The 144179-nt window shown below is 44.4% G+C and overlaps 1 protein-coding gene and 2 long non-coding RNA genes across 3 annotated transcripts; 2 read left to right on the forward strand and 1 right to left on the reverse strand.

The window, feature by feature from the left end:
* Window positions 1–26645: 26645 nt before the first annotated feature.
* Window positions 26646–103790, reverse strand: Tnfrsf21 (TNF receptor superfamily member 21). The gene is made up of 6 exons (XM_052192327.1): window positions 103221–103790; window positions 80569–81220; window positions 78624–79118; window positions 51678–51943; window positions 31226–31454; window positions 26646–27953 (listed from the first exon to the last, which is right to left on the reverse strand). Exons 1-6 carry the CDS (start codon window positions 103314–103316, stop codon window positions 27724–27726), a joined length of 1968 nt encoding a protein of 655 aa, XP_052048287.1. The 5' UTR covers window positions 103317–103790; the 3' UTR covers window positions 26646–27723.
* LOC127692204 (uncharacterized) lies at window positions 82702–83897 on the forward strand. Its single transcript, XR_007979422.1, has 3 exons — window positions 82702–82908; window positions 83144–83273; window positions 83486–83897. It is a non-coding gene; the product is annotated as an uncharacterized LOC127692204 (long non-coding RNA).
* Window positions 94072–94739, forward strand: LOC127692203 (uncharacterized). The gene is made up of 2 exons (XR_007979421.1): window positions 94072–94249; window positions 94488–94739. It is a non-coding gene; the product is annotated as an uncharacterized LOC127692203 (long non-coding RNA).
* Window positions 103791–144179: the final 40389 nt, after the last annotated feature.

Here is a 144179-nt window from a genome sequence, read left to right on the forward strand (position 1 = left end):
GGAATATTTATTAAGTATTGACACTGATTAGCCTGACACTGTGCTAAGTGCTGGAAATATAATGGTAAACTCTACTTTTACATTTACATTTGGGTTATGCAAACAAAGAAAATAATGTCATGTGCTAATCTGGGGTACTCTAGACTCATAACTGAACAGAGGCAAAGTTTAGGGAAATTGTTCCTAAGGGAAGTAATAATTAACATGAGACCTGAAAGTTAGATATGAATCATTCAGGCCTATCGTGGGAGAGGGCATGTCCTTAAGACAACAGGAGACATGGTCATAAAGATTTAAGATGAGAAAGAACTGACAGAGAAAAGGTAACTGAACACAGATAAAAGAGAAAACAGCAGAGAACAGAATGTTACAGATAAAGACAGCAACGGACCAGAAGGTCAGTGTTGGCCATTGACATCGAGGTTGATGTGACAAGTGACATTGGCAAGAGGCCAAGGAATGAGGGAGTAAGGATCCAGGTGATCACTGGAGAAGTCATCGGTGACCACTCCCTCTGAGCAAGTTGTATGGACCTAGACTAGATAAGTTATGTCAGAAAGAGGCAAGAGTGGACCAGGGCTGGGGATGTGGTCCAGGCTGTGCCTGCCCAGAACACCAAAAGCTGTGGGTTTCATCTCTAGCAATAACTCAAGTCAGGCATGGCAGTGTACACCTGAGGCAGGGCAGTGCACACCTGATGCAGGGCAGTGCACACCTGATGCAGGGCAGTGCACACCCATCCCTCATCCCAGCACTGGGAAAGTACAGGCAGGAGAATCAAAAGTTCAAGGTCATCCTCACTTAACTACATGGTGAGTTTGAGGCTAGCCTAGAACACATGAAACTGTGCTTCAAAAATGAGTGGGGGAATGTGTGTGTGGAGGTGGGGCTGATGGACTGAAGACTGAACTGTTGACTAATCTTAATAAAAACATCCAACACTACGTCCTCTCGTTATCTGTTCGGCTTCAGTTAGACCCCTTCTCACTTTCTCCTGTCCCTCCACTGCTTACATATTCACCCCCGCCCCAATTTGTCTTCCCATTGAAGCCTTTTCATCCTTCGTGACCAAATCAAAGGCCACCACCGTGCCCTGCTTGCCCCTGCAACCCCACAGCGAGGATGGACCATTTGGTGAGCACAAGGAATTTTACTGTATCAGCACCTACTCCCAGCTCCCTAGTCTCACCCACAGCACGTCCTTTAGGTGACTGTCACAGCATCTGCTTCGCTGGCTTGTGGTCTGTTTAGCTGTGTGCACCCGTCTCCTTGGCTACAGAATTCAGGGAGCTGTCTGTGCATTAGTAATCTGTGAGCCTCCCATGGTTCCAGGCTAAGGGCACTGAGCGCTGTGTCAGCTGGACGGAACTCTGCAGGCTGCTCTCTGTCTGGCTGACTTAAGCACAAGCTTTTTATGACATCACCTTCACTCTTGAAGACAATGACTTTTAGTAGTACTGATGTGGTGGCACCTGGGCTTGCAAGGTCCCCCAGTATGTAAAGATGCTTGCTGTGCACGCCTGACTACCTGAATTTGAGCCTCTGAGCACACAGGATCCCCACTGAAAGTGTGCCTGTAAACTTGTCCTCTGACCTCTACATGCACACTGGGGAACATGCAAATGAACAGATACACACATGCATACACACACAACCACACACAAACACAGTAATCATAAATGAAAAAAAACTTAAAAAACTGCTATATACAATAAGACTTTCCACTCTTTGAATTTGCTAAAAATCATCTTTATCTTCTTAATTTTTCTCACTACATTTCATATACTTTACATATTCTTGTATCTATAAATCAGATCATTTCCTTTAGCATACATGAATGCATACACCATCTATAAACGAATTTTATGCTCCAAAGGCAAGTAACTCAGCTTTGAAGCTTAGAACCTAGAGTCGCAACTGATTAATGAGGTTGAGTTAATTATTCACACATCTGTCTTTCTAGAGAACAGTCCGGGGAATTGTTTAACCAGTCCAAATGAGAAAAGTGACATTGAACGGAGGGATTTCTAAGGAAGTATATAAAAGGGATAAGTTCCAAGTACCTGATAAAACTAATTTAAAGACAGTGATGGCAATGGACAAAAAGACCGCCTCCTCCATCTCATGCACATGCTTGAGCATTTGTGTGTGCATGTACACACACACACACACACACACACACACACACACACACTTACATGCACGTGGAGATTAAAGGAAAATCTGTGAGAGCCAGTCTTCTCATTTCCAAGGCTCAACCTCAGGTCCTCAAGCTTGGCAGCAAGCGCCCTTACCCACTGAGCCGTCTCACTGGCCCTAGATTCTTAGACTTTGTGTGTGCTGTATTCTGTATGGCCATGGTCATATGTGTTCACACGTGAGTAAGAGTGTGTACATGTATGTGAAAGACAAAGGTCAACATGTGATGCCTTCCTTGCTCTTGCTTCTGCTCTAGTTTATATATGCAGTTTTAAAGATGACGTCTCACTACGCTGCCTTGGAATTTGCTTTGTTAACTGAGCTGGCTTAAATTCACAGAGATCTATCTTACTGTCTCTGCCTCCCAGATGTGCAACCACACCCATATCTATCTAACTACGCTGTCTTTATCTATCTTTCTATCTATCAAAATTCTATATCTATCTATACTATTTGTATCTTTCTAAATAACTATACTGTCTCTGTCTATCTAGATATCTACCTACCATCTACTATCCATCTCTATCACCTAGCTATTATTTATCTCTATCATTGATCATCTATATTATCTATCTATCATCTATCACCTATCTATTACCTGTCTATCATCTATCACCTATCATCTATCTCTATCTGTTATCTATCTATCTATCTATCTATCTATCTATCTATCTATCTATCGGTATCTGTTATCTATCTATCTATCTATCTATCTACATCATTATAATTACTAATTGGTGCATGGGTATTTGCTTGCATGTGTGTCTGTGCACCATGCATGCATGGAGTACCCTTGGATGCTGGAAGAGCACATCACATCCCCTAGGACTAGGGTTACAGAGGCCTGTGAGCCCCCATGTGGATTGCTGCTGAGATCAAACTCAGGTTCTCTGGAGAACCAGCCAGCACTTTTAACCACTGAGCTATTAGTGCTCCAGCCTGCTCCCTTTACTTCCTGAGGCACTTTCTCTCACTCATAAAGGATCGCACTGATTCCTTGAGCTGGATGATCAGACAGCCCTAAGGATCCACTTGTTTTCTCCCTACCCCTGCTGGGGTTACAGCAGGCACCACCAGACCTAGATATTTCTAGATGTTGGTCTAGGTCTCTAAACAGAAGATCTCCTACTCACAGAACAAACACTTTAGCACTGAGCCCCCATCAATACATTTTAAACACCAAGTACAGGGCGGGCCAGCTCAGTCTTAGTTTTCACAGCAGAGATGGGAATAAGTATAGAGCTCCATTTCTTCACGAAAGAAAGACCGAAGAACTCTGCCTAAATGTTCATTTCTGGCATCTTGACAGTAAGTACCCAAGCAATTGATACACTGTTCATTTCCTTTCTCTAAACATGAACTGCACATTTAAAAGGAAAAAATACCCATGGCTTCAACTTCACTGGACAACAGCCAAACAGAATATGTTTTTGTACTCATCTGGTGATGTGACTTCTTTGCCCACTCCACAAGCACATATGAATCAGCTATCCCTTCAGCTTCAGAGGGAGAAGCACACAATCATAATTCAGGGAAACCACGTGAGTCTGGACTAAATACAACCTTAAGCTCAAGTCAGAATGAGAACTTGTGGTACTGAAAAAGAGGAGACTGACCCCAAATACTGCAGAGTATAAACAGCATCAGTTAGTCCTTGTTTGATCACTTGTTGCTTATTTAGTACTTGTCCTCCTGTTGTTAGGACAGCTAACAACTTAGTTCTTCTAAGGCTCTTTCTTTATCTTCCCTCTCTGAGTAGTTCTGGTTAGACCTAGGACTTCCAGACCAGCACATGGACACTTAGAGCATTCTGGAAGACTTGAGCTCAAGAGGATTCGGGGAGAGAAGCCCCCCCCCCCCAGAATCACTGCTGGGCAATTGGACCCGGGGATCTGGAGATGGTGCAGAGATTAAGCCACTGAGACAGCTGAATAGGACCTACAGCTCAGGCCCAGCTCCTGCTCAGCCTGGGAGTGGGGCACAGACACCTGCCCGGAGCTATGTTTGTTACCTAAAAATTCCACCAGTGAAAGAAAGTGGGTGGACAGAGTCTCACCTTCTCATTAACTTGACTTCCTGGGCTTGGCAGCACATCATGTCTTTCCAAACCTTGTTCCTTGGCCTAGTAACAAAATTTTTCTTCAGGGTTCCACCTGGAAAAGCAGGGGGGAGAGAAGGTTTATGCAAGTTCTGTGTCTAACAAGGTCAGAGAAGGGCTCCAGAGAGGAGAGGGGTAGTGTGATGTGAGCCAAAGATAAGCCAGGGTCAGCTAGGGCCATTTGTCTACAAGGATCCCTGGTCAAAGGGGGGAATTCTCCTTTTGCTTCAGGAGAGGCCACCCAGGACAGATAGGTGCTAAAGGTTAACCTCTGAAAACTCCAGCTTGCTTGGGCTAAGGCTACCTAGAAGTGTTTCAGTAACACCACAGCACAGACACAAAGCTGGTGGTGGGAAGAGACACCCAGATGAATTGCTGGGTCCCCTGGAAAACTCCAGGATTCCCACCCAGCCTGGCAAAAAATGTAGTTTGGAGCCTGAAGTCGGAGGAAGCCTAGAAATTTCCAGCTCCACGGGGACTTCTCAGACCTTGGTCTGAACCTGCCCAAAACCAAGACACTTTATATCTCGTGCCAGCCTAATCCTCCTCAAGTATGCTTTCATCTCGCCCCGCCCCGGTCCAGGTCACTCCCTGGCTCCACAGAGCCTCCTGCATCAAGTCTCAACTTTGCTGACCCTCGCCAGGATCACCGTCACTGATCCAGCCCGGGTTCTCTTCCCTTCACGCCCCTACACACCCTGCCTAAATTATACACAGCCGCATCCTCAAATACTTTCTCTGTTCATTCCTAGCTCTGATATCCTTCCCCCTCTTATATTCAGAAAACCGCGTCTTCTCTCTGTCTATAAACTACCTATCTATCATAGTGTGTGTCTCTATCAGTCCATATGCCTCCAAGTGTTATTCTAACTACCCGATAACTATTGACCTATCCACTAACTCCAACACAAACACTAACCCTGATAGTAAAACACAGATGTCAGACGCTAACAACTCACTTACTTAACACATTTACTGTACCGATGACCCTGTGCACTAAGCATTTTGATTATCCACGTTTTTCGTCTCTGAACATAAAGGGGATACGGCCTTGGCCATGGTAGGATTTCTCAGATTTGGTAGCCGTTGAATATGAGGCCTTCGGTGGTAACAGGAGAAGAGACATCACTCCCCCATCCTCAGCTGTGGGCCTCTGAGATGCCCTCACCATCTTGCCTTCAAATACATCTTCCCTGCACAGTGCCACAGTCCAGGAAAGGCAGAATTTGATCTGAAGCCAAGAACTTAGGAAAATCTGTTGTTCAGCATTTGAAGTACCCAGTGCCTTTTTTAGGGTGCCTTGTACAGTGCATGTGGATAGTCCATCTTAAAGGCAGGGGTACACACTCAGTTCCTGTTCAATGCCCTCTGCTTGAGGAGAGCTCCCAGTTCCCGATGATCTGTTTTGTAGTTCTGTCGTGACTAATTGTCAATCCCCCCCACCCCCAAAGTAGAAGCACCTTCTAAATTCCCAGACCCTACAAGAATCAGTGCGCAGCACGGGTTGTTTCACCTGTGCCCATTGACACCCATACCCCACTCCAAACCCTGAGGTATTTGTGCACATCTCAAGGTGAGGATATCTGAAGAGGAAATGAAAAGTTTATGTAAACTGAACTTTTCCCTAATGAATAGTGGACCTAAGGAAAGAGCAAACTGCCTGGGATGGACAGAAAGCACTTCCACCCTATTTAAATTCCTTCTCAATGTCACGTTCACCTACTTTATTCTTTCCTTTTTCCTTTCTTTCCACAGGTGTATGTGTGTGGGGTGTGCATGCATGTATGTGGATGTATGTGGATGTATGTGGATATTCCTGTATGCCAAAGCAAATGTGGGTGTGGAAAAGAGAGATTGGCATTGGATGTCTTATTGTCTTCATTTTATTCACCGAAACAGGGTCTCCAGCTGAATCTGGAGCCCTCTGATTTTACCAATTCAGCAAGCCACCTTGCCCTGGAGATCCCCCTGCCTCTGCCTACTTAGTATCAGTATTATCAGTGGGCTGCCTTCCGTGCTCATCCGGAATAAATGTGATGCTCAGGCTCTGGTTTCCAGTCCTTCGGTTTGCTTAGCAAACACTTTATGCTCCCAGCCACCTCCCCAGGCCCTGGTTTATTCTGTATCATTGTTGTTGTAGATATTCCCCTGTATCTGGAAGTATGAATGACCTCACTTGGGTTTGCCTTATGAACTTTCCTTGCATTGGGAACACACCCGGTTAGCAAGATCCATTTTCTCCCCTTACTGCACACAACCTTGGGCTCCATGTGGCTCTGTATAGTTTACCACTCCCTCATCTTTCCATCTCAGTGCCCTGCCTTCCTTCCAAACAAATCTCTAGTAATGCTCTAACTTCCTTTTCTTAGCTCCTGGCATGCAGAAGTGCGGTGGGAGCACCTAGCAGGCAAGTGAGGATGGGAGCACCTCTCAGTAGATGAATGAGGACTAAGAGAAGCCATCCTGAAAGCATGGTTGTGTGATGAGTCTTGGAGGGGAGGGAAGAATTTAGCCAGTCCAGGAGGGGATAGACTTACTTGGTGAATGGATGAAATGCATCGGGGCAAAGCAAACATCTCCAACAAGAAGTAGAAGAAATTTAGGGTTATTAGGGAGCAGAAAAAAGTGTTATATAGCTGGCTCAATACATTGGAGTGGATAGAGGGGCAGATAGGGTGTTTTAAACAACTTCAGTCTTAATACTGATTGGATTTTGTGAGCTGGGTGGAGTAGGACTTATAAGAGAGAAGAATTCTTCCTATAAGAAACAGCCATGAGGAACTCCCGACCACCTGGGTTCTCCAAGCTGTTTTCATCTTAGACACCATCTCCTTTCAGAATCTGTTCTCTCATGACCAGCATCACAGTGTGCTCCAGAAAAGAACTGTCCTCAATGAAGAACTGATCTGACATCTAAGATCATTACCCAAGGCACGCATGCCTATTTAGTCTGCAAACACCTGCTTTCCCAGAAAATGTTTTCAAAACAGAAATGAGCCCAGGCATTATTCTTACACATTTGCCTCATTGGTGCAACAACATGGGGGAATGTTGGTGTAAATAACTGACTCTATTGTAGGGACTGTTTTTTTATCAGGTTGACAGTGATTCGCAGCACACCTGTGGAAATATATTTAGAATGGTTCATATCCTAGCATGAAGGCTGTCAAATCACTTAGCTGAGACTTTTGAGGCTAGATCAGTAGGAACCAAAATGGAATCTCAGCTGAGTGAATGCCTGCTGGGTCAGCGCAGTGCGTGCACTCACTACGGCCAATCCAGTCTATGCACTGCCTGTGCTCAGTCACTGAAAATTCTGTACTTTGTTCTAGACTTGTTACACTTGACCAATTTCAGAGTTCAAAGGCTAATGGGTGATGTTTTTAGTTCCAAGGGTCATGACTTTGAATTGCTGTGAACTATGTGATAGAAAGCTCTGAAGTGACACATGACATTAAGTGACCTCTAATGTGCCTCCTTCTTGCATAATGTCTTCATGTCATGGATATCTAAAGCACTTAAATTTATGGCAAGTAGATTTTTTTTCTGGCCTAAAATTAAACCAAAATTTAATCTACAGGTTAAAATGGACTTGTTTAGCTGGTGGAGGGAGGCATTTGACTGTAGGATCTAGTTTCACACTTGACAAGATTTAAACTCATAACTTCCTATGTCCTTGCGAGATGTAGTTTCAGGGATCAACAAGAGCCTTCATCCAAGACAGAGCACTGGGATTTATCCAGGTCCCCTTCCATCCAGATAACATTTAATTTCTATCTATACCCTTGTTTGAGCAGGGGGTTCACAGAACTGTGTTCCTCCTTGTGACTCATGGGTTTATTTTTTGTTTGTTTGTTTTGTTTTGCGTTGTGGTTTTTGGTTTTGGTTTTGGTTTATTGGTTTGGGGGTTATTTATTTGGTTGGTTGGTTGGTTAGTGGTCGGTTGGCTGGCTGTTTGGTTGGTTGGTTAGTTGGTTAGTTGGCTGTTTAGTTGGTTGGTTGTTTAGTTGGTTGGTTGTTTAGTTGGCTGGCTGGTTGGTTGGTTGGTGGGTGGGTGGGTTGATTGGTTAGTTGGTTAGTTGGCTAGTTAGTTGGTTAGTTGTTTGGTTGGTTACTTTGGGGCTCTAATTATATTGTCTTGCTTGATGGCTCTTCTCCCCACTCTTTTTTTCATCTTTTTTTTATTCGATGTATTTTTTGTTTATATTTCAAATTATGTCCCCTTTTCTGGCTCTCCACTCCCCGCAAGTCCCATAAGCCCTCTTCCCTCCCCCTGTTCCTCCATCTATTCCTTCCCACTTCCCTGTTCTGGTATTCCCCTATACTGCTGCACTGAGTATTTCCAGAACCAGGGACCATTCCTTCGTTCTTTTTGGACATCATTTAATATGTGGATTATGTTTTGGGTATTCCAAGTTTCTAGGTTAATATCCACTTATCAGTGAGTTCATACCATGATTGATCTTTTGAGACTGGGTTACCTCACTTAGTATGATGTTCTCCAGCTCCATCCATTTGTCTAAGAATTTCATGAATTCATTGTTTCTAATGGCTGAATAGTACTCCATTTTGTATCCATTTTTTGTATCCTCCGTTGAGGGACATCTGGTTTCTTTCCAGCTTCTGGCTACTACAAATAGGGCTGCTATGAACATAGTGGAGCATGTGTCCTTATTGCATGCCAGGGAATCCTCTGGGTATATGCCCAGGAGTGGTATTGCAGGGTCCTCCAGAAGTGTCATGCCCAGTTTTCTGAGGAACTGCCAGACTGATTTCCAAAGTGGTTGCACCATCTGACAATCCCAACAGCAGTGGAGGAGTGTTCCTCTTTCTCCATATCCTCGCCAGCACCTGCTGTCTCCTGAGTTTTTGACCTTAGCCATTCTGACTGGTGTGAGGTGAAATCTCACGGCTGTTTTGAGTTGCATTTCCCTAATGATTAATGATGTTGAACATTTCTTAAGGTGTTTCTCAGCCCTCCAAAGTTCTTCATCTGAAAATTCTTTGTTTAGCTCAGTACCCCACTTTTTAATGGGGTTATTTGGTTCTCTGGGTTCTACCTTCTTGAGTTCTTTGTATATATTAGATATTAGCCCTCTGTCGGATTTAGGGTTGGTGAAGATCCTTTCCCAATCTGTTGGTTGACATTTTGTCCTTTTGACCGTGTCTTTTGCCTTACAGAAACTTTGTAGTTTTGTGAGGTCCCATTTGTCAATTCTTGATCTTAGAGCATAAGCTATTGGTGTTCTTTTCAGGAACTTTTCCCTGTGCCCATGTCCTCAAGGATCTTACCCAGTTTCTTTTCTATTAGTTTCAGTGTGTCAGGTTTTATGTGGCGGTCCTTGATCCATTTGAAGTTGAGCTTAGTACAAGGAGATAAGAATGGATTAATTCACATTCTCCTGCATGCTGACCTCCAATTGAACCAGCACCATTTGTTGAAAAGGCTATCTTTTTTCCACTGGTTGTTTTCAACTCCTTTGTCAATGATCAAGTGACCACAGGTGTGTGGGTTCATTTCTGGGTCTTCAATCCTATTCCATTGGTCTGCTTGCCTGACATTGTACCAATATCATGCAGTTTTTATCACTATTGCTCTGTAGTAAAGTTTGAGGTCTGGGATACTGAATCCCCCTGAAGTTCTTTTACTGTTTGAGAATAGTTTTAGCTATTCTTGGTTTTTTGTTATTCCAGATGAATTTGAGAATTGCTCTTTCTAGCTCTATGAAGAACTGGGTTGGGATTTTGATGGGGATTGCATTGAATCTGTACATTGCCTTGGCAATATGGTCATTTTAACTATATTAATCCTGCCAATCCACGAGCATGGAAGATTTTTCCATTTTCTGAGGTCTTCTTCGATTTCCTTCTTCAGAGATCTGAAGTTCTTGTCATATAGGTCTTTCACTTGTTTGGTTAGAGTCACCCCAAGATACTTTATGCTGTTTGTGGCTATTGTGAAGGGTGTCATTTCCCTAATTTCTTTCTCAGTCTGCTTATCCTTTGAGTATATAAAAGCTACTGATTTGCTTGAGTTGATTTTATAACCTGCCACTTTGCTGAAGTTGTTTATCAGCTGTAGGAATTCTCTAGTAGAGTTTTTTGGGTCACTTAAGTATACTATCATATCATCTGCAAATAGTGATAGTTTGACTTCTTCCTTTCCAATTTGTATCCCTTTGACCTCTTTATGTTGTCTAATTGCTCTAGCTAGGACTTCAAGAACTATATTGAAAAGATATGGAGAGAGGGGGCAGCCTTGTCTAGTCCCTGATTTTAGTGGGATTGCTTCAATTTTCTCTCCATTTAGTTTGATGTTGGCTACTGGTTTGCTGTATATTGCTTTTACTATGTTTAGATGTGGGCCTTGAATTCCTGTCCTTTCCAAGACTTTTAGCATGAAAGGATGCTGAATTTTGTCAAATGCTTTTTCAGCATCTAATGAAATGATCATGTGGTTTATTTCTTTGAGTTTGTTTATGTTGTGGATAGCATTTATGGATTTCCTTATATTGAACCATCCCTGCATCCCTGGGATGAAGCCTACTTGATCCTGGTGGATGATCGTTTTGATGTGTTATTGGATTCAGTGGGCAAGAATTTTATTGAGTATTTTTGCATCGATATTGCATCATGGCCTGAAATTCTCTTTCTTAGTTGGATCTTTTTGTGGTTTTGTTATCAGCGTAATTTTGACCTTGTAGAAGGAGTTGGGTAGTGTTCTGTCTGTTTCTATTTGGTGGAATAGTTTGAAGAGTATTGGTGTTACGTCTTCTTTGAAGGCCTGATAGAATTCTGCACTGAAACCATCTGGTCCTGTGCTTTTTTTTTGGTCAGAAGGCTATCTATGACTCCTTCTATTTCTTTAGGTGTTATGGGTCTGTTTAAATGATCTATTTGATCATGGTTTAATTTTGGTATTTGGTATCTGTCTAAGAAATTGTCCATTTTCTCCAGATTCTCCAGTTGTGTTGAGTACAGGCTTTTGTAGTAGGATCTAATGATTTTTTGAATTTCCTCAATTTCTGTTGTAATATCTCCCTTTTCATTTCTAATTTTGTTTTTTTTTTTTTTTGGTGTGGTTTTTTTTTTTTTTTTTTTTTGGATTTGGTTTTTTGAGACAGGGTTTCTCTGTGTAGCCCTGGCTGTCCTGGAACTCACTCTGTAGACCAGGCTGGCCTCGAACTCAGAAATCTGCCTGCCTCTGCCTCCCAGAGTGCTAGGATTACAGGTGTGCGCCACCACCGCCTGGCTCATTTCTAATTTTGTTAATTTGAATACTTTCTCTGTGCCCTTTGGTTAGTCTGGCTAAGGGTTTATCTATCTTGTTGATTTTCCCAAAGAACCAGCTCCTGGTTTTGTTGATTCTTTGTGTGGTTCTCTTGGTTTCTACTTGATTGATTTCTTCTTCCCACTCTTATCTCACCTGGAAGCTCAATTGTTCCCCTTCTCCTGGGATTTGATCCAGTTTTACAAGGGAAAAGCTGTTACAGGGAGAACTTAGAGCCTAGATTCCCTGTCTTTAACCTCTCCCTTCCCTCTGCCTCTATGGCGTTTTTGTCTTTCCAAGCCAGGTTTGACTGTCCAACACAGGCTACTGGCAAGCTCCCTCTCCACATCTGCTTTCTGGGGCTGTGCTGTGCTTAGACTTTAGGCTTTTAAAGCGTGAGACCTTGAAATTGGTCCTTGCCACCTCCAAGTGCTGTATCCCTGAGATGAATGGCCCTGGAATCTGCCCCTATGGGTCACTAGCTGCAGTGTCATGCAGACCTTCAGACTCCATCTGCTTTACAGCTCTCCCAGCCCGATAAACACAAGAGAAAGCAAATGTACCTGTCTACCTCTGCCCGAGCCTTGGCTGGGTTGTCAGCGCCATGTTACCTCCTTCTAACTGCTTCTCAGTGGTATCTGCTCTAGGTCCAGACTCTCATTTCTGACCAGAATTGGCCTGGCAATAGTAACCGTGTCTGACACATGATTTTTAGGTTCTCAGAACCCTCAAAGCCACCATAGCTTCTGGGATATTCTCTTATTCTGAACTTGGCTTAAATGTAAGGACATACCCAACAGTGATGGGGTTCCTGAACTCCCAACTAAGACCGGTGCTTTTCCTGAGGGAAGCAGAATTACCAATGTTAGTGTCTCTTTTATTTGCCTCTGAAGAAAATAACTGTTCCATAAGACAATTTAACAAATTGCATTTATAAAAGCAAGCAAATTAAGATGTTATAAAATTAAATTATATACTAATCAGTATGTTTTACATTGTCACACAAATTTAATCAGTTCTGTGTCAGTGATGTTAAACAGGATACTGCATTATAGACTTCTTGGGTCCTTTAATACACAGCTGGGGAGCATTAAAACGGCCATGAAGGATGGTGAGGTTGTGTACAACAAAATACTTGTACACAAGCACTCAGACTTTAGCTCACGTCCTAGAACCTAAGTAAAGGTAAGAGAGGACTGACTCACAAAGCTGCCCTTTGGCCTCTACACATATGCAGTGGTGTGCACACACCCTACCTCCAATTATCATAAATAAAATACCTGCAATAGGTTGGCAGAGACCGTCGGGGATGTCGTTTTTCAAGTATATTGGCCTATGGATGGTTTTCTTGTTGGTACAGTGTATATTTTACCAGAAGTTCCATAAAAACACCATGAAAAAGAAACTGTGTCAAACTTCATCCTCTGATACCAAGCTGACTGTGTCCATCAACAAAACTTGACTGAGAAGGAGAGTCGGGTTGGGGCATAGTCGGGGCTTCTTTAAACATTAAAGAAAATAGCACTCCAACCCTGGGAAAGTACAGGCTTCGGGTTCAGTCCCCAACACTGCCTCTTTAAGAAAAAGACCTATGCTCAGATGCAAACTCTAAATGAATTAGAGACTTAAAAGTAACGCCCCAAATGATAAAAGTCTAGAAAAAAACAGAGGGGGAAAGAGCATTGCCCTTATTCTTGGCTTCTTGGTTCATGGATATGTCACCAAAACCACAGGCAACAGACACAAAAGTGGACAAGAGGAACCCCATCTTCATAGTTACATTTCTATTGCTGTGATAAAATAAGTCCAAGGCGATTTGTAGGAAGAAGATTTTATTTGGCTCATGATTCCGAGGGGAGAAGAGTCCATCATGGTAAGAGGCATGGCAGCCGTCAGGCAGGCACAGTGAGAGGCATGGCAGCTGTCAGGCTCGGTGAGAGGAACAGAAATCTGAGAGCCATATCTCAGACCACAAGCACCAAACAGCGGGTATCAACTAGGCCTGTGTGAAACTATCTGTTCTCAAACGCTACTCCCAGGGATATATTCTCTCCAGCAAGCTTGTGGTATCCAAACCTCCCCAGATAGCACCACCAATCAGGAATCAAGTGTTCAAACGCCCAAGCCTGTGGGGAACACTTCTCATTCAGACCAATATACGCATCATCTGAGGAAAGAAAACATTGACAGAAAAAAAAAAAAAAACAACTCAGGAAAAAGAATACAAATATTACAAACCATCCAGCCACGAGGGGGTTAATTATCAAAATATATAAGGAACTCCCACAATGTAATAAAATCCCTAAACTTCTCAAACAGCAACAACAACAATAGCAACAACAACAACAAAACCAATTACTATCCTGATGTTAAAAGAGGCTGAAGAATTGAGTAGAGCTGACTGATAGGACTCAGTGGTAATGTTCTTGCCTGCCATGTATGAGGCCCTGGGTTCGACCCTCATTTCTATAAAAAGTGGAGGGGGGAGGCATAGAGGGTAAAATAATTAGGAAAAGTATTTCTACAAAGAATTTATGTGAATGGGCCACCAGGATATGGTCACTGACATAAGAATGATGAATCAAAACGAACATGAAATATTGTTTCACATCTCTCAGGACTACCATTATGGAAATAAAGATGAGTATGATGATGATAGTGGTGATGATGGTGATGATGATGAACCAGTGTTGGCAAAGATATGGAGAAACTCTCAGCTTTTTGTATGACTGACAGAATGTAAAATGTACACATGTGGTATACATGCATGCTAACAAAGCACCCATACACACAAAATAAAAATAAATATTTTTTCAAAATTAAAAATTGAACTCTTACATGATCTAGTATTCAAAAGGAATTTTACCTGAAAGAACCAGACAAAATATCAGAAACAGACATTTGCACTCCATATTCACTGTAGCTCTATTAATAACAGCCAGCTCATGGAAACAACATGTATGATCCCTCCTAACAAATGAACAAGGAAAGCAGGTGTATGTGTCTGTACACATGCACATGAAAATTATTCTGCTGTAAGCATTATGAATATTTCTGTAATATATGACAAATAGATAAACTTTAAAGACATGTTAAGTAAAGTAGCTCTGTCATAGAAAGACAAATGCCACACCTGTCATCTTATATGAGGTCTTAAAACAAGTAGTCAATTTGTAATAACGAAGTGTATGAAGATAGTTCCTACCAGCTAGGAATTTTCATGGAGAATTACTAAGTTTCACAAGACAAATAAGTTTTAATATACACTGTGATGGTTAGCCTTCAATGTCAACTGTCACAACCCAGAATCACCTGAGAAGAGAGCCTCAGTTGAGAAATGTCCTACATCAGGTTGGCCTGTGAGTATGTCCGTGGGATACTGTCTTGAGTGTTGATTGATGTGGGAGGACCCAGCCCACTGTGGGCAGCACTATTCTGCATACAGAAGGTCCTAAACTATGGCAGGAGGAAAACAAAAGCAGCCAGCCCACAAGCAGGCAGCATGCATCCATTCATTTCTCTCTGTCCTTTACTATGCATGTGATATGACTGTGCTTGAGTTCCTGCCTTGCCTTCTCATTGACTGACTACAACCTGGAACTGTAAGCCATTAGAACCCCTTTCCTTCCCCAAGTTGGGTTTGGTCCAGGTGTCTTATCACAGCCACAGAAATGAAATGAGAACAGGACTATTTTAAGTTTTCTAAGAGGGCAGACGTCATACAAACATCTACTCAGCCCAGATGGAGCACCAGTGACAGACTAAAGAAATTATCCTACCAAAGTGTTCATTCAAAGTCCAACAACAACCAGAACCCCCAGAGCTCCCAGGAACTAAGCCACCAACCAAGAAGTACACATGGTTCTGGCTGCATATGTAGCAGAAGGCTTCAATGGGAGGAGAGGTCTTTGGTCCTATGAATGTTCGATAGATGGCCCAGTGTGAGGGAATTGAGGGTGGGGAGGCGGGAGTGGGTGGGTGGGTGGGGAAACACCCTCATAGAATTGGAGGAGTAGGGGAAATGGGTTAGGGTGTTGCCAGGAGAAGGGGAAACCGGGTAAGGGGATAACACTTAAACGCAATTAAATTATAAATAAATGTAAATAAATAAATAAGCCAATGTGTTTATCTGGATTGCTTACAGAATTATGGGTGAGGAGTTACTTACAGGAACAATGGACAATACAATACTGCATTTCTCAAAAACCCTGAGTATAGGTGATGACTCATGGAAGCTATATCCCAGGAGCTCTCTACATGATTTGCAGACAACACAACAGACTGGAAAGAACCCTGTCTCCACAGAGGTCCTTACTATTTACATAACATTAGGGAGAGAGGGTTGCAAAAGCAACTTATGGAATTAAGAGTTTAATTTAGCTTTTGGGTCCAGAAGGACAAGAGTCTCTATCAGCAAGGGACAGGCGTGGTGGCAGGTGCAGGAAGCCAAGGGACTGACTACATCTCCAACCACAAACAAGCAGCAGAGGGAGCAAATGGTAAGTGGGGTGAGGTTATATATTCTGAAAGGCCTCCCCCGGTGACAGACTTCCTATAGCAGTACCTCTCAAACCTCCTTAAGTAGCACCCACAACTGGGCCTATGGGGAACATTAATCATTTAAATCAAATCAACAGCCTATTATAAATTAAACTTATCCTTATCCAGTGTAGTGATTTAAATGAGATGCCCCCCATGGTCTGGCCAGCTAAATACTTGGTCCCTAATTGATGTGTGTATGGAGAGGCTTAGGAGGTGTGACATTGCTGGAGGAATTACATCACTGAGGATGGACTTTAGGACCTCAAGATTTGTGTCATCTCGAGTTTATTCTCTCTGCATCCCATTTATTGTTCAAGACTTGAGCTCTCAGAAGCCATTGCAGCCACCAGGCCTGCCTCCCGACATGCTTCCCACCATGATGGTCATGGACTCATTCTTTTATAATCCCCAAATAAACCCTTCCAAAAGTTGATTTTGTCGTGGTGTGTTATAAAAATAGCTAATACTCCCAGCGTCCCCACTCCTGGATATTTGTCAAAAAAAAAAATAAAAATCCACGTCTATACAGAACTGTTCTTAAGTGGTCGTGGCAATGTTATTTGTAACAGCTTCAGTTTGAAATGATCCAAAAGCCCTTCAAGGTTAGGATGTCTAAACAAAATATGCTGCATTCATATCAATGAGAAAAGCCAGTCTCTGGAGGTCACATGATATATGATCCTGGTTTTAAACACATATGAATGTGTGGGCAAATGGGGGAGCAAGTTTATGTGTGGGTGTGCATAAGTGTGTGCTTGTGTGCTTGTGAGACCTTGAGCATCCTTCCTCACATGTTGCCCACCTTGCTTCTTGAGACAGAATCTCTCATTGGCCTGGCCTCACCAAGTAGAGTGAAATGTGAGAAAAGGTAGTAATGGCTTGCTACAAATCCCAGTGGTCCACTGTGTCTGTCTTCCCAGGGCTCGAACTGCAAGCAGGTGCCACCACAGCATGCTTTTTCTCATGGGGTCCTGGAACCAAACTCTGGCTCTTGTGTTTGCGGGAATGGCACATACTCCCCAGGTCTCACTTATGTAGGACTCCATCAGTGACAACTATGTAGAAGAGCTGTCCCGTCTGGAGGTGAAAGGGAAGGTACAACTGGGAGCAAGAGTGTCCTTGGGGACATTTTGTAGTGCTATTTCCTGATGGTAGTGGTGGGTATGGGAATCAGTACATTGGATAAGGTTTAATATACATCAGAAAAGTGTGTGCAAAAACTAGTGGTGTGAACCACATAGCATCTGCATTTTCTTGGTAATATCATAAAGTCAATCTCCTGGTTTTGATTATGTCTAAGACTAACTTACTTAGCGGAAACCGGATGAAGAGAAAAATATGAACGCTATAGTATTGTTAAGCTTAATGTGTCATAACATATTTCAAAATTTAAAAAATAATCCAATTATCAATGTCAGACATGATGATGTGTGTCTATGATATATCACTGGGAACATTTAGTCAGGAAGATCATTAGTTAAAGGACAGCCAGGCTTCCTTGGCTGTATAGCAAGATACACCCTGTGTCAAAAAAAATTTTCATTTTTACTAAGTGGCCAGCAAGCCCAGTCACTGACAGCCTGGGTTTGATCCTTGGTTGGGGAAAGAGCCAACTAACTCTTCCATGTTGTCTATGATCTCCACACACCTGTTGTGGCTCATTCATTTGCACATGCATGTAACGAAAGACTTTAAATTTTAAAAATATGACAATAAGGAAGGGCTGGAGAGCTATTCCGGTGGTTAAGGAAGAGTTGGAGTCATTGGCAAATGCATATTGCTCTATGGAGGACAGGGATTCAGTTTCCAGCACCCGAAGACAGCTCATAGTTCCAGAGGATCCCTCGAGACGCTCTCTTCTGTTCTCCACAGTCTCCTGCAAACACATGGTACACATACACTTGTACAGGCACATACACGTGTCTTAGACAGGGTTTCTATTCCTGCACAAAACATCATGACCAAGAGGCAAGTTGGGGAGGAAAGACTTTATTCAGCTTACACTTCCACGTTGCTGTTCATCACTAAAGGAAGTCAGGATTGGAACTCAAGCAGGTCAGGGAGCAGGAGCTGATGCAGAGGCCATGGAGGGGTGCTGCTTCCTGGTTTCCTCCCCTGGCTTTCTCATAGAACCCAGGACTACCAGCCTAGGGATGGCACCACCCATAGTGGGCCCTCCCAGCCTTGTTCACTAATTGAGAAAATGCCTTACAGTTGGATCTCATGGAGGCATTTCCTCTACTGAGGTTCCTTTCTCTGTGATAACTCCAGCTTGTGTCAAGTTGACACAAAACCAGTCAGTACAGCATACATATACATTTTTTTTTAGAAAGATACTTTAAAAAAAATCAATAAGGAAGATTTTGGTTGAGTCAAGACGAAAGGTTCCAGGCAGGCAAGAGTCAAGTCACCTCACTTGCTACTTGCCATTTTATGACCTTGAGTCACTCAGTTCCACAGATGTCCTTCCTGGCTCCACCCTGTACTAGCTGAATAGTGCTGGGACAGTCACAGTCTGTGTCTCAGATTCCTCATCGGCAGAGTGGAAATAGTAGCTGTTCCTATAGCATAAGCTTCAAAGTTAAGATTGAGCAATGGGCACTCCCAGAGCCTTTGAACATTTTCTCAGAGAATGAGATCCACACGGGACTGCACGGGGCCTGTCTTCTGCAAAGCTGCCACATGACTAGGCCTTGTGTCTCCTGATGATGGTTAATGATAAGCTTGGAAACAGGGGACAGCCAGAGTAGAAAATCTATGACATCCTTGCTTATGTAATGCAGCCCACAGCACACCTGCACATCTCTAGAGAAACGGTTCTCCACCTGTGGGTCACGACCCCCTTGGCAGTTGCATATCAATATTTACCTTATGATTTATAACAGTAGCAAAATTACAGTTATGAATTAGCAACAAAGTAATTTTATGGCGGGGGAGGTCAGCCCAACATGAGGAACTATATTTTTTTTATTTGATATACTTTTTATTTACATTTCAAATGATTTCCCCTTTCCTGGCTCCCCACTCCCTGAAAGTCCCATAAGCCCTCTTCCCTCCCCCTGTTCTCCCATCCACCCCTTCCCACTTCCCTGTTCTGGTATTGCCCTATGCTGCTGCACTGAGTCTTTCCAGAACCAGGGGCCACTCCTCCTTTCTTCTTGGACATCATTTGATATGTGGATTATGTCTTGGGTATTCCACATTTCTAGACTAATATCCACTTATTAGTGAGTGCATACCATGAGTGATCTTTTGAGACTGGGTTACCTCACTTAGTATGATGTTCTCCAGCTCCATCCATTTGTCTAAGAATTTCATGAATTCATTGTTTCTAATGGCTGAATAGTACTCCATTGTGTGTATATACCACATTTTTTGTATCCATTCCTCAATTGAAAGGGTCACAGCACTAGGAAGGTTGAGAGTATTGCTTTAGAGTCTAAAGTTTAGATTGCCTCAAACTTTTTCTCTTCACAGTCAAAGTTCTGAAGTGGATAGAATCCCACCCACTCAGCTCTTGCCTTTAGACACAATTTTCTTTGAAATTAGTAGTCTTACACTAGGAAATTTTATATCCCTTTTCCTTGAGTTATGTTTGGTGTCTGGCTCTTCAAATACCTCTATGGAATGTGACCATTATATTTGGATAAAATTGATTACTGTGTCCGTATTTCTCATCATTTACCATTATTATGAGACTCTCTCTCTCTTAGTTTCTCTTGCTACGTTGTGAACTTCCGGAAGTCAGCATTCACTCAGTTATTCAGCCTATAGCGTGGTCTCATGTTCTAGACATTGCTCTGGATGACCAGGGTAGAGCAGTGAACAGAGAGCTTCTCGTTCCTCATCAGCATCTACAATGCTCCACCAAACTCTTCGTATATCTAGCCCCTAGCCCAGAACCTAGTAGCTGTTCAGATGTCTCCGGCTGGCTGACTGGAGGAATGCATCTGTGTTTCTGTGGATGGGTGTGCTGTGTTCACACAAAAGGACGAAAGGAGATGGGAAATCCACTCCTCTATACTTTTGGAAATAACTGTCACATGATCTTGAAAATGAACCTGCTGTCTCATGTTCCTTCTCTGCAAGATTTCCCGTTTGGTGTTATGCAGTAGATGAGGCAGAGGGTGATTGTGTAGGAGAATGCTAACCAACACAGAGCAGGTGCATCTCCAGTGGAGGGTTAGAGAACTGAGTGTGATATAATATATATTTTAGATATTAAATATGTTGGTTCTAAGACCTGTGAGACCTGTGACGTCATATGGCGACAATTAGGACAGTGTAACTATAGACCTGTTGCCAAGGCAACAGCCGCCATATACCCAGAATTCAATGGCCCACCTTTACCTGTAATTTATGTCATCACCCGTATATAATTGGGTAGAGTTTCTCCCCCTCTCTCTTTCTTTTTCTCCCTCCTTCCTGCCTGCTACACCTTTCCCATCTTAAAGCCCCACGTGAAACTGTTTGACCTGGTGTATCTCATTGCGGCCCACATCTCTACCACATCTCCGCTGCCCACGCAGTGGGCAGACAGGTGACCTGTGCTGTGGCGTAGGTGTGGACAAAACCAAGCAAATATATATTTAAGTATATAATACTTAAGCATATTTACATATGGTATATAAATATACAAAATATACATATACATATACTGTATAATGGGATCTGATAACTTCGTTTGGCCTGCAGGCATTCATGAAGACAGAGCCCTCATATTATACGTGGTTGTACACTGCCATGAGGTGTTGGGAATTGAACTCAGAAGCTCTGGAAGAGCAGCCAATACTCTTAACCACTAAGCCACCTCTCCAGTCCCCTATAAACTGTTTATAGACTGTTCAATTAAATGCTTCTTTTTATAAGCTGCCTTGGCCATGGTGCCTCTTCACAATAATAGAAAAGCAACCAAGACAGGATCAAGTATTTGAATGCCTGGTCCCTAGGTAGCCCTGTCGGATGAGGAGGGACAACCTGGCTGGAGGAAGCTCATCACTTTGAAAAGTTATAGCCTCACCCACTTCCAGTTCACGTTCTGTTCTCCGCATCTTGCTTGAGGCTGAAGATAGTATCTCTGTTTCAGCTGCCTGCTGCCGTGCCTTTCCTGTCTTTATGGACTCTCCCACCAGAACTGGAAGCTCAGGTTCCTTTTCCTTAGATTGCCTTTGGTCATGGTATTTTTGTCATAGGAGCAGGAAAGCAGCCCCTTCATAGCCCAGCGCTAGTGCTCGGAAGTGAGCCCCAAAGGGCATGTGAGCAGTTTATTACTGGTAAGCAGCAGACACTTTAACAGGCGCAGCCTAGTGGAGGGAAGTCGGTTAACTGGAAAAATACTCCTCTAGGGTTTACTGAGATTCTGGCCTCTCTTTTCTCTTTTATTTTGGTTGACCACAAGGTAAACAGGCTTCCTCTGCTAGGCAGCCTCACAGTGTGTTGTGTGACTTTTCCTGGTGAGCCATGGCAAATGTCTATTTGCCTCAGATAGGGCACTAGAACAAAGAAATGATGCTTCTCTCATCCTGTTGGGTTTTATTTCAGTCACCTATAGAAGTATGGGTAACCCAAACACAACCGTACCACGGAGAAGCCCGCCTTTGAAAGCTACATCCTGCACACATGCCAAATGGTTAGAGCTCCCTGCACAAATGCCAAATGGTTGGGTGTGGAGGAGTCTCCTCCCTTTCTGTAACTATTTGTAATTGTTGCTGCTGTCATATAATCCTGTTAGAGGATGGCCTTTGTGTGCGTGTGTGTGTGTGTGTGTGTGTGTGTGTGTGTGTGTGTCTCCAAAATTCTGTCTTCCTTGATCACCTTTCTATCTTATCATTTAGGCACAGACTTTCATGGACCCTGGAACTGGGAAGCCAACAAACCACTGGGATCCTGCTGTCCCTGCCTCTCCAGCACTGGGAGCATGTGGCATGCACCACTGTACCTACCTTATTTTTCTAATGTGGGTGCTGGGGATCTGAACTCCTGTCCTCAGGCTTGTGCTGCAGGCGCTTTTACCAAGCCCAGCCCCAACCAGTTGTAAGTTTTGACCAGATTTACTTGGTTCTGGATGTTTTTTCAGTTCATCAAACTGTGTTTCTTTGCCTCTTGTGAAATTGGTGTAATCGACTCCCACGTTTGTTCTGCTCCTTTCCTGAAAGGGAGGCATCATCTCAGGCTACCCAGTTTCATGGGGAGGGGGGAGGCCAGCAGTGCCCATATTGCCCAAGAGCTTAGCAGAAACACTGGATGCTGCTGGCTTCCCTTCCCCCAGAAAACCGGAGAGTCTGCCTTTGAGCAGGACCTCCAGGTGTCTCATTTGCACATTAGAAGGGCAGACAGGAGGCCCACAGAGGGTGCAGGTCTAACCAGCTCCCTTTAGCTGTTCTTGTCCCCACTGGCCAGAACGGGAAATTCTCTAAAGATAGTTTTCTAAGTGTGGTCCAAAAACCAGCAAGGGCTTTGTTTTGAATTTCACCACAAACCTCTCCAATCAGATTGTGGGAATTGGCCTTTTTAGAGAGAACAGGCTGCTCACTCCCAGGTGACTTATTTACATGAAAGTTGGAGAACCAGATGCCCACCCAGCTTCTCTCCTTGAAGAAGCTTCTCCTTGAAAAGCAGCCCTTATCTAATTGAGTTCAGCCTAAAGCAGCCCATAGGAACTATATTACTCTCTGACGAAAACGAAATAGCATTGTCAAGGTTAAGAAGGTCCATTTAATGCCAGGCACCCATTTCCATTTCCGTACCCATTAGTCATTTGTCTAACTCCAGCCCCTGGAAGATAAATTCCCAGTAACCCTGACACCCCCACCCCCATACTATATACACTTGTTATGACTAACTTTTTTTTTCTTGCTTCTGTAACTTGCTTATGCAGATACCCAAAGATTGTTCTGAGCTGCCTCAACCACTTAATTTGGCAAAATAGAACAGATTTTACTTGCTTGCATAGATATTGAAGGACTTTAAGTGGTTTTCCCCTTTGAAAGTCCTTTCCTGTCCATATCCCTTCTGCAATCTCAAAGTGGGCTCAGAGATTATTCATCCTGCTAGCAGCAAATCAACAAATCTTTTCATTATAATTGGATCGAGTCTGTGGTCTTTTCCCAGGGGTCACAAATTCCCTAGCAGTCACCTCCTTAGTCCTTCAAATTTGTGGACAGAGTCCTTCTCCTGCCTGCAGGACAAGGCCTGGAATGCCCCCTTTCCCCCACAGGCGCTTCTGTTTCTTATTCTTCTGGTTGCCCTCCTGCCTCCTCCACCCTCACACAGGCAGCTATCCCATTCAGCCTTCTATACTCCTCAGAGGAAGAAGCCCAAACTAGAGAAGACCTTTCTGTGGTGTGGTACAAATGGTGTTATCAATAGCTTTTATCAGAAAGTTGTATATTTTAGTATTTTATATTGGCTTTTTGTTTTATTTCAGTTTTTTTTCTTTTTTCTTTTGTGTTTTTTTTTTAAGATTTATTTATTTATTCTATGTAAGTATGCTGTAGCTGTCTTCAGACACCTCAGAGGAGGGCATCAGATCTCATTAAGGATGGTTGTGAGCCACCATGTGGTTGCTGGGATTTGAACTCAGAACCTTTGGAAGAGCAGTCAGTGCTCTTAACTGCTGAGCCATCTCTCCAGCCCTCTTTTTTAAGAGCATCTCATGTGTCCCAGGCTGGCCTCTAACTTGCAATACATCCAAAGATGATTTTGAACTTCTTATCCTTCCTGCCTTCACCTCTGGAGTGATAGGATTTGGAGACATATAAGGTCACACCCAGTTTCTGCAGTGCTGTTGATTAAACCTCAATGCTTCATACATACAAGGCAAGTACTCTACCAGATGGGCCATAACTCTAATCGCTGTATGACTGTTTGGAGACAGGGTCTTACTATGTAGCCCAGGCTAACCTTGAATTCTTCCCCTTCCACCATTTTGCACCTTATCTTTTGAGTTGGAGTGACTTGTCTGAACCTGGTGCTTACCAGGTTAGCTAGGCTGGCCAGCCAGCAAGCCCAGCGATCCTCCTGTCTCTGTCTGCCCAACACGGAGATTGTAGGTGGGCACCACTAAGTCCTGTACTTGACTGTGCCAGGTATCCAAATGTTCTCAGGCTTGTGTGGCAAATGGTTTGCTGACTGAGCCCTCTTCCCTGGGTGACCCTAAGGCCTTGGTCTTTCGGCCTGCAACTGAGTGCTGGGGTCCCAGTATGCGCCATCACACTTGACTCTGGGTACTTTAATAAAGTAGCTGATGGTGCACTGTCCTCTAGAAAAGCTACACGTCCTGTGATCACAGTATAATGCCAATGTTCAGTTCTTGTGCCCATGTTTATACCACTTATGTTAACTTGCATTTGAACTTTACTCGTGACCCAGACAAATTCCACTGCCATGTTTCTGCCCACTATTTCAGCTGATAACGGGTTTCTGGCCAATTGTCTTAAAGAGAATGAACAGTCTTAGATTACGGCCACTCCCTCCATTTTTCTCCCCAAAACACACATGACATGGATTCAAGCCTAACCTTTTAGACTTTTCAGTGAGGTCTTATACATTCCTCAATGTTATGCTTTGGATATTAGCTGTCCCCACAGAGGCTCATCTATTGGAGGTTCTGTGAGGTAAGAGGTCCTAGCTAGAAGGTCACTGGACGTGTGCCACTGAGAGTTATCCGGTCCCAAGACTCTTCATGTATCTCTCTGCTTGCTGTTGTGTCTTCTCTCCATGTTTCCGCCTTACCATCAACCGAAAGCAACAGAGCCAACCAACTATGAACTTAAAACCTTGGAAACCATGAGTTAAGATAAATCTTTCCTCCCTTAAAGACTTTTTTCCTTTTTGGGTATTCTGTTTTAGTGTTAAGAAACTGTCTCATATATTTAACTTTACAAGCCTTATTTCATCTGTAAAATGGGCCCAACAATTGGAACTCATCTTATAAGACAAATATAAAGATCCAATAAAGCAATAAAACTTTATTTTTTACACTTTGTAAAATATAAAGCCACAAACTTGGGTTATTAATAAAAACATTCCCGAGCTGGAGAGATGGCTCGGTGATTAAGAGCACTGACTACTCTTCCCAAGGTCCTGAGTTCGATTCCCAGCACCCACATGGTGGCTTACAACCATCTGTAATGGGATCTGATGCATTCTTCTGGTGTGTCTGAAGAGAGCAATGGTGAATACATTTTTTTAAAAAAAATCTTAAAAAATTCCCAAATTAACTAATAAGCTATAAACTTAATACACTAGTAATCAAAGAATGAATTGTATTTCTCAGTCCTAAGTCTTCTGACACAATGAGAATCTGACAAAATCTGTTTCCTCCCCCATCATCACCAACCCATTCTTGTTTGTACTTCTTCTTGTGTGTGTGTGTGTGTGTGTGTGTGTGTGTGTGTGTGTGTGTGTGTGTTTGACAGACACATTTCTTTTTTTTTTTTTTCTTTTTTAAGTCAGGGTAGCCCTGGCTGTCCTGGAACTCCCTAGGCTGGCTTCAAACTCAGAGATCCTCCTGCCTCTCTCTTCCAACAGACTAAAGGCATGCACCACCACTGCCAAGGCTCAGAGTTCTTATCTTCCATCAAAAAGAAGGAAGGGAAACTGGGGTGTTTGAAAGCTGCCACTTGGCGATGAGTGAAACTGGAAGACACTCCCAGACAGTCCCGAGTTGCTGACATGGGTGTCACAGTGTACACAGTATCCACTTCCAGGTTCCCACCAAAAAAGGAAGTTAAAGTTGCTAGCATTTGGCCATTGGAATTCTGCAGGGGGATAGGGGGTCAAGCTAAGGGAAACCTGCAGTGAGCTTGAGATAGCCCACCAACACAAGACCATACCCCCCTCATTGCTGAGAAAGCCCTCTGGAGTTGTCAGGGACACTGAGGTTTGGCCTAGAAGCCTGTGGCTGTGTGCAGATCGTCCTACAGGTAACAAATTACCTGGAGGAAATAAAAGCCTACGATTTGACTAGGAAAGACTTGGTAGTTCTTATCAGAGCCCTGGGCGCTGAACCTCCAAGTATCTCTCCAAAAAGGACTTTTGCTAATTTACATGATTTACAGATTGGACAGGAGGAGGGTTTCAGAACACTTATCCTTCCCCGAGAGAAGAACAGGGCTAGAACCTCAGCAGAGGCAAAGGGGAAAGTTAAGTAGTAAATACACCAAAGCCACGCAAGTAACAAACACCTAATATTTATTAATAAATTAGTATACTTGAAGGCATTTTTTTCTGATATCAGTTCCTCACCACTAAGCCCGCCCACACAAAGGCCGTCGACGGCCACCTCTGAATTAGAGTCTGACGCCTGAGCCTCAGAGGGCGGGTGGGATAAATGAGCGCATGGTTGCAAATTTATCAGACAGGAGTTCTTACAGCTGCAGCCATTTTTAATGAAAGTGATTGGATGACGAAGAAAACCCAGCAAGGCCTTGAGGGCAGACTGGACCTATTGACTATGTGTATTTAAAAAACAGAGAGAGAGAGAGAGGAGAGAGAGAGAGAGAGAGAGAGAGAGAGAGAGAGAGAGAGAGAGAGAGAGAGAGAGAGAGAGAGAAGAATAAAAAAACCAAGAAAGATATCTTTCAGAGCAAAGCGGGGCATAGAGTGCCACTGGCACTTAAGGTTGGCTTTCCAGGGTGCAGCGGAGGTGCTCCTAAAGATGAAGATCGAGTTCTTTGGTGGCCCAGGTGTCAAGCCACTGAAACAGCAAGTCTTGGTGACTTAAGGATTTCATTCTCCAGCCCAGAGCATGGTAGCGTTAAGAGGAGCACAAGTTATCAAGCAGTGTACGGTGTCCACACAAAAACCATACAATCAGCAATAGAGAGTGTGGTCGAGTTCCAGCCCAGCCGTGAATATGAACTACATAACAGGACACGAAGAAGACAACTCAAAGTCTAATCGAGTTACAGTCATCAGCAGGGTTGTAGATTTCCCTCCGTCCTCAAGAAGGCTTGTAAAGAACAAACGGAAGACAAATAGCAATAATAATTAAAACAGAAAAAGGAGGTGTGGAGGTTGACAGACTTATGTCTACTTCTAGAAGTCACAAGATGCCATTATGTTTTGAAGAAGTTGAGAGTCTTGGAACCCGGCATGTGGAAAAAGTCGCACTGCGCTTATGTTAAGTTTTTAAAGTGCACAGAATAGCGTTGAAACTATATAAGAAGGCAAAAATGGAGAATATATGGAGCTTAAAAAAAAACTTTAGTGGTAGGCGTATTCCAATAGTTATACATTGAAAAGGCTTTATACATTCACTTTCAAGAAGAAAGAAAGAGCCGGGCGTACGCCTGTAATCCCAGCACTCTGGGAGGCAGAGGCAGGCAGATTTTTGAGTTCGAGGCCAGCCTGGTCTACAGAGTGAATTCCAGGACAGCCAGGGCTATACAGAGAAACCCTGTCTCGAAAAAAACCAAATCTAAAAAACCAAAAAAAAAAAAAAAAAAAAAACAAGAAGAAGAAAAAGAAAGAAAGAATCCCAAACTCAAGCACCAGCCATATACTCTGTTAAACACACACATACACTCACACGTCAAAAACACAAAAGTCAGAAAGGAAAGGAAATCATGCCGCCAGTAGGCTGATTTCCAGGATGCAGTGCCCCCATGTTCTACAATAGGTCGGGAAGGTGGCTGTACACAGAGTCCAAGAGGGTCTGGCTGGCTTCTTGGCTCTTGACCCCAATGATCTCAAAGAGACGGTCCAGTTTGTCCTCGGCCTGGGGAATCTCTTCAATCACCCGCAGCTCCTCAGGATTCAGGATGTGCAGCATGTCATCGAAGATGGGCTGCAAGTCACAGGGGTCCAGGCGGACCTGCCGCAACACTGTGTCTTTCTTTTCTGCAGGGAACAGGGGAAAGAGAAGGAGAGGGAGATGAGGGGTACTGGAGGGACAGTGGCGGAGCTGCCTGCATTCTGAGCCTCATAGGTTTCCTCCAACGTGAGTGAGTGACCCGGTACATTTTAAACACAAGCCTCTGTCTTCGCATGGCACGGAAGAACGAAAAATGGGACTTGGAGGGATGTGGTGGCCCAATTCTGCAATCCCAGCACTTAGGGGTAGAGGCAGGAAGATCAGGAGTTCAAAACCATCTTCCAGCCTGGGCTACATGAGATCCTGGCTCATAAAACAAACAAACAGACAAACAAGCAAAAACAATGAAACAAAACAGAAAAAGATCTGCTTAATAGAAATGAAACAAGAGGGCTGGAGAGGTGGCTCAGCGGTTAAGAGCACCGACTGCTCTGCCAGAGGTCCTGAGTTCAGATCCCAGCAACCACATGATGGCTCACAACCATCTGTAATGGGATCTGATGCCCCCTTCTGTTGTGCCTGAAGACAGCAACAATGTACTCTCTCTCTCTCTGTTTCTGTCTCTGTCTCTGTCTCTCTCTCTCCATATATATGTATTTGTATATGTATATGTGTATATATATATATACATATATATATATATAACAAATAAAAAGAAATGAAACAAGAAATTACTTGAATGGATTCTTTTGATTTTAATCTTATTTTAAAATGATGTGTATATTATATACCTGTGTGCGCACATGAATGGAGGTACGTTGGATGCCAGAGGCATCAGATCCCCTAGAACTGGAGTTACAGGTGCTTGTAAGCCACCTAAAGTGAGTTCTGGGAAGCAGGGAGGTCCTTTAAAAATCAGTCTGTGCTCCTAACATCTGAGCTATCTCTCCAGTACACTAGAATGGATTCTTAATGCCTTAATAATGTGTCTCATTATTGTCATGTCTTTAATGGCTTCTAAATTCTTCTGAAACTCTGAAGTGCTGCCAAACTTGTGAACAAAAGTCCCAAGTCAGTGTGCTCCACTTCTCTCTTATAGCTCCATCATAATACTTAAAATATATATGTATATATTGGGGCTGGAGAGATAGTTCAGTTAAGAGCACCAGCTGCTCTTCCAGAGGGCCTGAGTTCAAATCCCAGCAACCACGTGGTGACTTACAACCATCTAAAATGAGATCTGACACGCTCTTCTGGTGTGTCTGAAGACAGCTACAGTGTACTTTATATAATAAAATAAATCTTTAAAATATATATGCATATATTTTTTGAAAGGTTTTTAAATGTATGTGTAAGGTGCTTGTGCCTGAATGAGTTTATGTGCATCACAGATAGAGGTGGTGTCCAAGGAGACCAGAAGAAGTTGCCAAATGCTCTGGAGGTCCAGGAGGCTTGTGAGCCATCTTATGGGGGCTGGGAACTGAACCCAGGTCCTCTGTGTTAGCAGCTAGAGCTCTTAACCACTGCATGTGTCTCCAGTGCTGACAATGCAAAGCAAAGCACTGGAAGACTCAAGGCCCCTAAGGTGAGAAAATGGTGTCCCTTGGGTCACACTGTGTAGTGCAGAAGGGAAACATCTATTAAAATCACCAAACATTTCTTTTAAATGAAATCAAATCTATTATAACACAAATTACAATAGAAATATTTTGTATAAAATGAATCACTCTAAATGTGTAAAGTCTATGAAACAGGAAGTATCTTAAAACTGCAATATAGAATAAATCTGAAATACTCTTCACTGAGATGTGATAAAGAATTTCCTAAAAACCAGGAAATTTCTGACAAAACCCTGTCATCGGTATCGTGTATAATCAAATCCACTATCTTACTATCAAGGTGGCCCATTTAGAATCCCAGCATTCAGGGGAGACAGGCAAGAAAGCAAATTCCAAGCCAAAGTGGTGTACATAATTCCCAGGCTAGCCAAGGATACATTAGAAGATCCTGTCTCAAAACCAAGCTGACAGATTATTTACCAATTTATAATTATTTGAATTTATGGTTTTTTCATTTTAATATTTTTATTTTCTATATTCTTTGTTTATATTCCAAATGATTTCCACTTTCCCAGATCCTCCCTTCCCATATGTCCCATAAACCTTCTTCTCTCCATCCATTCTCCAATCACCTCCCTCCTTTTTCTCTGTCCTTATATTCCCCTCCAATGCTAGATCAATCCTTTCCAGGATCAGGACCCTCTCCATACTTCTTCATGGGAGTCATTTGTTATGCAATTTGTGCCTTGTGTATTCAGAGCTTCTGGGCTAATTAATATCCACTTATCAGAGATTGCATTCCATGTGTATTCTTTTGTGATTGGGTTACCTCACTTAGGATGATATTTTCCAGATCAAACCATTTGCCTAAAAATTTTGTGAATTCATTGTTTCTAATTGCTGAGTAGTATTCCATTGTGTAAATATACCTCATTTTCTGTACCCATTCCTCCTTTGAGGGACATCTGGGTTCTTTCCAGCTTCTGGCTATTATAAATAAGGCTGCTATGAACATAATGGAGTATGTGTCTTTATTGTATGCTGTGAATTTATGGTTTTTAAAATAGCTTATGTATCTCAGGTGATCCTCAAACTCAGTACGTAGCTGAGGATGACAAAATTTATCATTATTATTTTTTTTGAGACAATCTCATTATATAACCCAAGGCTGGCCTCAAACTCACAGAGATCTGCTTGCTTTGTTTTCTTAAGTGCTTGGACTAAAGGAGTCTACTACCATACCCAGCTGACTTTGAATTTCTTATTTTCTCAAGTGCTAAACTACCAACTGAGTGCCACCATGCCCTGTTTTTGTGTCTGCTGGGCTTTTGTGTCATGCCTGCTAGGCAGGCACCTTACCAACTGAGCCCTAGCCCTAGCCCTAGCTATTACACTGAAAATATGTGCAGTCTAGCATAGAGTGAATTTTAGGATCAATTCTAAACACTAAAACTACTTTTTGAATCTCCAGATGGGTTATACTCTCTTCTTCCTTAGAGTTAGCAAGTGTGGTAAACAATTCCCCAAATCAGCTACACTGTCCTTTACCAGAAGTTTCCTGGGGCTCACGTTTGCTAGCATCCCAAGGATGGAAGCTAATAGGCTCATATCAAAGCTGGCTTTGGATGGGGCACTGTTGTAAAGACTTTCTAGGTGTGTCCATGTTAATTAGCGATGTGACTCCTTGAGGACATTTTTATCTTGAAGGTCTTCCTGAACAGGCCATCTAATTGGCTCGGCTATAACTGGGCTGTGGAAGTGGCCAGGGAGATGACCCCAGGCCTCACAGACGTGGGTACCTTTGGTAATAAAGGAGCCGTTCCTGCTCAGTGCCGAGGAGCCGCTGGATGTGGAGTCGCAGCGCAGAAGAGGCTCCGACTCGTCCACGAAGAAGCCCTTGTTCTTGTCCAGGGGTGAGGGCTCCACTGTCAGGAGAGTGGAATTCTCAAGTTTCACGTTAGGACTGGGAATAGGGCTTGGGCTAAGCGGACTGGGGCTCATGGGGAGAGCCAGTTTGTCGGTTTCCAACTGTGAAAAGAAAAAAAAAAGAAGTATTATATAAATTGAAATTATATAGAAATAAAATGAAATTAAACTCTCCTCCCTTAATGTATTTTTGTTCCATTTAATAAATTTTTATTCTTCCATCTGTGTATTTCTTATTTGCTGTGACATTACTAAACACATATACACTGTTAGACAGTGTCTTTCTGTGTAGCCCAAGCTAGCTTTGAACTCACAGAATTCCACCTGCCTCTACCTCCTGAATGCTGGGAATATAAAGGTGTATGCATACCATCATACCCTGCTTCAACTCACTATTAAACTTTTTCAGAGTACATGTGAAGCCAGGTATGGTGACAGACCAATTTTGGGTTTGAAGATAGCCTGGGATAACAAGATTTTTATTTTTAAAAAAAATCACACGTACACACACAAAACACATAGGAGATCAGAGACTGTAATATTAAAAACTAGGAGACATGTAAAGGGATGTATGCCTGTAATCCCAGCTACTCGGTAAATGGCAAATTTGGTGCCAACTTAAGCAACACAGCAAGGAACCTCTCTAAAAAAGTATAAGCAAAAACTAAAGGAGCACATGTATGTATGCACTTATTTAGTTATTTTCCTTATTGATGTGATAAAATACTCCGACATAAGCAACTTAAGGGAGAAAGGTTTTATCCCAGCTCAGCTCACGGGTCAAGGCACACAGCCCATCCTGCTGGGAGATCCAGAGCGACTGGAAGGAGCTTCCGGGAGGAGGTCACAGGGCACCCAACGTCCAGACGCAGAGAGCACTGGGTGCAAGAATTCTAGTGCTACCTTTCATTACGCAATCCAGGACCCCTCCCTGCCTTGGGAGTGGCCCTGCCTACAATTAAGACAGGTCTCCAGGCAGCCAGCCTGTGAGTTGAGGGCTAGTCTGGTGGGTTTCAGAAAGATAAGAGAAAGGGGGGAAGGGGGAGAAAGCTAGAGTTCATGTCAAGTCACTCTGCCCTTTATTTTAAGAAATGCTTCAGATTTACATCCGGCACTTATGTCATCCTCTAACCCATTGACTTCACACTTCTTCTGACTTTCCAGGCATCATTAATTATTAACGATTATTAACTAATCATTAGTTAATACTAATTGTCAAGTGGACAAGCTCTACCTAGCAGCCAAACCTCTGGGAATGCTTGTAAAGATGGAAAGACTCACCCGAACCGTAAGAGCTTTTCCATTGCTGGCTGGAATTCCAGGCCAAAGCAAAAGGAGACCATGGGGCTAGCAAGATGGCTCAGCAGCTGAGCATACTTGCTGCCCTTGCAGAAGACCACAGTTCAGTCCCTGATAAACACACATGCCTAAAAATCCCAGCTCCAGAGGATCCAGTGCCCATCTCTCACCCTCACAGACACCCTCATATATGTGATATGCACATATTCACACACAGACATAAACTAAAATAAAATAAACACTTGTTTGTTTGTTGGTTGGTTGGTTGGTTGGTTAGTTTTTGGTTTGGTTTTTGATGACTGGATTTCTCTGTTTAGCCCTGGCTGTCCTGGAACTCACTCTGTAGCCTTGATTTTACAGAGATCTGCCTGACTCTGCCTCTGCCTCCTGAGTACTGGGATTTAAGCGGTGTGCCACCACTGCCCAGCATCTCATTTTTTTTTTAAGATTTATTTTATTTATTTAATGTAAATGAGTACACTGTAGCTGTACAGATGGTTGTGAGCCATCATGTGGTTGCTGGGAATTGAACTCAGGACCTCTGCTTGCTCCAGCCCCGATTGCTCATGTCCTGCTCCCTCCAGCCCAAAGATTTATTTATTATTATATGTAAGCAAGTACACTGTAGCTGTCTTCAGATGTACCAGAAGAGGACATCAGATCTCATTATGGATGGTTGTGAGACACCATGTGGTTTCTGGGATTTGAACTCAGGACCTTTGGAAGAGCAGTCAGTGCTCTTAACTGCTGAGCCATCTCTCCAGGCCCCCCAAAAAATACCTTTTAAAATAAGCCGAGTGCCAACATCCATTTCTCTGTTCCCTTACTAGAGATGGTGTGACCAGCTGCTTCCAGGTCCTGATGCCATTACTGGACCAGATCCCCTTGAACCATAAGGAGATCTTATATTGTTTCTTGCCAGGTATTTGATCTCAGCAATGAGGAAAAACCAACTAATGTACCCAGCACGGCTGAGTAATCAGGAAGCAGATGGCCAGTCACACAGCCGAGAAGACCACATACACTCTTCCAAAGCTATTGGTGACCACCTTGAGAACATCCGTCATTCTCTTAAGTCCTTCCAGTGAGAGGCTATCAACCTCACCAGACAAAACACTGACTCAGATTTTAAATGATCACATTACAAAAGTCATGTAAGCCATGAAGCGCACATGCCTGCCTCTTGCAACTCTTAATGATTGAAATATTTTTTTGCAAGGGATTGGAGAGCTGCAGAGACCACCAGTTCCTGCACACCACTGTCTTTCTAGCTGGACGCTCCATAAACCACCGCCCACTGGCTGTGAATCCAGAGTAGGTTCCAGAAGTGGTTAACATGCATCCCCAGAGGGGCCCTTCTGATCCCCAGATAAGAATTATGCATATGCTTTGAGTTTTAATTCAACAGGCCCCAGCATAAGGCATATTGAATTAATATGCCCCGAAAATGCATGCAGTCACTCATTCATGCCAATATCCTCCTTTGTGCCCCCAAATAACAAAGAACACTTGTCTACATTCTGATTCTCAGGGACATTACACTGGTTGACATAGTCCATCAATATAGCACACTGTTCTTGAGAGGGAAAAAAAAAGAACTTCCCACCCACAAATTCATGCCATCAAAGAAGTCCCACCCACCTATTTCCTGCACTCATTAAAAACTTTCGATCTTTATTTTCCCAGAAGTTGGAAAGTAAGTACCAGATTTCCTGCATAACTGTACAAGGTACTGAGCTGATGCCCCTGCAGTTAGTTAAACCCAGGTGACTAGAAGGTGCCCGACAATGTGTCAGCAGTGGAGCTCCCTAGTTAGTATGGCTAAAGGCAGAGTCGGCATGGCAAGCATCTTTATAAAAATCTACTCTCTGGCTTTGGGTGCCTGGCTGCATTCTGAATCTATCTGAAAGTTATTTGCATTTTCCATGTAAGCTCATAGAAATGTCTTTCCTCCTTTTACCTCACATTTTCAACAGCTCCGAGAGCTGCTTTGCAACCCTCTATCAGGTATTGTATCATATATTGTGTCTCCTGGAATATCTCTAACAGTAGACTGGATCATCATGCTCTGTGGAATAAAATAATTGCTCTATTAATTATGAAAGTTCATGATTTGGCGTTTTGAGTTTATAGCAATAAAGAACATCAATATTAAGATGACAAGATTATTTAAAAGAGAAGATGCTTGTGTTGGTTTGTGTGTTGTTTGGTTGTAAGACACAGTCTCATATATTCCAGGCTGGCTTCTAACTCACTATGCAGCTAAGGATGACCTTGAACTCCTGATCCTCTTGAGTCTATGTTCTGTATTATGCAGTGATGGGGTATCAAACCCATGACTCTGTGCATATCAGTCAACCACTCTGCCAACTGATCCATATTATCAGCCAGAGAAGACACCAGAACAAGAAGGCCAGATTTCCTCAGCAGAGAGTCTTATCTACCTTTAAAAAATGCACAAACTTTGTAAAAATAATCATAAAACAGAATAATTTAATTTATCCTGTAAGCATCTTTGGGTGATCCAAATTCTCTGTGGGGACATACTAATTTTCTAATAGAAAAACAAAGTGTGTTATTTTTAAAAGCATCCCCACTGATAAGTATATTTCCCTTCCACTAATTTGAAGCTACTGTGGCTGTGGTAACTTGTATTTATATTGGGCTGGAGAAGAAGACTGCTGGCATTGTATCTCTGCAGCTCAGACCCTCTGTATCTTTGTGAAGTGTTCACAGACCCAGACTGCTCAAACAACCCCAGCTTACAGAAGAGAGGAGCATTCTAAGACCTGGAAAAAAGGACACTGGGAAAACTCGTCTGGAAAGGAAACGAATCCACCAGATGCTTGTAGCACCTCCAGAAAGACTAGAAAACCGTGGCTGTTTTTGCTTGAAGGCTGTAAGAGGAGAGAAGCCTGAGCTAACGAGAGAAAGAAGGAAGAGGCAGAGAAACAACTGGAAAGAGGAGGGACAGGGCAAAGGGTCAAAGGCTCCCTAGGCAGCCCAAAGCAAAACAGTTCCATTGAGTGCACTTCCAGAACATGCTATTTTCCTTGGCCCAAAGAGTCTTTGGTGCTCTCCCTGATTAGTCTCCAAACAGGTACACTTAGTACTTCCGGATGCTTATTAATCCAGAGTGGCAGGGAGGGTAGATAAACAGCCACCCTTACCTTACAGCTGAGTCAGCCCTCTAGCCCCATGGCTGTTGTGATTTCCTTTCAGAATATCAGGAACATGGAAGACAAAGAGTCATCTAAACGGATTGGATAAATACAGCAGAGTCCGGGGCCTAAGTATATCTGGGCTCTAGGCATGGGGACAATGTATCTAAGCTACACAAGAATATGGCGGCCATCTTCTTGTCCCATTTCTACTGTATCCTTATCAACCCTCCCAGTTCCAAGCTGAAGGGCCCACTCTGGGTCCTCAACTCAAATAGCCACTGCTATTATGATACTGGAAAATCATGGCCGGCCTTTCCAGAGCAGGCAAACTGAGAAGGTGCAGGGTTTCTTGGCTTCTGGGGATGGTGAGCCAGGAACATCCTGCGACAAGGGTGGGGTTGAAAGCAAGCAAGATTTTGACTGGTCGGCCTTTGCAACCTGGCAGCAGCTCTGAGTGTCCTTTGCCCTGGTCCTAACCTCCCTAGGTACCTCCTCGGGGTGCACTTCCTGTTCCCCACATTTACATGCTCATGAAATGAAATAAAATGAAAAGTCTCTAAAGTCCCACAACAATCACAAGTCTCATTTGCCAGTCGTGCGCTCTTAGAAAATCCACTTCCCTTGGCAGACCAGCTTCCTTATTTATTTCTAAACTAAAAAGCATAGGTTAGGTTACCTCCAAATTGCTTCTTTTCCAAATGTCTTACATACTGCTTGGTTTATTATTGCTATTTCATTCTTTTAACCACCTCCACCGTATACACACACACACACACACACACACGACCAAATCCCTTTATCCCTCTTTGCCAAGTTATCCCCAATTGGTTCACTCAACTAAGGCTAGAGTTATTGTCAGTTACCACCCAATTACAATCTCCCTGTGGTTGCACAATCTGTAGTCACAAAACAAATTACCGACTTTGAGTCATCAGTGACCCGCTAAAATGAAGTATTAATTATGCAGCCTTGGATGTTCCTTGGCAGCCTATGAAAACGGCTCAGCTTAACCCCTTAGCCCCTGACAGACCCCAAATGGAGACCAATCACCATGCCCTCTTCCCTAGGACGTAGCCACGGATCCCTAATGACCACATACGCAAAAGCCACCCTTTCCACTTAAGGGCCCTTCTATATCTCATTTAACACCATGAGGAAGGAAAGTTCTTGGCTTGCTTGTGAAAAAAAAATTGTCATTTTCTTAATGGCTTCAAGAGTGCCCTTTGCTAATCCCATCTGAAACTAACTGCTCTCCCATGAGTTGAATAGCTTGCCACCTCGATCCCATAAATAAGAAGGGACTTGAAGTCATACCCAGGGCTCAGGCTGTGGCATAGTTGGTAATATACTTGTCTAGCGTGCACCAAGGCCCTGAGTTCGATACTCAGCACCACTAAAACTGGGCATGGAAATGCACCTTGAGGAGGTACCTAGGGAGGTTAGGACCAGGGCAAAGGACACTCAGAGCTGCTGCCAGATTGCAAAGTCGACCAGTCAAGTGGAGGCAGGAGGGTCAGTAGTCCAAGGATAAGCTTAAGAAGCCAGAACTCAAAGACCCTATCTTTGAAAAGAGTAGGAGATGGAGAAGGAAGAAGAAAAGTTGGCAGTCACAGAACACCAAGATGATTCCGTCCAAGCTGCCTGTAACCCACGGCTGAGGAATGAGAACCCACGACGCTTAGAGAGGCTGAATCCCGTAAACGCATCACACACAGCACGCAGGCACAAGAAGCAGCTGCTCTGGGCCCTGGGCAGTGGAAGGGTTGCTCAGCAGGACCTGCCAGGGCACAGAACCCGTGGTCTTAGCCTCCAGCTGCACGACTGCCTGAGGATGGAAGGGTGTGGATGAGGGAGTCTATAAACACCACCCACTTTGGCTGAGACCCAAAATTTGTTCTCTATTTGAAAGTAGTTCAGACCCCAGCACACCAGTGATGGACCAGTTAAAAAAAACAAGAGAATTTCCATGAAAGGTTGATCTCAAAGGAATTCTAGCCACAGAGGAGTATAAATGACAAGCAGGTGGTGTGTGTGTGTGTGTGTGTGTGTGTGTGTGTGTGTGTGTGATATTATCTCAAGCTTGTTCGCCCCGCCTTTCTAGCTGCACAAATAATGAATATGAAATTAGATTGTTAGACCATCTGCAGGTCCATGGAGGAATTTCAGCTTGAGCCCCATCTTTCTTGCCAGGTCAGTATTTTGTAACACCTGACTCTGTTGAATCCACTGGTCCTTATGTTTGAGAACAAGAATTCAGATGATAAAGCAATAAAGAAATTAAATCTGGGGCTGGAGAGATGGCTCACTGGGTAAAGAGCACTTGTTGCTCTTGCAGAGGACCAGAGTTCGATTCCTGGCACTCACACGGTGGCATAAAACCCTGTTACTCCAGTTTCCAATGATTCCATATTTTTTTCTGACCTCCGCAGGAACATGCTTGCAGCACAGATACTCAAATGCAGACAAAACATGAGCACACACTAATTTTAAAAAGGAATTTAAGTCTATGTGCTCCCAGGATTTCAGATAAGCCAGATCATAAAAATTTTATCTGAATCTATTTCATTCCCAAATTCACAGACTGAAGAATCACAGACTGATACAGTGATTTCTTAACAATCATTGATATATACATATGTGTATATGTATATGTATATGATGCATTTGAAAGAGGAGAAGAAAGGGTATATGGGAAGGTTTGGAGGAAGGAAAGGGAAGGGGGAAAATGATGTAATATCATAATCTCAAAAACAAAAGAAATATCAAAAAACACATTGCCTTCATTAAAAGGAGGGTAGGGTTCCTTTAAATCTTAAATGAGAGATAATATATATTATTTATTTATTTGTGTGTGTGTGTGTGTGTGTGATACCCCTTCAGAGGGGTATTAGCTCCCTTGGAGCTGAAGTTACAGACAGCTGTAAGCTGCCTGGTGTTGGTACTGGCAGTCAGACTCAGGTCCTCTGCTAAAACAAAAAGCTGTCTCTGAATCACAGCACCATCTCTCTCCAGCCCTGACAGTAACTTTTAAATTATCCTTCTGAAGTGTGAATTCTTGTTGTACCCAACTCAGAACAAGGAGTCCTACCTAAAATAAATCAAATTTGCTGAACCATTTTATTTTTTTCGAGACAGGGTTTCTCTGTGTAGCCCTGGCTGTCCTGGAATTCACTCTGTAAACCAGGGTGGCCTTGAACTCAGAAATCCACCTGCCTCTGCCTGCTGAGTGCTGGGATTACAGGAGAGCCAGAGCCACCTTCAGAGTTATCACATCCCAGGGTCTGCTTTTCAAAGTAATAGTACCTAGATGGAAACGTCAGGATGTTGACATCCAAACCTTTCAGGAAACGGTGGCCAGTTATTTGATATTTGGAGTCACAGACATGGAATAATATATTGGAAATAGCCATATTATACAGAGATAAAGCAAGCATGTTGAAATAAAAATAATTCTTGACAAGCCACTTCTTTTCTTCTTTCCTCTTCACAAACTGGCCCAGACCTCGGGAGACACTCGAAGAGGTGTGTTTATTGCATAAGGAAGGAACTGTGCTCACTAACACTTCCTGTCTAAATCACCAATTACCAGGCAGTCAGCACAGGCCCTCTCCTGTCTAACTCTCCCTAGGGTCACTGAAGGTCATGGGATGGAAGTCGGAGCAGGAACAGAAGCCAAGACAGACCACCCTGGGAACCCCAGGGCCAAGCCGCAGAAGCAGCATAAGACAGTGAACAGGTAATCTGGGAGCCAAAGCCAGCATGGACTTCTCCATCGCAGAGGGAAACCCAATGCTACCCCGGCTAGCCCAAGCCTGAAGCCACTGGGAAATTATGTCAAGAGTCACTTCCTCCAACCCTGATTAGTTGAGGCCCGGACAACCAGCTAGGATTTAACTACAACTGAAGTCTTTCTGAAGACTCTGCCTAAGTCAGCCGCGGATTAATTAGCCAAGATAGATGGCATCTTAAAACTCCTAATTCCAGATCAAGGTAGTTACTGTAGTGTTGCCTCTCTGCGGCGGCATCCATGAGTTCTGACCATTCATTCCTGAGAGTGGGTTTCAAAAGAAAAAGGGAGCCCAAAGATTAGCTGGGTCCAAGTGGGAACGGTCAATCTTCGCCCCAAGCAAAAGAACTCTTCAGTTCCCGGGTGCACAGATGGAAAGCTGCGGGAAGCCACACGACTACGTGCTTCAAAAGCAGCCAAAGCTGGTAAGAACCAGCTGGCTCCGGAGGGAGGGCGGGAGGGGGCGCCCCGCCCAGCTGCCGGGGCGGGTGTCTGCAAGCTGTCCAGGCTGCTGACAGCAGTGGCACTGCCTTTGCAGCCCGGAGCTGAGGAGCTGACTCACGGGCGGGCGGGCGAGCTTTCTCAAAAACTCAAGGAAGTGAGGAAGAGAGTAAGCGTAAGCGGGCGTTCTTGCTTCCGAATGGGAACCCAGTCACATCTTAGAATATTATAGCTAAGCTCAGCACCGTCAGGACCCTGGGAAATCAAACAGTTTAGAAACGTGAGGTGGGGGTAAGGGTAGGGGTAGGGGTAGGGGTGGGGGTTCCCTCAGTGCAGTCTAGACAGTTTTAACCACGAAAACACGTTGCACAAACTTTTAAAAAGCTTGCCCGAGGACCTGAAGAATGCATTCTTCAAAGAATGCAAAAATTTCACAGGAAATTGTGCTTTGACGTAAAAAAAGTCAGTCTTTGTTAGTTAACTTTTTGTTTTGTTTTCTTTTGTTTTGTTTTGTTTCTTGAGACAGCCTCTCTAACAGGCCTTGCTGTCCTAGACCGCACTATGCATATAGAGACCAGGCTGGACCTGAACTCACTGAGATCTGCCTGCCTCTGCTTCCTGAGTGCTGGGATTAAAAGTATTCGCCACCATGCTTGGCTCAAGTAAACCTTTTAAAAAGATTTCTCCTTATATTTTATTGTTTAAAACATATCACACCTATCTACTTATTGTGTGTGTTGTGTGTGTGTGTGTGTGTGTGTGTGTATGTGTGTGGAGGTCAGAGGTCACTTAGGTGAAGTTGGATCTCTCCTTTCACCGTGTAGGGATAGAACACAGGTTTGACAGCAGGTGTCTTAACTGAGGCACCTCAGAGGCCCTCAATTAGGTTTTTTGAGCCTGACAGATTTGACTGAATTAGTACTGCTTAATAAATTCAATGAATTTGCGCGAATGCAATGTCAACACACCTGGTTTCATCCCTGACGGCACCCCTCTCAGACTTCAAGGTTTCAGCCACTAGGCCCTGTTCCCACAGTGTGTGAGCAATTTCCTGTGCACCGGTCCTCAAGTCTGTATGTACACAGTAGCAGTAAGCAGGGACAAACAGTCTCCACCCATGCTGCCGTCCTTGAGGTTAGTGACAACTTCTCTGATAAGCGTGTAGACACTCACCTGCTCTGGCATTCCTGTGGCCTCTACTCTATGGATAGCAAATATCACAGGCAGGGAGTATCCCAGGCTTTGCATCTCTCTGGATGTATAAGTGTGGGAAGGGAAACACTTCTGAAAGCAACAGGCAAGATGCCGTCACTTTCCTGTCTGCCAGTCTGAGGAGAAAGATCTGTGTATGTTACAAGTCCTCAGTTTCCTGTCTAATGCCAACGGACTCCTTACTTTCTATGAATTTTTTTTTTGGACGAAATTAATCCCATGCTGTAGACAATCTCCCCTAGCTGTGTTTATCTGTTCAGGTTAGAACATCGCACACTGTATGAATTTCAAAAGACTAAGTACAGCCTATGAAGGGGGGAGGGAGAGGTGTCTGGCAGACCTCACTGAAGTGTATGCTAAGTGACCCAGGATTAGACTTTTAGAAAGACTTGTGCACATTTTCCATGTTCTTCCACCATTTACAGAAGCACTCCGCCCAAGATGGGATTATAAATACACAAACACACACACACACACACACACACACACACACATACCCACACCATGTTTTTGGCAATGATTTACTTTAATTATAGGCGATTGCACCCTTCCTGACTCGGGCTGTGGATATTTCCCTGGTGACAGACAATTTTTAATAGGAAAATCAAAAGTGATGTTTGTCTGTCCTTCAAGGAAGACGTTGAAATTAAAACAGCTGCACAACACCTGCAGACAGGTGGTGATTTCCTCATGAGCCGGTAGTGACTGCTCAGTGACATGAGGTCATGACAATGACAGGCCAGGGGACAGTGTAAAAAACACAGGATGTAGAGGGCTGGCCGAGCTGGAACTGTCGGATTATCCCCATGTGTTTGGGCTTCTAAACAATAGAATAAAATGCGTTTTCCAGTTCTGGCAATTGATGAGAGAATAAGCATCCCCTCCCCACACGCCTAGTATGGATTCTGATTTTCTCGCCTTTGGAGAAAGCTGGCAACAATATGTATGAAAAAGATGAAAAATGTCGTCAATAATAGGTGTAGCCCGCTTGGAATACTGAGTCAGTGTCTCCAGGGGAGTTAAGAAAAAAGGAAAAGATTTTTAAAACTCCACTTCAGTCTCTTCATAGCAGTTTCACAGAATACATTTTTAAAAATATGTTCCACATACCTGGCCTTCTGATAAGCGTGACGGCACCCGGGGACGATAACCCACTGGTTGTCCTTGGCTACTATCTAGGCCGTGTCTCAGTCCCTGTTATGGGGCTCAACACATGAGGACCATGGGATTAATGTTTACTAAATAAAGTGCCTGGGTAAAACCACCCTGCCCTTCGCAACAGTGACAACAATAAAATAATCATGGTAGTCATAAAGTGTGTGTGTGTGTGTGTGTGTGTGTGTGTGTGTGTGTGTGTGTGCCTCACCAGAGTGAGGCATACAGTGTAGCAAGACTATTTCTGAGCCAGGTGGCAGTACATGCCTTTAGTCCTGGCAGTTGGGAAGCTGATGAATTTCTGTGAGTTTGAGGCTAGCCTCCGTTTGCAGAGCTAATTCCAGGACAGCCAGGTCTACACAAAGAAACCCTGTTTTGAAAATTCAAAAAAAAAAGAAAGAAGTTCTAAATGTGGTAGATGGATTCTCAGCAGACGCTGGTCTACTCTTTCTTGTTTCACAGTTATTAGTTCATGACACTAAAACAGTGGTTCTCAGCCTTCCTAATGCTGTGACCCTTTAATAATAATATAATTATATTATAAATTTAACCTTTTATTTAATGTATTATATCTTTATTATAATGATGAATAACATTTACATGGCATCTAACATTATTTTATATTATTAATATTATAATATATTAATATTAGTTCAGATGAGCTTTCCAAAGCTGTCTGGAAGAAACTGAGGCATGGGAACAGAGTTGGGCTTGCCCACATTCACGTATGGAGAAAACAAAATTCAACTCTGACCAGGGGAAAACCCACATCTGTCACTCCCCATTATCTGTCATTGGAAGTCTGAAGCCCTCCCTGCATTTGATGTGGAGGGGGTCGTTAGAACCTCCCTCTCTGTCTTTCTTACTACAGACCAGTCCAAAGTTCCTGTAAAGTGTAAACTTTACTACCGAGACAAAGAAAACAGGACGTGAGGAAGCACTCTTGTTTGAGAAGGTGCAGGGCTGAGATTGCCCTACTGTGCACAGGCAGGGGCGTTGCCTGCTGCCGACGACAGAGAGGAAAACCAAAGGGTCGTTCTCAGTGAAACTGTGATCTTGTCCTTTAAAACACACAGGCGTGAGTCAGCTTCAGTGTCCTGGGCATGTCTAGACTAAGAACACCCCCGGAAGCTGTAAGCTCTCACACACATTTCCAACGGAACATCTACTCATGTCTGTGAACTGTAATGATCAATCCTTCATCCTGGAGAGGGATGCTTTGAGAGGCAGGGGCCACTTTTCTTCTTCATCTAGTGCCAGGCAGGCAGCTACGACATCACAGGGCCACGGTAAGGAACCACAAATCTTTACAGAGCGTCTCTGGTTCCTGGTTTGTTTGTTTGTTTGTTTGTTTGTTTGTTTGTTTGTTTGTTTGACAGATTCTTACTGTGTACTTTGCAACCCAGGCTGGCCTCGAACGCTTGGCAATCCTCCTGTCTTGGTGTCTTGTGCTGGTAGTACAGGTGTGCCACCATCTTCAGCTGAGACTTTGGGATAGAAGTGAACCAGCCTGAAACACTACCAGATAGCTTAAGTCTGTTCACATATATGTCCCCATAACCAGCAACATACAACATACCTGAGCCTGAAGATGTCAGCAGTCCCTCAGCAACTGTCCTCTCACTACCCTGGAAGTTCCCCAGAGCCCACAGTCATATCCTGTGATCAAGTGACATATCCTTAAATGACCCTCCATGCCGTGGTGACACAGCAAAAAGCAAGGCCCAGATCCATGCATGCTTAGCTAAAGGTCTCAGGTCCTTGGGCCGGAGGACAATAGGGTCTATTTTCTAGAAAATCAACAACAACAACAACAACAACAACAACAACAACATAAAAACAAAACTCACTTGAATCACCAAAAACCCAACTGAAATGTACAGCTGTTACTTATCCCAACTCGCTTTCATAACAGTTCTGAAAATTGCTAGTCCCAGTCAGACCCATAGATACAGACAGCTACTCTATCCTGAAGCTTGGCGGCAAAAAAAAAAAAAAAAAAAAAAAGCCAGGAGCTCTGCTACCTCAGCAGCCAGAGCAGCAGTGACCTCAGCAAAGGGAAGGCCGCTCCTTCTCTAGCACTCGGGACTCTCCCAGCTGCTAGAGCAACGCCACCCAGTACCCAGCACAAAGGCTGCCATGCAAGACTGCGGGGAGGGATGGAAGGAGGCTGGAGGAAAGGGGAAGAGAGACAGCAGCAGAAGTGTGGCCAGCCACTCCCATCCTGAGAAGGGTGGGTCTCCGCTGTGGTTCTGCAAAGGCTGAAAATTCCCTAAAGACCAGGAAACATTCAAGTAGAGAACAACAAAATCTGCCGAGTTCCAAAGCTGTTAAATAACAGGGTAGCCTCACCTACCTGGTCCCCCTGGGCAGAGTGTGAGAGTAAAGGAGCCACGCCCAGCTGCCCTGCGCCCACGCCACTCTCCACAAGCCGCCACTCTTCACAAGCCGCCACTCTCCGCAAGCCGCTGAAGTCAATGAGAATTCTACTGCTTCTCTCTCTCTTTCCTCCCTCTTTCTCTCCCTCTTTATAAGGTCTCTGTCCCCACTTCTTTTTTTTCTTCTTTCTACAGAATCTTGCTGTGTTAGCCCAGGTTACCTTCAAATTTGCAACCCTCCTACATTAGCCCCCTAAGGATCCAGGGGATGTTCAACTACACTTAACCTTCTGTTATATTCACTTAGTTTTATTTTATGAGTCTGAACATTTACCTTCATGTATGTATGTATGTATGTATGTATGTATGTATGTATGTAAATATGTATGTATGTATGTATGTATGCATGCCTTGTGCCCAAAAATGCCAAAAGAGGGCATCAGACACCTCTAAAACAAGAGGTAGAGAGGGTAAGCCTGCATGGCATGCTGGGAACTGAACCTGGATTCTCTACAAAATCAGCGCGGGGTGGGGGGGGGGGGTGTTAATTGGTTTAATTGCTAAGATACCTCTCCAACTCCTTAGTATATATTAAAAAAAAATACTTGCTGTTTTAAAACAGGGTCTTTCTATATCCCTGGCTGTCCTGGAATTCAATATGTAGAGCAGGATGGCCTCAGACTCAGAGATTTGCCTGCTTCTACCTTCTAAATTCTAGGACAGCCAGAGTAACATGGTGAGTGAGAACTGATTTTAAAAAAAATCAGGATGAAATAAAAGGTCCACACCAAGTACTGAAACCAGGTTGTCAGATTGTTCCAGAACCTCGCCACTTGCCATAGCTCTCACACCGCATTTTGTATACCCCAGAGCACGGCAAGGAAATGCCTTGGTCAGTTCCCATAACCATTTACTAGGCGAGAACAGATTAAGACCTTGAATACGCTTCCGAGAAGCCTGTCCAATTTGTATGGGAATCCAAGGCCATCTTCTTACCCCATGAAAGGGAAAGGGGTTATAAATAAAAGGAACAGATACTGCATTCACAAGCCTATCTGTATTCACAAAGGGTTAAAAGTCAAAAGAAGAAAAAGTAAGTTAAAAATAAAACCTAGAAATTCAGCTAGCCAGTGTCCTTTCTCTTGAGAGCCAGTAACTGGAAGAAAGCGTTATCTTCACACACACACACCTTTGTTTTCTTGCAAAGGAAAACATTCCAGCCAGCACTTGCTCAGGCAGGAAGGAATAAATATTTACAGTTAGCTGGATTTTCTAGTTCTTGGGCACTGAACCTAGGCAACTCTCGCCTTGACAGACCATCTGCTTCCAGAAGCCTGGAAACCTGGTGGGCCTCCCCCATCCAAAACTATGTGACCCCCAGCCTTCAGGATCTAAAAGGTCCATTATGTGTGTAAGTTGGAGCGGGTTAGGAACAAGCAGGGAAGTCATGACGGCCAAAAAAAGAAATAAACATACATGAACTGTTTTCTGGCGGCCACGCCACCTTCATCCCCAAAGCAACCACGAGCTTCAAGTTTTGTTGCAAGGAAACTGAGGCAGGGAAGCACAGTGGTTTACCCAGGGGCCTCAAACTGAGCATACCCTGAGGAATTCAGCAGCTTGTGATTTCCACTCTCCTGTTCCGACTGGAGTCTTAATGGCTGCTTTCAAGAACAGCCAGTACTTTAGTCCTCCGACCTCCTGGGCTCGCCCTCTTGGATCACGCAGGTCTGTGTGAGGTTGCTTCCGTAACTCAACTGTAAGCTCCCTTTGACTTCGTTCACTGTGTCTTACACATCTGCCCTGTACTGTGCTCACAAATTCTTACAAAATGGAGATCTCAAGATAAAAGCCACTTCACCTACTTGCTGTTTCAGGAGGAGAAACAGAAACCCAAGCATTAAAGATATCAAAAGAAAGTAACCGGAAGCCAGCCTTCTAATTCCTAGCTATCCCTCAAAACTATGGTAAAATAATATATTTCTTTTCTTAGTCATTTGCTTATTTATTCGGTATCATGTGACCCCCCAAGCAGAAAAGTGTTTTTTAAATGAAGAAGTATGGCCTGGGTAGTCAGATAGACTGTCCCAGGCTGGTCTCACAAACTCTTCCTATAACGGAGGATGGTCGTGAACTCCTGATCCTACCTCTACCTCTGGAGTTCTGTGATTACAAGGCATGGACTACTTACTCTGTCTGGTGTGTGCAGGGCTGGAGATGGAACCCAGGGCTTCCTGAATGCTATACAATCACTCTTCCCACTGAGCTACATCCCCAGTCCCCTAAAATCTTGACAATGAAAGCAAAACATAAAAGAGAAATAAATAGGATTAACATTTTGTGACACATTAACAAATGTGCAAAGTACACATTTATAACATGCTTTGTAGCTTAAGTGTGGATGCTGTAGTCCTTGCGGTATTCATTAAAAATAAAGTGTGTGTGTGTGTGTGTGTGTGTGTGCGCGCGCATGCTCGAGTGCTAGAAAGAATATTACACTTTTGTTTGTTAAATAGCTTTGTTTGTGGGAGAGTTACTAGAGGAAAGGTACACTTGCTGACCTTTTAAAGGACCGGAGTTCAGTTGCCAGCACCAATGTTGGGCATCTTACAACTTTCTGTAATTTTAGTTTCTTGGGTGAGGACACAGACACAGACACACACATACACAGACAGACAGACAGACACACACACACACACACACACTCACACACACACACACCTTTTAAAAGAATTTGAATAGATCTGTCAAAATCCCTTTTGCCTCCGACTATCATCCCACTGCTTAGCTACTTCTCCCAAAGCACGATTCTGAAGGATGTGTTCAGCTTTAGACATTAACCTTAGAAGAAGAAAGCTCCTATAAAATGCACTTCACATCTGGGATGAAGAAAGCTCCTGCCTCAGGAGGGCCTTAACAATGACCACCATGGTTAATGCAGGATCAGCTGGGCTGGAGAACCGTAACTAAAAGCCACACGAATGCCAACCCTTTTGAATAGCAGGATAATATAGGTGTTCTCAGCCTCACGAGAGGGAAGAAACATTAGCCATTAAAAATGAGTCATTTTTACACATTAAGAGTCCATTAACTCCTGGGGCAAAGTCCCAAGTCCTCAGTAGTGCGACAAAACACAGGAAAAGCAATTCCACCAGAAAATGTGAAGAGCGAGTCTTAATTATGCCCCCTGCTTTCTGAGTCTCTAGCTTGGCTCGACAAATCTCAGAGAGAAGCTATGGATGGCGGATTGTTCCATACTGTGCAGTTGTTAAGAACTGGCAGTCAGGAATCAGGCTTGTTGGCTCCTAAAATTAGAGTAAGAATGGGACCCAGAATGTTGCAGTACAATGATGCATAAAACACTCAAGAAGTAGTTCAGTAGTTGCCTCTCGGGGCATAATACCCAGGCTGCAGAAAAAGCAAGCTGGGCACCACAGGAAGCGTGCCGAACATGGTCTCTCAAAGGAAAGAAAGAAAGAAAGAAAGAAAGAAAGAAAGAAAGAAAGAAAGAAAGAAAGAAAGAAAGAAAGAAAGAAAGAAAGAAAGAAAGAAAGAAAGAAGAGGGGAAGGAGGGGAGTTCAGGGAAGGGAAGGGAAGGGGAGGGGAGAAGAGGGGAGGGGAGGGGAAGGGAGGGGAGGGGAGGGGAGGGGAGGGATGGATTTTTCTTTCTTTTTTCGAGACAGGGTTTCTCTGTATAGCCCTGGCTGTCCTGGAACTCACTCTGTAGACCAGGCTGGCCTCGAACTCAGAAATCCGCCTGCCTCTGCCTCCCAGAGTGCTGGGATTACAGGTGTGCGCCACCAGTGCACCTGGCTTGTTTTTGTTTTTTGTTTGTTTGGTTTTTTTTTTTTTTGAGGATTTTCTCTTTTTATTTTTCGTACTGAAGAGATGAGAGAAAGAAGTGTTCATAAGAGTTTAGCATACTGGAAGAGGTACTTTGTGCTTTAATTCACTCTTACAAATTTCTTCTGCCTCTTAGGTTATTAATTATTCCACTGCATACCAGTTATCTCTATTTAATTTTATTTTAGTTAGTTTAGCTTCTTTTTGTTTGTTTGTTTTGTGGTTGATTTTGTTTTGTTTGGTTTGGTTTGGGTTTTTTTTTGGTTTTTGTTTTATTTTGTTTTGTTTTGTTTTTGAGACAGAGTTTCACTATGTAGCTTTGGCTGTCCTGGAACTCACTCTGTAGGCCCTGCTGGCCCCAAACTCACAGTGATCCACCTACCTCAGCCTCCCGAGTGTTAGGATGGATCAAATGCTTGCACCACCATGCCTGGCCACAGTCACCTTTTATCCTTTTGGGATCATCACAGATTTGGGATAACCAAGTTCAAATGTGGCCTAATTTGCATTATCTTCCCTGTCAGTGTTCTCATGGAGACCAGGCAGTTCGTCCCCAAAAGGCTGAATCCATCTTCAGTCTGCTGTTGACCAGTCCCCTCCCCCTAAAGCCAACAATCATGAAAGCATAATACACTTTCTCTGCACTCCCTCTATTTTATCTGCAAGTGTCTTGTTTAGGTGGAGGATAAATATTCCTCTTGCTATTCCAAACCCAACTACTTAAAAGCCTAGCTGTAGCTGTGTATAGTGGTCCTCAAAAATTAACTCTTAAAAATTCACAGCACAGAGCCACAGAGGTGGCTTAGAGGTTAAAAATACTGACTGCTCTTGCAAGGGACCTGGGTTTGATTCTAAAACATTCTCCCTGAAACAAGGATTCTCAACTCCACATACTGGAGCACCCACAGAGGCTCACAACCATTTGTGACTCCAGTTCTAGGGGACCCTACACTGTCTTCTGGCCTCCAACAGAAACCGGCATGCACATGTTATACATACATATATGCAGATAAAATACACATACACATTGTGATGGTTTGTATAGACCCAGGGAGGGGTACTATTAGGAAGTGTAGCCTTGTTGGAGTAGGTGTGTCACTGTGAGTGTGGACTTTAATACCCTTGTCCTAGCTGCCTGGAAGTCCGTATTCTGCTAGCAGCCTTCAGATGAAGATGTAGAACTCTCAGCTCCTCCTACACTATACCTGCCTGGATGCTGCCATGTTCCTGCCTTGATGATAATGGACTGAAACTCTGAACCTGTAAGCCAGCCCCAATTAAATGTTATCCTTACAAGAGTTGCCTTGGTCAAGATGTCTGTTCACAGCAGTAAAACCCTAAGACACACATTAAAAACTCTTTTTTTAAAAAAAAAAATTACAACACAACAGTATGTACAATTTAATGTTTGTAACTGGCTTATTAGTAATTTTCCCCCCAAAATTCCACATTTCAAAAAGATATAAAAAAAAAAAGACTAAGAACTTTGAAAGTCGCCTTCAAAGTCAGCCAGCACCTAACATTTTCATCTAATATCACCACTAAAAATAAAACTCACTTGACCAATGTTCGAGTTACTAAAGAAGAGATATCACAGATGAAAGATGCATAGGCCCGAGTCCCTTGCTATACAGAATCTGGTGCAGAATGGTCATGAATTGAGCTGAAGTAGTGAACTGCTCCCCGCCCAGCTCTCAGAAACAGTGCATATGGGCCTCAGAATACATTAACACGTGCACATGGCCTTTAACCTCAAGTGGGTTTTATCGAGTCTCACTGTCAGAACACATCGCAAAACTTTAATCAAAGTCTATTTGACACACGATCCAAAACCAAATTTTCTCCTTGTTTTTCCAGGGAACTGTTCAATAAAGAACGGCTGAGTGGAATGAGTTACGTGACAATGGAAATGGCTGCGCTGGGGTAAGATCAGGAACTCAGGCCCTGATACTCCGCAGTCACGCTCTTATTAATGCCTGCAAAGAGAGCTTGCAAATGTGATCAGCGCCAGAAAAACTGGATGCAACCTATCTTCCATCACTCCTCTAACAAGTGTTAGAGCCAAGATTCAGATCCAGGGTCATTTAGTGCTCCCTGACACTAATAATGTACACCCCTGGAACGCCCTCGCTTCCCCATCTGACGAACGTGGTTGACCAACCAAGCCGGGTCGGTCCTCTCGCCGAATTCTCAGGAGGTACCACCAAGCAAGGAGGCCTCCCTAAGCAAGTCAGATAACTCACCTGAGAGCACGCACGCACGCACGCACGCACGCATGCATGCATGCACGCACACACGCCCTCTGGGAGAGGGAACGTTTCCTATTTGATTCTGTTCAAAACGTGCAATGCAAAATGAGGTTTTAAACTAGTTTTAACAAAGAATAGGTCTGGATGCATAGCCTGATTCTAGAACATGCTCCCAAAGACAAGGATTCTCAACTCCACATACTGGAATTACCTAGGAAGCTTAAAAAGCAGATGAGTCACAATGCCCTCCCTTGGGGAGTCTCTTTGATAGGTGTTCAGTGGGGTTCCAGGCATCAAATGAGGTCAGAAGTCCCATGATGTAAAACACAGCCACCAAAGACCTCTGTCCTAAAGAGTAGAGGCGTTGTTTGAGGCTAGCCTGGTCTACGGAGAGAGTTCCAGGACAGCCAGGGCTATACAGGGAAACCGTGTCTCAAAAAACCAACCCCCCCTCAAAAAAAAGAGAAACTCTCACCTTTGGCCGGGCAGTGGTGGCGCACGCCTGTAATCCCAGCACTCTGGGAGGCAGAGGCAGGCGAATTTCTGAGTTCAAGGCCAGCCTGGTCTACAGAGTGAGTTCCAGGGCAGCCAGGGCTATACAGAGAAACCCTGTCTCGAAAAAACCAAAGAGTAGAGGCGTGTTTTTAGTGTGTGTGCACACGCATACACGTGCATGCCCATGCTTATTCCAAACACCGAATATCAGCTGTTTCTCCTTGCAAGCACACCTGCTGAAGTGTGAAGTTCTAGGACAAACAGATTAATGGCAAAGCACAACCGTGGAGGGCTCACGTTACCTGCGTAGTATCTTCCATCAGCCCACGAATCTTCTCCACGACGTCATTGCGTCGGTGCTGGCGCAAGGCGCTGATGAGCTGGGCGAGGCTGGCCTCGGGGCCGCGGATGGTCCAGTGCTGCAAAGCCGCATAGGCCCGCTCGTGGTCCGCCGTGTAGCCATTGGAGAAGGCAGCCACCTCCCTCTCGCTGGCGTTGCAAAGAAACTGATAGATGTCCTTCCACTGGCTTCCCACCTGGGCTGCTACAAGCTTCAGGATGTCAATACCTGTGCCAGAGGTAAAATAAAAGCATATGTAAGCTTGTTCGAGAAGAAACATGTTTCTGCTATGCTGGGTCAGATAAAATTGAGTCATCTTCCAGAAGTACTCCGCATACACAGCCCACCATGCGGATAGCTCGACACCATTATGAACTCTATTTTATGGGGGAGAGATGTGGACCACAGCCAAAACACTGGCCTAGCATACATGAGGGGATGGATTAGATTCTCAACGACACACATACACACAACACACACACACACACACAGAGAGAGAGAGAGAGAGAGAGAGAGAGAGAGAGAGAGAGAGAGAGAGAGAAAATATAAACAAACAAATAAAATGAGTATTTTGACAAAAGTTTTCCTGAATACACAGCAAAAAAAAAAAAAAAAAAAAAGGTTGATCTTTGTGGCGCTACAATGAAAGCAAACCAATTGAAGCAAACGAGTCAATCTTTTTTACTGCTAAATACAACTGCAATAAAATAAGTCAGAACTACACACACACACACACACACACACACACACAAAGTGATGACTTCATGAAATTTAGAAAACCAGAAACCACAAATGAAGACTTTAGTGGACTTGACACAGCCTTGGCGAAGTAATCTGAGATTCTAAGTCCAGCGCCCTCTGTGTTAACTAGCCACACATCCAACTGTTCCAGTCCAATGGCACTGCTGTTTAAGAACATGTAACTAGGAGGCTAGAGAATCGGTTCAGCCCTTAAGAGTTCAGGCTGCTCTTGAAGAGGACTCGAGTTCCAGCACCCATGTCCAGTGGCTCAAAACCACTGTAATTCCAGTTTACATCTTCTTCTGTCCTTTGAGGGCACTGCACCCATGTACACATGCCCCACCCCATACACACAGAGACAGACAGACAGACAGACAGACAGAGTCTGTCCAAAAGTAGAAGGGTCAGTTTGAAGGCAGCCTGAGATCCATGGTGAGACCCTGTCTCAAAAAGAAAAAGAAAAAAAAAGACCATGTATCTTCTCAAAGGACTACATGCTCAGTGAGCAGTTCCCTGCCCTGTTATTCAGCCCTCTATGTTGACTTGAAAGTTACGATGCAGACAATGGCCCCAATGACAACGTCACACTAAGAGCAGTTATCATCTTCCAGGTTTCATGTTAAGGCATTGAGCTCACGGAAAATCTCTCCAAAAGACATTAATATTCCAACTGAACACTTAGAAGAAGAGGGGAAAAAACTATCCGAAAAGTTAGGCTCCCACCACCAAAGTATCACAAAGGTAGGCGTGGTTGGGACACAAGCCCAGTTTCTAGGTTAGACGTAAGAACTCCCACAGAAGCAAACACCATTAAATGCGTGACTACATGCTGCTTTCCATGACAGAAGAATGTTTTGGAGTAAAGAACCAATTCTGGTAATCTATAAGATATCTTTACCCCGCCCCAAGATTTAAAGTCCGTTAGTATCCCTCATCCACAGGATATAATCCAGGACTCCCCATAGATGCCTAAGAACATAGGGAGTGCCTAACCTTGTAATCCGATGCCGCTCCCATCTTAACTGGCCCCTATCACATACTGTGGTGCATACCTTCTAGTTTGAGGTACAAGACAAAACCAACATGTATCCCTTTTTTCTTCACAATTGAATAGAGGGTTTGTTTTTTACTGTGTCAACAGACCAACTATTTCAGCCCAAGATAATCATTCCTTAAGAACATGTAACTCAACAGGGCACAATCAAGTGTACCAGCAACCTCAGTACTCAGAAGATAGTGGCTAGGGGTGTGGGGGTGTGATACATCCTCAGTTAACAGGAGTTTTCTTTAAGTTGAGAACATCTACCTGTGCCCTTAAAGGAAGTACTTCCTGGCTTCATTTTGACTTATTTGAACAGCTGGCCTTGTTACTTCAGCCTTCCAAGAGCACTGCTGAGTGAAATAATCATCTTAACTTGTTAACTAAGATAGCTAGGCACTGTGTGATCAGCGAGAAGGCAGCCTGCACCATGTGAGCACAGTGGGTAGAGGGATGGAGGCTTCTGGTCAGAATGAACCGGATGCTAAGGAGACTTCACCGTGTTCCTCTACACAGAATGCACCTGTGGTAAAAGCGGAGGTTATACGATGGTTATCGAACTATCCATAACTTGTCATCTCTGTGAACACGTGTGTTAGTCCCTAAATCCGATGGATCTAGGGTTGAATTAAAGGTCCAAATCCACACCCTTAGATAAGCACCTGGTGGAAGCCTCTGTCAGGCAAGGTGCTGGTGTCTCTGGCTGATTCTCTTTTTTGGGGGTTTTTTTTTGGATTTTGGGTTTTTTTTTTTCCGAGACAGGGTTTCTCTGTGTAGCCCTGGCTATCCTGGAACTCACTCTGAAGACCAGGCTGGCCTCAAACTCAGAAATCCGCCTGCCTCTGCCTCCCAGAGTGCTGGGATTACAGGCGTGCGCCACCATCGCCCAGCTTGGCTGCTTCTCTCTACAACCGCAAGTTGCTTTCGCTTGGATTCATATGCCGTGTTTTATGTGAATAGGAGTGTGAGCGATTCTCTACACCGGAACTGTTAGTGGCAGCGATGGCTTAAGAAGAGCTCTTTATTGCTTATTTCTTTTCAGATGAGGTCAAGTTTCCAAGTGAGGTTTAGGGAAGAAAAAAAAGAGAATTAAAAAAAAAAAACACTTTTAAAAACTTTCAGTTTTTGATGAAAAGATTTGTGACCTGAGCTAGCAAATACTGACGAAGAAAGATAACAACTACAGAAATCTCTCTGAAACCCGTGGCCTTGGAACTCACCATAAATTCTCGCCTTGCTACTCAGCTCTGCCTTAGAGGTAGATGTGTTGGGAGGCCATGTTTATACATACAGGAGGCTCCTTTCTTGTCCACAAAACTAGAATGCTACAGTATGTCCTCATGGTGAGCCTCAAACAGCTGCTTCTCAGTTTTCCTAGCAATGTTTAGCCAGATGTACAGCTTTTGATCCTAAGCAAACAAGCCTCCTTCAAAAGAGAGAGACAGAGAGAGAGGAAAACAAACCCAAGGCCTATTTAAAACGTCTGCAGGTAACTTGAAGAAACAAGCCAGCTCTTTGTGGTTCGTGTGGTTTGATGTGGGTAGGTGCTTCCAAACACCAAAAGGCCTGTTAGTCCCTGATTCTTAATTTAGGTCAATTTGGCTAAGGCCCACAGCGTCTTACATGAAAACACGGGTGCTTCTGCTTATAAGTAGGACCACTGTTTCCGTCCCCATGATGCCCATGACAGTGTGGCTTGGGGCAAACCACTAATTGTCATGTGCATTTCCTCAACTTACAATGAAGAGGTAGGCTCACTGTCATCCCTGGCAATCAACACTTCCTATGAAGTTAATTAGTCTTAAAAATTAGCTTCGCGAGCTGGGCGGTGGTGGTGGTGGTGGTGGTGGTGGCGGCTCTCGGGAGGCAGAGGCAGGCAGATCTCTGGGTTCAAGAACAGTCTGGTCTACAGAGTGAGCTCCAGGACAGCCAGGGCTGTGACAGAGAAATCCAGTCTTGAAAAACAAACAAACAAACAAACAAAAAAATAACTACGTGGTTTTAAATGCTTCTTATATGCTGAACATAGAAACTTGAGGCTCAATGCATTGCAATACTTTACAGAGTAATTACAGACTCTAAAAGCCTTAAAAACAGTCAGTCCTTTATCCAACACTCTGGATTTTCTTTCTTTTTTTTTTTTTTTTTTTGTCACAAAAATAAAGAGAAAGGAAATAGGGAGAAATGAAAAGAAAAACAAAAGAACAGGGACAACAACACCTTCCTTCAACTCAGATGAACTTCAAACTCAATTTAAAAGCTCAGCGAGTTGGGTTTCGCCTTGCCCTCTTCCCCCGTGAGATGCTTCCATTGTAAAGTGCGGAGTCGGCTCCACAAAGGCGCCTGTGCCAGCAGCGCCCTTGGCCACTGCCAGCTCCCATTCTGGATTTGATAATTTAAAGATACAGTAGACAATGGCCCTCCCAGGGGACAGTAGACTTTCAAAGTATTGTCACCAAACCCCAGGGAGAAAACCAGTCAGAACTAGTGCTTGGTCCCGCCCACTCCATCGCCACCAGGGGAAAGAGAAAGATTTATGGAATATTTCTGTAGCTGTCTAATGAACAGCCACTCTGTCAGGCTAATTTGTGAGCATCGTGAACTTTCTGAAATATGAAGGCAGAGACATGTATTAACAAAAAGTGAATCAATATCATGGAAACCGAAAACAGTCAGACTTTGAACAGTTTCTCTTTTAAAAAAAAATTAGAGAACTGGGCTTGGTGGGCCTCAGCTCTTGAAATGTGGAAAGAGGGGGATCCCTGGAACAAGATGGCAGCCAGACTCGCTGAATCGGCGTGTTCACCTAAGAGACCCTGCCTCGCTGGGTAACGCGGGAGTGATGGAGAATGGCTCCCCACATCTGCCTTGGCCTACAGACACACACAGTCAGGTGAGCTCTCCCATAGACTTGCCAGCCCACACACACACACACACAGGCAGAGAAAAGGAATTAGGGAGAAGCAAGCCAACTACAGAGAGAAGCATCAGAGCGGCGAGCCGAAGCGGGAAGGCTGAACAGTGTGCTCAGAAAGACAGACTTCAAAGACAGTTATTCAGATTCCTCCTTCCTCGCTGCTTTATAGTTATCTTATTATCCCTTTCTAAATGTATTCACAACATATAAATACCAAACACACAAGTCACCCTTCATGTGAGTTCTGTATCTGTGAGTTTAAACAAAAACTAGATCAAAAAACAGACAGACAGGCAGGTAGACAGACAGACAGACGGACAGACGGATAATATAGAGAGGGCCTTGCTTAATTCTCTTGGCTTCTTTGCTTGTTTTGTTTTGTTTTCTTGAGAAAGGACCTCATGTGGCTCAAGCTGGCTTCAAACTCTCTGTGAGACTGATCCTGGGAAGATGGAGAACCGAGAACCGGATCAGCCCATTCTAAGAGCACACTGCTCTTGGAAAGAACAGAGATTTGGTTCTGAGCTACCACCTTAGGTAGCTCACAAAAGCCTACAGCTACAGCCCCAGGGGCTCCACTCCTCTGACCTCCTCTACCAATGACCCTGGCCCACAGAGACCTACACATAGGCAAACCCACGTACACAATTTCAAAAATAAAATAATCTTTAATAAAGGACCGAAGGCCACCTTAAATTCACGATGGCCCTGTGTCTAGCTCCAGGGAGGGTGTGCACCTCCACACCCATCTCCAGCATGTTTTCTTGAAATCTGCATCTGTGCTGGACATGCACAGGCATCTTTGATGATGACAACTCTGAATGATACAGCAGAAAAACTATTTACAAAGTGTTCGCATTACGTGGAGTATTATAAGTAATCCAGAGAGGATTTAAGATATCTCCAGGAGGGTGTGTATAGATTATATGCAAGTACTATGCCATCTTACATAAGGGACTTCACTAGGTTCAGACTTTGGCACACTTAAACAGGTCCTCGGAAAGTCCCCCATGGATACCAAAAGACAGCAGTACAGATGATAGAAATAACTCTGAGACCAGCCTCCTGGGGGTGTTAAAAGACTGATATATGTGTCATGTATGGGTATGGGATACTGAAAGATTCAGCTGACATATATGTATTTGTGGATATTGTGTATGTATTTGTGAGAGGCCAGTGTAACACAAAATAGATATGTAAATATGAATATCTGTGCTGGCTAGTTTTATGTCATTTGGTCACGAGCAGACTTGATTAAGAAGATCCCTCCACCAGACTAACCTGTGGGCAAACCCGTGAGGTATTTTCTTCATTGGTGATTGATGTAGGAAAGACCCAACTCACTGTGGGCTGTGGTGGCCCTGGGCAAGTGGTCCTGGGTGCTATAAGAAAGCAGGCTGAGCAGGAGAGGTAAGCCCATAAGCAGTGCTCACTCCTCTGTGTCTCTGTTTCAGTTCCTATCTCCCTGTTTCTGCCCTCTGAGTTCCTTCCCTTATTTCTCTCAAGGCAGAGCATGGCCTGACAGTCACAAGCTCAACCAACCCTTTCCTTGCCAACTTGCTTTTGGCCATGGTGCTTTATCACAGCAGTAGAAACCCTAACTCAAACACTATGGAAAGACCACTGTGCTTATGACATACAGATGCTTACAAACCTTAGAAACATGTATTGAAAGCCTTTCATAGTATTGGTAATCTCATGTAGAGAGATTGGGACCACTACAAGGCCACTCAGCTTCCGTTGTCATTAATTGGGAGTGTGACACAAGAGAGTATAATGTAATCAGGCCCTGTAACTCTGCTTATCACTGACACGGCCATCTGGTATTGATATGAGCACATTCCAGGCTGGCCATGGTGTGGATGCTTCTTCCTCAACTACTAGTGCTAACCACACTGATGTTAGGACACTTTGCTCTGAGGCTAGACAGTTTATTACTTTTCTTCAAAATTAAACCTTAACTGTAGGTGGGGAGGGTTTCTACAAACTCTGCACCAGCAAGTGTCTGAGGCTTTGGGAACGTGACAGTCTTGATCACATGATTACTCAACACTATTGAAGTAAGAAAACAATTGCTTTCTGTACACATGAGTGCTCCAGTGTTCTAACACAATTTGATCTATAGAAACAGGTGGTGTGAAGTCAATATGGCCTTGGGCTACAGTTATTTAAAGAGTTGATAACTATCCGCACACACAAAATATACACCTATTGACAGGTATTTTCATGAAGACAGTTGAATGATCCCACTTGGCCATTAGTTTATAAATGAAACAATAGCAAAAGAAACAGATCATTCCTTGGCCTCTCTGTCCAAGCAAAGTTCCAAATCCTAAAACACAGACACAGTCACTATTTGTCAACCGATCTGCTTCGTTGAACTTTATGGAAGGTTCACTCTCCTTGTACTTACATTGAAAGGTAGTAAGACCCTCAACCCTCTGACAGGCTGGCGAAGAAACACTGAACCCAACATTGCTTTTTCAGTGTTGCTGGATGCTTGGATTCGGGAGACTGATTGGCATTCTTCCACCTCACAGAGTCTTGTGGCCCTGACTGGCCTGGGCTTGCTGTCTTGACTAAGATAACTCAAACTATCAGCTATCCCCCTCTCACCTCTGCTTCTCAGGTGCTAGACTTAAAAGCATAAACCACTCTGCCTGACTCCAATGATCAACAATTCTAACGAGTTTGTCGAGGGTATCAAATTGCATGAGCCAGAGGTTGCATCTTCCAGAAACTGCCTAGGAATGGAAGTGGCTTTGGATGTCAGGGGAAGCCCTGAAAACAAAGGGTCAACATGGTAGAAAGATGATAAAGTGAAAGTCACAAGATTTCAAACTCTAACATCATGCCATTGGCAAAGAACAACCTCACCAATGTCAGCATCTACCACTCGGTAAGAAGACTTACATGGTATCAAATGTGAAATGCCTATTTCAACACCTTGGCCATACTGTAACACACCTTCCTCTGCCTGCCCCACATCTGCATTGACAAGGGTCCTTGAGAGAATGGACTATGAGACAGTGTTTAGCACTGGGTGACGAGCAGACAATGGATTTCTGCTGTTCATGTTGTGTGGACCTCACTACTACTGGGGTAAGCCACATCCAAACTCACCTATAAGGTAAGTAAGTGGAGGAGAAAGTGCTACTGTCACATCCCTATAACACGCAGGAGGTCATGACAGCGTTCACTGGGCTTTACCGAATGTGGTGAGACTTTCCCAGTCCACAGCAAGAAAACCTAAGTCTAGTGGCATGACATGCTAAATGGTTATCATGGACAAATAGTATTCTCCAAAACATGCTAAAGCCCTAAATTAGATAGTATGTGGGAATGCTGGTCGTCTCAGTAAACTTAACACAACCCAAGACATATCTAGGAAAAATGAATCTTAATTCAGGAATTAGATCTATTAAGTTAGCCTCTAGGCATTTTCTTGACTGATTATTGATGGGGTGCCACTCCTGAGCAGGTGGTCCCAAGACTTATAAGAAGGCAGGCTGAACAAACCATAGGGAGAAATCAACTCATCAGGCTACATTTGGCCATGGCCTCTGCTTCAGTTCCTGCCTTTGATGATGGATTATAAGCTGCAAAATGAAATAACACCCTTTCTTCCCAAGTTGGGTTTGATGATGACGTTTTATCCCGGCAGTAGAGCAAACTAGAACACTGGCTCTCAGCTTAAGAAGCCCCATCCTTTAGAACAGTCATTCTCAGCCTGTGGGTTGCAACCCCTTTGGAGTCAAAGGACCCTTTCACATAGGGGGTCACGTACCAGATATCCTACATATCATATATTTACATTATGACTCATAATAGTAGCAAAATCACAGTTATGAAGTAGCAATAAAAATAATTCTATGGTTGGAGGTCACCACAACAGGAAGAACGGTATTAAAGTTAGGGCTATAGCCGCTGGGTGGTGGTGGTACACGCCTGTAATCCCAGCACTCTGGGAGGCAGAGGCAGGCGGATTTCTGAGTTCGAGGCCAGCGTAGTCTACAGAGTGAGTTCAGGGACAGCCAGGGCTATACAGAGAAACCCTGTCTCGAAAAAACCAAAAACCAAAATCCAAAAAAAAAAAAAAGTTAGGGCTATAGCATTAGGAAGCTTACTGTCAACTTATTAGCTTCAAAGTAAAAAAAAAAAAAAAGTTTCCTTCTGTCGTTATAAACACCTGAACTCTGACTTGTCCTCATTGGAAGAAAGGTTGAAGCTCTTTTGTCTTTGGAGACATAAACCTCTGAAATAATTGCCACCCATAAGGACCTATGTGGAAACCTTCCTTGGAAGAGAGGAATGAACGGCGAAAGTGGTGAGTCAGCACAAAGGCTGGCTGTAGCCACGCGACAGACACAGTACTCTGGGTGTACAGCTTAGTCTTTGTCAACTTGACGCAAACTAGAGTCACCTTGGATCTCTGAGGTAGGGAGATTGCACACATACAAAAAGTGATCCCAGGGTGACGCCCAGGGACTGGCACTATGTAGAAGCCGGAGAGAGGAAGGAGGAACCAACCACGGAGAGCAGGAGGAAAGGGGCCTCGATACGGGAGGAGAATAGGAGTCTATAGAGGGGGAAGTGTATCAAGGAAACGAGACACGAGTGCTAAATGCTGCTGCAGCCAAGCAAAAAAGACTGAGAACCGCGCTCGAATCGCTTGCTTAGACTGCACAGAGCAAAAGTGTGCCAAAAGTACTGCCCTGTTTTATCACTCTGGCCATGCAAATGCATACGAGAACCAAAGCCTTCCCATGGCTCAGTTACATCGGACATGGGTTTGTTTTCCCCCTTACAGGTATCTAAAAATACCGGCATGTCTCACAATCGGTAGTGTCTCAGATTTGGTCAAAGACAACCTGCTATTACATCATCGGGTATCGCTTTTAACCATCTGCAACTCTGATGTAATCTGCAAACCAAATACATTGAATTACAGACATTGGCTACAGTGTTAACAAACCAATGATTTATGAAGACCCTTCAGCACCATCCCAGAAAGGCTTTCTCCGTTGTAAAAGCTGTTTCTGTCATGCCTGACCAGGCTGATTTAAGGACACACATTAGGGATATTTTGTATTTCTTCTCTCTGTATTTAGGTCCTTTACAGGGAAAATGCTAACTTATTTTTCACTGTCTCAAAGAACTTACCTTGGAAGACAGTTGGGTAAACTCCTGAAAATATATTTATAATAGTAAATTCCTTTCCCCCAAGACCTAGAGGCGGAACTCAAGGCTGGCTGCCTCGCTGGCCTAGAGAACACAGCTGCCTCAGATGCCTCTGGCCACATGGCTACTGTGCACTTGCTAATGAACACTCAAGGCTGAGGCTGGAAGAGCCTTCCTCCTCCAGCAGTTCTGTGTACTTCAAAGTCCTCTGATGGGTTGCTAAAGTTCTTTCATTGTAAACAATGAGGACCTGATCTTAATCCCCAGAATGCATTGGGGGGGGGGGGGGAGATCCAGGTGTGGTAACAAACAGTGCTCTTGTGATCCCAGTACTGGGAGAATGGAGAGATGCACATCCCTAGAGTTCATGCACCAGCTAGCCTGGTTAGGATTCTGTCGAAGCTCCACCCCACAATTACCTGGCAACAGCCAGGTATGCCCTGCCCCATAGTTGCCTAGCAACAGCCAGGTAGACCTGGCCCACTGTAAAAGGGACTGCTTGCCCCTCCTCCTTCTCTCTCTCTCTCTCTCTCTCTCTCTCTCTCTCTCTCTCTCTCTCTCTTTCTCTCTCTCTCTCTCTCTCCCCCCCTCTCTCTCTGCCTCCATTACCCCATTAACTCCCATCCTCTGCCCTGAATAAACTCTATTCTATGCCATGTCTGTGTGTGTCTGGTCCCTCGGGGCGAAGGGGTGACTGGGCATGGGCCCACTGAGGCACCCCCTTCCCCACAGTACCTTATACCATTCTTTAAACCTCTCTCTCTTTTTATGAACCCAACAAGCCTAGCATGCTGATTATCTCCAGGCCAATGGAGAGTTATCCTGTCAAAAAAAAAAAAAAAAAAAAAAACCCAACCAACCAACAACAACAAACAGGAGGGGTGGGTGACAAAGTGGATGATACTCGAGGAATAAAATCTGAGGTAGTCTTCGGTCTCCACACGCATACAACCACACTGTGCAGGGGTGCCCGTATGTTTATATACAGGTGTCCACAGACACACACACACACACACACACAATCTAATAGCGTACCAGGTAAAATGCATGGAAGAAGCTGAGGTTACTGAGATTATAGCTCAGAGGTAGAATGCTTGCATAACACGGACAGCCCTGGAGGAGACAGGGTGGGTGATGGAGAGGGGACAAATGGACCCGAGAGGTTCCAAACAGGATGGTACTGTCTGCAGGAAAATGGCATTCCTGAGAGCAAATGTGGCTGTGAGGTGGGGGTCTGGGGTGGAGACCGACCATTTCCACCCTGTAGTGGTGGCGGTCCTGGGCTGGAGCGGCAGTCGGCAGCAGCCTGTAGCCTCTAAAAAGGCAGCCGCCGCTGCCGCTGCTGCCTTTCAGCCAGTGTTTACACTGCAAGTCTACTTCCCATAGGAAATCTGGGCTGACTGGCAGGGTGACCATCTGGGATTCTGGGTCAAGGAGTCTCCCGGGCAAGGCAGGGTGAGGAGTGTCTCAAGCAGTGGTGTTGAGACAGCATTGAGCCACACAGGCAAAGGAGACGGATCAGGAGACGCTGTCAACTCGGACACCACAAACAGGCCTCACTATTCCAAATAGCCTCAGAGATCTGTCAAACACTCTCTGTCTTTATTTTCATTATTTATTTATTTATTTATTTATTTATTTTTAAGTTTTCCACTCCAACCAGCTCACAGAAAGTGAGGAAACTGGAGCAAATTCTAACAGGAAAAAGTTCATTGTTTATGATAAACTACAGGTGTTTTGCGTCACAACAAACTGTGTTCTGCTAAGGGAAATACAGTTGTCATGCCTGAGCATTTTTTTTTAAGATAACAACTATAGGGGGTTGTGGGCCACAGACCAGTGATAGAGAGCTTGCCTGGCCAGCATGGGCAAGACCTGTTAGTCCCCAGCACTAAGAATAATAGTGATATGAGTAATCACTCCAATAACTTAGGAATGTCAGATGTCATATAACAGGCAGAAAACTATCCAGAAGGACAGAGCCTTTAGTTTGAAAACTGGTGTTGCCCCCCTCTAGCTATGTGACGTTGAAGATGGGTTTGCTAGGTGGTAGATAGAGCATTGTGCCTTGGCTTAGAAAAAGTAGGTAATGGCAGCTGGGGGGAGGCACAAGGGGAGGGAGGCAGTGCTTTTGCACCCCAGCACTCAGGAGGCCAAAGCAGGGGAATCTTGACCTTCCGGGTAGCCTTGGGCTGTATACCGAGTTTAAAGCCATCCTGGAACTATTTGGAGAAAAGAAAATAAGTGACGGAATGTTTAAAGGGAGCAGAACCCTATATGGCAGTAAATCTTTACATAGGCTTGTTTGGATTTGGAAGCACCTTGCTGTGCCTGGGAGGTGTTTCCAGAGAAGTTTAACTGAGGAGATAAAGCCCACTTTGTGAAGCATTATTCTGCCCGCCATGGTCCCAGACTGAATTAAAACAGAAAGGAAGGAAATGAACATTAATCTCTGTCTGTCTCCTGGCTGCATCCAGCTATATGGCCAGCCGCCTCGCACGCGTACCTCGCATGCGTAGTACGACTGTCGTTCCCCCTATGAAGCCAAATCGAACCTCTTTTCTCATGTTGACAGATATTCAGTCACAGCAACAAGAAAGGCAGCTAATGAGTCCTTTTCAGAAGTTAAAAAGCTTATTTTTAGGGGCCAAGGAGAGACCTTTGTGGGTAAAGGTGTCTATCATCAAATCTGAGAACCTAGTTTGACCTCTCAAGACCCAGGCAATGGGAAGGAAAAACTGATCTCTAGTAATTATCCTTTGACCTCCATGTGTACATGAAACATACCCACCTCTCTCTCTCTCTCTCTCTCTCTCTCTCTCTCTCTCTCTCTCTCTCACACACACACACACACACACACACACACACACACACACACACGCACGCACACGAAAAGGAAAATCTATTTTATTAGACAACATCTTTGAATCTGCATCCTGACATCATCTTTGGATTCTTAATGGCAAACATCCTATTACCTCACTTAAAACAAAACTGGAATGGAGAAGCACTAACTTCGTTGCCAATCCCTAACACTTGATCATCTCTTTCCTTCTGAACACTGCACATAGTAGGCTATTAACATGGATGACGAAATGTTTCCTTAACGTGCTCCTGAGTCCTGGGCTCACTATTTTTTCCGATATACCCAGAACACACACACCTGCCATCTACCTACCAACACCGCAAAACATCTGAGAAATATGTGCACGTGAAACACAAACACAGTCCCATACCCAGACCAGCACTGCTCGTACATCAAGTCCACAACTGATGAAGATCTATTTGCTCTCCCTAGAAGGAGGAAGAAAGCATCTGAAGGGTGTGCTTCCTTCACAGTCCTCACCTCACAGACCAGTCCTGGAAAACAACAGTTGGGGACCAAAGGAAACCTTTAAGCCAGCAGATGAGGCTGAGAGAAATCTTTTGTCCTTGCACACCAGGTAAGTTGGGACGATGTTATGTTTCATTTGCTTAGACGGTGAGTTTGAGACAGAATGGAAGAAATGACAAATGTTATCTCCAAAATCTCAAGCTGAAGCCACAGCTTGGTTCAGCCGCAGGGTCTAAACCTTTAAATATGAGCACTTAAGTAAATCAAGTCCACCTTCTATACAACTGCTGCTGCCCTAAGCTAATTTGACATAGTATGGGGTCATAAGTGTCACGCCAATAAGAGGCCGGCCACCAAGGCAGACAGTCTATTTTAACTTTACTCTCTTTGTTTCAACTGTCTATGGGAGGGATTTGGTTATAAGTTGGGGCTCTTTGTTTTCTGAGATGGGATCTCACTCTGTAGGCAGGGGTTGGCATGGAATTTACTATGTAGCCAAAGCTAGCTTCAAACTCACAGTGATTCTCCTGCCTCACCGTCTAGGAGCTAGAATTACAGGCATGAGCCAACATACCTCCAGCTCCCGATTCAACTTTTGCATCACGAAGAATGGGATTCTAACAAAGAAAGAGATTGTCGGGCAGTGGTGGCACACGCCTTTGATCCCAGCACTTGGGAGACAGAGGCAGGCGGATTTCTGAGTTCGAGGCCAGCCTGGTCTACAGTGAGTTCCAGGACAGCCAGGGCTACACAGAAAAACCCTGTCTCGAGAAAAAAAAAAAGGAAGGAAGGAAGGGAGGAAGGAAGGAAGGGATATTGACATTATTTGAACCTTCTCGATGTGAGTCTCGCAACATTCTTCCATTTGTTTTCCCACTAGAGCTGCCTCTTCTACACCTCCTACAAGATCAGGTATCATGTCTGCCTGTGCCTCCAGTGGCCCCTTCTCCCACATCCCTACACTGTACCAGCACCCTAGGAAGAGTTTCCCTTGCTCCCAGTACAGGTAACCTGAGGAAAGGTCTTAGCCTCCAGCCTCTAAAAGGATTAGAATCTGACTAGCCAGGTAATACTCAACTTTCTTTTCCAGCTCCTTTTATAATGGACCATTAGACTCTGTGGCATTTTATAGCCAAAGTTCCTTGGGTAAATATTTTTTCCCCTGTAGTCATCTCTCTTGCTACACATGACTCATTTAATTTGCCCCATAATAATTTCTAACTGGGTTAAAAACATTGGGTCTCTGTCCCGAGCTCAGCTCTCCACGAATGCCTCAGTGCAGCTGCTGGCATTATCTTTGTTGGGAACAGGGAGCCAAGCTACATCTATTGGTATTACGAATGATCTTATTCAGCCCATAAGAGGAAGCCCATGAGGGAGGAGCCACGCCCACAACACAGATGAGAAACTGAGAGAGAGGCTCAGGAGAGTTTAATCCTCAGTGAAGTTGACCCATGGCCTTCTTCTGTCACTGTGCCATGCAGCTTCCTAGGGACTAAGGGTTCCCTGGTCCATCTTTACAAGTCTTGAATGTATCTTTGTGTGTGTATGTGTGTGTGTGTGTTTGTGTATGTGTATACACATGTGTGTCATTTTTACATGACTTCTAAGAATCGAACTCAGGTCTTCAATCTTGCAGGGCAAGCACTGCACTCACTAAGCCATCCCGTTAGCAGCTGTCTTTTAACATAAGTATCGTCAATATGGTTCCCCTATAATTGCCCATTCCCCACACAGGGCCATAGAAAGTCAGATAGGTAGGGGAAATTGTTGTAATTGTAGAGTTGTGATAGTCTGGCTTCCTTCCAAGTGTCTGTCCACATCATAACCGTCCTTCTCCATAAAGGACAGAAGAAGCAAGAAGCAGTGTTTCTTATAACCAGCTTGAGTCCAAAGGCAGGTGCCTCTATGCTTGCCCAGGCCTGCTACCAGCTGGGTATGAATTCAGGGTATCAGACCTTCCTAAGCCTCTGTTCCTGATAGGCAAAAATGGGTACAATAGTCACACCATAAAGTTCTCCTGAGAATTAAGCAGAAACCTGCAGATGTATCTCACAGTGCAGGGTAAGCATTTGATGCAAGTGAATTATGATTTTTTTTCTGCCTCCCAAACCAGCCTTAATAATAAAGTGTTTTTCTAAACTGGGCCAGGGAAATGGTTCAGTGGATAAATTCCTTGTTATACAGCATGAGCACGTGAGTTTGAATCCTTGGAAGCCAGATGCAGCAGTGAGCATCTGTAATCCTGGTGCTCTCTTGGGACATGGGAGGCAGAGACAGGAGAAGCTCTAGATGGTAACAGGTCAGCTTAGCAGACGGATACAGCAAGGAACAAGAGATCCCGTGTCCAAACAAGGTGGAAGATGAACACTGACAGTAGAGGTTGTCCTCTGACCTACACACACACACACACACACACAAATGCACACATGCGTTCATGCACACATATGTATATATTAAGATAAAGAGCGAGAGGAAGGAAGGGGAAAAAGGGATAGGGAGGAAGGAAGGGAGGAAGGAAGGAAGGAAGGAAGGAAGGAAGGAAGGAAGGAAGGAAGAAAGAAAGAAAGAAAGAAAGAAAGAAAGAAAGAAAGAAAGAAAGAAAGAAAGAAAACCTGATAAATTTTTCTTAGACAAGAGAATTTTCAAGAGAAACTGAGTCGGGAACAGTCAAAAGTTCTCCATTCTCTGAGGGGCAGGCTGTTAGGGTGAAAGAAAAGTAGACTTGGACTTCCTTTGCTCTTCAGAGGTGGAAAGTTTTGTGTATGCTACAAGACTTTAACAATTCAAGTTTATTCCTTTTGGGATCAAGACATCCATTTCAGAGCTATTGGGTTTTGTCTCCCACACTCTGTAGTCACCTAGCTAGGGTGGTCAGTGAAAGTAGAGAGACACCAACTCCCTCCTTTTACTAATTATTATCCACAGACCATCACCCTTCTCAGTGGGCGACCTTGGGAGAGGTCAAAGGGTGCTCCTAGTCTGGGACGGACTATCTATCTTTCTATCTCCTTCATCCTTGGCCACTACCGAAGACCTCCAGGGTCCTCCAAAGCAAATGACCTCTCTGTTGTCTTACTCCCAGACTGTGAGTAAATTTTAAATCACAGTGTTTCTTTTACCAGTGGGCAAAATCAAGTCATCCTTTGACTGGAAAGGCAACAGGGACAACATAAGAAGTACCATCCCGGAAGTCAGGAGCCAAGGCCTTAACTCCCCCCCCCCCCATCTTAAACATCACAGCTTGAGCAAATCACTTCCTGTGCTCAGTTCTACCATAGGTATGAACATTAGACGACAGGAGCTCCCCCTCTTCTTCTCCTTCTCCCTTCCCCCATCCATACCCCTGTGATCTCATCACTGTCCAATCTCTGGGTTTTCCAAAAACAAAACACAAACACTCTTCACATTACCAAGGTCCTGCAAGCCCTAGTCTGCTAAGACAGAGCCTCGATTTTGATGTTCAAAGACACATAAATAAAAACATTACTGAAAAACAATTTAAAAATAAATCTTAAAAAAATCCTAATGTTTTTCTTCACCTTAGGAATCCTTAAATGTGGAGCTGGCTACCAACCTCTCCCTTACTTCCCTCATTGTCTGAGAATAGACCAGGACAATGCACCTGAGTGAGCTGCGTTCCTGTATTACCCAAACAAGTAAGCCAGGTCCAGCTGGCTGGCTGTTCAGGTTCTCCTCAGGTTAACAGTTCACACAGGGCTAACAATGATTCCCAGGTGAGAGGGGATGCAGCAAGAGGCAAAACTAAGAAGGAGCCCGGAATAGCTAAGACAGAGAATAGATCTCCCTCTAGCCTAACGTCCCTTGCTTCATTTGTCCCTGAAGAAAGCCAGGGTTGTCATGGCTAAAGATGTCCCCGGCTGGAGAGTTACCTTCTTCAAGCCACTCGCCACACAGGCAAAACCCGGCTCTGCCCTGGCCTTTCGGCAAGGGAAGTAATTCATTTTTGGAACTTAAGTTTTCTATCTCTATATAAGTGACGGTTTCTCTTCCCGCCAACTCCCCCATGGACCTCTTTGGATTATTGTAGAGAACGTAAATTCATAGTTGGCGATGAATTGCAAACAGGCACTAGCCTGTGGCAAACATGTAACTTAAGAATCCTTTTATTAGAGAAACTTAGGCTCACACTAATAGACCATGGTTAGAATATGTAAAATTTAAAAAGGCTTCAGGCTAGCCTAAACTTTATTGGTGAATTCCAAGCAGTGATTGGAGGGACATTTAGACATGCCCATCCCCCGTCCTGATTTTTTACAGATGCGTAGGAGCTGTTGAGCTCTTTACAGCTGCCATGGGTGACAAGCAAGCTTCCAGAAGCTCAGGAGTTATAGCTGGGGCTCCGCCATGACACCAGGTCTCTTAGCATTCAAGTTCAGAAATAAATGAGAGCCTCAGTCACGGCTTCCCCATTGTTCTGCGACTCACCGTACGTGTTGGACTATGGTGACACACTGAAAAGATTGTCTCCAAACATTAGTTCTGGAATAGTTGTTGAATCTCTCTCAATACCAAGGGATCCTCTACACCCCACATAAGCACAGAGCCCCTCCCTGTACAGTGTCAACCATGTCCAGCCTTGTGACACCCACAAGTAGAAACATTTACTATCCTATTGTCACTCTGCTAGTAGCTGCAGAGTAGTCTCTGGTGTTGCGGTGAACATGGGATCCTTCTGTAGCATAAAGCTGGGATTAAGCCTGGCTTCCCCTCTCTGAGTAGCCACACACTAGTGCCACAGTACAGTGTATGCAGGACCCACATGGCCTACATTTCTCCTATCAAATATCAGGGTGCACCCAGATAAGGCAAAAAACATCATCACATCGATCATCTTCAGCCTTGAATTTTGGGGCCTAAGCCCTTAGGTGTCCTGATTTTACTAAAAGAAACCTGACCCCCAAAGAGAGCACATGTCTGGTCCAGGATCACCCAAGGGCTTTTTGCAGGAGGTGGGAAGATCTGTCCTAGGCATCAACTGTCCTGGGCATCTGTCTTTTCTGCTGCCTGTGGCTGCTCTTCTGCACTGTAAGCCAACCTTTGGGGAATGAGCACATGCCTTCACTCAGTCCTCTCAGCCTATGCTTTACCGATGGCCCTTGCCTGTGTAATCCTGCACTTTCCCTTGCCTCCCGGCCCACACGTACCTCTGTGAATACTGACTCGAAACAATCAATCCTCTCTGTTTTTCCCTTCAGGCACACAGAGTGGAGTCTGAGTTCCAAATCTCCAAGCATCTGTCCACTATGTTTCTTAACTCACTCCCCCTTCAACGTTATATTGGAGGTTAAGGTTAGAACCCAAACCACCGTGTCCTCCTCTGTGGCTCTGCTTTGACTGAGAGACAAGTTGTCTAAGGTCCGTGCAGGTACACTTGTGAGGTAGGCCACGTGTAAGATAGCAATCTCTGGGTAAAAGCCAGGATATATTGGGAGGAGATAGAAGGATTTGAGAATCATTTTGAAGGGATGAGGACAGCTGTTACACATGATAAGCGTTTTAGTCACTCAGCTCTGTCATGTATTCCTGTAGCAGAGTAAGAACTAGGTACCCCCAAAGGTAAAGGTAAAGAACTAGGTACCCCCAAAGGTAAAGTTGAGCACTGTTAATCTCAAGGAGGGCTCCAAGCGGAGTGGATCCACTCACCTAAGCTGCTCCTGTCAGCAGAAGGTGAGAGAAAAAAGTCCTGAGAGTGGCAAACCTCTGGTAGACTTCACACGCTGGCAACCGTGGCCCAGCACGTGCCACCTGATCTTACAGATCATGCTTTGTTAGACTATGACCCCACCTATAATTTACACACTGACTGTGGTCTCTTTTGACACTACTGGAACAGAGCCCAACAGTTCCAACACAAATGATACAATTACATTCTGCAGTTATGGAGACTTCCTGTGGGGCTCAAAAATCATCTGTGCTCGAGTCGACAATCAACATCTGATCTACCCTAAGAGTCCTCAGTTTAAGGGCAGGAGAGATGGCTCAGTGATTAAGAAAGCATACTGCTCTCGCAGAGATCTTGAGTTTGTTCCCAGCACAATGTGCATATACCCCACACAGATTCACATAATTACAAATAAAATCAATCTTGAAAACAAAATCTTTGTTTAATTTCCTAACATAACATCCTTGTAAACCAACAGGGACAAACTCAATGGCTCAACAGTTTTAAATTTAAACAATCACCTTACAACCTTGGAAGAATAAGTAGATTAGTCCTTGGCTGTTTAAGACCACTGCTGTCCTGCAGAATGTTCTAGACAACAGAAATGTTCCATCTGTCCCAATGTGGTCAGGTAAGGATTAGTTATGCATTACCTGTTAGGCATTCATGTTATCATTGGTGCAACCGAGAAGCTGACTTTTGCTTTTTAGTTAACTTTAACTTAAATACCTCAAGGCATGTGGTTACCATAGGAAACAGCTCAGGCACAGACCATTTGAACCCTAAGGCCTGGGCCAATTGTAGGGTCACATGGCAAAACCTAGTGTCTCTCCTCTGAGAATTTACAGACTATGAGAGGAGATTCGGCATGATAGTTATAGTGACAGATGGAAAGAATGAGGAATTCAGAAAGAGCATCTTAAAATGGGTTGCTATATAGAATATTACATAAAATTGACAGACATAGACATAAAGTTGACAAGAGTATTTGTCTGCATACACAAAACGCTGGGTTCAGCCCACCGCACCACAAGTCAGGTTAGGCATGCCTGTGATTCCAGCCATCTCAGGACCCAGGAAGTAGAATCTGAGTGATCAAGAGCTTAAGGCCATCCTCTGCTATGCAACAAGTTTAGAGCCAGCCTGGGCTACATTAAACCCTTTGTAAAAGTAAAAATTAAAATAAACCAAGTACAGAGAATGACCTTGCCCCCTTTTGGCCACCGAAGCGCAGCAGCCCACTTCTAAGAGCCCCAGAAACCTCACCATGTTTGCTGCTGTCCACTTAAGGAAAAGGCTGTCTCCAGAGGTCACGTGGTCTTATACTGACACACTGTCAAATGCACGCTAGCTACCTAAGGCAGACCACTGAACAACAAGGCCAGCCAGAAGCTACACACACTCTAAACTAGGTAAATCCAGTTCCTCTTTCTCCCTCCCTTTTCTACATCTCATTTCAACTCACAGTCTAAAACCTAAAAGCAAAAGGAAACATGATCCAATACAGTCACAGGAGAGTCATGTTCCCCTCTGCCCTTTCCCACACCCCCTCCATCAGGACACTGACGTTGTGCTAGCCCGATTTCTAAACTCCCCCTTAAAGTTTCTAGAAAAACAGGTTGCCTGGTCTCAACTTCAGGCACTTTAGCAAATGCAAATGGGGAAGAAAGACTTGAGGGAGGGTAAATAATTGAAGGAAAAGAAACCGCAATGGCACCTGGTAGAAACAACCATGAAAGCGCAAAGTTGGTTCCTATTCTCGGCCACTTCGCTGCCAATGGGGCTGGACCAAGGCTTTGGATCTTCTGCAGACATAAGGAAGAGAACAAAGAGACTTTTGGGGGGATTTTCCCATACTTCCTCAATGCAGTTATAGGAAGACTAAGCTTTACTATCATTATCATTGTGTGTGTGTGTGTGTGTATGTGTGCTTGTGAATGAGAAAAAAAACCAGGTAAAATAAAAAATATTTTCTGTGTCACTTACATTTATTTCACTGCATTTATCTATTTGTTTGCTTTTGCCTTTTGTCTCACTGTGTAGCCATGCTAACCTACAACTCATTTTGCTGTCCTCGAACTTGTAGCAGCGCCCCTGCCTCAGCCTCTCGAGTGCTGGGATTGAGCTTCTATGCCTGGCTTTTGCACTGATCGGCTTTAGAAAATGTTTATTTGTTTAAATTATATGTATGTGCACGTGAGAGCAGGAGCCCACAGATACCAGAGATGTTAGATCCCGTGGAGCTGATATTATATATAGGCTGCTACAAGCCACTCTCTGGAAGAACAGCTCGAGCTTCTAACCACTGAGCCATCTCTCCAGCCCCTTCATTTTCATTTCAGATCAAGTGGAACTCTTGTACTCCCACTCACACTGACCCCATTACCTTGAGGTTATAATACAAAAAGAACTCTATTTCCACAAAGATGACAAAGGAGAGCAATTAGAGCCCAAACAATAGGTTCCCATCATTATGACAGCTTAATCTAATAACAAAATCTTTAAATAGGGTTCATAGATAAAAATTCTAGAGGGACTTACTTACAATCCCCAATCCTAAAGTGAGTATATTGCAAGAAACCACAGCTTCTCCTAACCCTTGGCACCTTTAAACTCTTCTGACTCCGGAAAAGAAGGAAACTATGGGGTACCAACGCACACAGCCTCCAAAGGTGCAGCTCCTGGGTCTAACCATAGGACACCGTGAGAGCAGAACACCAGTGCTTGAAACATCAACTTTAGAATGGCAGACAGAGAAGTTCAGGAGGGCTTTATGGTAAGAACACAAGAGGTTCAGAGCGCTGAGGTCTCACAAGGCAAGCAAGACTCCGAAGGTCACCGAGACACAGCACAGCCACTGTAACCGTAACACAAAGCATCAACACTGAGTCCTTCAAGGTTACATCACAGGAATCGGAAGTGACATGAAACCTCCACTCTGTTCCTGAGGATCAGTTTATGGACAGTTATTGGATGCTGTGGAACAGGGTATCATTTTCTTTCATGGGAAAGCAAGTGGGAGACTAGTTAGAGAGCGGACAGCATTAGGAGAAAAAGGAAGGCTGATTCCAGAGTTAATGGCTGGAGAATATAACCACAGTGCATTGCGTGTACATATGAAACGGTCACTCATAATAATTTTGTAAAGAAGGTCCCGGCATGCTCCTGTTACAGTGGTAAATAAAGGAGGTCTCCCCAGGACCTTTGATAGAAGACTCCTGGGTATTCAGTGCTCATTCTGATAAGCCATTCAGTATGAATGGACACGAACCAGGAAGAGATCTCGTGAGGCTGGATAATCTGCTGCCTGAGCACAATGGAGATCAACGAGGCATTGTCCTCGAGAGCCAGGTGTACCTGCTGCGAGGCTCTCACTGAACAGAACCTCTCTTTGTGATAGGATTTTTGTGATAGGATTTTACCTGCTTGCTCCCTTGAACCTAGCAATTTGGAAAGAAAAGGCTTTCCTTAGAGAAACACCTCAAACAGAAATACCACAATGTAGAAACCGGAGAAGACGGAACCATGGTGGGGGGAGGGGAAGGGGGGGCTACTTACACCTGACAGAGACGACTGAAAGACTCTCCCATGGAAGAGAATGGGTTGGGTTTGATTTTTCCACTTCCATTCTTTTCATATAAAACGGGATGTTGTTGTAAGGATTCATGACATTTCAAGAGGTAAAAAGAGCTATAAGAATGTTGAAGATCAGGCTGGTGAGGTGGCTCAGACGGCAAAGGCCCCTGGCATTAAGCCTTAAGACCTAGGTTCTCTATTCCTGGGGTCCACATAGTGGTAGAAAAGAAGTGACCCCTGAGAATTGTCTTCTAACATTTACACATGCACCATGGCATATATGCACCCCAACATAAGATATAATAATCAACTAATCATGTAATACATTTTTTAAAAGAATGCTTCAGGTCATCGTATTCTATTGCTTTCTGCTCCTGGACCAGCCTTTATTATTACAACTTGCACAAGATGGCTTAGAGCTGAGCCTTGGGATGCAGGCAGGAGGACTGCAAATTCTATGCCTGTCTAGGCTAGAGAGGGAGTTCAGGTCCAACCTGAACAACTTCACAAGACCCTGGCTAAAAACATAGAGTAAATAAAAAAAAAAAAAAACTTGCTGTGTTCTTCGAATTTTAAAACTATCTGTTCCAAAAGCATGTTTATAAATGTATCTGATCACAAACTATAATAACCAACGATTGGGTAATAGAATCATCACAGATGGATAACTTTAGATTTACATAATCATAAAAGGAGAGTCACACGTTCTACTAGCAAGGTAGACTCAGCGCCCAGGTAACTCCAGGGGCAGCTGACTACAAAATTTGATCCTAGACTAGATCTGATACTCAAGGGGAAAGGTATGCTTCCTAAAGGAAGAAAGTGCTCAGCGACATAAAGTGCTGGCCATGCAAACGGGAGGAGTGGAGTGTGTATCCCTAGAACCTATCTGAAAGCCGGGCGGTGCAAGGCCACGTGTAATCTTAGGTGGTTGGTGATGGAAGATTTCCGAGTGGAAGTCGGGAAGCTTGACTAAAGCGCAGGCTTCACCGAGAGACCCTGATCAGAAAAGAGATCTGAAGAAGACACACGTTATCAACATCTGGTCTCCACACTCGTGTGCATGCATATACATACACACGCCACACATTTACCTGCCTACATATAAACACACACACACACACACACACACACACACACACACACACATCAAATAAAAAAACAAATGTTCTTTTTGTCAAGGGCCTAATTGGATATGTCAGTTGTTTGTTTCTTGAGGGTATTTTAGTAGGGTTGCTGTTGTTGTTGTTGTTATTGTTGTTTCTTTGTCAACTTGACACAAGCTAGAGTCACTTATGAAGAGGGACCCTCAATTAAGAAAAATGTCTACACTGATTAGCCCATAGAAAAGTCTCTGAGGCATTTTCTTTTCTTTTTTTTTCTTTTTTTCTTTTTCCCAAGGCAGGGATTCTCTGTGTAGCCCTGGCTGTCCTGGAACTCACTCTGTAGAGTAGGATAGCCTTGAACTCAGAAATCCACCTGCCTCTGCCTCCCAAGTGCTGGGATTAAAGGCGAATACTACCGCTGACCGGCTCTGGGGCACTTTCTTGGTTAACGATCAATATGGGAGAGCCCAGCCCCATGTGGATGGTGTTACCTCTGGGCAGGTTGTATTAAAAAGAAAAAAAATCAAGCAGGGAGCCATGCGGGGCAAACTAGTAAGCAGTGTGCCTCCATGGCCTCTGCTTCAGTTCCTGCCGCCAGGTTCCTGTTTGAGTTTGTGTCCTAACTTCCCTCCATGATGAACTAGGACATGGAAGCGTAAACCAAATAAACTCCTCCACCACCTCCAGGTTTTGTTTGCTTATCATGACATCAGAAAGCAAACTTGGACACCGGGCCAACAAAAGGGGGCAATGTTTGCAACAAAGTATGACTCCAACTTTCAGTTTATTGAAGTTGGAAACTACAATATATTTTACGAAGAGAATATCTTTATTGTTATAAAATATACTAATTTATTGATGGGTAAAAGCCCATGAAACAATTTGGGAAATTTATTTTGTCTTTTGAGTAAATGTGTATAAAAATATGGCATGTATTATACATGCCATTAAATATAACACGTTATTCTGTAATATATACTCTCTTGTGTAAAATTACTATATGGCTTCAGAAGCAAAGAATAGATGACAACGAGTAAAATCTTAAGCAGGATGTGGTGGTCTGAGGCAGGAGGATAAGGAATTCAAGGGCAGCTTTGGCTACATGGTGAATTTGAGGGCAGCCTGGGCTCTGTGAGACACTGTCTCAGAACAACCACAGTAATAAGAATAAGACCGACCCGACCACAGGAGTAAGTATTCTTTACCGTCCCTCTCCTCACAACTTCTCCTAAGTTAGAATTATGCATCCATAGGAAGCTTTTTAAAAGTTTTTGTTAGAAAGGCAGAGGGTTGACAGTGAGGCTTTTCCAGCCACCAGATTTCCAGAGGATGCCAGAGGGTCAGCACAGGCTATCAGCCAGATATAGCCAACCAGCAGTCCGAGGGCCACAGGCATCCTGGGACAGCTATGAAGACAGCCCAACACGCTCACAGGTGACAACTTGAGGCTGCTATGTCAGAAAGTTGGACAGCCCTGAGAGTCTGTACCAGGCAGAGTGCTACCCCAGTCACCCTGCTGAGAGGTCTCCCAAGTCATTAAGGGAGGCAAAATAAGTTGGGATTTCATGTTCCTCTCCAACTTCCTGTAATGTTTTTATTATACAAAACTTGTGCCACTTGTGGGGTACTAACAATAGGAGGGGAAAGAGGGCAAAATCCTACCACACTGGAGCCGTTCTTCACGCTGGCGTCTTTCCTTCCAGCCTCTGAAGGTTTAAAAGAGTCGGGACTGTTGGAAACTATGTAGCTCTGTCTGTTCCTTTTACACAATGTAAAAGACTCTTTGGACTGGGCGAAGACATTCCATTATAGACACACAGTTCAGCCTTTGCTCGGCTATTTCCCTGGAATTGCTACTTCATTTGTTGTCAATGTGTATGATTTACAAGGCTAAGTTAAACCAGCTGTAAGGTTAGCTAGGCTTGTCGTCCCATACCTCAAATCCCAACACTATAGAGATGGACACCAGAGAATCACAAGTTCAAGACCCGCCTGACTACGGAGTAAGCTCCTGCCTCCTCTCCCCACAAAAGAGTATTTATGTTCACTGTGCTTACTTTTAAAAAAAAAATCTGTTTATACCTCAGTGATAGAGTCCCAAAATAGAATTACTATACCAAAGAGTATAAATACTTTCAAAACCAGTTTGTCGGAAGGTGAGCACACACCTTTATCTGTAAATGGGAAAGGAAACATCTGAATGAGATTTCCAGAGCCTGCTTTCACTCAGGAAAGGAAGTTATGACCACAGTGGGGAACAAAATTACTGCCTTCATGTCAGACTGAGTGCAGAGACAAATAAGTACTGTAAGCTATTTTTGCCCTTAAAAAAGAAAAGACCAAAATATTTCAGCCTCTATCAACACACAGAAGCTACTGAGTGAGAGACACGGCCTCAGACGGAGGCAAACTCTTATGCTGTGGGTATCCATCACTTAACAGATATTTCTGTTCCATGGATTGGGTGAAATCCTAAACATTTAGGAGGTGTGTGTGTGTGTGTGTGTGTGTGTGTGTGTGCGTGTGCGCGTGCGCGTGCGCGTGCACGTGCGTGTGCGTGTGCGTGTGCGTGTGCGTGTGTGTGTGTGTGTGTGTGTGTGTGTGTGTGTGTGTGTGTGAAAATACAGAGCCAAAAGCAAGGTTCACATCTAAACCTTGCAGCCTACCTAAACTTACAGCAATTCAGCTTTGAACTCCCTTTATTTTTTTATCTCAGTCCTGTGACAGAAAAGGGAAGTGTGGACTGGCAAGATGGTTCTCTGTGCTAAAAGCTCTTTCCCTGGAGCCCACAGTCGGAGGAGAGACTCCCAAAAGTTGTCCTCTGACCTCCACATGATAGCATGTTCAAGCATGCATGCATGCACACACGTGCACACACACCCCATAACCCATACACAAATAGTATGTGTTTGGAAATTTTCTTTTTAAACAGAAAGAAGGAAGGGTTGCAGTAGTAAGAGATGTGAAGTCTGGTGCCAGAATCCTGAACAATTAGTCTCTTGTTGAAGTGACACCTCGCTGAATTACATTCCTTCATTTGCTAAAGGACACAGTTAAAATATAGAAATCCCTCACAGTGACTTGCAGGACTCGGATTCTGCAACATTTTCCAGTTCCAATGGTGCAAGGGAAGGAAATGAAAAGAGGTGATTCTCTCTAAATACATTATTTGTAATAGAAGGTCAGAATCATGTTCTAGAACCTGCTAGATCATGAAAAGCCCTTGGTGAAGAAAAGGGACTCCACAACCTACCATCTCCCCACCCCTTTAGAAAACATGAATGAGGCCCAGTGCCCTACACGCACGGAGGAAACAGAAGACGCTCACCATGGCCGTTGCGATAGTAGATCCATTTCTCCCTGTTCTGGGTTGGAGTCAAGGACTTCTTTAGCCCTGCCTTTTCCACTATGGCGCTGGGATCCTGCCGGGGCCCCTTTTTGAGAGTCCTGGAGCTCTTTCGGATACTGCACACCACTATCAGCACCAGGACCAGCAGAAGGAAGAGCACAATCATCCAAGGCAAATGCTCATTGATGTCGAAATGCTTGTGCGGGTTCTGCCTGGGATGGCCCCTCTTGGGGGCCTTGATGGCTGTGCTGGATTTCTCACCAGTGGCCTCCATGGACGACGGCAGCAGCTTCAGAATGTGTCTGTGGTGGGGGCCTTGCTGGTGGGTAACACGTGGTGGGTTTGGCAGGGTGTTGTTCGTGCCTTCCTTCCCACTTGTTGAGCTTGTATTGTCAGGCACTGTCCCTTCCTCGAGGTCACTTGGTACCTTAGTTCTAACAGAGGCAGTAGAGTTGGAATCTGTTGAGTTCATGCCTAGAAAAAAAGAGTAAGGAGGGGGAAGAGCTTTTCCATATTTGGGCATCTACACATCCTCTCCTGTCTCTTGTCATCTCCAAGTGAAGACGGATAATAAAAGAAGAGATGACAGTTGGAGCTTAAGGTCAAATATTATTTTGCGCATTTTCATAAAGGTCCAAACATCATCTTTATATAAAAAAAATAAATAAAAATATGGATAGTTAAACTCTGTGCCCAGAACATGGGCATCTTAACGAAAACCAATAGTTGAGCTCTCCTAGACTCTCCTAGACGGCTTCCCCTCGATTTCAAGTTCTACATGGATAAATGTGCATCTGCCACTGGTCAACCCTTCATGGATTTGACTGTGCAGAGAACTCATTTCAGTTAAATTCCTTGGCTCGCTCTCCTCCTCCCTCACCTTTCATGACTCAGTGATGAAACAGAGCCCATGACTAAGATAAAGAAAAGAGCTCAGGCTCAAAGCCAACCCTGGGCAACAGGTCAGTGAATAGTGTAAGGCTGGACTCGCCCAGGAGCCGGCTCCAAGATCACGCAGGGTTGGGGCTGGCTTTGTGAACTTCTTTCTGTGACATTTCCACAATTAGTCCTCACAAAAAGAGTGTGAAGGACGGAACCTGAGACAGAGCCTGACTTCTGACAGCCCCCGGAGCCACTCATACCTGTCTCTTCATTTCAAAATGGCAGGCATGAGAAAGCGTTCCCTGTAGCTGAAGGCCAGACATCAGCACACACTATAGTGTGCTAGTAGACACAACTTAAGTTGGCTATATCTCATGGGAACTAAATGAGATGAAAGAGGATCTGACAAATTTTGAACTTCTGCTTGAGTGTTGACGGGAATATGGTAGGCCAATAGGGATAAAGGCCATGAACTCAAGCTGAAAAAAACATTAAGCCATTTTCTCCAGATATGAGGGCTGGTCACCTTTACTCAGATTTAAACTTCTATCTTTTTTTTTCCTACCTTGGAGTCAACATTCCTACCTTCCTTCCAGCCGTAATTACAAGCTCTCTCTTCCTGACTCTCCTTCTGGCTCCTTCTGCCCACGATTAGCTCCATTTTGCATAACTTTTTTAATCTGAAAGGAACCTTAAACAACTAAAAATCACTCAACTCAACTCATTCAGGCCCAGCACTGACTGGGTTAAATGATTTACATAAGGTCACACACTGCCCTTATTTCTCAAAGTTCTTATTTGCCAGTTTGATGTAACCTAGTTTTTAGCTATCTGTTGTCTCCTAAGAGAAACCTTCTGAGTTGCAATATTTCTATTAAGTCCAAAGACGCCAAATTTAATTAGCCACAAAAATGAAGGGCTCCCTCCTCCAAGGGATGATTTTTTAGATTTAGCAAAGTAGAGAGAACATCTTTGATTATAAGCTGCTGCTCTACTGGGCTCAAAGCCTTCCTCAAGCAAGTAATTCGTGAGGTTGAGTTACCTTGGGGCTCATAGGTGGAGGAAGGGACATCGTGGGATTCCATGTGCTCAGGGTGAGAAAAGGTAGCTGTGCCAGGGGAGGGTGGGGTTGTGCTGGAGAAGGACGGGTGCAAGCCACAGACGTTGTCTGTCTCCTTGGTCCCCGGCTTGACCACCACCAGGTTCTGACCCAGACAGTCTGTGTGAGCTTTACACTTCATCACACTGGAAGGCACGTCAGAGAAGGTACCCCGAGCGCACTGCTTACACCGCACATTTTCATTCTCTGTTCCTTTCTTCCGCACACCCCAGCCCACGGGGCACACTGTATGGGGAGCACAGGTACCATTAGACTGATACATTCCAGGTGGGCAGATGCATTCTCGGTCAGTCAAGGCAGCACAAGGTAATCTCTCGATCATCGGCCATGGGCACGGCTGACTACAGTCATGGCATCTCTCTATGCCGTTCTCATGCCTGGTAAAGGTCCCCGCAGGGCAGCTGCTGCAAACGCGCAGACTCGTGTTGGTACAGTGCTCAGAGACATACGTTCCAGCCGGACACTTGTCGCAGGTTAGCACCTGGCCAGTGATACGGTCAACGTGGCGGTATGTGCCAGTGAGACTCAGAGTCTTATGTTCTGGTTGAGCTGTAATGGTGCTGAGGAATCCAAGCTGAAAGAAATTAAGAGCGGTGTCAGATAGGAGCGGAGGAGAAGAGAGCATCAACAACGACACAGCCCTCACCACATTGGCTTGACATCAGAAACGGGGGTCGGGTGGGCTACCAAAGCTGCCTCTTCTATAGCACCTGCATGCCTGATGATAAAATTTTCTTTTGTTTTGTTTTAACAAGCAGGCATACTTTTGACATTCCTGGTATATGCATTAAACAACGGAGCGGATGCTTTTAGATGCAAACCCAGTTTATCCAGTCTCTGAAGGACACAACCGATAGACACAGTCCCTGCAGGTACCCATTGAGCAATCTATGCATTGAACTCCGGTCCAGCAAGAATAGCTCAGTGGCCATGTTCTAAAATAAAAACTTCACATAGCAGGTCAGAGTTACACTAACTTCCAGAATAAAAACTTGGAGGACCATGCCTTTAATCCCAGCACTTGGGAGGCAGGAGCAGATGGATCTCTGAGTTTGGAGCTAGTGTGGTCTACCAATCGAGATCTAGAATAGACAGGGCTACATGGAAACACCCTGTCTCAACAAACTACACACACACACACACAAAACAAAAAAACCTAGGGGGATCACAAGTCCCAAGAGGCTGTGAAAGAGGTGCAGGGAGCAAAGATTAGGGTGACTGATTCCCTGGAGCCATAGAAATGGAGAGGCCCTGACTCTGCCATCCTCAGTGAGATGGAGAAGTTTGTATGAAAACCATGGCTGGCTGGGCAGTGGTGGCGTGGCGCATGCCTTTGATCCCAGCACTTGGGAGGCAGAGGTAGGCGGATTTCTGAATTCAAGGCCAGCCTAGTCTATACATTGAGTTCTAGGACAGCCTGGAACTGACACTGAGAAACCCGAGAAACCCTATCTTGAAACACCAAAATTAAAAAAAAAAAAAAAATCATAGCTGCCCCAAGCTACCAGCTACAGAACAAGTTCCCTCTATACTTAAGGCCATACCAGTAACTGAAAGGATAAAGCAGAAACCTGTTTGCAAGGTGATCGAGGGTCTGTCTTCTCAGCATCTCGAAACTTGACCCCAGTCCGGAAGTCTTTCCCAGCTCCACGGAAGTGTGAGAACTTCCGTGAGTACTTCCTGGTCTCTCACCGCTCTTGAGTTTTCCTCCTTAGAGCCTACGATATTCTTAGTTTTTCCTTCAGTCTGAGTTTGAAAGTAGGGGCAGGGGCGACCAGGGTTGGTTTTCTTATTGAGAAACTTAATTTCGTATTAGAATTTGAGAAGGAAAAGAGCCTGCTACTTGGTGATAAGTCTCCCCTCTCAGCGTTTGGCTTTGCCCTTTTCTGCTCCCTCTACTTGCACAACCAGCCCAGACACCCTCTACTGAGCTCAGCAGATGCCTGGGTGGAGGAAACCATCTGTCCAATGGGGCCCGAGAACAAGATTAGTGCCCTGCCCCCATTGTAGACTCAGAAGTGTGCACCCTGGGGTGATGCACAAAGCTCTAGGAAGTGTTGCCTCCACACCAGCCTCCCCCTCCCAGGGCTCCTGATCCTTGGGGCCCTGCCCTGACTGTGCATGTGACTGACTACAGCCACCAGCCTAGGCAAGGATTCAGACTTTCGTTCTAAGCCAGGGACAGTAGGTTCTTTCCTGAACCCAGGCTGGCCTCAAACATGTGGAAGTCCTAACTCAGACTCCCAGTTGCTGCGACTACAGGTATGAACCACCAAGCTGGGCTAGGCCATTTTGCTAATTTTTTTCCTCGGTTTATTTGGTTGATACGGAATCTCAATATACAGCCTGGGCTGGTGTCATGTCAATGTTGTAATCCTCTTTCCTCAGAATCCCAAGGGCTGGGATTATAGGTATGCACAACCATGCCTGGCTCGTTTATCAGCTCTTAGGGGACTATAATATTGACCTATAAAATTACCTCATCTATCTCCTGCAGAGAGAATAAAGGAGAATGTGAATTAACTGTGTTTACTGAAGTGGATGGCGGAAGAAAGCAGTGGGACAGAGGCGAGCACTGAACCGGACACAGATCACAGGGCTGCCTCTTGGCCAAGGAGCAATGGGAGGTAGGCCCCAGTCCCCTCATTTCTCTCTCAAACAGAGCAACTCTGCTTTGCAAAGCCTAATCAGAGGGAAGGTCTGTGGAAAGCAGTGCTTATTACTCAAGCAAGGACTACAGGGGCATCTAAAGTCTCTCCCAATTCCAGAGTCAATCACTAATCCCACTGTGCTATTAAAAAGAAGAAGAAGAAGGAAAAGCTCTTTGTTTTCCCACCAGATGTGGAAGGTGCTTGCCTGTCCTGGAGACTCCGAGGAGAGGATGACAGGATCCAGACCAGTCAGCTACATAAAGAGACTTTGCCCAACACAAAACAATATCCCCTTGTGATGGCACATGTTTGTAAACCCAACACTTGAGAGGCTGAGGTAGGGGGAGCAGGAGTTCAAGGCTGTCCTTGGCTACACGTCAAGTTTGAGACTCGCTTGAGCTACCTGAGAACATGACTCTAAATATGTAAACAAACAAACAAACAAACAAATAAATAGTTTGGTGTGTGTGTGTGTGTGTGTGTGTGTGTACACACACTCACATACACTCATACACACCACACACTAGTTTTTCCCTCTAACTCTGTGACTCTGGGCAGTGATGAATCAGGTCAATATTTAAAGATGGTCCCTGCACAATATTAAAAGATTATAGTGAAAGATAGCACTAGAGGAAAACAAACAAGCAAACAAACAGTGGAATGGGGACACAAGGTCACTGATAGGTGTGAGATAGTGAGAGTCAAGAGAGCCAGGGCTGGATCCTTCCGATTAAAACCCTTGATGCCCCCCATGTGTGTAGACATGGCTAAGACAGATCAGAGAGACCTAAGTTTCAGGCCTTTGAATACACTGCTAAAATTGCCTGGGAAGAGTGAAGAGATGGCTCAGTAGTTAGTGTTTGCCACATAACCAGAACATGGCTCAGATTCTTACACCTCATGTATATAGCAAGTGGATAGATACCGCGGTCTACCTGTGATTCAGAGGTCAGGGGACCTCTAGAAGAAACAGGTCAGTGAGCTCTGGGGTCTGGCTTAAGTACCTGCCTCTCTGAATAGGGAGGAAGAGCAATTGAGAATGAGAACGTCAACCTCAGGGCTCCATGTGCCCATGGACCCACACATGAGTGCGCAGACACACACAGACACACACACACACACACACACACACATACACACACAAATGAAAAAGAAAAAATAATACTGCCTGAGATGATTTTTGAAAAGACCTCGTATTTTCATACTTTCATATACCTCATCTTATCTCTGAAGTCATTGTGAGTTTACAACAGGGAGAGGAACCTATTTTGTTTGGCTGTGGTTTTTTTTCCTTGTCTTTAGGCAATCTGAGTGTTTCTGGCATCCAACTAATTTCTGAGCCCTTAACACTAAACCAGAACCCCTCTGGCTCTAAAATTCTTTGATTCTGAGCCACATTTTGGACACAGCCCAACTGTACTGTCAGAGTCCCTCCGTCCATCACTACCTAAGGTGGCATTTTTAATTAACTCAATGACAGCATTTCATCTCCTAAAATAAACATCCTTGTAATAATCCTACCAATTTGGAGCTGCAGTTGCTCAGGTTCCCCGTTCTCTTGTTCGAGTTGGTTTTATGTATGCAACGGGGAAAAAAGCCACTGTGTTGCTCTGTGATTTCTTTTTCTACCCCCTTCTGTTACGACGTCACCACGATCTGTCTGTTTTAACATACAAACTGTCTCGTTCTAACAGTTGAGAGTTCTTCAACAGAATGAGTACATTCTAGAGAGCTGGCCTCAGCTGTTAAGGGTTAGGCTCACAACCAAGAGAATAGGAATGTCTTACTTTATAGGGTCTTCCCACCAATGCTTTTTTTTGACTGCCTCCTTGCATATGTGTGTGTGTGTGTGTGTGTGTGGTGTGTGTGTGTGTGTACACATTTTTCTTTTTCTTTTTTAAAAGATTTATTATATGTAAGTACACTGTAGCTGTCTTCAGACACTACGGAAGAGACCATCAGATCTCGTTACCGATGGTTGTGAGCCACCATGTGGTTGCTGGGGTTTGAACTCAGGACCTTCAGAAGAGCAGTCGGTGCTCTTAACCACTGAGCCATCTCTCCAGCCCCAGTGTACATTTTTCTATTGTGAATAACCACTTCTTCCCTTCCAGACCCCTCGTGTAGCTTCTCTCCTCTCTACTTCAATCCAAGCAGACATAACCATTCTGGTCCCAGTCTTTTGAAATCCAAAATGCAATCAATCGATAACCTGAAGCTACCCCATTCTCTCACCCCTCTCAATATAAAACATATATACAAACATACATTTCATAAACATGTATGTATACATATAGACACCCCTGGGTGGATCTATCAAAAAAATTCAGAAAAAGAATTGGTCAAAGATTCTGAAAAGAGGAGGCACATTCTTCCCAGCCTGTCTGAAAATCAACAGGATCTTGGTTTGCTCACTTATGAAATTAGCAGGTTGAACTCGGTAGTAGCATCCAATCAGCTCTAACCTCCTGTGTGTGGTGATTTTTGTCAAGTCCCACCATCCTTGCATAGCCTTTAAATCTCTTTCTAAACACCCAGATGCCAAGCAGATGAGCAAGCGGCCCATCACATTTCCTGTTTCTGTCCACTGTATCAGCTTCTAATTACAGAGTGTCTCATAATGTCGGTCGGCAGCCCCGTAAGTGTATATACTTACCTTCCCTTAATGCGTATAAGCAGCTCAAGGCCAGGGACTGCCACACAGACCACACCTCCTCACTTGCTCAATGACCTAATGAAGACTAGGAGAATAACAAGCAAAGCTTCTTCAAGCCAGGGGCAAGCAAAGGAATGCCAACATGCCAGCTGGTCTTATAAACAAGCTTCCAGAATCCAGACGCTGATGTAGCTAGCACTCACGGCTGCTTCCACGCTGCTGTGGGAAAGCTACAAAGCTACGACAGAGACCGTTCTGCCCAGAAACCTCAGTAGCCTACCACTATCATTTGGCCCTTTATAAACAAAGTCTGCAGACTCGCAGCATGGGCATCTAAAGAAATAAAAGCAGTACAGAAACCCGCAGCTCAAAGAAACCCCCAGGCCTCTCCCATGAGTTTCTCTATGAGTAGAGTGCTCTCTCTCTCTCTCTCTCTCTCTCTCTCTCTCTCTCTCTCTCTCTCTCTCTCTCCACCCACTCTAACTTGCACGCTCAATCTGGTTCCTTCACACCCAGCTTCAAACTCTCACTCCCCCTTCCCCCGACATCTGATGAGAAGCAAAATCATCCAGAGAGATGAGACTTCCTCCTGGGTGCTATCCCTATGTCCCATCCCCAACTGAAAAGCCCTCCTCTGTTTCTTCTTTTTCCCTATATGGCTGTCATCATTTTCTACTTACACATTTATACTCTGTGTGTCTTCCCTGGAATAATCTATAACTCAGGACAGCATGTAGACTCAGTACCCATTGACTGGACCACACGGCCTCTTTTCCCTCTGTGATGGGAAGGGATGGGTTTATGAGACCCACTGATACTATCCAAATCCTTAAGGATCTAGATCATGGACTACCTGACAAGGACTTGTTGGCTAAAAGGATGAATTTGCAGACCACGAATAATTAGAATTAATAAACTAAACAATAGTGTTGGAGGAGGTTGCTGGGAGTGAGAGACACTAAAACCTCCACAATAGGGCCATAACATTAACTGAAAACATAAGTGAGGCACTCTGGTTTCCTTTGGCATGAAAGCAAAGAGTTTGCTCACCATCAAAGACCCTAAAGACATCACTTTCCTTTTCTGAAAGATGTACTTACACTGTAGCTGTCCTCAGACACACCAGAAGAGGGCATCAGATCCCATTACAGTTGGTTGTGAGCTGCCATGTGGTTGCTGGGAATTGAGCTCATGAACTCTGAAAGAGCAGTCAGCGCTCTTAACCTCTGAGCCATCTCTCCAGCCCCCATTACTCTCTCTTAACAGAACTACAATTGGCTTCTAAGAATTAGCTTCTTCATGATACTCAAAATAAAAAGCTAATATACTCAAGGCTTCAAATATCCTCCGCTCATTTAAAAGAGAAGGTTTCACTTTATGCTAAAGATTATAAGTGACATAAGAAATAGATTCTCTCTGTGTTTAAACTGCAGTTATTATGAAAATTCCATTTATCCAAGAACTTCAATGACAACAATGGATAGATTTGATAAATAAATATCAGCATGCTGTCTCAAATTGCGTATTTGGTTAAAAAAACAAACAAAAACACTGCAGGTGTTTATTGAATGATTAGAAGCTTAAACGGGAGAAACAGATCAAATGAAAATCAGCACGTGGCTCAGGTTCACTCGGCCGCGAAGGCGTCCAGGGTCTCACTGTGCATCCTGGTGGCGGCGTGCAGCACACCTATGACGCATCTGTCACCTGTCGTTTACAGCACAGGTGGGCCTGACTGGAGACAAAAAGCACCCGGATGTGAATACACATCAGATTGGGGACGGTCGACTTATTGTTCAGCAATTCCCTTTCCATGACCTCATCCTTCAGATAAACAAGAGATCCCTTGGTAGCTTAAAGGTTACACCAGATCTGTGCCGCTGACGATGTTGTTTGTGTGTGTGTGTGGTATATGCGCATGTGTGTACAGGTGCGCATGCCCATAGGGAAGCCGGTGGAGGATGCCGAGTGTCCCGCTCCATCGCTCTGCACTTCGTTGCCTTGAAAAGGGGCTCTCTCATCGAACCTGAAGCTTGCATTTTAACCAGACTGGCAGCCGGCAAGCTCCAGCGAGTCTCCAGCCTCCACAGTGCTGGGGTACCGGGCGCTCACAAGGCCACACCCAGCTTTCTACACGAGTGCTATGGATTCAAACTCAGGTCTCTTCACATTTGCAAGCCTGCATCTTACCCGCTGAGCCAATGTCCCTGCGCCAAGGGACGCCACTTTCATTTCCTGTCAAGTTCTAGTAACATTGTGAAATGAGCAAACTCAAGACAGAGGTGGACCTGCTTTTCCTTAGTAAGAAGCAGGGAAATTGAGCTGGAGAGATGGCTCAGTGATTAAGAGCACTGACTGCTCTTCCGAAGGTCCTGAGTTCAAATCCCAGCAACCATGTGGTGGCTAGATCAGATGTCCTTTTCTGGTGTGTCTGAAAACAGCTATAGTATACTTACATATGATTAGTAAATCTTTTTTAAAAAAAGAAGCAGGGAAATTGCTCTTGTGTTTGATATAGAATTTTTTCAGATAGATAGGTAGGTAGATAGATAGATAGGTAGATAGTGTATATATATATATATTTAGTTACTATAGAGATTATAAGGCAATCAAGTTTGCCTGTGAGGATGACTATGAGATATGATACCTGATGACAAAGGTTAACAGCCACAGGGAGTGCTGGTCAGTCCTCAGAACTGTTGACCATTTTGTCTGGGGCATCACGTTTAATTTGTAATATAAACACCCTGGCTGGCTAGAATTTCCCAGACTCGGAGTTGGGGAGCAGGTGGGATGCGGAAAAACAAACGGCTCGAGGATATAAAGGTTCCACAAACCACAGACGGATATTTCCAGTTATGTTATATAAACTTGGTTGGCTCTCTCATTTCCTACTGCCTTCTCTGAATGGAAGGAAAAAGGAAGGAAGGAAGGGAGGGAGGGAGGAAGGGAGGGAGGGAGGGAGGGAACTATAGAGGGGTGGGAAGGAGGGAAGTATAGAGGGGTGGGAAGGAGGGAAGTTTAGAGGGGTAGGAGGGAGGGAAGTATAGAGGGGTGGGAGGGAGGGAAGTATAGAGGGATGGGAGGGAAGGAAGTATAGAGGGGAGGGAGGGAGGGAAGTTTAGAGGGGTGGGAGGGAGGGAAGTATAGAGGGGTGGGAGGGAGGGAAGTATAGAGGGATGGGAGGGAAGGAAGTATAGAGGGATGGGAGGGAAGGAAGTATAGAGGGGAGGGAGGGAGGGAAGTATAGAGGGATGGGAGGGAAGGAAGTATAGAGGGGATGGAGGGAGGGAAGTATAGAGGGGAGGGAGGGAGGGAAGTATAGAGGGGTGGGAGGGAGGGAAGTATAGAGGGATGGGAGGGAAGGAAGTATAGAGGGGAGGGAGGGAGGGAAGTATAGAGGGGAGGGAGGGAGGGAAGTATAGAGGGATGGGAGGGAAGAAAGTATAGAGGGGAGGGAGGGAGGGAAGTATAGAGGGGAGGGAGGGAGGGAAGTATAGAGGGATGGGAGGGAAGGAAGTATAGAGGGGAGGGAGGGAGGGAAGTTTAGAGGGGTGGGAGGGAGGGAAGTATAGAGGGATGGGAGGGAGGGAAGTTTAGAGGGGTGGGAGGGAGGGAAGTATAGAGGGATGGGAGGGAAGGAAGTATAGAGGGGAGGGAGGGAGGGAAGTTTAGAGGGGTGGGAGGGAGGGAAGTATAGAGGGGTGGGAGGGAGGGTGGGAAGGATGGGGTGATGAGAGGAATGGGATTGCATTCCTATTGTCAAAGCAAAAGCAGAAGAAGCAGGGCCTGTTTTTAAAGCTGGTGACTATAGAGAATGCCAGGGCCAGAATGTGCTGACTGTAGGAACAGAAGGAGACAAGCTCAGGGGACACTGGAGAGGAAAAAAACAGGGACGATTTCACCCAGGAGCTGTTTTCTCTGGAACCCGCAATGCAGGAGAGAAAGTGCGTACAGCAATCAGTCACTGGACCACAGCACGGGCTCCCTCCAGCACAGTAGCTATTTCTTGGTTCTCTGCTTACTGGGAGAAGCCAATAGGCTGCCCGATGAGTAATAAATGAAGTAGTATCCCAAAGAAAACAATAGAAGATGGAAGGAGGCGACTCCGTGCTGACTGCGCATGTCCGGAAGAGCATACAAACCCAAGCCAATGCAGCGACTGAGGCTTCAAAGTATAAGGAAGACCCACATAAACCTAGAGTGTACCACACAGGCCCTGCCCTCCTGGGTACCTGCTGGGCGCCATACTGTGGAATACAGGAATACAGATGTGGACTCTTCCCATGGTTCCCATCACCAAGTGAGAAAGCTCAAAGTCAGTGTGATTAGGGTCTTCCGGGTGGCGATGAGATGACAGGGGATGGAGACTCTGAGAGGGTGCCACCAAGATGGAGACCAGTAGTCAGAAAACACAAGATTTTTATAGACAGCTTGCTACGTTCAGTTTCTCCTCAGTCTGGGATGAGGTGAGAGGTTGAAGGTTAAGTTAGTCACCAATGGCTAATGATGCAGTCAATTATGTCGACGAAATGATGCCTCCATAAAACCCTGAAAGGACAAGGTTCAGAGAGCTCACAGTGTCCAAGGCAGGCACAGTAACTTCCCAGCTTCCTACATACATATGTATACATGTATATTCCTATATACATATGTATGTATATATATATGACTGCCCTGAGCATGCCTTCTTCTGTATGGTTTACCATCTATCTCCTTTATACAGAAGAGAGTGCTATTCAGAAAGTGTATATATATGAGGCCATGCTTACAAGTTAAACGAAGCCCCAGAGAGTCATGGGAACTCTGACTTGTATGTAGTCAGACAACAGAAAGCACAGGTTACAACCCGGCTTTTGCTATTGATATCTGATGTCAGAGTCAGTCTTGTGGAATCTAGCCTTCTAACCTGTAGCTATCTCCAAGCAAATAGGGTTGGTTGGTTGTGAACTGAGGATACCCAGTGAGTGTCAGTTGGTGAATCTGGTTTCTGGGCTGAGAGAAATTACATTTTTTTTTCTATCTTTCTAACCTGGGAATAGGCCAACTTCCAAGCCTCTACCTCCTCACTTGTAAAATGGACATAGCAATAATAACTGCTATTCTAAGTTGTTTTGATAATTAATGGGTTACACAGAAAGAGCATGGAGAACATGTCTGACATTGGTAATTGCTGGATGGATATTAGCTTGGGAAATTATCGCCCCCACCAATTTATTATTTTACCAGACTTTAAGTTCATTTCCTTGCGATTAGACAGTCTTTTAAAACATCTCAATTATATCTTAAGTATATTACTCCTGAGATACATAACAAAAATTTGAGAATTTTTTCCTTTTATTTTACTTGCGTTTTGTTTTTTGTTTTTTGTTTTGTGTGTGTGTGTGTGTGTGTGTGTGTGTGTGTGTGTGTATGTATGTGTGTTTGTCATGCTGCAATTAAATCCAAGGTTGTGTGTGTGTGCTAGCAGGTTACATTTCCAGCCCTCAGACTCTAGATTTGCTTGTTTGCTTGTTTGTTTGTTTGTTTAAAGTGTAACCCAACTCCAGCACAGGAGCACACTCTGTGGTTCCAGCACTCCGGGGACAAAGGCACAAGGAACATCCCAAGTTCAGGGCCAGCTTGATGTATGTGCAGTGAGTTCAAAGCCAACTTGGTGTACTTACTGAGTTCAAGACCAGATGGATATACATGGTACATTCAAAGGGAGGCAGGGGTCCACAGCAAAACTGCTCAGAACAAGTGAATACAACAAGATCTGCCGGCTGGGTACAAGCCGACGTACCTAGTGGCACATGCCTATTTACATGGTGGTCCAAGCTTATGATCCCAGAACTTAGGATGGAAGGGCAGGAGCATCACAAAAATCCAAGGCCAGCTTGGGCTAGACACTGAGTTCCCATTCAGGCCAATTTCCATAGGGAGATCCTTTCTCAAACACCAAAAGTTTGATTATTTCTTTTATTTAATTTAATAAAAGATTAGAATCCTGAAACCCACTTCCCCAAACACAGAACACACTGTAGAGGTTTGTTTTTTAAAGCAGACATCAAGATAAAGACAAGAAAAAGCAAGGCTACTTCTCAAAATATATTTTTAAAAAAAAACCCAACAGACTAGCAAACACTCGAGATTCCAGGGGTGTGGCTTGCTCAGCTGTTAGAGTGCCTGCCTGATGTGTGCAAACCCCTGAGTCCCACAACCAGCACACACTATAATCCCAGCACTTAATATGGAGCAGCTCAAGGTTAGCCATGGGTCAGCTAGTCAACCTGAGACTCATCTCAAAATAAGTTAGTTAATTAATTAAAATGAAATAAACCTTAGTTTATAACCAAAAAAAACCATAAAAGAGAAAGTATTTACAATTAATAATATCACGTTAGATGCCCAGAGCACAATTAAGCAAGGGTTTTCCAAAGTGAGTTTCCCCAATTTGGTCTCACGTGATATTAATGCCCTGGTTTAGAAGCAGGCTGGACTCTGTCACTATATAGTTTTGTATAGCCCATAGGCCTACAACGGTTTTATAGTCTGAATAGCTGGGAGGTAATGAGGAATGAAAAGAGGAGCAATATAGTACTCTATGTGAAATTCAATTTTCGGTATCCACAAATAAAGTTCTACTGACACACAGCCAGACTCACTCTTTGTCTGCACGTGTCTTGCACAAAAGTGATGTTGTCTCCTCACAAAGGTAGAATTAAGCAGTTACCACAGATATCATAATATAAACGTACTGCCCAGCACTTTACAGAAAAAGTCTTCTGATCCCCTAGTCTAGAGTTCAGAAAATACTCCTTATATCTTCTCCTGGACGGGTACAATTAACATATCAACTATCACCAGTTCCAGGAGACTCCACCAGAGAACAGCCTGAAATGGTGAATCAGCTGTGCCCAGCACTCCCCTGTGTGTTTACCCACAGAATTCATTACACTCGTACATGTGTACAGATATCCTTTCACACCGAGGGGATTCCCACCACAAACACAACACCAATATCCAGAAATATCAACAAGCCCAACAGTCAACCAATAACATTATAAAATTCAAAGCAATCAGGATATTGCTTTATAACTACCTGTCAAAGGATGAATTGCTAACAAAATGGGGGGGAAAAATCCAAAAACAAAAACAAAAAGAATATTCTCAGACCCAGAAAGGAAAAGGTTTAATGATACAATCCTAATTTTTCATGTCATTATAGTAATATTAAAAATAGAATATAGTGCTGGTGAAATGGACCAGCGGGCAACAGGGCTTAACACTGAACCTGATAGGTAGAGAGTTATCCCAGGACCCACAACCTCCATGCACTGTGACACGGAGATACCCACATGCATCACACACACACACACACACACACACACACACGCAATGCAAATACATAAACATAATCATAAAAAGCCAATAGAATGTAAAGCAATGCCATATATAGCTAATAAGAACCTATACCCAGAATGATAAATAGAATTAATAAAAATAAGGTTAGCATAGCTTCTACTCCATAGAGAGACCGTGAGTTATTTAAAGGCAAGCATCAAGCAAGTAAGTTTAATATGCCCCTAGAAATGAGTAAACTGTCACGGAGACCACCAAAAGGTCCTTACACTCTGAATTAAAAATGAGGATAAGTAATTTGAAATGAGAAAGTCCAGCCCCGGTAGGTTCATGGGCTAGAAAGCACATTTGTAGGTGGCTGGTGGCATTCTGAATTGATTGTCTTCCTAAAAAACAATCTGGCAATCTGCAGCGAACGCCATAAAACCACTCATTCGTTTCCTCTGACCTGGCAATGCCACTTTGGGGAATGTGATCAGAAGCAACAACCTAAAGGGGGCCAGAGCATCGTTGTGTGTACACAGATGTCTGTGCGGCTGGGTGCTGAGGAGGGCAGCCGGCAGCCCAAGCGCCTGGAGACGGTCGAGATGGCTCAATGTACTTCGAACCTGCAGCGAGTCAGCTATTTTTAAACGGCAAAACAAAGGCCCAAGCCAATGTTCGGCACAGACACCTCAAACTTACTCACTAACCGTCAGACCCTTAGGGTTCCCATCCTACCTGCCACGCCCCCAGCCCGTCCTTCCAATCACAGACTTCAATTTAGGAACCTAGGTGTCCGCCTCCTTTGACACCTTCCTACCTCACCACCAGTAAATTCTAGAAAATTCATCTTCACCACCACTACCCCAGGACTGTGATCTCAGACTTCTGGAGTGATCTGAGAGCTGAGAGTAGAACTCACTATGTAAAAAAAAAAAGCCCTAGGTTCCATCCTCAGTGTGAGAAGCAGGTTTGTTTGTTTGTTTGTTTGCTTGCTTGCTTGCTTGTTTGTTTTCCTTACTGCTTGTGGCCTGATAGCCAAAAGTAGTTAGCCAGCACAAACTGTACTCAGTGTACAGAGTGCTGGGTAAGTAAAGAGGTAAGTAAAGATCTGGAAGGAGCTTCGGGGGGCGGGGCAATAGACTCGAAATATACTAGCTGAAAGTCTCTAAGGATTAATTAAAATTTTATTTTTTTAATGTTTGCAGGTGGAAGTGATGCTCAGTGGTTAAGCACTTGCTGCTCTTGCAGAGGACTGGAGTTTGGTTCCCAGAGCCTATATCAATGTAGTGTCTCAAAACTACCAGGAACTTGTGTTCGTGGAGATGCGATGCCCTTTCTGGCCTCTGAGGCCACCTGCGCGCGCGCACACACGCGCACACACACTTCTCTTTCTGTCTCTCTCTGTCTCTCTCTCTCTCTCACTCTCCCTCTCAAATAAAAAAAAAACGCATAAGTTATTTCTGGTTTTTTGTTTTGTTTTGTTTTGTTTTTTTATGTTTCAAGCCGTGTTATTAGCCTGCTTCTCCTGCACTGAATGACATTTTCATACCTTCAAGAGTCCCACAGCCTCTTCCCAGCCATAGTGGTCAGAGACCAGGACACAGGCTCTGTCCTACGCTGGGTCTATCCCACACACCGCTTCCTTCCACTGAAATCCACTCCCTTCTGTCTTATGATGATTACCACGAAACATGACGTTTTCTGTGAACTCCAAGAGGAGATTATAGATAACCTGTCACTTCTATATACCCACACCCTAATCATGCCTGTTACTTAATAGATAGTCCTTACTTACACTTTAGTAAGTTGAGAAACACAAATATACCCCTGAAGGAAAAAGGGAAATAATTACTGAAAGAAAAGTGGGACAAAAATAAGCCCAAACACACTAGTTGGACTGTTCTGAAAACCCGTCGCCTTTGCCTGGAGGTTTCCTTGTCTCGTACCCTCCAGCCTCTCCTATTCCTTGCTAAGCAGAGCTAGCCGTGTCTGCAGAGAAATCAGACAGTGGTCTTGTCACAAAGGTTCTTGGGAAACCAGAACTCCAATCTCTTTACTGGGACTAATAATCAAATCATTTCCTTCCAGCTTTTGTCTTACTCTGGTCTGCTAAGGCTACAAACAGGTATTCCAACAGATCTCAAAGCTCATTTAATTAGCATTAGCATAGCTCCCTCCCCTTCCAACTGGGTTGTAGATGGGGATCAATAAAGAGACCTCCACCTGGTCAATGGACAGAGAATAGGATACTTCAGAAAGTCCAGTGCTCAACGGGACCGCTGTGTCACAGCCCCTCTCCACAAGGCCCAGGGATCTCACACAAGAGAAGAAAACTTGTAAGAGCCAAAAGGATTGTGTGACTATAGTGAAACAGTATTTGCTAGAAATGCTAGACCACTGCACACGTGAACTCATCATGGTTGGGACTGCATGCACAAGACCTGTACAAGACCAAACCAGCCAAAAGCCTGCGTGGACAGGAGATGGAGTCATAAACTCTCACCCCTAGCTGAGGAGCCATTAGGAATTGATAGCTGTTTGGAGAGGGAGACTCCATTTTTGTCGGGTATGGGGCTCCTGACTGGCTGTCCATGCCGCAGTAGATAGTTCTACACTCACGTACCTATACGTGCATGGACTTAGTGGGTTTAGAGAAAGAACACATGAAATTGGGACGGAAAGGTGACAGGGAGATGTTGAAGGGGGAGGGAGTGGAGGGCTGTGGATTTGATTGAAACATACCATACGCATGTATGAAGCTCTCATTGTATGAAGATATTGAAACATATCATACACATGAAGCTCTCATTGTTTCCCCTCTAAGAGCTGGCTTGTGAAGGTGCTTCCAGTAACTGTGGCAACCTACCCATTATATTCATAGCACGAACCACTCAACCCATGGAATTAAAATCCAGTTCCCAGAGAGCAGGAATGAAATGAACAAATGCAAGTCATTGGTGGTCCAAGCTATTAACTTATCCTATACAAAGAGTCAGGCTGGCAGCCAAGAGGCCCCGAGCAGGTCCTCGGGTGCTCAGAATAAGGGAGCAGAAACTAACTACACAGCAAAGTGGAACCCACACCACACTATTACTCACTAAACAAATATTTTTCAAAGTGACCCAGGGCTGCGGGAGAGCAACACACCCGTTCCCTATTTATAACATTTCAATTTGCTGCAGTGTCTTTCCATCTCAACCGTGGCACCATGGTCCGTCAGAGTCACACCATAGGAAAATGTTCGCCCATGTCTCCATGCCCTCCCCTTCCAGCTCCCACACACACACACCAGGCTCGCACCAGGAGTTTTGGCAAACTTGATCCAGGCACCACCGTGAAACTCAAGAAAATAAGATGAGCATGTTCAACTCTTGGGCAAATCCATTCCCTTTAGAGGAACCAAACGTATGGGGAAATTGAAGAGAGCCACCCTGGACCCAGCCCTTGGCAGAGAGAGCTACGAGTTTGAAACTGTGCTGAGCTGGATTTCATCCCTCTGTCCAGAACGTAATAATGGGCAGAAGAGTAAAAACTCTATCACACCTTATTCTGGAATCTGTAAAATGGGACTAAAGCTATGACCTCCAGGACTTGTAAAAATATATGCTATAGTGCTTTACAGAAGATATTCAATGCAGTAATAAGTACTCAATAAATGAGGACCATTTACATATATATATATACATGAGCATATTACATAATAATTTATAATAATATATAAATCAAATAATATCCCAATATAAATGGTTACCAGCCATTTGTTAGCCCTCCTCCAAAGACCACTAGCACAGGAGCTCTACGACATCACAGTCGCTCTCCTGAGCCCAGGGCACATGGACACACTCCATGGTCTTGTCTAACTCTACTAAGCCCGAGTTCCTTTTCCCTCCAAACAGACTTTGCAAATGATGCCAAGCAAGAGAGCCACCACTGTGGTCCTGGTCGCAGAAGAGCAAATGGGAACTTATATAGACATCTCTCATAGCTCTGTTAACCTTGTTCTGATTCGGCTAGCTGTGGTGCTTCTCCGTTCCTTGTATGTGTCTTAGACCAGGGAAGCGGCATGCATAGCCTGCAACTATTCTGGAGAGATGAAAGGACACGGGGCGGCAGCCAGCCAACCTACCCAGGTCCTGCTGTATCCTGCATCGTCCCGAGAGGCCCCTGAGCACAACTGTCCCAACAGTACAGACATGTCGCCTCCAACCAGGACATACAAGACCCCGACGTTGGCACTCTTCAAGGATGTTGATTTCGCATCTGCCCTCAGTCAACAGCATGGTCACCAAACCTCTCTCCATAGGCAGAGCCCCCCACCCCATTTCTGGACATCTGCCAGCCTTCTCCAGGTTAATAATCACTGGCCAACCAGGTGGCAGCCAGGTTCAAGCCAATTTAAGATCCTGTTGATTTTTAGGTATTTGACAAATATAAACACTGGAGAACGCCGGTGTTTATTCACGGTCTCATCCCTATTCCTACAGAACACAAGCTCGGTGGCTTCTAATGCAGGAGGCAGCAAAGTCCGGCCTCCTGCTGGCACTCAGTGGAGATGGAAAACAAGAGACCAAACTGCTCCTGCCAATGGCTTCAGTTGCCATTCTGTCCATTGACTATATCCGCATCTCATGCTCCAAACGGACTCAGCACCAAATGGCCACCAGATAGCCACCAAAGCTCTGAGTTCATCTGGGCTCTTCTAGTCACAGAAGAGAAGCAGCACCTGAGTTTGCCAAGAAGTTGCTGGCGGTGACCTGGCATTACCGCAATTTGCCAGGCCTGTGCAGGGGGGGAAGCAAGCCAACGGGAGTGTTAGTGCTTTCTGGAAAATAGGCAGAGCTGTTTACGCAAGGAAAAGTCAAATTCGTCCTGGCCCTTGAATAGTCTGATGATGCATCTCACCGTTTCCCGTCACCAAAAGAAAAAAATAATAATAATAGTGAACTTTATGTAAGCCAATTATAGTTTACAAGTGCTGGCTGAGTAAGCACAAAGCCAATTTGCAGCTTTTCTACCAAGGTTCCCAAGAAGCTTTGCCTCTCCTCAAGATGGAATCAAGTGTGAAGTCAAGTTGTGATGTCCCCAATTTCCAACCTCCAACAGAGAAGACATCAACTACTTACCAGATCCAACCCAGAAGCCAACTCACTCCTGATCACTGGGGAAGGTGGTAGCAAACTCCTTCCCCCCAAATATATGGCATTAACTGTGCTTGCTTTTACCAACTGATAGACATTGTCCAAATGTATAAGGTGGGCCTGTGCCCATGTAATCCCAGAGGGTTTTTTTTTCCACACTAAATATACATCTTACTTGAAAAAAAATATTTTTCTTGTAGATTCAGCTTAATTGCTTAATTGTGCTAGAGGCCCTGTCTGTCTGTCTGTCTGTGACTGGACCTGAGAGTCAGTCATTTACCTTTAGTCCCAATGAGAAAGCATGACCTGACTTTGATTGTGGTGATAACTTACAGGGTAAAATCAGGAACTGTTCAATCCAGTAGAAGAACTGGGTTGCTTGTTCTTCCTCATTGCCAATTTCCCATAAGTCAACTAAGATACATTATTTCAAGACTGGAAAGTTTTCCCAAAATAGAAGTGTTTTCCTCCTCTGACAGATTTCAAATTTTGAAGCCATGAATATCATCACATATGTGTCTGTCCGGGGGTCTAACCGGCTCATCCGTTGATCCATTGACACCGGCCACATGTTTTATACGCCATAGAGACCAGCTTCATGCCAAAGTTCTAATCCTGCTTCACCACTAGGCTTCCGCAGCCTAGGACGCTGCCTCTGCACCATGGAGATTCGGTAAAATGAAAAATAGTCACTTCCTCAGTGTAGGCTGCTCTTTCCCTCAGCCAGGCTGTGTGGGGTGTTAGATCAGCAACAGCCTAGCTGTTCCCAGCTCCCACGGTCTAAGATGCTACGTTAAAGTATATAAGAGGGAAAAAGCCCTCTGTATGCTCCAGCTCTGATTTCATATTCTAATTGGATTTGTCACCGAGCCTCGGACTTGAGCGCCCCACCCCACCCCAGATGACCTCACACGCACACTCCTGCCTAGGCAGATAGCCATTTCTTGTGAGAGATGAAAGGTAGAACTCAGTAGCAGTGGCCAACAGTAACACTTGGGACCCTCGAGGCAGAAAGATAAGTCTGATGATGTGACCGACCATCTCCCACTGGCAAAAAGAAAAATAATAATAATAATAAATAAGGTCTTATTTTTCTTTTGGTGACCAGAAATGGTGAGATGCCAGCTGCCTAGAAAAGGGATGGCTGGACAGCCAGACAACCTACTAAGCAAATGGTCCAGCCTTGCACTACTTAAATTCATGGAGTCATTTTCCATTGCTGTTACATAGATAACATATATGCACGTGTTTGTAACACATGTGTTTTATTCACACACACACATATATATGTGTGCGTATATGTTTATATATATATGTGTGTGTGTGTGTATATGTTTATATATGTGTGTGTGTATGTGTGTACGTATTATATACAGACATTACACACATATACATAATTCTTAGTTGCCCACATTGTTAATTTTTTGCCTAGGGCTGAGGCCCTATGAGGTCACCCCCTTCTGTGTTAGCCTGTCCACTGCTGTCACCCCTGTTCAGGTCCTGCTTAGTCAGCCATGCTGTTGGGACTTCATGAGTGAAGTTTCCCTGACATTTCCAGGAGTCAAAAAAATCTCACAGCAGACTTCTGTTCCCCCAGCTTTTGGGTCTTTCCACTCCCTCTTCTGCTATGTTCCCTATGCAGGAATGTCAGTCCGTGGATAAGAGTAGTTTCTAAAGCTCCGAATCCAATGTCTTGACCAAGGAGGTTGCTTTCCTCCCTTGACCAGCCCTTGACTATACTATCTGTATATCAAACCAAGCCCCTAAAAGCAAGAGGCACCTCTGACTGCAGCCAGCACTGCAGGAAGCAAGTCCTTCTAGGACGCTCCCTAAACCACCACAAATCTAAATGTCTCATTTACAGAACTTTGGCCTGGAATGCGTATGCTGCATTTCAGGTTGTGAGTAACTTCCAAACATGACGGGGTCACGTCAATGCTTCAACAACAGGAACACAAGCAACCAGAATGACACGTTCCAAAGGTCCTTGTGTACGTCTCACTTATATTCTCCAGCTAATCAAGTCACCATCTCAGCTTTCTGCGGGCGAGCCTCCTCTGCCTTTACACCCGTCAAACAACTCGAGGTTGTGAAACAGGCAATGTGGTACCCAAGTAAGAGTGGGAGCCAAGGCGTTCCAGCCCAGAGTCAACACATACGACAACAGACCACTAAGATTCTTGGAGACTTTTTTTTCTCACCGGTGGAATGGAAGCGACACCTGTTTGTCAGGGATATTGGGCATGAAGGAGATACTCTGTGTAAATTACCTTGCTGCTCTCTCGACAAGTTCATATAATAGGTGCACATATCAGAGCCTCTAGTAAGTTTTCCTGCGACTAGCTCATCATGCTAAAAAAAAAAAAAAAGGCACAAAAAACAACAAAGACTGCTATGAAAAAATGGGAGAAGGGCAATTGAAAGCCATTGTTCTTTCTTTACGTAACCATACTGTATATGCACAAAATTAACCTTCCTGTATTCCCCATTATTCTTCTAGGTACCTCACATCATGTTTACGTGAGCTATCCTACCTGGTGTCTCCCAAGATTACCATTGGGGCCAATTCTCCTGAGAACAAAGTCACCAGATCACTGTTGTATACAGGAAGAGGGTCCGTCCTGGTGACTGGACCATCCAAAGTGGGGATAGAAGAGAAGGTCATTGTGCAGCTCTCGATGGTTCCTGGCATAGCCCACACTCCAGGCTGATGAGCTCACCCTCCTCCTACTCCATCAATTTAAATAAAACCCTTTTGCCATAGTTACCAGGAGATCAAGAGACCCTGTAGTATCATCGTCTCTAGACTGTCTCTAAAAACCCTTCTTAAACTTCAATTTAACTGTCAAACTTACATTCTCAGGTTATCAGTTGCAAATCTGGGTGCAATTTGTGGGTAAGTTGAGTTTGATCATTTAATAAAATGAGCTGGGCCCTTTCTTGGTTAGTTAAAGCATACATTTTTACTATACTGAGATCTTCAAGTACCTGTTTAATGCTAAGAGGTTAAAAAAAAAATCCAAATTACTACGCATTGAGCAATGACTTCAGGTTGGATGTGTGAGTGGACTAATCTCCCAGGATTGTGTTTGTGTGGGGTGGGGGCACACAGCAGTGTATGCCCATCACTGAAGCAGCTCTAAGGCCTTTTAAGGGAACTCAGCAGGGGACCTAACTCTGGTCATTAGGATCTGTGCTTCCATGAACTCTCTCAGTCTAAGTCTGTCAATTCAAGTCCATGGTTCCAAGGAGTCTCTGATTGTTTACCATCCACACTTGTTTAAAGGACTTGGACCTTGCCATTGTTATAAAAAGACAGAGAAGAGTCTCCCCAGGGACACTGAGATTTACCTGGGAAATGCTAAGAACAACAAACAAACTTTCTTTAGCCCCCCCCCTCTCTCTCCTCTCTCTCTCTCTCTCTCTCTCTCTCTCTGTTTCTCTCTCCTAAACATACACATACACACACACACACACACACACACACACAGAGAGAGAGAGAGAGAGAGAGAGAGAGAGAGAGAGAGAGAGAGAGAGAGAGAACCAGAGTGTCTGTAGAATGAATTCCCAAGCCATAGCAACTGTCATGCCTTGAGATGGAAGCAGCAGATCTTGGCTGGCCAGGCAGTGAGCCCTTTAGGGGAAGGAGACAAGAGGCCTGCCTTCTCTTACACAGCCCAACCATGAAAACAAGCTCTTTTTTGTTTTTGTTTAGTTTTTAGTTAACAATCTTCATCCTCCCTGCAGGGATAAAAGACATGACTGGTTTATGGCGTCTCAAGGGTTTGAATTCAAATTTTCTTCCACCTAATTCCCCACTTGGCCCCAATATTGGAAATAAAGGGCCAGCTGGAGGGTAAGTTTTGGATAAGGGATGATGTCAGGCTTTGATGAGATAAAATGATGGAGGATTGCGATCCGGGCACGCCCCAGATTTGGGTGCCGAGAGAGCCTGCATCATCTTGCGTGGTGACATGTCTAAACACAGAAAAGGAGAAATAAGAAAAGGATGGAGAACATTAATCCTCCTTTATGTAGCTCTTTCCCCTCCCCCTCTACTGAGAGCCACTGCGCCCCTTTGGCTCCAAGCCGGTGCTTTAGAGGCGCCTGGGTCTCTGGGTCCTTCTTCTCCCCCGCCCCTTCTTCTTTTGGCGTGTAGAAATCAGGACCCATCTGAGCCAAGAGGGAGGAGAGAAGCAAGGAAACTGAAGCAAGGGGTGGCCTGCGCCCTACTCCGGAATGCCTCGCGCGCGGAAGCATGCAGCGGTTGCTCGCGTCCGGAGCGCACCGGTCCCGCTGTCTCCACTGCGGTAGCATCCGGACATGACATTGCAGTAGCGACAAAGCAGCGGCCACAACCGGCAGCTGGCAACTGACAGGACTACTCGGGCCTCTCACCGCGCCCGAGGGTCTGGCAGCGAGTGATATTGGGGTGAGGCTGGGTGCTGGGGTGCGAGATAGGCCGAGTCGGGGGCAAAAGCCCTGAAATGCGCAGGACGACGGGGCGGCCACCTCTCGCGCCTCCTCCAAGCAGCCAGATTGCAAGAAAAATAATTCTTTAACACTCACTAGTCTTAGCTCACCACACACACACACACACACACACACACACACACACACACACACACACAAATGATCTAGCAGGAATCCTCCTCGCTCTAGTTATTGCCTTGTTACCAATCCTTCCAACCCGGCTGGTCCCACCGCGCGCCTCCAGCACTACGGGCCCGAGGACCCGCCCGGCTCCCGGACACAGGCTCGAACATAGCCGCCACCCTAGGGTCCCCTCCTATCGCTCACCAGGAGAAGAGAGCCGGCGACCATCGTGGCTCCGACTTGGCCGGCAATGCGGCTGCAAGAGGCGAGGGCGGTGATGCTGCTTGCCGAGGTCCCCATGGCCGAGCCCGGGGCTCGCAGCAGCACCCGGGGCGCTCGGCCCCACGGCAGCTGGAATCGGTGGCTGTTTCTGCCCAGCGCCGCATCCACCGCCGCCTCCCGGGCGGTGAGCCCATCTACCTCCAGCAGCCCATGTGCACTGCAGCAGCCAGGCGGCCAGGCGGAAGAGGGAGGCAGCAGGGAAGGCTCGGAAAGGCGCTCAGCACCTGCCCAGGGGCGCTGGCGCCCGGGCGGGGAGAAGCAGGCGCGCTTGCAACCCGCGCCTCCCGGTGCTCTCCAGCGACAGCGGCTGCGGAGAACCAGGGAGCAGGGCTAGCCGCGACAACGCTAAAGAGCGACTTCCCATAGCGAAGCTTCCAGCCGCTACCAACCACTCGCCTCCTCCGCTGCCCGGACCGGCCGGCGAGGGACTGAGTCGGATGGCCACTCAGCTCGGGGACACACGTGGTGGCGCCGAAGGGGCGGAGAACGACCCTTTGTGATGTCACCCGGGAGGAGGCCGGGCTCTTTGTGCAGATGGAAAGAACTCAAGGCTCTCCAGAAACCGAGGGGGAAGGAGAGGGTGCCCCTTGGCGTTGGCTGGAGGAATTGCGTTTGCTTGTTAGCCTGCGAGTCCTGCACACAACCCTCATCCCGAGTTAACTTTAAAAAAAAAACAACAAAAACAAGTAGATTGTATGTAAAACAGAGACTATTTTCTATTCCTAACATAAGTATTAACAACAGCAAATATAACTTAAGCATAATAGCGCATGCCTGTATTTTCATTGCCAAGAAAGCTGAGGGAGGGGGATTTAGAGTTGGAGGAAAGTCTGAGCTACTCAGAGAACTCCTATCTCATGAGTGAATGAGTGAATGAATGAATGAATGGATGACCTGAGCATAATGATGGCATTAGCACTCTGTAGGCTGACATATGAAATTCTCCAGTTCCAGGCCAGCCACAGTAGGAGTTCCACACAGCCTGGCTTACAGAGCAAAGTCCAGTCTCAACAATCAATCGATCAATCAATCAATCATCAATCGATTAAACAGGCTAGAAAAAAGCAACAACCGTGGTGCTTATATCAACTGCCAGATACAAAGAGACTTGTATGTTGGTTCCCAAACTCTGCTGTGTTTGTGAGGTGTCCTGGGCTCTCACACTAGATCAAGAGGAAAAAGCGAGTGTAGTCTCTGCATTTATGTGTGGCTTGCCCTGCTTCCTGCCTGTAGATCCTATATGACCAGCTGCCTCCCTTCCCCTTCCTTCCCCTCCCCTCCCCTCTCCTCCCCTCTCCTCATCTCCCTTCCCCTCCCCTCCCCTCCCCTCTTCTCCCCTCCCCTCCCCTCTCCTCCCCTCTCCTCATCTCCCTTCCCCTCCCCTCCCCTCCCCTCTTCTCCCCTCTCCTCACCTCCGCTCCCCTCTCCTCCCCTCTCCTCACCTCCCTTCCCCTCCCCTCTTCTCCCCTCCCCTCCCCTCTCCTCCCCTCAGCTCCCCTCCCTTCCCCTTCCCTCCCCTCCCTTCCCCTCCCCTCTTCTCCCCTCCCCTCCCTTCCCCTCTCCTCCCCTCCCCTCTTCTCCCCTCCCCTCCCTTCCCCTCTCCTCCCCTCTCCTCACCTCCCTTCCCCTCCCCTCCCCTCCCCTCCTCTCCCCTCCCATCCCTTCCCCTCCCCTCCTCTCCCTTCCCCTCCCCTCCCCTCTCTTCTCTTCTTCTCTCCTCAATAACGACATCCCTGAAACTGTAAGGCAGAACAAACCTCCCCTCTCTCAGCTTGCTTTTGTTCGGTTTTTGATCTCAGCAGCGAGGAACCTGTCCAGAGCCCTGAAAGGAAACTGCTGTGATAGGGGTCCCGTTTCCTTTCTTGCCGGTTAGTACATTGAGACTCGGTTCTTTTTCTCAGCATTCTTTGGAAGAAGGAGATGCATTTAAAAATTAATATGAGGATTAATCCTACTCTCATCTTTCAAACATCTGCCAGTAAAAAAAAAAAAAAATGGCAAAAACCCATAAACCCTGAAGGGGAAAGCTGTAATATTAAGTTTCCAGTAAAAATTTTTTAAGGTTCTGAAAAATACTATCCTTAAATACAGAATTTGAGGAAGGGGGTAACATTTTTTTTTCCAAAACAGGTTTTCTCTGTGTAGCCCTGGCTGTCCTGGAACTCACTTTGTAGACCAGGCTGGCCTTGAAATCAGAAATCTGCCTGCCTCTGCCTCCCAGAGTGCTGGGATTACAGGCGTGCGGCCACCATTGCTCAAGCTCTCTTTGAGGCTTCCAAAAGTGAGGGAGTGTTTACTATGTCTTCATTCAAATTATTCAGTTCATTCTTCAAAAATTCAAATTATTGACCACTACGATCAGAGGTCTTTTTGTTTAAAGGGAAACAAAGTGACATATGAAAGAAGAGGGGTCACCTGGCCCTGCAGACAAAGGTGAGTTACTTGAGGCCGGGTATGATTTGTTCTTCTGAGCCGGGAGAGTTTGATTTGGGTAACTGCGGTCCTGACCTGCTCACTCTCTATCACGTGGCTTTCATGGCACGTAAGGTCCTTATGGGACACTAGTCATCTGAATTCGAATTTTCACGCACCTTTGGGTTTGAGTTTGGTTTGGTTGGCTGGCTGGCTGCTTTTTAGTTTAGTTTTAGACAAGGGCTTGCTGTGTAGCTCAGGTTAGCCACCAGTGCACACCCATTCATTCTCCTCCAGCCTCCACCTGAATTACAGCCGTGCAATCACTACGCCTCTGGGTGCAACCTATTCAGTTCATCTCGCTTGCGCTAATTAAGTAAAAACCCCTCGGTATGCATCACAAACCGATAAAGAAGGAATCTACTGAGTCTTGTTAGGATATAAAATGCCACTTCTCTACTGCATGTTTAAAACAGAGAAATAGCTTTCATTTTACACTGTAAAATGCTTTAATTACTTCACAGCCACATATTCAATATGGCCATGCAGATGTCCTTACTTACTCATAAATGGTGAATATTTCAGCCATAAATAATGGATTCTCTGCCTCGGCTCCAGAGAAAGAGAAGGTAAGTATTAATAAAGCATGACTGTAGCTAAAATGGACAAGCACAAATGAGGCCGAGTTGGATAAGACCAATCTTATCTTTGCCATAAAACAACTGCTTCTGACCACCAGCCCGATTTAAACTGTTCATACTTCCCCCAATACTGGAGAAATCTGGTTTCCTAGCCTCTAGCTTATCACTCCTAGAACTTCCCATTTCCTTGGTATATTTCCGATCAATGCATTTTTCGATATTTCCACTCCCCCCCCCGCCCCCCTCCCGTTTTCTACTTAAACCTGCTGTGTGCTAAAGGCAGCAGCAGTGTTGACATCTTACCCTCTGTCACATGTCGAAACTGTCTCTTGATTCCCTACAGAAGCCGTAGGAAAGTTTCAGTTCTAAAAAGTGTGTGGGGGGCGGGGGTGGGGGCAGGGGTGGGGCGGGGGATGCTGGAGAGAGGGTTCCACCGGATAAGAGCACTTGCTGTGTTAAAGTGACTCCGGTAGGGTCGGGGGTGGGGGCGGTGGGGCAGGGACAGGACTTTAACGGGAGGGGGAAGAATAAGATAGAGGGAGAGGAGGGAAGAGGCATAAATAAGACTAAATGTGTTTGAAAAGGCCAAAGGAAATGTTATTTCGTGTTTACTTAAAAATACACCCGTAACGGGGCGTGGCTAAGTGGTTAAAAGCACTAACTGTTCTTGTAGAGGTCACAGGCTCAGTCTCCATCATTCACATGGCTGCCCACAACTGTATATGTATGTGTATGTGTGTTGTATGTGTATGTGTGTTGTATGTGTATGTGTGTATGTGTATATGTGTGTGTGTAAGTATATGCATATACTGCCTATGTGTGCTTTAAATGGTGTTGCTTGGGCTGTAATACTCCCTTTAAGAGCCATAAACTACCTAAAAAAGCCTAGTATCGGGTATGAAAAACCTCCGAGTTGTTGGTCAGAGAAGTCCCAGAGGCTTCTGCTGCTTCTCTTTGTTGACTCCCAGAACTTGACGTTGAGACCGTACGGCTAAAGACAACACACACTTTGGACACAGGATTTGAAGGAATCAAACGGGAACTGACCTGGAAGCCTCTGTGAGGACTAGGTCTCAGGGTATGAAGGGAGAAACTCTGCCGCAGCAGCCGTGGGACCTGACGCCCTCTGCTGGCCTCTTAGTGCACCGGTCATGCAAGGGGTGCATAGATAGACGTAGTCAAGATGCCTATGCATCTAAACTGAATAAATAAGTTCCAAAAAAGAAAAGAAGAGGTCATAAAGTTTGGAAGGGAGTGGTTGGGGGAGGAGTCTGGATAAAAGGAGTGGTAAGGAAGTAAATACAGTATTTGTGTATGAAATTCTCTAAAATATTAAATAAAAAAAAAATACGTGCTGCTCTTTCAGAGAACCTGGATTTTTTCCTCAGCACCCACATAGCAGTTCACAATCATCTACAACTCCAGTTCCAAGAGATCCAACAAAAATCCTCTTCTGACCTCTACGGGCACCGGGCATGCACAAGGAATACATGTATATGTACAAACACTCACACACAGAAAACATATAAGTCTGTTTTAAATGGAGGTCCTTACGACTGTTATGGGGGTAGCCAACTGCTTTCTGGTGGGATGTAAGCTCTGCTCCATAAGAGAAAATTTGTATCTAGTCCTGTAAATCTATTCAAAAGCCTACGACTAGGCTGAGTTAGGGTGGATTTAACAAAGCTAAGGCTGAACACCAAAAAGTGTATGAAGCCAAGTTCAACGGGAAAAAGAGTGTGAAAAGCTGTCTAAGCAGGAGTGAAATTGCTCTGTTTCCACACACCCTGCACTGTTGGGTCCCATAGATCCAGCAAGGATCTTTCTTTCCTTTGAAAATCTCACCATCTCCTCTCCAGAGGAAACGGATTAGAATCCTTAAGAGTATAGCACAGGGATGGAGAGATGGCTCAGTGGTTAAGAGCACTGACTGCTCTCCCAAAGGTCCTGAGTTCAAATCCCAGCAGCCACACAGTAGTTACACAACTATCTGTGATGAGATCAGATGCTCTCTTCTGGTGTGTCTGAAGACAGCTACAGTGTCTTTTTTTTTTTTTAAGAGTACAGCATAGCACCAGGAAATAAGTGCCTGTCTATCATAACATGCAAGGTCCTGGGTTCAATACCCACCTCTGCAAAAGGGAGGGGGGAGAGGGAGGGAGAAAAGGAGGGAGGGAGGAACAGAAGGAAGGAGGGAGGAGGAGCAGAGAGAGAATGTGTATTAGCCAAGGAATGCAGTGACAGCATAGGTAGGCATGGGTAGTAGGATCCACAACTGTCCTCATCATAATCCACACACACCTTATTTTCGCCTGGCAGTGTGGCTGCCCAGAATAAAAGGATGCATTTCTAATACACCCCCGCCCCCCCCACCCCGGCACTGCATGTGGCTAAAGATCTGCCCAATCAGAGTTGTATGTTCATTCCTTCTAGAACCGTTTCCACTGGCTAAGGCTGAGGAGTTATCATCAGCCCATTCATATGGTGTCTCTGAGACTGGCTAATCCCGTATTAATTCAAACTGCCTTCTATCTCCTGGGGTTGACCCTCTGCTCAGTCAAGCCTCTTTCCTGGATGGTCGCTATCCCTCCTCTAGTTTTTCTGTGGTCTCTCAGCCCTTCAATAAATCGATTATTCATGTGCAAATAAATAAATAAATAATAATAAAGTCCTTGGGGGCTTCAAGAGCCACGTCAAGTGGTACTTTACCTACAGAACTTTATCTACGTTTACTGTAGAAGTCATGGTCCCTTTTCTAGCTTCCCCTTGCATGGCTCAGAAGTGCTGTGTGTGATATCATCCTATGGCCAGATTACAATTGTGTGCCTATTCTAGCCTTCGAGGTCCTGGAAAACGAGAGTACGCATCTTAATTTTCGAATCTCCATAGTCAAGATTGGAGGTACTGACCTCGTTCAATAAATATTTGTTAAGCGAAGCAGCTTGGAAAGGTTGGCAGCAGCGGAGTAGTTAACACATGGGATACACCTTGCTTCTCCAGGACCTAAACATTCCAAGCTATGTTCAAACAGTAACGCTTTCGTCTAGGATATAGCAGTGTCCTGCTCGGTCCTGGACTCAGATTAAACAGCTTCTCTATGGTTCCAACTCCCTTCAACAACTCACTGAACGACCTCTTGCTCTTTGGTCCCAGATGGTGCCACCCTTCAGTGGCACATAGCAAGATCAAGTGTCCATGCGTGAGTTTGATCAGGTCCCCGTGGCTACTGCAACAAAGACAGCGGGCCCGGATAAGATCAAGCGGGATAGCATTGCAAAGCCAGCACAGTTCCAAGGCTTCCTTCGCTCTTCGAAGCTAAGGAAGGGATGGTTTGAACAGTAAGACGGCCAGTCTAACCAGAAGGTGTGACACCTCTGTTTCACTCCCTAGAACAGTGGGGTGCTTATGCCTAACATTTCCTGAAAGAATATTGATCAATAATAGATACAACACTGTGCACAGAGATGCCTGCCTAGAACTACTCATTCCCTGTGCTCTCAGGAGTCCTCCCTGCACCTTTTCACGTTACTGTAAGATTGGGGGGGGGGAGGTATTGTTGTTTGTTTTGTTTTTTGTTTTTCTGAGGCAGGGTCCCATAACATAGCCTTTGTTGACCTAGAACATGATTTGTAGCTCAGGCTGCCCTGAACTTACAGAGATGTGTCTTCTTCCCTAGTGATGAAATTAAAGGTATGTACAGAGAGGATGGGAAGATTTATTTTTATTTTTATCTGTGTGTGTGTGTGTGTGTGTGTGTGTGTGTGTGTGCACTCACACACATCAGAGAGAGAGAAAGAGAGAAAGAGAAAGAGAAAAAGAGAGAAACTATCTTCTGTGTATAGGTACCTTCACAAGTCGGAAGAGACCATCCAATTCCCTGTAGCAGATTATAAGGTTTCCCCCATGCCCCCAATCCCCTGGAAACCATACATGTATTCTAGCTGCAGGCACCCTAAATAGCTGAGCCATCTATCCAACCCTCTATTACCTATTTATTTATTTATCTATCTATCTATCTGTCTGTCTATCTTAGCTTGACTTTCACATTAACCAACAGTGTGGTTTAGGATAAATCTCGGCACTTCCCTGTACCTATTTGAGATAGCTTTTAGACAATTTATTTATTTTTACTTTTGTGTTTTGCCCACGTATGTATGTGCCCTATGTGTGTACCTGGTACCTGCAGAGGCCAGAAGAAGATGTCAGATATGCTGGCCTAGAGTTACCGATGGTTGTGAGTCACCTTGTAGGGTGGATCCTGGAAAACAAACCCTGGTCCTCTGCAGGAGCAACAAGTGCTCTTTACCAATGAGCCGTCTCTCCAGTCCTCTGCTATTTTAAGCTTCCTAAAATACAAAACGATAAATATAGACGAGAGAGAGAGAGAGAGAGAGAGAGAGAGAGAGAGAGAGAAAGAGAGAGAGAGTGAGAGAGAGAGAGAGAAGAGGGAGAGGGAGAGAGAGAGAGGGAGGGAAGAGGGAGAGAGAGGGGGAGAGGGAGAGAGGGGGGGAGAGAGAGAGAGAGAGAGGGAGAGAGGGAGGGAAGGGAGAGAGAGAGAGAGAGAGAGAGAGAGAGAGAGAGAGAGAGGGATAGAGAGAGGGGGGGTGATGATCAACCCAAGGCAAGCACTTTGCCACTCAGTACTCCCTGTTCCTAAGTCATTTTTTTCTATCCTTTCTACTACTGAGCTTCTAGAACACTAACTGAAAAACGTCATGATGTTTTCTTCTGGTTATGACTTGTGTAGACTGCCTGAAGAAAAAGAAGGAAAGGCAAGAGTAAAGAAGGAACAGAGCTCCTAGCAGAAGCAGAAAGAGGTAATCTGTCTGCCATTATAGGTGCCTCAGCACAAACCCATACAGTAAGAGAATTTATACTTTCATCTCTCTGGTTAAAGATGACTACCCTACTTAGTGCTACTCTACAATGTGTCAACTTGACACATTGTAAACTGAGGAGGTTACAGTGTGTCATCACAGGCTACATTGAGTAACCTGAGGAGGAAGTTAGAATTTTCAATTGAGAGATCTCTGTAATCCTATTGGCCTGTGGCCATGACTCATAGAGAATGTCATGACTGATGGAAGTGAGAGGACCCAGCCCACTGTGGGCAGCACCATCCCTAGGCTAATGGGCCTGAGCTAAATAACAAAACTAGTTTGATCAAGTCAGAGAGTCAGCCAGCAAGCCACATTCCCTCATGGCTCCTGCCTCCTGACTAGAGTTCTTATCCTGCCTTCTTTCAGTAATGGACTATGACCCGGAAGAGCAAACTAAACAAATCCTTTTCTCCTCAAAGTTGCTTTTGGTCAAAATGTTTTATCACAGCAACAGAAAGGAAACTAGAACAATGATAAACATGGAGTAAAACAAATAAAATAAAAATAAATTTAAAATATACATATGCCTGAAGAAATTAATGTATTTCAAGAGATTTGGTTGTCATTTGCACCATATACATTCTTTCAAAATCTTTGGAAAAAAAACACAAAAGCCAGGAAATTTGGCATGCTTCTCAATAACCAATAGGCTAATGAAATAGTTAAAAGAGAAATTGAAAATTATCTTGAGGCAACATAGAGAAGCCCATGAGATAGTCAGAGTTTTCAAGAAGTGACTTTAGATCAATAAGGACATCAACAAAGATGAGAGACGTGAAGAAGTGTATACTTTGATGTTAAGTCAAGGGACTGATTTTTGAAATTTTGAAATATTCTCTTATATTTTAAATATGAGAGAATAAAGTTTTTGTTTTGTTAAGTGAAAAAAATCTTCTTGTCATTTTTAATCTAAAGAATTTATGGTGGGCAGCAAAATGGTTCAGTGGGTAAAAGGCAGTGTCTCCCAAAAGTTGTCTTCTGACACAAACTTCATGGTACAAGCCAGTGTACAACACACACACACATACACACACACACACACACACACACACACACACACACACCAAAAGAATAACTATAATATAATTAATATAATATAGCATAATATAAAACAAAAAATTCAGGAGCTCATCAGTTTCTTAACCTGCTGTGTAACCATGGGAACAAGGGTTCAGAGCCCAGTGCCCACCTGACAAGCCAGGCATGGGTTTGTTCATGCCTACATAAGCCCAAAAAGTAAGGAGGGAAAGACAGGAGGATCCCTGGGGCTTACTGGCTTCCTGGCAAAAAGAAATGAAGTCCAGGTTCAGAGAGACACCCTGCCCCAAAGGAATAACATCAGTAATAATAAGGGAGGACATCCAAATCCCTCTGACACAAGGTCACACTACCATACAAATCTGTGTCCATAACCATGCCTGCGTACAACATACTCATGCACACACACAATTTTTTGAAATCAAAAACACAAAGGTAAGCCTTAGTGTTATATCTGAGTTATCTATTCCCGCCCGACCTCTGGAGGTAACTTAAAAAGCCACTGTCATTGATTTAACAACATCTACCCCAGAGTCAGTAAGGCTGCTAGCACAGTGACCATTGACATCAATAAAACTCGGTATCTGCATTATGGTCTGTCCTGCAAGAACCAGAGAACATCAAAAACTAGAAAGAAAGATGATCAGAACCAGAGTTGGGAAGAACTACATTAAAACTGAAGGCTATTGCATGTATGACGAACTCACAGCAGCTGTGGTTGCCTGCACAAGACCTTCACAAGATCAAGCCAGTCAGCATTCCAGCATGCAGAGGGAAGAGGCTCACAAAACACCACCCCCTAGCTGAGGATCTACTGGTAGCTGAGGTCTCCATCCCAGCACACTCTGTCTCTGAATGTGCAAGTGTGCGTGCGCGTGCACACACACACACACACACACACACACAAACACATACATACACCATGCACACACCTCACACACACACACACACACACACACACAAACACATGCATACACCATGCACACACCTCACATGCACATGCATACACACATACACACACCTCACACACATACACACATTCATATAGCAAACATGAACACACATGCATGTATACGCCATGCACACTTTCATTCACACACACACACACACACACACACACACACACACACACACACTGAGTAAGAGAACCAGAATAAGCCTCAGTTGCTTCCAACTCCAGTCTTTTTCAAATAACTTTCTCTGAAACTGATACTTTGAATCTGTATGAGAGTTGAATTTCACAAGACAGGATCTAGAGACTCTAGGCGCTAGGATTCCATGAATCGAACAATAATAAGAAGGGATTAAGATTAGACTCAATTTCATTCAGAACTAAGGAGAGACAGATGGTTAAACACATACACTGTAGTCACTACCCCCTCTCTCTGTACATCTGTGTGGTGTGTGTGTGTCTGTGTCTGTGTATGTGTCCATGTGTGCCCATGTATGTGTGTGTGTCTTTTGTGTGTATATGTGTGTCCGTGTGGGAAAGAGGTTGAGAGACAAGAAGGACAAGTTAGCTAAGAAAACAATGTAGAGTCCTGACACAGGCCTGAATTAGGAAGATGGAGGACTTCTGCTTTCAAACTGGTCCTAATCATGTTAATTGTATGTGTTATATGAGTCTACAACCTTTCCTCCACATGACGTTGAGACATGTCTGTTCAAACAAATTAGTGGACCCATTTCCGTGGGCTCACATATGCTGACCGGTGTCGGAGAAGACACGTGTGCAGAAAAAGAGGAAGGCAGAGAAGAAGAATATGCAATATAGGATAGCTACTGACTTTTGTTTTTTGAGACAATCTCACTGGTAGCCCTAGCTAACTATATAGACCTGGATGACCTGCAACTCACAGAGATCTGCCTGCCTCTGCATCATTGGGATTAAAGAATGCACCAACATGCCTAGAACAATTTATTGTATTTTTGTAAAACAATAGAATGGAGGGGGTGGCTCTCAATACTAACAAGTATTAAACAGTTTAAACAGCTGGAAATGTCAATCACACTAACTTGATCTTTGCATGGTATATTTGTATGTCAAATGATTTCAATGCATCTAAATGTGTGTGTGTGTGTGTGTGTGTATATGTGTGTGTGTCTGTGTGTATGCATGTATATGTGTAATATATGTGTATGTGTGTGTATATATATATGTGTGTGTGTTTGCGTGTATATGTGTAATATATGTGTATGTGGGTGTGTGTATATGTGTGTATGTACATATGTGGGGGGTGTTATCTTTGCTCTCTTGGCTGCCCCACTTGGTTCCCCTCTATCTTCTCTCTCCCTTCCTCTCCCCATCTCCCCACGTGGCCCAGCTGAGTCTGGTCATGTCCACTCTGAACTCTGCCAGATGTGCCTGCCTCTGGCTCTGCTTCCCCACATATCCTTTTTAGCTCTAACAGCAGCTCGAAGAGTTCATCCATGGATCCAGCGCTTGCCTAGGATGTATAGAACGAAGTGTGGTGCTGGATACCTGCAGTGCCAGCAATGGGAGAGAAGTAGAGCGGGAACAAATGTTTCAGACCATCTTCAGCTACACGGCAACACTGAGGCCATCATGAGCTGTATAAGACCTGCCTCAAAACAAAACAAGAAAAACAAAACCACAGTGTTGTAGCAATGGCTAAGGCCTTAAGCGTGCTTGTCACTCTTACAGTGGAATAGGGAGTTTGGGTCCCAGCACTCAGTAGGTTGACAAAGGCCTTTAACTCCAATTCCAGATGATCTGATGCCTTCTTGTGGCCCCCATGGGCACTATACTCATGTACACAAAGCCACACACACACACACACAATTAAAAATAAAATCTCAAACAAACAAACAAATATACAAAACCAACATGACAAAGATACGGGTATAATTGTAACATCTAGGAACATATGAGTGTGTTATATAATTTTTAAGAAACTTTTCAAAGGAAAGAAGAGACACTGAACAACCTGTCAACCCTTGCGCCCTTCCAGCTGTGTATAAGATCTGACACATTTCCCTAGCTTTGCTGTGGTTGCTCAAACGAGGTATTCCTCCCAGGCTTGTGTGTGTTTGAACACTTGGTCCCCAGACAGTGGTGCTGTTGGAGAGCTGGTGTCTTTCCTGGAGGAAGCACATCACTGGTGGCTGGATCTGAGGGTTCTTTTCTTAGCTTGAACCCACTTTCTGTTTGCTGTCTCTGCTTCCTGCTCATAGTAAAGGCTGTGGGCTTTCTGCTTCCTGCTCTAGCCGTCAGGGCCCACCGTCTTAGCATCTTCCTACCATGATAGACCCTTACCCCTCTGCAAGTGTAAACCCAAGTAAACTCTTCTTTCTGTAAGTAGCCGTAGTCATGGTGATTCATCACAGCAACAGGAGATTAAGGAATGCAGAAATTGATACTTAAGAATAGGTGTTGCTGTGAAGAACCTGATAGGGTTGCTTTTTGAAAGACGGCAGAAGACCTTGGAACTTTGTACTAAAAAGGCAGTTGAATGCTGTAAGCTGAACAGGAAGGGCCATTCTGGTAGAATTCTGGAAGACAATAGTGCTCGGAGAAACAATTAAATGTTTACCCTTTATAAAAGTTGCTTTGGGGACTGGAGAGATGGCTCAGCATTTAAGACCATCGACTGTTCTTCCGAGGGTCCCAAGTTCAAATCCCAGCAACCACATGGTGGCTCACAACCATCTATAATGAGATCTGATGCCCTCTTCTGTAGTGTCTGAAGACAGCTACAATGTGCTTACATATAATAAATAAATAAATCTTTAAAAAAAAAAAAAAGAGTTGCCTTGCTCATGGCGTCTCCTCCCAGCAACAAAATTCTAACTATGACAGTCATTTAATGTCTTGGTTTTCTTATCTGCAAATTCAGGATAATAATTTTTAACATTTGGTAGGGTTGCCGTGAGGGGGGAATAAGAAATAATGCATTCGCCACAACACTTGGCACAGAGAAGACGCCCAATCAATTCAAGAGATGATACTGGGCAGACAGACTCTTCCCTTGCCAAAGGTGCACTGAAAGAGATACTATCTTCATTCTTCAGATAGCACTGGATTAAGGCAGGGTCAACAATTACTGAGAAAACAGATGCACCAAATAGAGCTGGGGTGTTGAAGATCATAAAGCCTGACGAACCAGGACAGCAGTGTGCCTGGTTTACTACAGAGCCCCACATCTCACCACCACAGCGCTTCGAAATACACGTAATATCTTCCCCACTCATTTTCCTCTTCTTGACGTTGCTGAAATTGAGGCTGTGGCTCAGTTGAGAGAATGCTTGCCTTGCATGCTGGAAGCCTTTGTGGTTTGATCCCAGCACCATGTAAACTAAGTGTGACAGCTCACTTATGTAATTCCAGTGCTCAGAAGGAGGGGCCGGAGAATCCTGTGCTCAGCATCATTGTTGGCTACTGTCTTAGTCAGGATTTTCATTCCTGCACAAAACATCATGACCAAGAAGCCAGTTAGGGAGGAAAGGGTTTATTCAGCTTACACTGCTGTTCACCACCAAAGGAAGTCAGGACTGGAACTCAAGCAGGTCAGGAGGCAGGAGCTGATGCAGAGGCCATGGAGGGATGTTCCTTACTGGCTTGCTTCCTCTGGCTTGCTCAGCTTCCTTATAGAACCCAAGAGGACAAACCCAGGGATGGCACCACCCACAATGGGCCCTCCCTCCTTGATCACTAATTGAGAAAAGACCTTAAATAATAGGATCACTAATTGAGAAAAGACCTTAAATAATCTCTTGGAGACATTTCCTCACCTGAGGCTTCTTTCTCTGTGATAACTCCAGCCTATGTCAAGTTGACACACAAAACAAGCCAGTACAGCTACATAGTTCAAGGCCAGTCCGGGTTTCATGAGACCCTGTCTCAAAGAAAGCACTATGAAGCTGTTTTCTGAGTTTCTTGTAATATTAATGTTTGCCAAGTTTTCAATTTGTTTATAGTTATGATGGAGAGTGCTGACCAATGGTTCTCAATTCAAAAATATCTCTCCTAGTGCTCCCCCATAGCCCCCCAGAAAATATTTGTCCATATCTACAGATATGGCAACTACAGGAGGAGGCCAAGGGATGCTTGTAAACATTTCACAATGCACATGGAAGCTGTCTACGACAACAAATGGACCAATGTTACCTAAGCTGAGAAACCTTCGCTGTAGATAACAGATTCCCTAGGTGCAGGAACTAGTTGCTTTTCGTGAAGCAACCTCTATAGCTGCCCTTCCAAGGACAGCCTGCAAAGATGATCCTCTTGGAAATCTGCTGGGGTGAACCATCCCCACCCAAACTCCACCCACCACCAAATTAACACACACACACACACACACACACACACACACAACCCTCTGACATAATTAGGTGTAATGGCACTCAACTGTAATCCCTTCTGGCAGAAGGACCAGAAGTTAAAGACCTGCCTCCATTACATAGGGAATTTGAGGTAAGCCCAGGATAAATGAACCAGTCTCTAAAAACAAAACAAACCTCCAGCATAGTCTGTCCACAGCTCCTTGTCCAAAGAAAGCAGGAAGTCCCTCTTTTCCCAGGGCACTAGGGGGAGAGGGGGTGCTTCCAGATGATGTGACCATACATCTATCCACACGACTTAACAGTTTGATTCAAGTGTAATATCACCCATCCGTCATTAAAATGAACTGTTTTCAGATTGAAAACAGTGGAATTTTGTAGAATTAAAAGTTGAAGTCACACTTCCCACCGCCATTTGCACTGGGGAGCCAGGCAGCTCCACAGCTCCACAGGGTCAGTGCCAGAAGAGAGTTGGTCTCCCAGGAGTACAGACACAGGCTTACAGGCCCACAGGAGGGACAAGCTCCAGCCAGAGACAGTAAGACCAACCAGCCCCAGAGATAACCAGATGGTGAAAGGCAAGCACAAGAACCCTACCGACAGAAACCAAGGCTACTTGGCAACATCAGAACCCAGTTCTCCCACCACAGCAAGTCCCAGATACCCCAACACACTGGAAAAGCAAGAGCTGGATTAAAAATCATATCTCATGATGCTGATAGAGGGCTTCAAGAAGGACTTAAATAACTCTCTTAAAGAAATACAGGAGAACATGGGTCAACAGGCAAAAGCTCTTAAAGAGGAAACAAAAAAAATATCCCTTAAAGAAATACAGGAGATCATGGGTCAACAGGCAGAAGCCCTTAAAGAGGAAACATAAAAATCCCTTAAAGAATTACAGGAAAACACAAACAATCAAGTGAAAGAACTGAACAAAACCATCCAGGATCTAAAAGTGGAAGTAGAAACAATAAAGAAATCACAAAATGAGACATCTCTGGAGATAGAAACCCTTGGAAAGAATTCAGAGGTCAGATGCAAGCATCAACAACAGAATACAAGAGATAGAAGAAAGAATCTCAGGTCGTGAAGATACCAAAGAAAACATTGACTCAACAGTCAAAGAAAATGCAAAATGCATAAAGCTTGTAACCCAAAACATCCAGGAAATCCAGATCACAATGAGAAGACCAAACCTAAGGATTATAGGTATAGAAGAGAGTGAAGATTTACAACTCAAAGGGCCAGTAAATATCTTCAACAAAATTATAGAAGAAGACTTCCCTAACCTAAAGAAAGAGATGCCCATGAACATACAAGAAGCCTACAGAACTCCAAACAGACTTGACCAGAACAGAAAGTCCTCCCGGCACATAATAATCAAGACACCAAATGCACTAAAGAAAGAAAGAATATTAAAAGCAGTAAGGGAAAAGGGGCAAGTAACTTATTTTTTATTATAATTTTTTATTTTCTATATTCTTTGTTTACATTCCAAATGATTTTCCCTTTCCCGGTTTCCCCCTGCCCATAAGTTCCCTAAGCCCTCTTCCCTCCGTCCATTCTCCTATCAACCCCCCTCCTACTTCTCTGTCCTGGTATTCCCCTACAATGCTGGAACAAGCCTTTTCAGGATCAGGGATCTCTCCTTCCTTCTTCTTGGGAGTCATTTGATATGTGAATTGTGTCTTGGGTATTCAGAGTTTCTGAGCTAATATACACCTATCAGTGACCGTATTCCATGTGTGTTCTTTTGTGATTGGGTTACCTCACTTAGGATGATATTTTCCAGATTCAACCATTTGCCTAAGAATTTCATGAATTCATTGTTTTTAATTGCTGAGTAGTATTCCATTGTGTAAATATACCACATTTTCTGTATCCATTCCTCCATTGAGGAATATCTGGGTTCTTTCTAGCTTCTGGCTATTATAAATAAGACTGCTATGAACATAGTGAAGCATGTGTCTTTATTGCATGCCAGGGAATCCTCTGGGTATATGCCCAGGAGTTGTACTGCAGGGTCCTCCAGAAGTGTTATGCCCAGTTGTCTGAGGAACAGCCAGACTGATTTCCAGAGTGGTTGCACCAACTTGCAGCAGTGGAGGAGTGTTCCTCTTTCTCCACATCCTCGCCAACACCTACTGTCTCCTGAGTTTTTAATCTTAGCCATTCTGACTGGTGTAAGGTGAAATCTCAGGGTTGTTTTGATTTGCATTTCCCTAATGACTAATGATGTTGAACATTCCTTAAGGTGCTTTGCAACCATTCGAAGTTCTTCAGGTAAAAATTCTTTGTTTAGCTCTGTACCCCATTTTTAATAGGGTTACTTGGCTCTCTAGAGTCTAACTTCTTGAGTTCTTTGTATATATTGGATATTAGCCCTCTGTCGGATGTAGGGTTGGTGAAGATCCTTTCCCAATTTGTTGGTTGCCATTTTGTCCGCTTGACAGTGTCCTTTGCCTTACAGAAACTTTGTAATTTTATGAGGTCCCATTTGTCAATTCTTGATCTTAGAGCATAAGCTATTGGTGTTCTATTCAGGAACATTTCCTGGCAAGTAACTTATAAAGGCAAACCTATCAGAATTACACCAGACTTCTCACCAGAGACTATGAAAGCTAGAAGATCCTGGGCAGATCTCATATAGACTCTAAGAGAACAGAAATGCCAGCCCAGACTACTATACCCAGTAAAACTCTCAATCACCATAGATGGAGAAACCAAGATATTCCATGATAAAACCAAATTTACACAATATCTTCCCACAAATCCAGCCCCACAAAGGATAATAGATAGAAAACACCAACACAAAGAGGGAAACTACACCCTAAAAAAAACAAGAAAGTAATCTTTCAACAAACCCAAAAGAAGATAACCATACAAACATAAAAATAACATCAAAAATAACAGGAAGCAGTCATCACTATTCCTTAATATCTCTTAGCATCAATGGACTCAATACCCCAATTAAAAAAAACATAGACTAAGAGAAATATTTTTCATGTAAATCTTCAATTTTATCAGAAAATGTTTATAGTTCCTCTTTCAATTAATTTAGTAATTTTTATGTCTACCATTTTATATGCATTATTTTTCATGATAATCTTCAATTTTACCATGTTTTTCTATATATTTCTCTATTTTATCATGTAAATCTCTGATTTTAATCACAAAATGTTTTTAATTCTACCTTCGATTAATTTAGAAAGGGTTTTTATGTCTACCGTTTTATGTGTATAATTTTCCATGAAATAGTCAATTTTTACATGTTTTTCTATATATTTCTTGAATTTTATCAGAAGTATTTTCTATGTAAATCTTCAATTTTATCAGAAAATGTTTATAATTCTGCTTTCAATCAACTTAGTGATACTTTTATGCCTACCATTATATATATATATATATATAAAACATTTTCCATGCTAATATTCAATTTTAACATGTTTTTCTATATTTTTCTACTTTATCAGAAATATTTTCCATATAAATCTTCAATTCTATCATAAAATGTTTCTACTTCCTTTTTCAATTAATTTAGTAATGGTTTTTATGTCTACCACTTTACTCTTCAATTTTCTATGAAAATTATCTATTTTAACATGTTTATATATATACATACATATGTATATATATCTTCTATTTTGTCAGAAATATTTCCCATGTAAATCTTCAATTTTATCATAAAATGCTTTTACTTCCTTTTTCAATAAAAGAACATGCTTTAAAAAATAATAAAACCTCAACCCCTGCTTAAAAAAAAAAAAGTTGAAGTCACGTAGGCAAAGAGTAGGTACTCTTAAGAGTGGGGCTGCTATGCAAATTGGGCAAAAGCGAGATTCCCTCCCCTTTCCACTCATTGCTTTCCGCTGTGAGGTGTCTTGTGTGAAAAGCGGACATCCTCGCTCCTCATTGCTTTGGCAGCCCATTGGCAACACATGGCGAGGCTGTTGTTTCCAGGGCTGAGATTGAGAACAGGCTCCACACCTGGCATTGGGAGGGGTTCTGGGGCTCCAAACTCAGGGTTTCCTGCTTGTAACTGAGTCAACTCGGCAGCCCTGAAATGTTTTACATGATTTTCCTTTTTTTAAATTATTTGTCTCTCCATCTCCCTTCCCCTCCCCCTCCCTTTCCCTCCAGCAACTGTCTCTCTGTGGTTCCGTCTGTCTGTCCGTCTGTCTCTCTCCCTATCCCTGTCCCTGTCTCCCCTCCCCCTACCCCCCCTCTCTGTGTGTACACACTTCTCACTTGTGTGTATAGATTCAGGGATGCTGTTGTCATGACACATGAACAAAGATCAGGGTGCAGATGTCTGCCTTGTCTGAGGCAGGGTCTCTTGTTCCTCCAATTCACGTGCCAATTAGCTTGCTGGGCAGTTTTTGGAGACTCTCAACTTCCTCTCTTCCCACAGGCACACCAGAATCGCAGATGCGAACGCTGCTGTGGCCAGCTTCACGTGGCTCTGGAAATCTGAGCTCAGATCCTCAGTTTTCCACTCAACAGCCTCCCAGATCCAGAAGGCTCTTCTTCATACTTGGTGTCATATGATCCTTTTCTCTTAGCTTGGCAATGACCAGATCACTTGGTTAGGAAGCGACCTGAAGACATCCTTATGGGAAAGCCTACAATTTCTGGGCTCTCCACCAACCACATAAGAAGAGATGTTCTGTCTGATACCTAATCCCATCCCATCCCATCCTCCTTAGACACAGGAAAAGTAAGACCCCCTATGCCCTTTACCTACTTACTCACTGAGAAGTCTGGAGGACCTTTAGAAGCGGCATTTCTACATAGTGTCTTGTGGGATGGAGGGTGGACGTTCCTTTTCCTCTTTCCTTATTTAGCAGCGAAGCTTTTGATTAAGCAATAGATACAGACCGTGAGAGCAATCAGACTCTGTGGTTCACTTTAGTATTTTCAGTTGCCAAGTAGGAGAAATAAACTATGATATGCGTGCCTCGTAGGTCTAGGTATGAGGTCAGTAAACAGGAGGCTCTTGCTGTTACCCTTCGACACAGGAGCAAGGGCCTGGTCAACTGCATAGAATCTCTATTGACAATGGAGATGCTGTGTTGGACTCAGATGCTCCCCTCAGACAAGCATGCAAGAGTTAGAGCCAGACATACTTGCCCAGCCAGAACACCTCGATTCATTTTTGGGCAATGAACTTCTACAGGGAAGACCTCCCACACCGACTGAGACTTTCCCGGAAGCCCACTCGTCGGGGTGTCTGAGGATTTGTTAAAAAGGAAAAAAATCTCTTTCCCTGAACAGTGTAGAGAAGCAATGGAGAGGAAAACCAGCGGGAGAGGGGTCAGAAGAAAGAAAAGAACACTTCCTGGTAAGATAAGACTTAATTCATGCCGTGAAGAGAGATTGCAATCTGGACGGTAAATTATGGGGCTGCATCTCTAAAGGCTGGGAAGTTCCCAGACGGGACAGATGGTCAGGGACAAGAGAAATCAAGGACCATGAGGAATAATGATGTGCAAATATTGATTGAGTGCTTGGTTTATTTAATTCTTACAGTGACTCCAAAACTAGATCTAATCTCTCTCCATTTTACTCAGGAAATTGCTGCACAGTGGAATTAAAACCACATGCAAACCCATTCAGTTAGTTAATTGAGTCTAACTTTCTACCAGATGCGCCTGCCTCTGGTCCCCTCCCTCAGTCCACGCTCTCTTGGATACGAAGCGAGAGCTGGAAGAATTGTTATGAGTTGGGGGCGGGGTAGTAATAAAGTTGGAGGCATCCCAGGTTACAGCTGGGTAAGAGAAAATATGGTTTGAGCTGTTGGCTTGTCAGGGTAAGCCCTCTCACCCTGTGCTTTGGGGACTGCTGTAGAAAAACACTGAGATAAAGAGGAAGTCGGCTAGTACCTTCTTCCCTACTGTTTCTACTGATGACCCGGTGCCACAGGGTCTTACCCAGGCAGCTTCGCAGAGACAATCCAGCCCAGGCCTGGCAAGTTCCAGACACCTTTCATGTTTTTGTAAGTAGATGGTACCATGTGGACCACATGTCAGAAGATTTTGGCCTGCTGTGTTTTATTTTATTTTCCCTTTCAGAGTATAATTCACGCAAACCATGATAGGTTGCCTTGATGAAACATTTTCTTTTTTTAAATCTGCCCTCCCATTTGGTCTCTTTTTTTTTTTTTGTAACCTGACTGAGCTACTGACCAGTCCAAACAAGCAAAGCTCTCAGAATAGCAACTCAGACCTGGATTTTACAAAAGTAATTAAAACCTAGTTTTAGTGTGTGTGTGTGTGTGTGTGTGTGTGTGTGAATTTTCAAAGTCTGTCTTGAATATTTGTCTCCCTGGTTCTGCTGTGACCCCATAAGATAATCCAAAATGAAAGGACATACAGCACCAGCTGGCTGCACTGCCCAGCACTGCTGTCCACATCTCGTGGTATTCTCATCACTAAGATTCAGATTAGAAAGACTAATCATGCTTCTTGTCTGTGGCACATTACTGACAATACCTATATAATCTCTCCCTCTCTGTAAATGTATGCAGGTACATGTGCATATATACATATATGTATGTGTATGTGTGTATGTGTGTATGTATATGTGTATGTGTATGTGTGTATGTGTGTGTATGTGTGTGTATGTGTGTGTATGTGTATGTGTGTGTATGTGTGTGTATGTATATGATATATATATATATGAATGTGTGTATGTGTATGTGTGTGTATGTGTATGCGTGTATGTGTGTGTGTATATGATATATATGTATATGTATGTGTGTGTATGCGTATGTGTATGTATATGCCAGAAGTCAACATGGAGTGGTTTTCTTTACTTTTTCTTCAACTTATTTTTTCGTTGGCGTGCATGTGTATGTATGCGCACAAGTGGAGTGTGTATATGTACTGTATAAGCATGTAGAGAGGTATCCATATCTATATGCAGATGCTAGAGAAGGGAGTCCCATACTCTATCACTCTTCATCTTACTTCCCTGAGACAGGTTATCTTATTGAACCTGAAACTAGGCTGGTGTCCAGTCAGCATGTCCCATGATCACCATCCCCAAAGTGGGGTCACAGACATAAGTGTGCCTATGCCCAGATGTTCATGCAGATGTTGGGATGTGAATGGGCATCCTCCTGTTTGTACCACACCCACTCTTACCCACAGGGTCATCTCTCTAAATCCCTGTCTACTTGGGGAGGAAAGTCTTTACTTCAGCCTACGGCTCTCAGATACACTCCATCAGCGAGGGACATTAGGGCTCCTGCCTGGAGGCAGAAACGGACAACTTATCATCAGCTTGCCACCCCCCCCCCACACACACACACGACTGCTTGCTCAGTCTGCCAGTCTGCTTCCGTATAGCGCCCCAGGACAACCCGCTCAGAGCATGCTGGGCCTTCTCACATCAGTCACTAAGACAATGCACCACAGACTTTCCCATGGGTCAATCTAGTGGGGACATTTTCACAACTGCGGGTTTCCTCTTCTCGCATGACTCTAGCTTATGTCAAGTAGAACTAAGTCAGCATACTCTCCAGTTTGTTTGTTTGTTTGTTTGTTTGTTTGTTTGTTTAAGGAGAGTGTGTCACTAAACCTGGAGCTAATGAACTCAGCTAAGTTAGCTAGCTAGTGAGCTCCAGAGATCTGCCTGCCTCTGCCTTCTCAGCTCTGAGATTACAAATATGTGCTGCCTCTGCTTAGTGTTTTACACCAGGGCTGGGATTTGAACTTAGATCCTTGTGCTTGCCATCTTCTGAATGGAACTGTAACTCCGGCCTCCTCTAGCCATTTGCACCTCTTCTCTTACCGAGTACCTGTGCTTATTTCCTAATGTGTATCATCTACCAACCACAACTTCATTCACAAATGTTTGTAACAATGACCCACAGAAAACATTGTTTCACGTTACCTAACTTTTAATATGCTATCATCTAATTTTGCATTGTTATTTTTATGGTCCACAACACAGTTAGAAACTGCCCTCATGCCAGGCAGTAGTGGTGCATGCCTTTAATCCCAGCACTGGGAAGGCAGAGGCAGGTGGTGCATTTCTGAGTTCGAGGCCAGCCTGGCCTACAGAGTGAGTTCCAGGACAGAAAGAAGAAAGAAAGAAAGGAAAAGAAAGAAAGAAAGAAAGAAAGAAAGAAAGAAAGAAAGATAAGAAAGAAAGAAAGAAAGAAAGGAAGGAAGGAAGGAAGGAAGGAAGGAAGGAAGGAAGGAAGGAAGGAAGGAAGGAAGGAAGAGTAAAAGGAAAAGAAAAAGAAAGAGAAAGAAAAAAAGAAAAGAAACCGTCCTTGTTGGTGCAGTGGCCTGGTTCTTTCTTTTTTGACTTGCATACATGTTTCTTGGTAAATATACAGTACCCATGTCACCATTCACTCCCTGTGGGTTGTAGGTTAGTTTGAGATTGTATTCGTTGTCTATTTGTGCTTTAAATTACCTTCCACTAGTCTGTTTACGAAAGATGTTCTAAGATATTGACCCAAGAATGTTATTTCCCTAGCCATAATTATATATATTCAATTTCACTTAATACCACCAAGTCGCTCCTCAAAGCTTATATTCTTACCAAAAGTTCTGTCTCTCTATATTTTTTCCCCATCAGGATTTGATAAACTGCTGGCTAGTTTTCACCAACTTCGAACAAACTACAGTCACAGTCACGTGGAGGGAGAGATCTTGGTTGAGAAAATGACTCCATCAGATTGTGGGCATATCTGTGGGGCAGGTTCTTGATTGTTGATTGATGTGACAGGACCCAGGCCTGTGGTCTGGGACATCCCCTGGGCAGATGGTAATGGGGAGGCATAAGAAAGGTAACTGACAGGAGCCTGGGAGCAGCCCAGTAAGCAACCTTCCTGCATGGTCTTTGCTTCATTCGGTTCTTGTCTCCAGGTGATGGAGGCCTTGTCTTCCCTCAGTGACGGAATGTGACCTATAAACAGAATGAACCCTTTCATCTCCAAGTTAATTCTGTTCCATATTTTATCCCAGCAACAGATCCAAACAAGGACAATAACATACAAGTTTTGCCCAATGATAAGAGTACAGTGTGAACTCATTTTAACTGCATGCTATTCATTTTTTAAAAACTTGTATTTACATTTATTTTTGCATCTATTTGCTTATGTGTGCATGCATTTGTGCAGGCATGAGTGTAGTAGCATGTGTGTTAAGGTTAGAAGGCAGCTTTAAGGGTTTGTTCTCTCCGTCCACTACATAAATTCTGGAGACTGAACTCATGCTTTCAGGCTTGGCTGTGGACATTCCTAACGGCTGAGCCATCTCACTGACCCTTAGCTTTATTTTTAAAAATTGCTTAATGATGTTTGTCTTAGTTGGGGTTTTATTGCTGTGAACAGACACCGTGACCAAGGCAACTCTTCTAAGGACAACATTTAATTGAGGTTGGCCTATAGGTTCAGAGGTTCAGGCCGTTATCCTCATGGGAGGAAGCGTGGCCACATGCAGGCAGGCTTGGTGCTGGAGAAGGAGCTGGGAGCTCTACATTTTGATCCCAAGGTAACCAGGAGAGCTCTTTTCTGCACGGAGCAGAAGCTTAAACGTAGAACCTCAAAGCCTACCCCCCGCAGTGACACACTTCCTCCAACAAGGCCACACCTCCTAATAGTGTGACTTCCCTTGAGCCAAGCATATACAAACTACCACAATGTAACCTCCTTTTATGCATTTACTTACTTTGAATGTGTGTGTGTGTGTGTGTGTGTTACTGCATGTGAATACCTGTTTTCAAATGTGTGGACACACTTCTGTGTGGGTGCATGCACATGTGTCCACAGACATGAAGAGAGTCTTGAGGTTGGCATAAGGAGTCTCTTTCTATCACTCTATCCCATGTTAATCAATTCAGGCTCTATCAACTGAACCTAGAGAACATATCAATTACCAATATGGCCAGTCTCAGAAGCCGGCTTGTCCTGGGGATACGCTGATTCTACCTGCCAAAGCTAGCATCATAGGCAGGCTGCCATATCCTTCTGACATCGGCCGGGATACTAGGGTCCAAACTCTGGTCCTCCTGATCCCTCCACATGCCCTTTAACAGCCGAGCCAGCTCCTCTGCATTTAAATGCATTTTAAAGGATTTAATAGCGTTAGACCCCCGTTCATGAACTTGTTACTTTGAAAAGTTTTGCCTTCTGGAATTTCCTATTAATACCTATTGTTCATTTTTCTATTAGATTTCCAACTGTTTTCCTGTGTGTTTACAGGAATTGGAGTTCATTCTAGATTTGGATGTATTAATAGCCTGTAGTATATTATGTTATATTATATTATATTATATTATATATTATATTATGCATCATGTAGTATATGTTGTGTTTATTATATATTATATGTATTATATTACTTATATAGTAGTTATATTAATTTATAATATATAGTAATATATTACTTTATAATATATAGTACATAATATATATATTATATTACTTTAATATACTACCTAGTGTGCACTAGCTAACTTTTTGTCTCCTTGCTGACCAAATGCTCTTCTGGAACTGTGTACATCTCCTTCTGTATGGTTTTAGAATTTGTCTATAAAACTCCCAACTACTGCCACTTCAATAATGGCAGCATCAGGAACTCTTGAGAACTCACTCCAAGGGAACTGTGAACATTCCTAAAAAATAGTGCAACGATAACCATTTAGGGCCTGTGGAAATGGGATAGGTGGGGAAACATTTGTTCGAGAACCTTCCCACACCTCAGAACAAGCAGAGCTACCGTCCGTTCTCTTCACTGTTGGCATCTCAGCGATGGAGATGCGAGTACAGCGTGTAGCCAAGAGAGAGCAAGCTCCCTTCCCTCTCAGCCTACAGCCAAGCCCTAGGCTGGCCCAGCAACCAGAGAAGCCACCCTGTTTGTCCTCCCCTCTGTCCCCAAGCTGCTGAGGCTGAATTCTTAGCAGATAAAGCTAAAGGTATAGGACTTCTCCATCTCCCATTTCATCTTGGGGCCAAGATTTGACCCCAGATGTGACAGGCGTCAAATAGTGAGTCCCTTACTACTGTTAGGTTAGAGGTTATCACGTCCACACATCTTGTTATTGTTGTCTCCCTACCCCCCCCCCGCCCACCCCCCGTCCCCTAAAGCTCAGATGTGCTATCCAGACAGGCAGGCAGTGTCTGAGGACCAGAGGCCACAGCACTCTTCCCAAAGGAATGGTTTTATTTGAGACTCTAGGGAACTTCAAGCCCAAAGTCACTTTAGAAAACAATGAGACTGGCTGGCGAGATGGCTCAGTGGTTAAGAGCACCGACTGACTGCTCTTCCAAAGGTCCTGGGCTCAAATCCCAACAACCACATGGTTGCTCACAACCACTCATAATGAAATCTGATGCCCTCTTTGGCGGTATCTGAAGACAGCCCCAGCAAGTGGGGCCTGAGTGAGTCAGGCCAGACCGAGAGCTGGTGAGATGGCTCAGTGGTTATGAGCACTGACTGTTCTTCTGGAGGTCCTGAGTTCAAATCCCAGTAACCACACGGTGGTTCACAACCATTTGTAATGAGATCAGATGCCCTCTTCTGATGTGTCTGAAAAACAGCTACAGTGTACCTATGTAAAATAAAAAAAAAAAAAAATCTTTAAAAAAACAAAAAAAAAAAATCAATGAGACACTGGTGTGACACGTGGAAGAGGAGGCTCGATGTGATGCCATCTTGTTCACCAAAGGCGCTAGAGGAAGAGGCCACTGAGGCCACCCTTCCAGGGAGCAGAGGAAGCCCCAAAGACATGCCACCTGTGTGAAGAACCTGGATTTCATCGGCTCAGACTGCGGAGCAGGGATCTGAACCAATGGAATCAGTAGCCAGACAGTAGAGAACCAGACCTTGACAGAGCAGACAGTTTGACAGAGACAGGAAAATGAACAAAGCCGGTTCTAATGAACTCCGCCATTCCAGTTTGACGATTCTGTTTCCAACAAGTTTTTTTTTAATTTTTAAAAATATTTATTTAGTCCTTAACTTATGTATATGGGTGAATGGTCTGTGTATCATAGGTGCACAATAACAGTGGTAGTAAAGAGAGGGTGTCAAGGCCAGCAGCAGTGTGATCCTTTAACCCCAGCATCCTTTAACCCCAGGCCAAAGCAAGAAGATCTCTGTGAGTTTGAGGCCAGCCTGTCCTATAAAGTGAGTTCCAGGATAGCCAGGGCTACACAAAGAAACCCTGTCTTGAAACAGTCATACACACACACACACACACACAGAGAGAGAGAGAGAGAGAGAGAGAGAGAGAGAGAGAAAATACAATAATAGCAAGCAATCTAATTTAAGAATAAGCAAAGGATTTGAATACATATTTTTCCAAAAGAAGATAGGCAAATAAATATTGGGCAGAAGTTATATCCTAAAGTAGCTAGTAGTTCTATTTTTAAAAAAAAGTAAACTGAAATTAATTTTAATTAACATACTAATTTTTGTCCATGTGGAGGCCAGAGGTTCACATCTGGATGTCTTCCCAAATTGTTTCTCCACCTTCTGAAAGTGATTTTATTATTTCAACTTTTTTGCATTTTATTTAGTTAAGGGAATTAATTTACTTAAGGAAACATTTTATTTAATGCAATATGCACACATGACATTACTAGTTCAACATATAATTAACATGGTAAAACTATTGATGAGATTGTCTATTTTTACATATGATTTATTGTCTATTTTTATATATATTTTATTGAACGTATATTGGTGGTTTGCCTGCACATGTAAGTGTGCTGGATTCCCTGGAACAGAAGTTACAGACAGCGGTGAGCTGCCATGTCGGTGCTGGGAATTGAACCCTGGTCCTCTGGAAAAGCAGCCAGTGCTCTTAACCGCTGAGCCATCTCTGCAGTCTGTCTACTTTATTTTTTAGCATGTTTTATTTATTCTGCACATAGCAAAATTTCAAGTTCTCAATACCCAATTTTGTTGTCAAGATGACTCGGGGAAAAGGCATCTTCCAGCAAGGCTGGGAGCCTGGGTTTGATCCCCAGGACCCACATGTTGGAAGGACAGAATTAATTCCCAAACGTTGTCCACCCCCCATGTCTCTCTCTGTCTCTCTGTCTCTCTGTCTCTTTCTCTCTCTCTCTCTCTCTCTCTCTCTCTCACACACACACACACACACACACAAACACACACACACACACACACATACACATACAAAAAGTCCACGCCCATATTGGTTAAAAACACCGATACCCACAGTACTTTCGTCAAGGACGCTATTCAGCTTTGATAACCTGATCCCCCTTTAGCAGTAAGGTCCTTAAAAGCAGAGACTGCACAGAAACTTTGTCACTCATGTGCTCCAAACACCTAGCCTAGGCAGTCAGACTGTCAGCTCTGAGCGTTTTGGTATGTTGATCTTTCTTTTTACCTTGAGGCGTTTGCCTTGTGACTTCCATCTGCCCAGAATGCTCATAAAAATCTCTCGAGTGTCTTTCCCAGAAGAGAGTGTCCCTGGAATCCTCTGTAGTATTAATTATTGCTATTCTTGGCCAGTATTTGAGGGGCCAGAGAGATGGCTTATTAGTTAAGAGTCCATCCTGTAACCGTAAATGTGGTTTGAATTTTCTCATTGCTGTGGATGTCAGATGGCTTCCTGCATGATATCTACTCTGGAATGGAGGGGAGATTTGCCCAATTGGAAGGAGAGTTCTAGCCTGCGTTAGCACCAGTGCCCAGGATTTGCCAAAGCAGTTGACATATGACAGGTAGCCTAGGTAACTTTCAATACGTTTCAACCACACTGTCTTAATTAATCATGATAAATGTTCGAAGGGGGTATTATCCCCATTTACAGCTATGGAGAATAAAACCGAGGGCACATACGCTAGCTAAAGTTACTTGCTAATACGTGGAATTTATACGTTGGCTAAATTAATGGCTGACCCGTCATTTTTCCCCTTTTCAACTCCCTCCTTGAGTATTGGGTTGGTCATCCGTGTGTGGTATTAGCAAGAGACTCATTTTTCATCGAGGGTGGATTCTGTGCTGTCTTCCTCATCAAACTGCTCAGAGACGTATTCACGCACCTGCTTGGCTCCTCCCCCATGATTCCTAGCGCTTTACTCCTGCTCCTGAGAATTGTGAACATTCGTCAGACTACATAGACCAGAAGCCTCACGGGTACGAGGATGGGAAACTGTCCGTGGGAATTCAAATGTTTGCACAGTTGCTGTGGCTCTGGGGCACTCCTCTGCCTCCTGGGCTCCTGGCGCACAGGATGTGAGAACAGACAATAGCCCGTGCGCCTAGGGCTGGGCAAGGACCTTTACTTCCCTGGGGGTCTCTGCTGTAGCCAAGGGTGAGTCCGCTGGCGAGATGCTTCCAGAGAAAAAGAAATAACGCAGAATCGGTGGGTAGGGAAGCAAGGGCAATTTTTTTGAAGCAGAGCTCAGCCTTTACCCGGCTTTCCTTCAGGATATAAAGTTGTCTTTAGCTGTTCTCTGTCACCTGCGCGCACAGTCCCAGTCATTGCCCATTCCTTCTCTCCTCTGTAGAGTCAGAAACAGTGGCTCCTGCCAATTATCCAGGGCTACAATGAAGTCTGTGATTTACACACGTCCCTCCTTCTCCCTAAGGTTCTATCATTATCTCGATTTTAATCTTGAAAACAGACTAAAGCCTTTAAGCGATTTGACCCTCAACTCCTATGTAGCAGTGGACAAGTACCCGCAGCCGCCTCCATACCAAGGACAGGCGTCTCTGCCCCACTCTCCCAGGATGGGGCAGCTAGCTCCACTCACCCCGCAGTCTCTCTGGGGCTTTCTCTGCTCCCCCCCCCCCGCCCCATTCCCACTGTTCCTTGTTTGCCTAGTCAGCTGATGCAATCTCAGCGAGCACACCGGGCAAGTGGCACCTGCCGCGTGGGAAGCCAGGTCATTAAGACACCCTCCACCCGCTGTTCCCTTTGGTTAGACAAACAGCAGCTAATGAGGCTTGCTGACGTAGTTTCAATCCTCTGCTGGGAAGGAGTGCCGCTCACTCACCCATTTCACAGATCATCTGGGCAAGCAGAGGACTGAGGAGCAGAACTATTCAAAACAAACAGGAAGAAAAACTCTGCCTGTTCCACTGAACCTTAAATGCCTGCTCATCTCTGCGATTATGTTAGCATTCTACTACTTTATGGGGAAAGGGCTATTTCAGGATTTTTCTAGAAGGGCCAATTATCTGAAGGGCTAGCTTCGTTTTCTCCTGTGCTGTCCTTCTCAAGACGTTTTTGGTATTCTCCAACATAGTAAATAGTGTGTACCTTATTTTTTTTTTGCTTTATGTTTATTTGGTGTGTGTGTGCACACACATGCATATCTGCATACATGTGTGGAGGTCAGGAAGACGACTTGTTGGAGACAGTTTTCCTCTTCCATGGTGTAGATTCCAGGGATTAAACTCAGGTCATCAGACTTTGCAGCAAATACTGCTGTGTCATCTTGCCAGCCTGACAATAATGCACTCTTCACCCAGAAGGGAATATATATATATGTTTGTGTGTATGTGTGCGTATGTATATATATGCAAAGAAATGCAGTAGCAGCTGGGCAGTGGTGCTGCACACCTTTAATCCCAGCACTTGGGAGGCAGGCAGATTTCTGAGTTCAAGGCCAGCCTGGTCTACAGAGAGTTCCAGGACAGCCAAGGCTACACAAAGAAACCCTGTCTCAAAAAACCAAGCCAAAAAAGAAAAAGAAAAAGAAAAAGAAAAACAATAGTACTGCACTTTAAAGGCACATGAAGCTTTCCTTTCCAATTAGAACACACACACACACACACACACACACACATACACACACACACACACCACCCAGAGATCTGCAGAGTTGAATACTTGAATGCAATGTCATGTGGGAAATGGACCAATGACACAGCCTGTGGCGTAGGAATGATGTCAAATCAGCATGGGCTGTTCTCAGGCATCTGTGTCAAGGGAAGCCCCCCAACTTCATGGTTAAGGAGGTCAGTCGAGACACGTTTCTACTTGTCTGTAATGAGGTTGAATCAGTTGAAGTTCAGCCTCCTTAATAATATGGTGTGCATGCGGCTAGAGGGATGACTCAGTGGTTAAGAGCACTGCTCTTCCAGAGAATCTCTGTTCCAGTACCCATATGGTGACTCACAGCCATCTGAAACTCCAGTTCCCGGAGATCTGATGCCTTCTACTGGCTTCCTCCGGCACCTGCATGCAAGTGACACACAGACAGAGGTAGGCAAACACCCATTCACATTTACAAAGAGAGCCCTGAGGTAATGCATGTGCCATGTATTGACTGAGTCCACAGATTTTTTTTTTGAGACAGGGTTTCTCTGTGTAGCCCTGGCTGTTCTGGAGCTCACTCTGTAGACCAGGCTGGCCTCGAACTCAGAAATCCACCTGCCTCTGCCTCCCAAGTGCTGGGATTACAGGTGTGTGCCACCACTGCCTGGCTGAGTCCACAGATTTTTATTGACCCTCTGCACATGCCCTATGCTAAGCCAAGGACTGAGCAGACAGACAAATGGACAGTTCTTCCTTTTGTGAATGAACACTCTGGCCCAAAAATGCAAAGAAATAGATTATTCAAGTACAAGACTAGTGATTTTGCTACAAATAACCCATACCCAAGGTATCTGGTGTGTGTGTGGGGGGGGGAGTGAATGTCATAATTTAGAGACAGAAAAACAAGACATCTGGAAAAAAATCTAGACTCACAAATCTAGAAAATGTGACTGGACCTAGACATGACTTGGATTTCAGGTACCTGCATGCAGTGCTGTGTCCAAACGTGGGGACATCCAGTTCCGGTTACATCCCCTTAATCGATAGGCTAGAGGTAAACAGGACCATGGAGATACAGTCAGGTGACAGCAGGGTCTGTTCACAGCAGCAGACCACAGCCAACGAGGAGGTGGAGATGCGGTGCTTGCCGCGTAGCTGCTGCAGATCAAAACCATGTTTTTTTGTCCCTCTCACTTCCTATCTGGTGAGGAAAGTAGAGTGGTGCCCAACTGTTCTCCTCCAGGCACCCTGAATGAGACAAGCAAACACACCGAAAATAAAGGATCGCGCCTCCGCCTGGACCAGCTTCCTCAGCTTTCAATTGCATCTTTGTAGTGGACAGCGGTGGAGGCTGGCTCAGCCTAGTCCGATGGCAGAGGCTGACTCAACATAGTCCGACGGTAGAGGCTGATTCAACCTAGTCCGATGGCAGAGGCTGGCTCAGCATAGTCCGATTGACTGAAGCTTTAGAGCTACGGAGGAGTGAAGGCAGCAAAGAAAGGCTCTGACCATCCACTACCTCTGGCCCGGATGTCTGTCCTTCATGCTCTTTCCTCCCTGTGCTACGACAGCAGCAGACCCAGTCTAGAACATTCTAGACCTGACAAAAAGCAAGAGGGACCAGAACACACGTGAGAGTTGGCACCTGCATCAGGTCCCAGAGGAATCTTTTGTGTCCCAGCTTTGTGTCCCCTTCACTAAGCGCTTTCCTAAGTCTTGGAACCAGCAAGCTGGGCAAGAGAAACAAGCCCTCGGGGGCTGGAGAGGTGGCTCATCTGTTAGGAGCATTGCTGCTCTTCCAGGGGACCCAAGTTTGGATCCCAACATCTACACTGCATCGTCCACAACTGCCTATAATCTAGTTCCAAAGAATTCAATAATAGCCTTTCTTGGGCACCTGCATGTATGCGGTGCACACACACACACACACACACTCATACAGAAAGAGAGAGAGGGAGAGAGAGGGAGGGGAGAGAGAGAGGCTGCTTTGATGTTCAACTTGAAGAGAAATCGCAAATACAGAGAACCACAAGTCATGAATGAATCAATTACAGAAGCATTGCCAGGGCATTCATTGGATTTTAGAAAAAGATTTTATTTGGGGTTTTATTCACATATATGTTCCTCAGTCTGTGCCTGCCTCATGTGTGCTGTGCATGAGTCAGAAGAAGGCGCCGGATCCCCTGGAGTGTCAGTTACAGAAAGTTGTGTTGCCAGCTCCTGACGTGGGTTCTAGGGACCACACTCAGATCCTCTGCCAGAGCAGTGCACACTATTGACCTTTTAGCCAGTTCTATAGCCATAAGAAAGTATTTGTTTTAAGTTGGTGCTACTGAATTTCTCCAACAGAACCTCTTAAAAGCAGTATCTTAATAAAGAAAAAAATGCTGTTTAAAAGTGTTTAAATTTTTGTCTATATTTTTAAAAACACAATAAACAACATTCTATCATTTAGAAGTAACCATAGACTATGCTTTAAGTCACCTTGATGAAAATGAAAAGCCCAATGTGTCTCTCCTTCCGAAAGTGCATATATAACGCTGGAGAGATGACTCAGAGATGGCTCAGAGCATTGGTGGCTCTTCAGAGCATTTGGGTCAGATTTCCAGCACCAACACTGTGGCTCACAACCATCTGTTGCTTTAACTCCAGGGGACCTGGCGCCATCTTCTGGCCTCTGTGGGCACTGCATGCAAGTATTTGCAAAGGCATGCTTTCAGGCAAAACACTCTTTTGCATAAAGACATCTCAAAAATAAGTGAATATATAAAGATTAGGAACAACATAAATTAGCATATGTGGGGGGCTTTCTGATATCTATTTTTACCTCTGCATATACCATGCTGCCAAATAAGACATTTTTTTTCCATATTGGACAAAATGTTGGCTTTTCAGGTTTTCCTATTTTAAACATTTAATGTGTTTTGATGTAAGTCACCTTGCTATTGTACGTTACCCAGTGTGTTCACTCTGTGCTGGTATGCATTAGGAATACAACTGGGCTGCAGAGATTGCTCAGTGGTCAAGAGCACTGACTGCTCTTCCAAAGGTCATGAGTTCAAATCCCAGCAATTACATGGTGGCTCGCAACCATCCTTAGTAAGATCGATGCCCTCTTCTGGTGTGTCTGAAGACAGCTACAGTGTACTTACAGCTAATAAATAAATGAATCTTAAAAAAAAAAAAGGATTCAAACCACCTAAAATAATAGCAATTTGTTATATGTTAACCAGAGGTATTTTCCCTTTTTAAAAATTACATTCATTTACTGTCTGTGTGCATGTTCGTGACGGTGGTCATCTGGAGGTCAGGGAGCAATGTTCAGGGGGTGATTCTCTTCTTCCCACACGTGGATCCCAAGGATTGAACTCAGGTCACAGTCTGGGTGGCAAGCACCCTTATTCTCTGAGCCATCTTGCTGACCCGGAGGTTTATGTTTAAATACATCAACACATCCCGCTCTCCCTATAAAAGTTCCTCATAAGTGACTGTACAGGCTGCTGATCACGAGGCTTAGCGGAACTGGAGAATTCGTTGGTCGTGGAAGGGTAACTATGCTGAGGTTAATTAGTTCTTTGACCCATCAAGCCTCAGGAACTTTGCCATAGGGGTCCCCTCAGTGAGACTCTCACATCTGCTGCGCACACTCGTAACCAGTAACCAGCTTCTGCTTCTTACTACACACCCCTACGCACACACTAACACTGGATGCCGGATTCCTTTGCTCTCCCCTATCCTATTTTTGCATATCCTCCATTCGCTCTTAGTGTACTAAGTTAGTCAATCATTGTCTCCAGTGTCCATGGCGTGCCTCCACCAACCTCTTTTTAACTCCACGAGGGCCGATGTGGGGAGCCTTTGAGCTTACAGAAGTTGTCCAGCCCTCAGAACTGACCTTGGGCAGGGCAGTGGTGGCACACGCCTTTAATCCCAGCACTCGCAAGACAGAGGCAGCCAGATTTCTGAGTTCGAGGCCAGCCTGGTCTACAGAGTGAGTTCCAGGACAGCCAGGGCTATACAGAGAAACCCTGTCTCGGGGGGAAAAAGAAAAGAAAAGAAAAGAACCGACCTTGGAAAGGAGGCGTGAAAAACAAACATTTGTTCAATGTTAAAGAAATGAGGGGAGGCTGGAAAGATGGCTCAGCGGTTAAGAGCACTGATTGCTCTTCTGAAATCCCAGCAACCACATGGTGGCTCACAATCATCCGTAAGGAGATCTGACACCCTCTTCTGGTGTGTCTGAAGACAGCTACAGTGTACTCACATAAAATAAATAAATAAATCTAAAAAACAAACAAAAAAATGAAAACAAAAAAAGAAAAAAGAAACGAGGGAGGAAGGAAGGAAGGACATTTTTTGTTAGTACGGTGATTAAGTATTTATAGATAAACAAAGCACAGCACAGTGAGGTCAAGGAATGGGACATAATATGTACTTGAAAAAAAACCACTAAAGTAAATCATGAAACGTGCGCAAGAATGTTCTATATGTAGTGTGGATACCGGAAGGATTCTGCTAGCTTTGCTGGGTCTGACAAACTCTCAGACCTATCTTCAAATTGATCAGAAAAAGATGGGCATTCGAATGTGTGAGCTCCTACAAAGAAAGGGGAAAGAAAGAAAGTGAAAGGCTGGGCCGGGCTGGCGGGAGTAAAATACCTCGTTAACAGCCTTGAGGCGTTAAGTGGAACAGTGTCCGCGTTTCACCACTCCCATCCCCTCCCGGCTCGCTGCAAAAAGAGGTAGGGCAGCTGGGTCAAGAATCGGAGGACATATCTATCTGTAAAAGGAAATATATATTTCCTTTTACAGATAGATATGTCCTCCGATTTAAAAGGCAATCTCTGCCCCACTTCCTATCTGGAGCTAGTTGATTTGACTTGACTGGCAGACAAGCGAACTCCAGGCTCCTCCTTTATCTCCCCGGTGCTGAGATTACAGGCATGCGCTGTAATTATAAGACAGAGTGCTAGGGCTCAAACTCAGGGCCTCACGCTCTTACTGCCGGCTCTGTACCAACGGAGACCCCCTTTTCTTCTATGCCTTTATTTATTTGCATGTTGAACACATGCAACACAGTATACATGTGGAGGTCAGAGGTCAACTTCAAAGAATCTTCTTCCTCCTTCTATCATGTCGGTCCTAGGGACTGAACTCGTGTTAACGGGCTTGGTAGCAAGCTTTTTTATCCACCAACCCATTTCACCAGCTCCTCAGCCCATTTTATAGAAACCTAACATAAAGATTCTTACACTACCCTTAAAGGGGTGTAATGTTAATGATATTGTGATATACTATAATGATTTAAAAATATTTGATATGAATTTTTTTTATTTGCTTTAGCTTTTGTTTTTGAGACAGAATTTCTCTGTGTAGCCCTGGTTGACCTGGAACTCGATCTGTAGACCAGGATGGCCTCACACTCAGAGACCCACCTGCCTTTGCCTCCCGAGTGCTGGGATTAAAGGTGTGTGCCTCCACCACAGTACTGTAAGTCTTAAATCAATAGAACAAGTGGAGTTAAAAGCCAAAAGTAGAAATAAAACTTGGCTCTAGACAAGTGCTGTGTCACTGAGCTATACTGAAGGCCATAAAATGGGATGCATATATATATATATATATATATATATATATGGCATATATATGTGTGTGTATACACACACACACATGCACACATATACATACATTCTGAAACAAAGTAGGTAAAAAGATACAGAGAATTTAAAAGTGAATGGGACATGCAAGACATAAATTGGTGCGTGGTGACTATAAAAAGCCCCACCAACACACTAACAGTGAATGAAGGGGCTGAGGGCTGAGTGTCCTTCTGCTTCTGCAGTGTTTGAGTACAGTGCCCAAGACCTAGCCCCTAACGAACCGGGTGTGGTGGGGCAGACCTGTAATCCCAGCACTTGCAAGCAGGAGGATCAGAAGTCCAAGGTCATTAGAAATTCCCTTTCTCCTGAGCTGCTTTCATAGTGCCAGGAAGTGCTATCCATGCCCCTTGGGGAGAAAAGATGGACTCACTCTCTGAGGACCACTCACACTCTAGGAAACGCACCTTGAATAATAGTGACATGTCGGTTGTTGGGATAACCATCGGCCTTCTGACTGAATTTGAGGGCCATTCCACAGGAAAAAGTTCATGTCTGGTGCTACAAACCTGGTCAAGAACCCGTGAGAGCTGAGCTCCAGGCCGGTGGTTCTCAGCGGCCCTAATGCTGCCACCCTTTAAGACAGGTCCTTGTGTTATGGGGACTCCCAATCATAAAACTATTCCATTGCTACCTCATAACTAATGTTGCTACTGTTGTGAATTGTAATGTAAATGTCTGATATGCAGATGGTCTTAGGTGACCCCTGTGAAAGGGTCGTATGACCCTCCCCTCTTCTCCCCCCACCCACCCTGTGATGTCGGTCACAACCCTCAGAGTGAGAACAAGTGACCTAGGGTAAAGCTACTGATGTGACACTAAGTGAAAACGCCGTCAAACTACCTTCTAAGCATTTATGTTTTGTACACATAGATCAACACTGCTGTCTGTTTTGCCCAGAGAAGACTCCTTCTGCAATGGGTAGCAGTCAACACAGACTCATATTGGCCACAGTTCTGAGACTATGTGACCACTGAGTACTCATCCATACATCGGGCATGCACACCAACTCTACTACAAGACTCGGGGTACATCTCTGCGGAGGGGACAAAAGGACAGTAGGAGCCAGAGGATGAAAGGGATGCTATGAAATGCTGTCTTCTGGACAAGGCATGGCACCCAAGTCTGCCAACACTCAGTAGGAATGGGAGAGGGACTCAGGAGACTCCATTCCTAGTTGAGAAGTTGGTAACTGTTAGGGAGAGGAAGTAACATTTCTTCAGGGGTGTGGTTACTGATGGACTAGCCTGACGCCATCTTAAGGATGGAAGCCATTTTGTTATAAGGTCAGAAGGAGTTCATTTCCGTCTGCTGCAAAACTCAAGTTGACTGTGCTTTCGAGTGTCTCTAGAATCTGACTTGTTCCCCACCCTATGGGGCCTGACTCACACCTTGAAGGCACTCTGATAAGATAAGATGTTCTGCCAAAGAATTTTAAAATGTTCAGCCAAGTTCGTATGCAATCAAAATTCCTCTGGAAGTCTCCCAACCCTTAAACACCCCCCCTAGGCTTACAGATTTTTGGGGCTATACAAGCCCCCACTTTCTCTGAAGTCTCATGCTATATTATAAAAGTCTGATTTAGGGAGATAGCCCTACCTGAAAGAAAAATAAAGCTTGCTTAAGTTGATCAGAGAATTTGTATAATGGTCTTCAGTGGGATTAGCAGTCACTAGCACATTGGCCATGCTCTAGCTGATGGGTCTACATTTACACACTTGTAGACAGTACTATCTGGACTTGGTGGGTTATTTTCTTTTCTTTTCTTTTCTTTTCTTTTCTTTTCTTTTCTTTTCTTTTCTTTTCTTTTCTTTTCTTTTGGGGGGGGGTGGTTTTTTCCAAGACAGGGTTTCCCTGTGAAGCCCTGGCTGTCCTGGAACTCACTCTATAGACCAGGCTGGCCTCGAACTCAGAAATCTGCCTGCCTCTGCCTCCCAGAGTGCTGGGATTATAGGCGTGCGTCACCACTGCCCGGCCGGGTTATTTCAAAAATAAAAAGAAGAGAAAAAGGAAGAAATTATGGTAGGAAAGACGTATAAGGACTGAGAGGAAGTGGGAGGAGGGATTTCTGTTAGATTTGACCAGAACACATTGTAAACATGTAGAAGGTTTTCAAAGGATGAATTAAAAATACTTTGGTAAGGCCAGGCAATGGTGGTACATGCCTTTAATCCCAGCACTTTCAAGGCAGAGGTAGCCAGATTTCTGAGTTCGATGCCAGCCTGGTCTACAGAGTGAGTTCCAGGACAGCCAGGGCTACACAGGGAAACCCTGTCTCGGAAAACCAAAACATAAAAATAATAAAAAAAAAATACTTTGGTGGTTCATGCCTTTAAATTCAGCACTCTGGAGGCAGAGGCAAGCAGATCTCTGAGTTCGGGACCAGCCTAGTCTACATAGTGAGTTCAAGGACAGCCTGGGCTGCCTAGTGAGACCTTGTCTCGAAAAACAAAGAAAAAAAGAAATTAAAGGTTGAGGTTATCCTCAGCTATACCGAGAATTCTGAAGCCAGCTTCTTTTCAAAAGTAAAAAATAAAAGTGAAGGAAATAAAGGAGAGGGAGGGAGAAGGAAGGAAGGGGGAAGAGACGAAGAGAAACACCGCCCCCCCCCCCCCCCGGCATGCCAAAAATTGTGAGTTATAGTTCTTCTCAGTTTGGAAGAGTTTGGGTCTATTATTCATGAAGCCTGTATTTGATTGCAAGTGCCAGGTAAACCAGGAACAGTGAGTGACACGCGCCTGTTATCCTAGCACTCTGGAAGTGAGGGCAGGAGGATCAGAAGTTCAAAGTCCTCCTTGACTACATAACAAGTTCAAAACCAACCTGGGTCACACGAGACAACATGTACGGAGCAGCTGATGCAGAGGGTGGTTCAGGCTGGCAACGCCCGTCCAACATCCTGCTCTGATGGAAGAGATGGCCACAGCTCCCAGCCACTCCACTTAGTGAATGTTCCTGCTAAAGAGACCTGCCTGATGCCAGCTCACACCATGCCAGTGCGTGCTTGGTGAGGAAAATGAAGGTCTGTCACCTTGCTTCAACTGGAGACAGCACCTAAGGGCTCTGAGAGGCCTTTGAGGAAACTGCATTGCAGGCTAATGTATCCCTTCGATTAATATTTCTTCTTTCCTTTCCCTTTCACAGTTGCTGAGTCCCCCAAGCACTCTCCAAGGAATGTCTTGCTTACTAACATCTTCCTCAGAGCTTTGCCTCAGGAAACATAGCCTGAGACGTAAACATAAACATTTCTGCAGACATTTACAGGTGGGACAAGAAGGAGAAGTATAACGTTCCACCACTAACCAAAATGCGATTTGCAATTAATATCTGCCAGGAAAGGGAAATTCAATTTTCTCAACTAAAGTGTCACTGGGTATAACAACCACACTCCAAGGAAGCCCGAGTACCCAGACTCCGTGTTTTCTGTTCGTATGCTTTTTAATTTAATTTTGTTTTTTTAATATTACTGATTTCCTATTTTTATTTATTTGCTTACTTATTTAATGTCCTTGTTCTGACTTCTTTGCTACTTGTTTTTTTTGTTGTTGTTTTTTGTTTTTGTTTTTGTTTTGCTTTCCTGGCATTGTTTTGGTTTTGAGAGAGAGAGAGGACATGAAGTTGGTGGGTATGGAGGTAGGGAAATGTATTAGTTTGGGTTCTCTAGAGTCACAGAACGTATGGATAGTCTTTATATAGTTAGGGAATTTGTCGATGACTTACAGTCTATAGTCCGACTCCCCAACAATAGTCAGCAGCAGCTGTAGATGGAAGTCCAAGGATCTAGCAGTTGCTCAGTCCCACGAGGCAAGCAGGCAAGGAAGACTGAGTAAATCTTCCTTCTTCCAATGTCCTTATATATCTCCAGCAGAGGGTGTAGCCCAGATTAAAGGCTGTTGGTCTCCAACAGGGGGTGTGGCCCAGATTACAGGCGTGTGGGTCTCCAGCAGAGGGTGTGGCCCAGATTAAAGGCGTGTACCTCCATGCCTTTAATCCCAGATGATCTTGATCTCCTTGTCTTAATCTTCTGAAATTCATAGCAACTATGCTTCAAGATCTTCATGCCAAGATTCAGGTCAGAAACATATCTCTGAGCCTCCAGATTAGGATCATAGGTAAGCCTTCCAATTCTAGATTGTAGTTCATTCCAGACATAGTCAAGTTGACAACCAGGAATAGCCACTACAGGAAATCTGCGAGGAGCTGAAGGAAGGGAAAGAATATGATCAAAACATAATGTATAAAATGTTAATTTTTTTCAAAAAGAAAGGAAAATGAGAGACGGAGAGATGTCTCAGCAGTTATGAAGGTGTGAAGGTCTGCGTTTAGATCACACACATACATAAAAGCCATATGTGGTCTCATACATGCCTGTACCCCCAGCATTGAGAGGAGTGGAAACAGGAGGATTACTGGGATTGGTTGTTACTCTAGGTGTGTGTGTGTATACATTTATGTGTGTACATATAATATATTACATTATATATATGTCTAGGGTATATATATATATATATTAGCAACCAATCATATTACATACATATAATGTGAATATATATGCATGTGTGTGTGTATACATATATAAGCTCTGGGTTCACCAACATGTCCTGCCTTAAAGGCACAAAGCAGAGCGATGGGGAGAGACATCTGACACCTTCCGTTGGCTGCTATCCATCTACTTACCCACTCACATGCACACACACACACATTCACACACACACACACTATTTAAAAAGAAAAGGTGAGTTACCAGGGAACACCTCAGAAGATAGGGCAGAGAGAATTCAGAGCCAGAAGATAGTTAGGCTGTGAAACGCTCTTTGCTGGATGTGATATGCCCTCGGCACTCAGGAATTTATAGCTTCTGTGGTTACCTAGCCAAGGTCAAGTTACCCAATGTTTTATTGAGGCTGGGGGAGGGCCGCGGGAAGCCCTGCCCTCCCTAAAGGCCTACTGACTGTTAATGGTTGCTAGGATAAGAGAGGTGATTTTCATAAGTTCCCCATACTCGTGGCAGCAACTCTAATAAAACAAACCAGCAAACAAAATAATTATTCAAGACAAGGTTCTCCTGGAACCTTGTTTACCAAGCTGGCCTCGAAGAGATCCGACAGCCTTTGTCTCCAAAATGCTGGGATTACAGGTGTGCATCACCACTGAGAGGAGGCGGGGCTTGAGAGGAGGTGGGGCTTGAGAGGAGGTG

This window comes from Apodemus sylvaticus, chromosome 9, assembly GCF_947179515.1.
Source record: "Apodemus sylvaticus chromosome 9, mApoSyl1.1, whole genome shotgun sequence".
In the NCBI taxonomy this organism is placed as follows: domain Eukaryota; kingdom Metazoa; phylum Chordata; class Mammalia; order Rodentia; family Muridae; genus Apodemus; species Apodemus sylvaticus.

Excerpts from the sequence above, each read along its gene's own strand:
- Tnfrsf21 (XM_052192327.1), bottom strand. The coding sequence starts at position 103,316 with ATGGGGACCTCGGCAAGCAGCATCACCGCCCTCGCCTCTTGCAGCCGC. Across the intron at positions 81,221-103,220 it reads TCGCCGGCTCTCTTCTCCTG|CTTGGATTCCTCAGCACCAT; the intron begins GTGAGCGATAGG and ends AATTTCTTTCAG. Across the intron at positions 31,455-51,677 it reads TGATGGAAGATACTACGCAG|TTGGAAACCGACAAACTGGC; the intron begins GTAACGTGAGCC and ends TTCTTTTCACAG.